Source organism: Melanotaenia boesemani, chromosome 9 (genome assembly GCF_017639745.1).
Source record: "Melanotaenia boesemani isolate fMelBoe1 chromosome 9, fMelBoe1.pri, whole genome shotgun sequence".
NCBI classification, from domain to species: domain Eukaryota; kingdom Metazoa; phylum Chordata; class Actinopteri; order Atheriniformes; family Melanotaeniidae; genus Melanotaenia; species Melanotaenia boesemani.
In genome coordinates this window covers 32271636-32377929 of record NC_055690.1, presented here as the reverse complement: position 1 = coordinate 32377929, position 106294 = coordinate 32271636, and the positions used below count along the sequence as shown (strand labels likewise).

Sequence of the window (106294 nt, the reverse complement as noted above, 5' to 3'; positions counted from 1 at the left end):
GATGTGATGACATGTTTCTAGTGACTGACTTCAGATTTTATTTTGAGTAAATTCATCTCTCACTGTGAAGTTGTCCCACCTCACAGTTTCTGTGTAGAGAGAGTGAAGGTACTCCACCTGGGACAGGTGTGCTTCTCCATCTCTGTGTAAAACCACCGTTACCTGGTTGGAGGAAAAAGTCGACAGAAGATGGACGTTAACCAGGAGTCGCTGCTGAGTGGGTATCTGGTCATTCACAAGGTCATTTGTGCTGAAATCTGATCCTCTGCCAAACTTTTTCAATAAAAAGCATTACATTTGTTAAGTAAAGGAACTGTGATACTTATACAGACTTTGCATGATATAAAACACTTTAGTGAGTCATGCAGTGGAGCTCATGAGGCACTATAGTGATAATTAAGATGTGTTTTACTTTTTAAGTCCATTAAAAATGTTTTTAACATGAAGTGAACAGATATGTTTAACATCTGATTAAGATTACTGAAAATGGAGGAAAATATGAAATTTAAGTAAAGCAGAATTCACATTCTCTATATTTTTATAGCCACCCACAAATAAAAATGGTTTCCTGCAGCGTTTTTACGTTCTTTCTTTCATCGTACTGGAAAATAAGATGAAGAAAAGATGATCACACTGAGAATCCAACCACACAGCAACTTCTAATGTTCAATAAATGATAAACAGAACTCATCTATTGCAATAATATTACAGCGTTGAATAGAGGTTTTGTCACATGTTGATATAAACGTCATTCTTAGATAAATGATGGTCCAGGGTTATTTATCCAAACTTATAAAATAAATCATGTTCTGAAGATAATAATACTGATTTTATTGTTACAATATTGGTTATTGTTATCATTTTTTGATGTTGTTGTTTATAATATTATTATAAGTAACTGTTTATTTTACTTATTTGTCTCCTTTTCTTTTCTTTCTTTTTGTCTTTACTTGTATGTGATATATTTCTAATTGTTTATTGGCATTATTATTATTCTTATGACAACTATGAATATTATTCTATATTATCATTGTTGTTATTCTTTTCTCTCGCTCTCGTATATTTGCATCAGGACTCTGAGTAGTAATATTATATATTATACTGCCTCTAGCACTACATGACAGCACCTGGGTCCAACTGGACTCAAAGCAGTCTGACTATCTCTTAATTATGACGTCTCATCTTGTTTGAATTCATGCTTGTGTTGTTCTTACTCTCAAATGTAAGTCGCTTTAGATAAAAGCATCTCCTAAATGACTGTAGAATAGAATAGAATAGAATAGAATAGAATAGAATAGAATAGAATAGAATAGTAGTGTTACAGTCGCATTGTCGCAGCACGACAGGAATCGCTCTATTATTTGTATTTACCTTTTCTGTTTATGTGTTACTTTTTTTGTACACTGTCTTAAAAAGAAATATAAAAAGAAAAAATTAAGTACTGAATCTACTTTCCATTTCATTCAGAGAATTTGGACAGCTTTCGTCGTGGCTGCTTCTTGGATACTTCAACGTCATTTCGAATCCATTCAGGAACCTTGATAAACAAAACTGGGTATTTACCTGGACCCCCAGTCCTGTTTATGTGGTTTATCTGTAAGACTCAATAAAACCACACAGTGTGTCCACAGGCAGCTGTGCCAACTGTACGAGTTTCGTTCTGTTGTTGAGCATCAGTGTGAAAAACCGTCATCTCCAGCTTTAACTATCTATCTATCTATCTATCTATCTATCTATCTATCTATCTATCTATCTATCTATCTATCTATCTATCTATCTATCTATCTATCTATCTATCTATCTATCTATCTATCTAGATAAACTACATTACAGCTTGCACACTGAGATCTATATGCACCACCAGGAATCAAATATTATGCAACAATAAACAACAATGGATCAAATTAAATGTTGATTCACAAAATATATCAATCAATAAATAAAATGATCTATTCCAGTCTAGTGTACTGAAACTAATTTCTGCTCAAATACAAGCCAGAGATGGAAGAAAGACCTTCTTGGAAAATGTGGGTGATCACATTTTTAAACAGTTCTTCATAAACATGCAATGCCCTAAACTCTGAGTCACTGTGTATATGCTGCAGCTGATCTGTTATCTAAGAGAGGATGAGATGGGGAATGAAGGAGGAAGATTCCAGTGTTTATCTAAAGAACAGCTGGAAGTGAACAGGATCAGATCACTTTGGACTAATTCTTCCCAGGATCCTATGCTCCTCTAATTTATAACACTCAAAGAGATCAAAATACAGAAATTATTTAGCATGTAAAGGCATTTCATAGTTGGATAAATACCCATTAAGCTATTTTTGTATTATTTACATATGTTCTGTAGAAAGAAGCTTCCCATGTCTCCCTGTGAACTGAGTAAAGAATAACTCTTCATATGACTCTATATATTAAGAAGTAAACAATAGCTTGTTGTTTATGTGGCTTTTTGAGCTCTATGGGACTGACTGGCAACATGAGGCCAAAGAGCTTCCCATACCGTGAAAGGAAAAGTGAGAGACATAGAATACCGTCAACGTTAACATAATAAACAGCTAACTTGAGGACAGGGGTAACTTGAGGGACATGGAACACAAGGCAGGACTCAGTGTTCTTAGAAAAGAAACTAAACAAAATGAATAATAAAGATGGAGGAAACTACATCAAATGTGCTTTAAATGTCAAGAATGTAAAGCAGCGACAGTGAAAATAAATTGGGACAGAAGCAAGGAATGAAAAACATGCCGAAAAAACAACATTTTGGAATCAGTAGGTTCACTGGTAGCAGGTGAGGGTGTCAGGATTGGTTATAAAAGGAGCAGAAAGTTTCTGATTCTAAAACCAGCCCCAGTGCCAAGCTGAGTGCACACATTAGCTGCATTTCCACCTAAACATTACAGCTTGTTTGTTTTGTTTTTGTTTTTCTCCCTTCACCATAAATTTTAATTTTATACCATTATTTAGATTAAACACGGCTAGACAGTATGAACCGTGATCTTGGTACTTTTTGATTTGCACTTTTAAACAAACAAATCTGACTTACATGTTTTATAAAGCACATTGAACTGTCTTGTGCATGTAAATAAACATGTCTTGATTTTGATTATGCCTGATGATTATTTCAGAGTTTGTGGCTTTAAAACAGCAAAATTATAGACAGCAGACAGAAATAATTGTTGTGGTTAACTGGACTCAAAATGGCTTCACTACCTAAATGGGTAACTGCACAAAGCAAAGCTTCCTGGTCCTGAAAAGGGTTGTCCATTCGGCTGACTGAACCATCAGAACCATATTTCCCAATCTGCAGCATATTTATACAAAGCATTGCAGGTTGAGGGCTAACAAGATCCTTTAGCAGCCCAGCTTCTTCCTGCCACTGCCATCAGGCCAGCATTTCCAACGCCTGAGGGCTGAGAATGAGAGGATGATGAAGAGTTTCTTTCCTCAAGCCATTTCAAAACCACCAACACAATACATGAGAACTACTCTTATCTTATCTTATGTCTTATTTCATCTTATCTTATCTTATCTTATCTTGTCTTATCTTATCTTATCTTATCTTATCTTATCTTATCTTATCTTATCTTATCTTATCATCTAATCAAACTACAATTTGTTTATCCCAGATTATGAAGTGTGTAGACGTGTAGTTTGAACCCGAAAGCAGTGGATTGTTGTTTTGATTATTAACAGTATAGATTTGTATCTAGACCTTAAATCAGCTCATTACAGTCAAGCTGAGACAGAGCTGCAGAAACTCCAGATCAGTAATGATGCTTTCACTGTACCTAAGTCTTGTGTGAAGGAGAAAAATGTGGTGTTTGCAGTGTATGAAACATAAAAACGAGAGAAAAGCTTTAAAAGTGTTATTTTTCTGATACAAGGTGAGTCGTGAGAACAGAAAATAGACTTTGTTTTTCTCATGTTCCCTGAGAAAATTAATAAAATAGCACAGAACGGAAGATTCTGACAGTCTGGGGTCTCTTCCGCAAAAATACAACCCTAAGGCTGTCACACACACACACACACACACACACACACACCAACATACACCAACGCACACACACAATTGCACATCATCTCATAGGGACGGGACTCACAACACAGGAGACTGTGGTCTTTTGGAGTGAAGGGGGACTCCTGAGGACCTTCTATGACTGTGGTGGCATCAGCCATCCAGCATGATGTGCTCTGCTGGAGCAGCAGCATCACAGAAAGGGAGAAGCTGGACAAAGTCATCAGGAAGTCCAGCCCTGTCCTGGGCTGATCTCTGGACTCAGTGCAGAAGTTAGCTGACAAAAGGGTCCTGGTAAACCTGCCCTCCATGCTGGACCATGAGTCCCACCCCTGCAGAACGCCCTGTCTGCTCTGGAGAGCAGCTTCACTTACAGACTGATCCATCCTATTTATTTGTGTTATCACATTTGCTGATTTCAGATTAATAACCTTGATATGCTTAGGCATAATTTAAGGTTTAAAAACAAAGCCAACAGATTTATCGGTAAAATCTTTCTCTCGTAAGATGTCAATGTTGGTAAATGGTCCGTATTTATATAGCGCTTTACTGTACCTGGAACGGTACCCAAAGAGCTTTACATTATACATCACATTCACCCATTCACACACTGATGGCGGAAGCTGCCATGCAAGGAAGCTCAACCAAGACCCATCAGGAGCAATTAGGGGTTTGGTATCTTGCCCAAGGACACCTCAACATGAACTCGACTTGGCCGAGGATCGAACTGGCAACCCTCGGGTTACGAGACGAACGCTCTACCTTGCTGAGCCATGCCGTTCCACATTAATGCCCCACAGTCGGGGTGTTTATCCATATCTTACTCACTGAACATCTGCAACAGCTCAACAACTGTGTCACAGTTTGGTGAGGACACAGCCGCATCTGTCACCATGTGTTTGGAGTAACAAAAACAGATATTAATATTCCTGACACAGTTTCATAACAGTAGGAACCAGAGGTGAAGAAGGAGAGTGTTGAAGAATTAATGTTATTAAAGGGGCAAAACAGTTAAGCAGCAAAACATTTGATTAAAGTCAAACAAGTACATGCTCATTCTGTGAAACTGGAACACATCATGTGAATGTTTTACTGTCAAATTAATACTTGTTTGTTTTATTGAGACCACCCACCAAAGAAAACTAACTCTGTTATTATTCAGCTGCTCCAGCAGGTGCCACAAAACAAGATCCAAGCTGGAGAGCCATAGAGGGCTCAGGAGATGTTTTTCTAGAGCAAAAAATCCACTAAAGCTTAAAGAAGAAGCTGTTACATTAAACTAGATGTTGAAACATCAGATACTGGTCTCAAAGAGGACTGTTTTTTCCCGTTTCCTTGAGGCCTCCATTTATTATGGCTCCATTTAAAAGGTAAATGAAGTCTTATACCTGAAGGTAAATAAACTCTATTGTCAAGTTATTGTCAAGAAGAATTGTTACAACAAGAAAAGATCCACCAATCACAAGTTTTCTTGCTTTTTCTACTAAGTTTTGTGGTTGAAGCATTTGGTTTAATTCCTGTTGTAGTGTTAGTTAGTTAGTTAGTTACTGGTAACGTTGTCTTTAAGTTTGTTGTCTTATTTCCTGTTTTATTCTGTAGCATTCATCCCTTGTCTATTCTGGTGTGTTTACATCCTCTTCTCCACACACCCGGCGGGTATTCCATGAAAGTTGCTCAACAAAGAGAGACTCACCTGAAAAAGTCAGATTGAAACTAGCATCAGCCGTATTTAATCCAGACTGGTTCATGACAGACTTGCCTGGTCGAACTTAGTGCAGAATGTCTACCAGGCTTGAATGAATGGATGAAAGAAAAGTGGATAAAACAAGTGAGACTAAAGGCAGAATCGGAGCTCCATTCCTGTCATCAGCAGATCAAGCTGTTATACCAGTTGATTCTTTTATTTTGCTCATTTTTGTGCTTGCATGATGGAAGATAAAAAAGGGAAACTATTGAGCAACTTTACAGGTTAGAAAGTCTAAACGGAAATGTTGAATATCTATTCTTATTTCTGGGACTCATGATATCTGGAAATGATTCTTTCAGCTGAAGACCTTTTCAGTAAAAACAGCTGATGATAGGAAACTATGTAAAGTAGACATAATAGTTTTAAGAGTCCACAATAAATCATGTTAAATTGCACTTTTTACTATAGATAGTAGTTTTTAACCTATTTTATTTACTGATGTCATGTTGTGGTTTTGTATGATGACGAGAGTGCTTGCTTATGGCGAACATTGTGTGCTGCTGGACACCTGAATTTCCCCAGTTGGGGATGAATAATGATGTCTTATCTGATCTTACTCTGAAACTTGTTCACAGCATCATTAGAAAAAGACACTTTTAATGTTCACTGCATGAAGCAGTCTGTCATTAAAATGGGAACTTAAAGAAAAACTGAGGGTAAACTACCAGAAAGAGGGAGTGGGAGAAAGAAAGAGCTTGGGGAGAGGATCAGGAATGCAGATTGTGTTTAACAATATACTCTCTGCATCGCCAGGGTGTCTGAGCTGCTGCCAACGGCCTGTTGAGCAACATGTTGATGTATGGGGCGTTACTGCGTAACAGCAGTTTGAGTACTTGTCATCCTGCCGAGCGGAAAAAGAAACCTGCATGGAGCCGTTTAATGTACAGTAAGATCCCACTAGCTGATGGTACAGTAGTATTATGCAGCAGCGCACAAAATGTGTCCTCCATTGTGACTGGGATGTAAGTACTGGCGCAAAACACTGATCCCAGTTTGTAAAGTTGTCACAAAACATGAAATACTGATTCATAATTACTACAAAAGGGAACCCAAGCTGATGTTTCAATCTGCAAAGTAATAGCAAAACAAGCTTTATGTGACCCTAATCAGGTTAAAATACCATCATCAAAAATTCTCTTTACATGGCAGTGTGTTTTTCAGTGTAAGGCCTTTATTGGATCAGTATTGGAATATTGTTAATCTCTAATGCTGTCCAGAGATCAGATTTTCTCAGACTTGTGTGAACCCAGCTTAACTTAACTTAACAAAAAAATGCAAGCAAATGGTAAACTGTTTGCACAAACAGGTTCGGCTTGTTCCTCATACAGCTGTGTTGTTATGGTTTGAAATGGCACAGAAATCCTCCACTGATACAACGCTAGAAGAATGTTTGAATAATCAGAGAAAGTCTACAAATGCATGGAGAGAATATGAAAACTCCACACAAAAAGGCTTCAGATGAGATATAAAACTGGTATGTGACACGTGTGTGTGTGTATATATATATATATATATATTAGAGCTGTCAAAAATTAGGGCGCAAAAACATGTTAACAGAGTTAACTAATTTATGTAATTAAAATTTTTAATGCAATTAACACATGCGCAGCATGACAAGCCCCATACATCCATCATTTCTCTGTTATGATGGCAGGACGTGGAGAAGCACAATGTAAAATTCGAGCCGTGTGGCTCTATGGATGGACTTCAGAATAAACAGCATTAATGCAGCATCCATGGACGTCGTCCTCGTGGAGAATGGGGGTGTTTTAACACACACTCTTTTTTTGAGGGTTCTACACCTTCACTTTTCCCATATTTTTTTAAACGTATCTCTGCTCTAGTGACTCTCTGGTCGTCTCTGTTTGTGCAGCAGCTGCTTCTTCCCTCTTCTCTCAGGTAGTTACGTGAATCATGGCGGCTGTAGGTGATCAGCTGATCGGCTTTTCTCTTGTTTATTGTTCAGCTGAGAAAGAGTACACTAGCGGTTCATGGTTCACACCGTCACATATTTACCCAGAAGCGTTGATTTTGGCAGGACCTTCTCTAACACAGGAGCTTATGAAGGGATGTAGCTGACAACAGAAAGTAGCTGTAGAAAGGATGTAAATTTCAGCCATGCAGGGGCGGGTCTAGAAAAGTTCTGATTGGGGGCCAGGCAGGAGCGCTGACTAGGAAAAGGGGGGCACAAATAAGACCCTTTTTTAGGTCTAGATTTTATGAAATATGTTATGAAATATTGAACTGAAAATTACAACTAAAGTGTTCATCTAAAATACAAAAGTAAAAAAAAAAAAAAAAAAAAAAAACTTGATCCAGGTGTTTACTTTGGGTGGTGCTGCTGTAGGACTTTTATCACTGCTCTGGGAACCATCCCTCTGGGAATAGATTTGACAACAGACACTTACATAACCAACGCTTTGGTCTGTTGGCATCTATCTGCCATGCAACCTCTCTGGTTCTTTAAATGGCTGCAGTTTTGCCTGTGTTTAGTAAAATATGTTTGTATTCTTCATACAGATCCATCAAACGGCACTCTGATCTTGCCTTAAAAGTCTGTCTTGAATCAGTCTGGATTAAAAGAGGGTGAGCTGCTTTCTTGGGGTGACTTGAGGCCTAATTAGGAGATAGCGACTCAGACAAACCAAATGGGGTTTAATGCCTAAACCTAACCACGTGATTTAGGGTACTGGACCTGACCAAACAATGCAAGTGAAAGAAAGCAAAATAAAGTTTAGAAATTAACTTGGGGCTCCTGGTTGATCTTGTGCATTTCTGTTCTTAGATACACCTTAAGGTGCCCCCTGGACACATCATCAGTGATGATGATGATGATGATGATGAGGATGATGAGGATGATAGTGATGTATAAGTCTACCACCCAAACCTCCAGTGTACTTTTTGGTTTGTGAAAACTCTACTTTTGTGACAGCTTCAGAAACTATCATGAGACTACAAGGTATATGATATGTATGATAAGTAAGTAAAATGCCAAATGCTTGGCTGGCCAGGACAGCACACTGTTCTGTATTACAGAAGAGAACTAGTCCAGGTTTTATCCACCTCAGAGAAAGTCCACCAGATTGTCTTGAAAAAGTCACTAGGCCAGCGACAAAGATGCAGCTTGCTCTTTCATCTCTGCATGGTGTTGATTTTGTTAGTGTTTCACGTAGGTCTGGATCCATTCCAATGTTTGAGAGACTCCATCTGTCTCAACAGAGCTTCTACAGGGTAAAGGGTGTGATGCTGGACATGTGGAGAAAACTGCTGATGTGAACACTTTAGATAACAATTGTAGATACAGTACAAAGCTGGACAGTATACTCAGTTTACAATGAGCTGGAGCACAGAGCTGGAGATAAACTATTAGTGATTACTAGTAAGAAAAGTTTATTTATATATACACTACTGTTCAAAAGTTTGGGGTCACTTTGCCATGGGATTCAATAGGGAAGTGACCCCAAACTTTTAAACGGTAGTGTATATACAGGACAATCAAATTAGACTGTCAGTGGTTTCAAATCAAGAAATCATTTGATACCATCTATCCCATTTCAGTCATGTTAGTAAGCCGCTGCTGATGCTAAATCAAGAGCAGAGTGCATTACAGGTCTCCAAGAAGGAAAGAAATGGTTGCCTACTGGACCAAACCAGGAACAGGCAGGAACTGCTGGGACTCTGAGAAAACAACACCTGTGTAATTCATTAGCCCTTTGAGCTCTGTGTCTATTTTGCTTCTACTATGTAAACTGAAAGTGTTTAACCAATCTTTGGTAGGTAGCAAATTATCACTGAGTCCTTAGAGATGATCACATCAAGGTCTGTAAGCACCTTTAAATATTTTTGAGGACACGCAAGACAGGATGGAAAGCATTAGGCTCGGACATGTAGGTAAACAGACGTAATGGCTTCCAAGCTAGATTCTCGCTTGTAAAAACACTCAGAAGCCTGTGATGCTCAGTTTCCATATTAACACATTGTAAATGGGCCACATGCTGCTTTTTTAATTTGTCACAATGAGTGCTGAAGGCCATCTGACAAATATACGCAAGCACATCCATTTGTGGAGGCTCATCCATCAAACCTCAGCGTCTTTTACAATTCTAACTTTAAAAAACAAACAAACAAACAAAAAAACTAACCATTTATATGTCCATATATATATTTGAATGGGGAAGGATTTGGGTCAGAGTGTGGTAGATGGCAGATGGAGGATTTGGATGGTTTTCAATGAGAAGTCTTTTAAATACTCTGAACAAGTACTGTTGGTATTTCTGTGTAAGAGCAATTAGTTACCTTCTACTTGATAGTAGTTATTTGCTAGTTACTTTAATTCTTGCACTACTGAATATAAAAATCTCGTTCAAATTTCTTTAATTGTATTTGATTGTAATATCGAATATGAAAAACATTTAAATGTACAGGCTTTACCTTATTACATGGTCTGTTTTGGACAATCTGAAGATTTACAATATAATAACAAAATTCTGGATGTAGTGTCCTCTTTGCAGCAATTCAGTTTAGGTCTGCGCCGCTGCTCCTACCACACGCATCACACACTGTGTGTAGGGCTTCAAGTGCTGGGGGCCCACCAAAAAACATTGGGCTGAGGCAAAATCACTGTACCATATCCATGGTTATATCTTAATATAAAAGACATACGCAATACAAAACTTACTCCAATATATCTTCAACCATACGGCTGGGTGTGTCCTTGAACGACGGCTCAAAGCCTCTGGACTGACTGTGCACAAACAGGTATACAGGGAATACCAGAGGGCATATGCAGAAGCTTTGAGGATTGCACGGTCCCGGTTTTGCTCCACCATCATCAATAACAGCCCCAATAACTCTAAACAACTTTTTTCAACAATAAATCACCTCCTCAAACCTCCCCCTCCTTCTCACTCGAAGGCACTGAGGAGAGGTGTAACATTCTCATAGAGTTTTTCAAACAGAAAGTCAGTAACATCCGCTCACACCTTTCCACCACGGCTGTCTTGTCCCATACTGCTGACCCAACATCTGGCAGTGACCAGGCTTTTTCCTCATTCTCGTTGCCACACAGGATGAGGTGAAGGACATCATCAGGAAAATGAAGCCATGTACCTGCCCCCTCGACCCGTTCCCCTCAGCCTTGCTGAAGGCAAACATCTTTGCTATTTCTCCACTCATCACCAAAATCATAAACCGCTCCCTCTTGGCTGGCCATATCCCATCTGCATTAAAAACTGCGGTCATCAGACCTCTACTAACTACAGACCTCTTTCTGTCAAAGGTTCTGGAAAAACCTGCTGCGCAACTTCTCCCTCACCTCAAACACAATAACCTGTTTGAAATGTTTCAGTCTGGCTTCTGCCCTGGCCACAGCACACAAACAGCACCGGTCAGGGTCACCAACAACCTCTTGATGGCAGCAGATAATGGCTCCCCATCCCTACTCATCCTCAGAATGTCACCTGTGGTGACCCTCAGGGCTCTGTGCTAGGCCTCACCCTTTTCACCATTTACATGCTCCCCCTCGGCAATATCATCAGCAGACATGGGATATCCTTCCACTGTTATGCTGATGACACACAGCTCTGTCTCAAAACAACACCCCCCCCCCCCCCCCCCCCCCTCTCATCCCCTGCCAACATCCACACTGACCACCTGCCTGGGGGAGATAGAGGCATGGATGAAGCTAAATTTCCTCCAGCTGAACAGTTTGAAAACAGAAGCCATTCTTTTTGGCACTGCACACCAGCTCCGCTCCTCCACATCACCAGCATCACCTTTTCTGGCCAAAATATCCCCCTTTCCTCATCTGCCTCTAACTTGGGTGTTAAAATGGACCCTCCCCTTACTTTTGACACCCACATCAAACATCTCTGTAATCCTTCCTCCACATCAAGAACATCTCCAAACTCCATCCAACACTCACCCTACCAGATGTAGAGGAGCTCATCCATGCCTTTGTCTCCTCCTGGCTAGATTACGGGAATGCACTCCTCATCAGGATCACTGGCATGAGCATTCAGAGACTGCAATACATCCAGAACAGCGCTGCCAGGATCGTGATGAGGGTGTGCAAGCAGGATCACATCACCCTCTTCCTGAAAACTGGCTCCCCATCCCACTCAGGATAGATTACAAGGTCTCCCTCCTCACCTACCAGTGCATTCATGGACATGCCACTCCTTACCTACAGGAACTCCTCACCCCTCACATCTCCACAAACACCCTCCAAGTTCCCAGAACCAAGCTTCGTAGCATGGGTGATCGGGCCTTTTCAGCTGCTGCCTCAAGACTGTGGAACACCTACCAGACCATCTGAGAAGTCCACAGTCTTTAGAAGTTTTTAAGCAAAACTTGAAAACCTTCCTTTTAAAAAAAAAGCCTTCTGCTAAATAGTATTTTATTGACTTTTTTATTCCTGTTTTTTAGTAAATTATTATTATTAATATTATTATTAATAGGGGTGACCTCCTCGGAGACGTGAACCACAGCTGATGGAGGAGGTGCGACCTCCTTGGAGGCAGGACACTGGGCAGGACCTGGGCACCGGGGTGGGAGCTAACCTGCTCGCTGGCAAGTTTTCTTCAACTAAGGCAAGGCTAATTTATTTGTATAGCACATTTCATGTACAAGACAATTCAATGTGCTTTACATAAAACATTACAGCAGGGTGCAGAAAATGATACAAGTGCATTAAAAAAACGAAGATTAAAAGAAATGCAATTAATGAAATAAAAACAGAAGGAAGATGCTCAAACTAACCCTGAGTTTCTCCTCCTCTTAACTGCAGCCTGCAGACTTAAGGAAGTGTCAGACATTGCGTGTCCATTTCTTGAAGAGCCAGTTGACATCAAAGCACAATTACGCCGCAGAGGGTGATCAGACCCCGCTTGGTTGTTTTATCATTCCCTCATGATTATTTGTTTGAGCGTTATCTAATTTCGGCACAATCGATCATGTATCTGAACAATATTCTCATATTTTTCATATGACACATTGTGGACAGTGTTGGGGTAGTTACTCTAAAAAAGTAATTAGTTACTAGGTACTCATTACTTCTGTAAATTGTAATGAAATTACTTTACTTGTTACTGCATTTGAAAGGTAACACTACTTATTACTTTACTTTACCATTTCTTAATTCACCATGTAGACATGGACAAACATCATAGCTGAATCATCACCTCCTGTTTGCATAGTGTTTATTGTATATTGTAAACAAAATGGCTTTAAAACCACAAGAACAATATCCCTGTCTGTGGGAAGAGATGGGCACACTTGTGCCATTATCATTTTATTTAGTATTTTTCTAATCCAGTAGTCAACAGGGGGAGCATGTCTCCTACAATGAACCCTGCAACCAGCTTGTTCATGTCTGTCTTACCGGCTGCCGCACTTCAGGAAATGTTATAAAAAGTTTAGCTTGTTTAGGTGGGTCGGCTGCTTGTTTAATGGTAAATGGACTTATATAGTGCTTTTCCAGTCAGTTTGTTCACTCAAAGCACATCGGGAGGCAACGTGGGGTTAAGTGTCTTGCCCAAGGACACGTCGGCATGTAGTCAGTGGAAGTCTGGAATCGATCCGCCTACCTTCTGGTCAAAAGACGACTGCTCTTCCTCCTGAGCTACAGCCGCCACACAGGTTTAGGTGGTTCGGCTGCTGAAGGACTCCTTCCACTGACCGGCGAGCAGGATTTTTTTGTCACAAGTTTGGACTGAAACTGGACTAAATCCAAAAAAGTAATATTGTTACTGTAACACGTTACTCCCAACACTGATGGTGGACATGCTCTCAGTTCGGAGCAAGTTCTTTGTGTTGCACTTCGTTTTTTGCCAACGGGATTTTTCTTTATAATATTGGTGAGACTGGGCATATAAAATAACAACTCTTCGTTAGGTAACTGTCACTGTAGGATGTGATCAGACTGTCAACGAGAACAATCTGCCTACAATTAGTAGTTACTAATTAGTATTACTTGAATTTACAATTCAAGTTTTAATTGTATAAAAGTAGACACTTCAACACCACGGTGCATAAAATAACTGTATGATATACACAGACCTGTAATGGGGCTGACTTTAGTGGTGAACAGTAAAATCACTCATTTTACTATTAATCTGGAAAATGAAACCTGAAAATCACAGAATGCATAATTATGTGTTGTAATAGCTGTCAGGTTTATAAAAAATGTGAGTTTAATGTGGCTTAATGGGACAATTTTGTCCTGAAAAGTGAGGACAACAACAACAGACACGTGAACTAATCAAACTGACTCTGGGTTCCTGCTTTGTTTGGGCCCCCAGAAGGCTAGCAGCAGCCCTGGTTTAGGTTATGTTGACAATTAAACATAAAACAAATTGTGGGAAAGGATGAGGCTTAACAGGCCTACTTTGTCTGAAATGAAATTGTGTGAGCAGAATTTTTCAGGAATACATAATCGTTAACAAAAAAAATAAAAGAGATGCGAGGGCGCACTCGCGCATAGGGAGCGCGCACATGCTCAGAGTGCCGCCTCTCTCTCTCTCTCTCTCTCTCTCTCCCTCTGCGGGCATCTCGGTCTCAGTCCGCCGCCTGTAGTCGCTCCGCGCGCTGCTGCGTTCACCGTCTCAACTCTCCGAGCGGTTTTCACGGAGGTTCAGAGAAATACCGACTTTTTGTCTGGATATGACCTGATATGACCTGGGAAGAGACGGGAATCCAGGAACCTGCTGAATGTGAGTAGCGATGCGCTGTTAATGAGCTTTTTACACTACAGACAGCAGGAATTCAACTCTATCTATCTATCTATCTATCTATCTATCTATCTATCTATCTATCTATCTATCTATCTATCTATCTATCTATCTTAGAAGGAGTAAACTGGAATAAGCTACCAGTGTTTGTAATACTGAAGAAAACAAGCATACATATTTCCTCTGCTCTTCCTCTTAACTCCGCTTTCCGTCTGAGTCAGACATCTCTTCCATCCTTCTCCCAGGCTGGTTTTAGTCTCCATCAACTTGTTTGAAAAGTCAGATGAAGGAAGAGGCTGAGTCGGCAGCATGGACATAACAACAGCAGCCTCTTGTATCCCTGCAGCTCTGCGTCTGTTGCCTGCGGACAATTAATAAATCATGAGAGTGAACAATTAAATCAGCCTCTGCTGACCCTCTGCAGCTGAATATTACGCTGCACGCGGACGCAGAGTTTTGTTTGTGTCTGTATATGAGCGACTGAGCGCGAGCAGCCTTGCATGGTGAGATGGAGATGATAGGTTATTATGTGGCTGAAAGGCTCTGCGTGGAGTCAAAGAAATTTAAAGCTGTGCCACTTTGACGTGACGCTTATTTATTGGATTTTTACAAAGTGGTGTGTGTCGATCTTAAATCTTCGCTGCTGCGAACGAGTGTTTGAGAGGTTTGGCTTTAAAACATGAGTCTGTGCGCAAAGCGAATGTTTCAGAGCAGACTGCAACTTTCTGAGAAATTGTTTTATTTGTTTCTGTTTGTTTTTTAAGAAAACTGCTCACATTTTTAGTATTTACTCTGAACAAACCTCATCTTTACTGTCGTTAATTCAACTTTATGGATGATTAATGAAGTGTGACCTGATCCAGTTACAGATCTGAGCTTAATGTGAGGCTTTGTATCTTCAGCTGCAACCTTGAAGGGTACAAACTCTGTACCTTGAAAACGAGGACATTCTGTACCTTTGTTTCATCACTGCTGTCATCAGTTCACCCTGGGCAGGCTGCCAGTCCACCACAAAGCAAATTATTCACTCAACTACAGCCAATTAGTACCAATTTGCCTATATGGATATATTTGGACTGTTATAGGTAGAGTACCTGGAGAAAATCCAGTTTGAGGCAGGAAGAACATTCAAGCTGTGAATAATTAAAAGTCAAAAACTAAATAATGAAAGATTTAAAACCCAAATAAATCAATTCACATTAATTCAAATTACAAACTCACTTTATAATAAAACAGTTAAGTTAATTAGTTTTGAGAATAAATAAGTTCAGTGGATGTTTTATTATTAAGGGTTCATATAAGTCGTCAACTTCAATCAATGTTACTGATCAGCAGACAAGTTTGTAGCTCATCAAAGTTTCTACCCGCATAATTTTATTTGGGGAAAATAATTCAGGTTGGAAGTGCAGCTGAATGCATTCAATCACACGTTTCTTTAATCCTTTGATGCATGAGTTATTAAAACATATTTTTTCACTTAAATATTTTACTTCCACAGACATGTACAGTGGTACTTTATTCCATTTTCCATCTTATTTAACTTTTTATTTAGTTTATTTTTATCTATTCCATAAAACATTTATAAAATAATAAGTTTTCATATTTTTATAATATAAATATTTTACAAAAATATAGCTTACTAATGTCCAGTGGCTTATACCATCCACAGCCAACAGCCTTTAGTGGAGACTCGCATGACTCTGTTTTTATTCTATTTTTTCTTGTTTTCGCATAAAAATGCCAAACAAAATCATTCTCTCAAATTTCCTTTTTTCCAACAAGGAACAAAGTAACTTTCGCTCTGAACATTATAGTTTAGTAGATTTTTACAATATTACTTAAATAACAAGAAGAATTTTGTTTTTCTAAAATTTCAAAATCTTTGCATAGACGTCAGAGACAGATCAAAGTCAAAACAAATAAATAAATAAAATATTCATCCTTAATTTAATAGATGCATAATTAAATATTTTCTTTAGATATATTGTAATTATCTATAAATATACAGATACGTATTGTGATAATATTCGTGGACATGTTTTAGTGCAGGCAGCTCAGGGGACGTCTCCAAAACGGCCATCTTGGTACAGTTTGCCACCACCTGTCTCCAAGTCCTCCGACTGGTGGACTTCAAGTTTTAAACTGTTTATTTAGATTTAAGAAGTTTGAGTTTTGATGCTTATATTCACAAATATGAGTTAATGTTTCACTTTATTAAAACAGATGAACACATGAGCTACGAAGCTCATGACAGTGTTTCTCTTCACGAGGGAATATTTCAGCAGAACTTTGTGATTTGTTTGTTTGCTTGTTTACTTAAACATAAACACAACGAATCAACAATTTCTCCAACACAATTCTTCTTTTTAAAAAATGAATATATTTATATTGTATAATAGTTTTTTTTAGTTTGCTCTCCCTTCTTTTTACCTACTTTGAGATTCATACGTTTGTTCTTCTCTTTTTTGTTTTTCCTGCTCCTGAGTTTTGAACTTCTACCTGCTCGGTCTCTGCAACCTGCCATATAGCTGTAACAGCACTGGATGTTATGCAATCTGGCAAAGATCACATTTTATTCACAATTCACTGAATTTGCATGCAACAGCTTTTCTCCTATATCCTCGATATCATGCATCATTTATAACATTGCAAGTAAACAATCCTCTACCCTACACCGACCTTCCTCCTCCTCCTCCTCCTCCTTTGTCTCTTGTGTTGAACTATTTCTGACCCCATTGAAAAGATAAGCTGTGCAGTTTTAGCTCCAACCTTGAAGGCAGATGGGTGGCTGTGGTTTGCTAAGAGCTGCAGCTTTACTTACCTGTCACTTCTTTTTTCCACCACTTCAGCCGAGTATGCACACACACACACACACACACATCTTCTCCTCCTCCATCACTCAGCCCAGAGAGATTTCTCCTCTTCCTCCTGGTTCAGTTTCTTCCTCAGAGATCAGACAGCGATTTGGGAAAAGGTCAACAGATTCACCAGTTTGATAAACTGGAGCTGAAAGGAAATTTAACCAACAAACAGAATCAGTGGAACTTGTGAGCAGCTTCTGTGATCTTCACCAATCACAGACATCCACTGCAGTTTTTCCTCAAGCCTCCAAACATGATGTCAGGGTGATGTCAGTGTGATGTCACGTATAGTCAGATGAATCTGAAAATATTGGCGTTTCGACCAGGAAAGCTTTACAAGCAGCTTCTTCTATCAAGTTTCATCAGAAAAGCTAATGCTACAGACTGACCAGATAACAGCTTCTTCCTGACCTGGACTATTAAAACTTCAGCATTATTAGACCTTTTAGGTGTGAATTTCCCTGATCTGTGTTTACAGTTAGATGGAGTAAACACAACTATCTGCATCAGCAGTTTCTTTGATGCGGCATCCATTCATATCTATATCTATACATTCATTTAGCAGACGCTTTATCCAAAGCAACTTACAGTGGTCAGGCAGCTTAAGGACCCAACTGGAAGGTGTTCATATTTGTCTCCCTGGGCACTCGAACTCTGGTCTCCCAGGAGACAGATTTTATACCAACTGAGCTATCCAGCCACTTATGTTTCTTAAGAACTGTTCAGACACTATTGGCCTTTATCTTTTAAAGTAACTTGACAGGAAATGAATCAGGGGGATGCAGCAATGGTCTGGACTTGAACCCATGTTGACTGTACCAAGAAGCTTCAGTATATGTGGCACCTAACCAGTTCACCTTTCCAGTACTCCAGCATGGTACCTGTTTCTACCATGTGATGTATACGCCATCCAGCCACCAGCCAGCCAGCCAGCCAGCCAGCCAGCCAGCCAGCCAGCCAGCCAGCCAGCCAGCTAGCTAGCCAGCCAACTTCTGCCACTTATCTAAAGTCGGGTTGTGGGGACAGCAGCCTAATCAGAGAAACCCAGACTTTTCCTTCTCCCAGCTTATGTCAAAGCATTCCCAGGCCAGCCAAGAGACATAGATACTTCAGGGTGTCCTGGGTCTCTCCCGGGGCTTCCTCCCAGTAGGATGTGGCCGGAATCTCACCAGCGAGTCATCCAGAAGGCATCCTAACCAGATGCCTGAGCCAAGGAGCAGCAGCTCCACTCTGAGCCTCTTCCAGATGACCAGGTTTTTCACCCTATCACTAAGGGAAAGCCCAGACACCCTGCAGAGGAAACATTTGTTACTGTTTTGGGTCACTACCCAAAACAGTAACAAAATTGTGACCATAAGTGAGGAAACAGAGATGGACGGGTAAATGGAGAGCTTGGCCTTTCAGACTCAGCTCCTTTTTCACCCCGACAGACCACCTGTTGATCTTCAGCTCACGTCTTATCTCACTCATGAAGAAGACCCTGATATACTTGAACTCCTCCACTTGAGACAGGATCTCATTCCTGAGCTGGACGCTCCATCCTTTCCCAGCTGACGACCTGGTGGGATCTGGTGGTGCTGAATAAACACTTACATCCACTTCACGGCTGATACTTGTTAGAGCAATCGGATGCTTTCTATGTTACTGAGTTTTAGTAAATGAACAAATCGCTGTTCTTCCTTTGAATTCACCCTGGTTTTCCATTTTTGGACACCTAACATTTGGCTATTGGGAAAATAAAACACAAGAGGATTTCATTTGAACCTGACAACCTAGTGGAATCACCAGCAAGTCGAGATTTTTCCTCATTCTTGTCAAACATGTCAACATCTGATAGATAGACTATAAATAAATGGATTAAAAAAAAAGATTATCCAATGATACAGAAGACAAATAAAAGAGCCCACAGGAAAATAAAGAAAAAAACAAGACCCTGCAGGATTTCATGGCCATTGGAAAATGACTTGCATTGAAGTAGGGATGGAGAGGGAGGAGAAGAAAAAGGATGATAGATGAAGTGACAGCACAGGAGAATAGAAAAGGGCCTCCTGGCAGGGTGGATGTGCAACATGTAGCACTGATGGTGTTATTGCTCTCCAGAGGAGTTCTGATAAGCAGCACTTAAGAGCCTGTGTGAAAAAAAAAAAAAAAAAAAAATCACTTATTAACAGCTGCATTGAAAAGAGAGTCTGAACGGGAAGCCTGACGGTTGGTTATTATATTGTCCTGTAACAAAGCTTTGCCATGAGAACCCCTCCCCCAATTAATTTAATTCAGTCTGACATCAAATCTCAAGTTAAAGTACAAAACCTTAGTGGAAACAATCAAGAAATACCTGTATGACTGGTGCTGCATGAAAGATATACACTCAGTACTAAACATGCATGACACCTAGACTCACTATCGGTGAGAGACGTCCTGTTAGCGCTGATGTGTGAACAAATCTCAGATTTCATTTCCAGGAAGTTTTGGAAATCCCAAAATAAGTTGGGACAGTAAAACTTTGACCACTTTTTAAGGTTTTCATTTGCTCTCACACTTAAAAGATGTTCTGGCCCCGAGGTACCAAGTAGTGAAGAGTATCTGGTGATACTTTGCCCAGTTCTTCTTGCAAATATATCTTAAAGGTGGTGGGTATAGAAATTACTCAAAATACCAAGCACAGTGTGAATGGACGGTGGTCATCTGTGGCCAAAATTCTTCCAGATATAAAAATGTTTTCATCTGTGAGTGGGTCTAGTGGCCATGGGTGCAGTGATGAATGCACAATAGGTAACTACTTCAAAATCTCCTAAGGGTACTTTCTTCTTTTTTGTGCCTTTTAAGGTGTTATGTATCCCAAACGGTGCTTTTATCAAACAGTCTGCAGTTTTCAGTGAAATGGTGGCACAAATATGGCGCCTGCCATGTGTGCTGATCCACAGCAGAAAGATATAAAAGGTTCATTCTGAGTGAATGAAAACACAACAATTATTTTAGTAAAGTGATTAGATACCAACATTTGTGTCATTGACCTTTGATTTAGGTCCAAACTGCACCTTCAAGGTGTGCAACAGTGTATTGCATTGTTCGTTTCCAAACTCAGGGCTGCAAGCAGACCATGCACTCCAGTTCAGCACCCTCCTCTTCCTCAGCCACGCTGCTGTAATGTGGACAGATTGTGGTCTAAGAAGATGTTACCTTGAGGGAAGCATTCACCATCCCAGAACCGGATTTTTGGAGTTGTTGCTGACATCAGTCTGGATGCTCCTTTTTGTTCTTTGCTCCAGTTCTTCCATCAAAGATCTGGAATACTGATGAGTCTGACAGCAGTCCAGGTTTCCACTGTGTGCTGGTCCATCACTCATGCCTCCATATTAAAGAGCTGGACCGAGTTTTCCCACGGAGATTCCTTGTTCATGTGATTTTATCCCTAATAATGAATGCTGGTACTGGATGCAGGCCCGTCTGAGGGATCAGGGATCACAGGTGTCCAGTTTAGTGTCCAGCCTCTCCAGTTTATGTAAACGGTTAAATGATATTCTGCACTCTAGAAGGAGAAATATTTACATCCTTTACCATCTTTCTTTGAGGAATGTTGTTTTTAAACTGTTTAATGATTTACTTTTAAATTTATCATTTATAATCAAACCGGAGATCTTCTGCCCATTTTTTCTCATTTCTATTCCTGAAATTCCCGTACTCCAAATCTTTCTATATATAATATGTTGCAGGCCCAAAATGAAATTTTGTCACCAGACAAAACCTGAAATATCCTGGCTTCATATTGTCTGTGATGAAAGTAAAAGTAGGATTCATTGAGGTTTATATTTGCATTTGTTCATACTGATTTGAGGTGGTGGATCCCAGAGGGACAAACAGCTCTCGGCTCATCTAATTGGATAATTGGTTTGGAAACAACAAGTGTTACAATCCTGTCTCTTAGTCAGAGGGATGACTCATAGTCGGGCTGAAGGTGTTACAGTCTCACCTACACACCCGTCCATTCTCACACCCACAGACACAAAAAATGAAAGGAGTCCAGGGCCAAGCGGAGCGGCATATTTAATTGGACGTCTCCGAGTGGAGTGTTGTTCTTGTTTTTGTTTTTGTTCCGCTGTGCTTTATTGTGGGTGATGAGCTTCTGTTTCCCCGGAGTTAACAGCTCATTTGCATAAGCAACAACATGTGTGAGCTCTGGTGGTTGTTGTGTTTATCAGACACTGTTCGCCATGAGCTTTGCAGTTTAGAAGTTTGCTGCATTTTTAGCTCTCTGTCTTCATCCCGTTGTCGTGCTCTTCTGTTCATGACAACGATTTTAATGGTTAAGTGACTCGAGAGCAACGTGACATTTTACGTCTCTGCAGCTTCATTATGACGAGAAACAGACACTTCTTTTATTTTATTATTAGGGATGAGCAATAAAATCTTTGACTAAGATTTTCTACATGAAAGTGACCATTCGTGTCAATGTTTGTGATTTGTGTATGATGTTGGTTTTAATTTGCAGTTTTGCAGAGTCAGCACTTCTAAAGTCTCATCCCATGGATGCTGTGCTTTTTCTATTCCACATGTTAGTATTTTGATATAAATAACTTTTCTTGTCTTTGGTTTTAGAGGGCGTATTATTACTGTTGTTGATGTTTGTGGGTAATTTTTTTGTCTGCAGTTTAACTGCAACCTGACTTGTAATGACTGATCTGTAATGACTTTCATTGTAATTCTAACATTACAAAATCCAGCTCATACAATATGAACTGTCTAAATGATCAATTTTCTAAAAATCCACCAAGATCTCCTTCTGAACAAATTTGAGACAAGAAAGGAGCAAAATAGTTGCAGTATTGCAGAGTCATAATATAGGTCCTATAAAATCTGTTTTATTTTTTCCAGATTCCGTGTTTTCCTCTTTTCCTCCTGAATTCTGTTTTACTCTGTAACCTGGTGTTTTCCAAGGGTTGGCTAATAATATGGGATTTTTTTTCTTAAAGATATTATTATTTTAGCTCCTTTATACAACAGTTGCTGTACAGTAAAAGGGGTCAGAGACAGAGGGGCTGAACATGCATTAAAGGGCTCCAGACCGGGAATCAAACCTGCACTGCATTGAGGAGCCGTAGTTTTGTAGCCTATGGGAGAGCTGCATGCCATAAGTATACATTTTTGTTTTTGAAAAATTATTTTTATTTTTAATATGCAGCAGTGTGTCCTACAGCAGTTTTATCAACATCACTGATGTTTTTCCTGCAGATCAAGAAAATGAACACTGAAAACAGAACAATCCTCTCAGCTCTGACAGCCTGGTGGAAAACAAATACAATCACCACCAACACCATGTAAATATACACCAATTTGGCATAACCCTGATTTTCAGCTGCACAGCAAACCCATTTAACTGCAAATAACCAGTTTATGTAATCTAACACACTAGTTTAGGGGTTTGGGTCGGACAGAAGGCCGTTCTTGCAATAACAACTAAAATTCATGATTCAGTTAAAAATTGGTACAAACAATTCACTTTGCTCTTCATCTATAACTGGAAATATAATGAAAATGACAAATTTTAGAAAAATAATATATAAACTGTATAAAATGATATCAAACTCAGGCTCCACAATAACGTTGTCAATAACTAGATGGGAAAAAGACTTGAGCTTCTCTTCCAACCCCAACTTCTGGACAGATATTTGCAAAAATATTTTTCTATGACTAGCAATACAAATTTACAACTTATACAATGCAAAATTATTCACATTTTTTCACTAAAAAAAATGTTGTTACAAGGCCCCTCTGGTAGCATGAATAATTACCTCCGCACCACTTGTGCCTGCCAACCAGCTTATTCTCTCTGGAAGATGGTAACTGTTACGACCCCTTTTTAAAACTAGGGGAAGCGGGGTCAATAACAAAAACAAGCCGGACCAAACTTAAAGATATAACAATAATTTATTTACAATCCCTAGGTTCAAACAAAAGGTATTCACTATAAATAACAAAAAGTGTCCTATGTTTTGTTATATCTGTCCGGTAAAAGTAAAAGAAAACAATTTAACAAAAGGTGTCCTTAATTTAAGGTTAACGATTAACAATTAAACAAAACTATTCCTTTAACTTTTTCAAATACAAACTAAAATAATTATCATTAACTTTATAAACCAAAATGTCTCCCAATGAGATTAACCAAAAACTCTATACAAATTCAAACTCAAATGGCTACTCACAAAAGATGAGAGCGTCTCTTCTCAATTCAACAAACCACAAGGATGTTACACACAGACCAGCGTCTGTAACAATCTCAGTTGGCAAACTGTGGGCCTAATGGATCACAGCTGCCAAGAATGATGGCTCTTCCTCCTTTTAAAAGACCCGGAGTTTTTCTGATTGATCCCAGGGCAGGAAGTGCCCTGGGATCAATCAGTCCCTGGGAAGTGGAATGGCAACGTCCAATCGTTGTAGCAGAGGTTGGTCTAAAGTCTGAAGAGTCAGCGACAATCACAGTGGAGGTGGACGAGGGAGGGCGGTGTCAGCCAGATCGGCAGCCGGTATGCAACTACACAGCCTTCCAAATAAACATAAAAACCCACCACTCATTTCTCTAGTTATCACCAAGAAAACAATCCTTCAAAACTAAAAAAAAAAAAAATCATACCCATCAGTCACTGGACTGGTCTACTTATCAATTATAAAACAAAAGAGAAACTAAAACCCAATTACATAAATAATATTTCAGCTTTTAATTGCATCTGGTATCCATTTCTAACAAATTTAAATCTAAATTAAACATCTCATTTTCCACTAATTATTATTTTAATGATTCTTTTCAGTCATTATTACTACAATTAGCCTTCTACTTCTTCTTCTTCTTCTTCTTCTTCTTCTTCTACTGCTTCTTTTTCTTCTTTTTCTTCTTCTACTTCTTCTTCTTCTTCTTCTTCTTCTTCTTCTACTGCTTCTTTTTCTTCTTTTTCTTCTTCTACTTCTTCTTTTTCTTCTTCTTCTTCTTCTTCTTCTTCTTCTTCTTCTTAATAATAATAATAATAATAATAATAATAATAATAATAATAATAATAATGATAATAATAATAATAGGCAAGGCAAATTTATTTGTATAGCACATTTCATGTACAAGACAATTCAAAGTGCTTTTATTATTACTAACCATACAAATGCCACACTATATAAATTTACAAACTCTGAGTTAAGTTGTTTTCACACTATCACAACATACACATACAAAACACATCCCTGTGCTTTTCGTATTCACCTGTATGTCTAGGTGTTCTATTTTTTTTTCTCTCTCTCTCTTTGGTACACTGTCTTTACATGGGATCAATTTTCTTTATTTAATAATTCATTCTTTTCATTTTATAACTTCTTGTCAATTGATTTTTATCAGCCTTGTCTCATCCTGTCCTTTCTGTCACTTTTGTCCAGACTTATCTGTTTCACCTTATGTGCACTTATGTTTGAGCTCCCCTTTCATGCACACATGCTGATATAGAATTCAAACAGCTCATTATTATTATTATTATTATTATTATTATTATTATTATGATTACTACATTAAATGAAAATAAGTGAAAATAAAGTTGTCCTCAGAAAAGGGGGGTGGGAGAGGGGCAAAAAAAAAAAAAGAAAGAAAAAAGAAAGAACACAGGCAGCTTTTTCATTTTTTCTAAAGACTCTTAGGGCAGCATTTCTTCATTTCTTAGACAGCTTTGGTGTTTCTGTTGGTCTCTTCGCCGTCGCCAACTTTCTGGAGGTGACTTGAGCCCTGAAAAAGCAGGTGATGTCACACAGACGGGAAGTTTCAGCCTCAAATGCCGTGAAAACCTCTTAGATGAGCAGGGAAAGCAGACCACACCCTCATATGAGCAAATTCTACCATGTTCTGCTTTTTACTACCAATTCCATCTCTATTGTGAATTTCTGTGGTTCCAGCCGTGTTTTCTGCATTACGGTAATCGTAGGGCCCTAACGTTATATCTGATATCTGTAAAGTTTAAATGAACCCTTTAATACCAACACCTCCTATGTCATTGTCACTTTTCCCGATGTCGTGCACGCTTGTGATCCCAGAGAGAAAGAAGTGCATTCTTGGGAAGAGGACTTTCTTTTTTTTTAAGTTCTCAACAATTTTATGGCTAACAGTAACAAATACTGTCATGTTTATTTATTTATTTATTTAACCTTTATTTAACCAGGTAAAAAAAAATGTTTGAGAACCAGTTCTCATTTACAAACAATGTATAAAGAAAACCCTTATAATGGTTTTACAGATTTCACTTTGATTACAGATTATATGTGAAAGGGATTGCTCAATAAATTACATCATATTGAAATAAAATATAATAACATCATAGTGTTTTTACAAGTTATTTTACTAATCATTTGCTCACTTTGAAATGTTGAAGTGTTCACCCCTCTGTATCATGATTGGTCTGGAGAAAAGTTCATAAAGAGGAAGAGTCATGCTCAAACATGATTGGTTCAGAGCAAAAGCTATAGAGAAAAGGATTTCCTAGAAAAAGGGATATCCACTCATTGGATATTGGATAAAAATAGAAAGGAACAAATGAATAAATAAACACATAGTTAAGTTGAGCATGGCTAACTACAACAAATTAGCTTGCAGTGTACCAATCCATCAGCTTTATTGAGTTTTTTAGATTTTCATGTTTCTGCCACAGACAAACGGATGCTTACAGCAGACGCAAGAAAGATCACACGAATATGATCATACGAATATTTTAATCACTGTCCCATAACACTGTTTAATCTAAACTAAACACGGGGAAAGGAGATTGTTAATGGCTAACTGGGTTTGTTAATGTCTCTGAGTGATGTTTTTTTTTATCTAATGCATTTCAATACTCAAATTTGCAGCTGAAACTGGTCCTCTTTTTTCAGCTGAGGTCAGTGTTGTTTACATCGTAATGGTTTTCTGTCCATCCATCTCCTCTCAGAGACAATGATCCGGAACACAGTTTCAGGTCTGGTTTTGTTGGTGAGACTCTTCACTGAATCAAAAGATGCTGGCACAAACAAACTTTGAAGCGTTTTCCTGCAACGCTGTGAAGGTCTAGGTAATGATGTAGTGTGTCCGTGAAACGACATGCCTGATGGCCTGAATGGGAATCTAAACAAAAGAGAGGCCAAAAGAAAGAGGCAAAGAGTGGAGGGACGCAGATCTACTGTCCATGTGTGTCTGACGCCACATCTAAATGCACCCAGGATGTGATGAGGTCACTCCTGTCTGTCTGTGAACACTGTTAGCTCTGTTTCACACACACACACACACACACACACACACACACACACACACACACACACACACACACACACACACACACACACACACACACACACACACGCGTCTCCAGTGTAGACAGCCACACCTGTAGCTAGCACTAGAGTAGTTAGATGGTCGATATCTATCTACCTTTCTCTCTCCATCCTCTTTTCCCTTCCCATTAAACCTCTATCTGTCCCTCCACTTACTCTCTTTTCCAGTATCAAACCCGCTCTTCTGCCTTTTAGTTCTTTTTTTAACCTTATGTTTTCTTTATTCAACCTCTATGCATTTTTAATGGTTTTTCTTCTGTATTCTTACACACTCACAGTCACTGTTGTAATAACATGCGAGAGACATAAGAAATAAAACATCTTTACATTATAAATCTACTGGAAACATTTGTAATAAGTTAAGAAAGCTCCATATAAAGAAAAGTTGGTTGTTTTCTCCACATTTTCATGCTGTAGCTACTTTAAAATCAACTAGCAGCCTTGCTAACTAATTTAGCGGTAGCTTGGTCAGTGCTATGTAACATGGATACCGAGGTTCTCTTTGAGCATTTTTATAGTTTATTTTCAGCTCCAGTGTAAAAACCTTGATTAACTAAGTTGATGTGTAGTCCCTAAATACTCATATTAAATACTAAATAATACAATATTGTTTTCCCACATTATCTTCAAACTAATGTAGTGCTAGCATGTAAGTAGATTAGCTTCATGCTAACATCAGGTTAATAGCCTTACATAACATTAGTAGTACTTGCACAGAAGCACAGGGAAATGTGAAGCGACATAAGGAGGGCTAATTAGGAAAGTACTTTTAAATGTACATCAAACTGATGTACATTTAAAAGTTTCTTTAAATTTCCATCTCAGTCACCAACATTTCTTTTTTTTTTTTTTTTTACTATTTTCACCTCAAAATTACTTCATACATATCTCTTTTTTTCTTGTTTTTAAATTAGGATAAATCTGATCAACAAAAATCCATTAATTGCTGTTTTACTGTCCGTAGCAGCACAGTTGTATAATGTGCTTATTTCAGAAATACAGACCTTATAATGATTGCTGCCAGAGATAACACTGCTTAATATAGCCATAGGATCAGATGGCAATAAGCTATTCAGCAGGTTCTGGTGGACTACAATAAACTTCTGAGAAAAGTAGTTTCATATGTGTGGGTGGGAACTAACCCTAAACAAAGGGACTGGAAGTAAGCTGTAACCCTAACCTCTTTGTTGGTGCTATTAATTTCAAAATGTGAGGTACAAAGCTAGGAACACGTAGTTTAAAACTGGTTGCACTCAAAGCTACAGCAAGTGGAAAAAAACTGCAAGTTATTTGTGTCATTAATCAGCTGCTGGTGGATGAGGAGTTATTTTTCTGTAGCAAAGATTAACTCAAAATTTAGTTATTCATGGTACTTTTTTGATGTTGTGTTTATTTTTAAATATCCTTGAAGGCTACTTGAAGCTGTTCTTTTATTATTAGCTTGCAATGTGGTTGTTCCAGACTGTGTGATCCATTTCCACTCAAATCCCCTCCAGCAGAAGCACAGCAGACCCACTCCACCTTTTCACACTGTGTGCTTGTGCATTGAAGAGAAAATCAAGACGACTTGTGTAAGGCGTGTTGAGGAAGCTGTTAACGATGCTCAGAGTGAATCTGCATGAAATTTGAAACAGACAATCGGACGAGGTCATAAAAATCATAGAGTAAGATGACTGGAAGTAGACTCCATCTACTGCCTCTTATCAGGTCTGTGGCTATCGACTGCTCTGATAATAGAATCATGAGGATGATGAAATGGATCTTTAATAACATATGAAATTCTAGCTGTGATATAAAATATAAATAATCACAGAGACAGGGACTCATCCTGAGACTTAAATCATTGGTACAATGTGCTGATGGTTTTCTAAGAATACACAAATGTTTTCTAATGTTTCTTAATTATAAAATTTTACTTATTGAGATGTAGAGTTTTTAATTAAACACTGTTCTCATTTAGTTGAAATGTTTGTTCGATATCTGTTATCTGTTGTGCGATAAGATGAGTAGACTTTCGGTTTCTGTAGAGCAGCATGTTGTGACTGGAGCCACTATAGGTATGGAGATGTATGGAGATGTATGGAGATGTACAGAGATTTATCAAAATTTGTCTGTCTGTAGAGAACAAAGTGGAGGAAATAATTACACAGCAACTGTCCAAATCTGAAGCCTCAGTTGTGAAACTGGAACATTTTGCAGAGGGAGCCAACGTAACCAGTCCACCTTCAGTCATGAGATTGGGTCTGTTCCATAAGCACTGATGTAGTCAATATTTGTTGCCTTCATTTAAATTTAATTTTTGTTTTGTCTTATTTTTAAATAAGAATATTCAGTACAAAAGCTAATGACATTGTGGATGTAAATTAATGTTGTGCTGTAGATTTCATTAATCTTTTAAAACCTGAAAAATGGCCACTTTGGAGACCTCACCTAAACCTCTCTAGTTTTCTTCTGCCTTACTTGATCGGAGTTGGCCTCTGCAGAGATAACAATCACATATTTTACAATGATCTGATAGTTTAGAACTACAGCTGCATCATTCCAAAGAAATATTCATATTCATCCTTTTCATTTGTGCTATGTGCCATCTTCATTATTCTTCACCAGTTAAACATATTCTGCTATTTAAAAATCTTCACAAATCTTACAAGAATATTTAAATAAATTCTCATTTCATAATGGAAATTAAATTTTCAAGCAGAGGCCTAAAAAGTAGTCACAAGGCTAGAGGGCTGAAGTATGGCAAAGTGTCTGGTTATGGAGGCAGGAAGTTTCTTTTTACTTTTTTGTTTGTTTTTAATTCAACATATTAGCATCTCTTGATGATACATGTGTGGGTTTAATATATAAATAAGTTCAACTGAATAATTCAGTTTTGACAGAAAAACATTTTCCAAGAGTCTGAAGATCAAGTTATACAGATTTATCCATGATCTTTTTAAAAGAGATGTGTTTAGCATCACACAGTTGCTGCAGGTTTGTCGGCTGCATCCATGATGAGAATCTCCCGTTCCACCACATCCCAAAGCTGCTCTACTGGACTGAGATCTGGTGGCTGTGGAGGCCGTTGGAGTCCAGTGAACTCATTGTCATGTTCTAGAAAGCAGGTGGAGATGATCTGAGCTTTGTGACATGGTGCATTATCCTGCTGGAAGTAGCATCAGAAGATGCTCCACTGTGGTCATAAAGGGATACTCAGGTAGGCTGCGGTGGTTCGACCAGGCCAAAAGTTGGCCCACACCATTAAACCAGCAGCAGCCTGAAGGGTTGATCCAAGGCAGGATGAATCCATGATGTTTTCATGATGTTTCCAGCACATTCTGAGTCTAGCATCTGAATGAGGAGCTGAAATGGAGACTCATCAGACCAGCAACGTTTTTCCATCTTCTATTGTCCAGTGTTGGTGTGTGTGTGTGAATTGTAGCCTCAGTTTCCTGTTCTTAGCTGACAGGAGGCACCCAGTGTGTCCTCTGCTGCTTTAGCCCATCTGCTTCAAGGTTGGATGTGTTGTGTGTTCAGAGATGCTGTTCTGCAGACTTTGGTTCAGTACCTTGGAACCAGTGATTATGTTATTTCCTGTTGCCTTTCTGTCATCTCCAACCAGTCTGCCCATTCTTCTCTGACCTCTGACATCAACCAGACATTCTGGTCCAGACAACTGCTGCTCACTGGATATTTTCTCTTCTTCAGACCGTTCTCTATAAACCCTAGAGATGGTTGTATGTGAAAATCCCAATAAATGCTCAACCAGCAAAACCATGCTATGTTCAAAGTCACTTAAATTCCCTTTCCGCCTCATTCTGATCCTCAGGTTGATCTTCAGCAAGTCGTCTTCACCATGACTACATGACTAGATGTGTTGAGTTGCTGCCATGTTTACACTCACTAATTATCTTGTGTTAAGTCCCCATGCTCATTCCTGTGATGGATTCAGGCCATTTTCCAGTGAACATAGGATCCACAATGCAAACTGGTGATGCATTTTATCTCTCTGATAACAAACCTCCTAACAAACATCTTCTGTTTGCTCTTTGTGGAACCTTCCAGAGCTGTATTTACAGTTTTAAAGTTCCCACTGATGTAAACTAATCATTTGCTGTTGGTTTTACGATCTTAATTTTGCTCATGATATGTTAATAAATAACTGAGCTACATTCTTCCACTCTTCCACCTAAACCAAAGCTTGATTAGCTTCCAGGATGTTGAACTTTGTACACAGAAATAGAACGAATGTGTCATTTATATTGTAATCAAAAGACAATGTAGCTGATGAAAGGTAGCAGCAGCAGAGGAAAATGTTATGGATTGTTCTCATCAGTGATGCACCGGTAAGTTATGTGAGCTCAGTTGTCTGCCTTCACTTTAATCTTGGACTTATTTATTCCACGACTGTGAGTTTTATTCCTTGTTCCTAGTGTTTTGTTCACATCATAAGCTGTTGACTTTGATCACTAATTTAACCTGATTTGATGGTGTCAGTAATGTCTGGCACCATGTTCTTAGATATACTATGTTTGTTGAGCTTTAGAGGTGACAGTTCTCACATTCACCGTTTGGATGTTTTGCTGTGAGAAACTGGCATGTTTATGTGTCTGTGCGTCAAACCACCTGGAATTTTATTACTGCTGACAGTACACCTTCATTTCTTAAAAATAATAAAATAAAAAAATAAAAGCATTTGGGTTGTAATTGATCTAACACCATTTTTTCATGAATCCCACATAATCCTTTGGTGATAATGTCTTACTTTGTGCTTAACTTAAAGTAAGATCATTTCTGAACCACCTTTGTTGAAGCCTTTGATTAAATTGAATTTATTAGAGTTTATTTATCAAATTAGCTCACTTACTCAAATCTTTCAGTTTCTTTCAGATAAAGAATCTGAATCATTCGACTCCTATTAGTGGAAAGTCAATTTAAAAGATTCAAGTTGAATGAGATAATAATAAAATATAACTTAAAATACAAGTATATGGTTATATTTTATATTGTAGTGTGTTATTTTTCAGAGCTGGGTTAAGAAAATTCATTAATCAATTTTAATGAATTCAAATTTGATTAATTCAGTATGGATTAATAAAACTCTGAGTTGATTTATATATCTATCTATTTATCTATCTATCTATCTATACATATATATATATATATATATATATATATACATACTGTGTATATATAAATATATATATATATATGACCAACTCGTGCATGACTCACCAATGCTCAGCGAAATCTTAGCATATATACACAACTGAAAGGTTTCCTGTGTCGCTTCCATTTAAAATTAGTTCTCTTGCAGCGATAATGCCACCTTCAGATTTGTTTTATTCATCATTGGATTACATTCACCTGTAAACTATTTATTGCCTCTCACATTAGCCGCTAACGCTAAGGCCACGAGTTCGCCATGTTCATTAAACACAGAACGCTTTAAAAATAATCCAAAGTGTTGCGTCACCACAAATGCACATACTCATAAATCCATTAATGGACAGGTAAATGTAAACAACAATCCTTCCAATATAATATAATCTGTCAGATCAGATTATTACAGTAATCTGATTACTTCCAGATATCTGATTTTGATCATGTAAACGGGCTCAGTGTTTTATAAAAAAAAAAAAGTTAACTGCGAATGTTTTTAATATTCAAGAAAAATTGATTATGTTATATAAACATCTGTAAATGAATGGTTATCACATAGAATTCAATCTAAATGAAATCGAATCAGGCTGTTTAATTAAGTTTAATTAAGGAAATGAGTGGTAACCGGGGATAACGAGCCCTATTATTTTAGTTTTCTGATGACAAAATGATCTGCACAGATCAACAAAAGTAAACTGTTATCAGCAAATAACAAAGTGTGGTGATATTTGTGTAAGAAAAAAGAAGTGGTTAACATCAGCTGAGAGGGGAGTTTTCTACTCTCAAAGTTCAACAATTAATTTTGATATAACTTTAGTGTCCTACGTACCAACTGTCCAAAGACCCAAAGACATATTCAACATATTTTAACATAAACTTGAGTTATGTGCTTTACTGTCTGTCATGTTAAACAATGTTTCCGCAATGTGTTGTTCTGTTTGAATATTAAAGTTATCACCAAAAGTGTAGTGTGTGCACAGTACAGGGAGAGACTCCCTGATTCCTCTGAAAACTGCAGCACTGAGTATCCTCAGTTCACAAAACAGTTATGTAAAACATTAAAACCTTATCATTTCTGCTCCTTTATTGTATCATATTTTGGAAGTATTGGCAAATATTCCTGTCACACAGTTTCTTGTGAGAATGGGCTGCATGAGTTCAGTTCAGATCGAGGTGATTTTACCCTGAAATGGCTTTATTTGGACCAGTCACCCAGACAACAAGGCTGTGCAAATAAAGCTCCGCTGCAGGGTGACAGACTCTACTGTGTCTGACTGTTTTTGTACTTGCACTTGATAAACTAGTTGCTGTTCTTTGGTGTTTTTGACAAAACAGCTGCATAAGGAGTGTAGAATCAAACTGTACTACAGCAACTGTGTTGAATAATAAGCCATGTTAGTAAGCACTTAAGAATTATACCTTTAAAGTCCTCACCATGTCAACTTATTCTGTTTCTTGGCAGCTTTTTAAGCCACTTTATAAAAACGTGTTCTGAATGAATGGTTCACCCACCCAGTTTTATTTGCAGCAGTTTGTATTTTTCTCAATGGCAGCAGGCAGATTTGTGAGCCCTGATGATTTAACCTCCCTGCTCTCAGCCTGACTGTCTGCCAGCCGTCGCTGCAACCAAGCTGATAAAGAAATCTTGTTTGTTTTCAATGAAACTGAAAATATACTGGATTATACTGAGACGAGCTTTAGTTTACAGAAGTGATTATTCTGTAAAGTTTGAGTTTTCCTCTTACTGGGTTCTTTCTTATTTAATAGAATTTACTTTACTGGATGAACACAAGGCTGAATGGTTCGAATCTCAGTTCTGGTCTTTCTGTGTGGAATTTGCATGTTCCCTTTGTCCCAGTGCTCCACTTTCCTCCTGCAATCCATAAACATGCATGTTCGGTTATTCACTATTTCTCAACTCTCTGCAGGAGTGAGTATAAATGCGAATGGTTTTTTAGCTCTGTGTTGACCCTGTGATGGAGTACTGTCAATATAAATCCTGCATCTTGTCTGATAGCAGCTGGGGTATGCTACCGCCCCCCTAACATGGAGAATGGATGGATGAATAAAGACAATGCAATACTATGCATATCGGTATGTGGACTGAATGTAACATCCATGCATGCAATTTATGTTGACAATTCAGTTATTTATATTTCATCCCTGAGTAAACCATGAACAATTCTGTACAGTTTTTGCCTTGCTTTTCAGAAATTCTATAAAAAAATAAGAATGTGTATTTAAAACATTACTTCATTCCACTGATTTAAAATTTTCCATTTGTTGCATTTACGTATACAAACCGGTTTAGCTATGGCTCATTTCCTCCAACTTTACTGTTTATTTCTGCACAAAACAATAAAGATTTTACTAGTTTACTCTATTTTACTCAGCTTTCTGTTTTATAATTTAAATAAATATCTACCTTCCAATATAATCTCATATAAAGGTAGTGGATGAGCCATTGGGTAATTTAAGCTATATTCGTATCCCAGCAGTAGGTGAAAAGCTTTGTTAACACTCCCTACTTGTCACTTAACACCATTAACCAGAATAGAAGTGAGCCATCAGCTGTTAAGAGACATAACAGGAAGTAACAAAGGAAACAGCCACATCCTGGCATCAGCAGACGGGGACGAGCAAACAAACATTCAAACACACACACACACACACACACACGTAGACACACTTATCTTTAAACCAGTGAAGACTGTGGTTAACATAAACATATTCCCATTGCTTCAAGATCCACCTGAAAACTCAACTATAACTAATTGTAAAAATATATAGTTGTGACCTTTTTACAGATCTCTGAGGAAAAGCTTAAATCTCCTTCTTAAAATATTACATAATAAATTTATTAAATAATAGAAATTCCTTTCTAAAAGTTTATAATCCCATGAAAACTTATCATCAATTATGTACATCAGGCATAAAATCTCTCATTAATAACTCTGGTATGTCTATATGAATATGCTAGGAGGAGACGTTAGCTGGGCCTGAAGGTGGCTAGCAACTGGATGAGCAAGCAGCTGATAGCAGCTGTGGCACTGAGGTAAATTCCTGCCTATTGATGGCCACTCATTCATCCAGGTGGCTGCTAGGGCAGCAGGCTCATTCTTTGAAGTTTACATCTAGCGCCACTTCATTTAGCCACAGGAGCAGCTGCTGGTCACTGCTATGCTATCACCCAGCTAGCATATAGCTTTGTTAGCATCTCTTCATTCACTCTTCACAGAAGTGTTTTCTCCAGTCTTCTACATGAAACTGAAACTGTAGATGGTACTCCCCAGCCTTACCATGGCTGATGTAGCATTAAATAATATTAGATTGCTTGTTGGCACATGTCGACTCCTCTTCCATAAATATATAGAGACTGTTGCACCACAGTGTATGTTGTGTTCAATGCACTGATATAAAAATATTTCTTTCAGCTATTAACCATTTTTTACTTTGAAAATATTTGTATCTCCCTTTTTCAATCTGTATTCAGAATTTTATTTATTTATTTATTTATTTATTGTTTTCTTGGTGTAGCTTCCCGAAAACTCCTTAAGTGTTAGAGTGCTGTTGAGAGGTGTGTGGGCAAACTCTCAGGCTTTTGCTTCAGTGAGTGCAAAAACTTCACATACCATTACCTTCCTACACCTACCCTTGACTCAACAGATATAATGACTGTCATATACTATGTGTGTGTGTGTCTCACACTCATTCACACACACAGCCATGGGGGAATAAATCCAGCAGGTTGTCCTCAGAAATGAGTGGAGATTTTCTGCAACCCATCATTAAAACTGCTGACACCTCCACATCCAGACTTCCAGTGGAATATCATCTGTTGAGACGGACTCAGTGTAATTTATGTCACACCTCCACAGTGAAAACACTGTCGACACACACTGTGTGAGTAAGAAAGCAAAGATGGGTTTCAACCAGCAAGACAGTTGCTATGAATGGAAGGAATATTAGTGTCCATAATTTGCATCAGAAAGAATCTGGAAATTTTCTCTATTAAGTCAGAAATAAAATGTCATGGATTTGGATTTTGAAATTTATGAGTTTAAACCATAAGAGCCCAACATTACATATTCACATTACATTTTGCTTCAATTTATGGTATAAACTTTGCTCAAAACCCAGAAGCAGAAAACCATATTATATTTTTAATATATCACATGGTAATAAATGGTAGATATCTCTCCCCCCCAAAAAAAATGTTAATTTGTTTGTTATATTTTGTTAAAGGGCCAAATAAAGACCTCATATTTAAAAAAATTGGACTTTTCTTGTCATTTTGAGTTAGGTTTTTCCTGTTTTATTTTGTAGTTCATCCCCCTTGTGTATTATATTTGTTTTACTTCCTGTTCATTAGCACACCTGGTTTAATTTGCTTCACTTCCTCCTCATTGTCTTTAGTGTATATACTCCTTGGTTTTAGTTACTCTTTGCCAGATTGTTCATCATTTTCCTGTGCTGTCCTTGTACAAAGTCCATGTGTCTGTTTCAGTTTTCCAAATCCTGTTTGGCTTTTATTATAAAACCTTGGATTCCTGCACCTGCTTGCCTCCTGCCCCGTCCACTTCCTTTCAAACTGTGGCAAAAATTCTTCTTTACTCCAGCTGTAGGGAAAAAAATCAAACGAATTAAACTTGTATTTCAGCTAAAATGTTACAGCTGTTATTAATCATGTTCTGCGTATTGACTGCAGCAGCATGACTTAAACCATCCCCACACTCAGACACATAGATAAAGCACCTTGTTCATTTCTTTCCCGGTAACATGCTCTGATGATCTGATGAGAGCCAAACGTATCCAATACAGCTTGATGTGGGAAACATTGCAGGAAAATATGGCACTTTTATTGAACTCATTAATTTTCCCTGCAGGGTGTCAGACCAAGCCCACGAGAGCTTTGAAACATGAACGACAGCACAATCACCCAAGCAGAAAATGAACAACCAGGATTAACTACTGGCAGCCTGAATTTTCCTCCAATTCCATAGCTGCACGACCTGGACTGCTTTTTCTTTCCTGTTCACCTTCTTTACTCTCGGTGATTCAGCTCTTGTATTTTGCATTTAATATCACTTTTTCCCCTCAGACTGTTGATGGCTATTGTTAGTTTAGAGCAGTAACCACATATTCTGCTTGAGAAACATTTAACCCGAATTTTAAATAGCTGGGAAACTGTGTAAAATGTAAATAAAAGCAGAATGAAATTGTATGCAAATCCACAAACCAATATTTTATCATAGAACATGTTTAAAGGGAGATATTGTTGTTTCATTAAAAAATTATTAGCAAATCTTGATTTTGATTGCAGCAACATGTCTAAAATAATATGCAACAAGAACAACAACATGTTGGAAACATAAGTTTTACTAAAAGAAAACAGCTGGAACATATTGCAGCTGATTGTATTAATTTGCAACAGAGCACCTTAGAGAGGCAGAGTCTCTCAGAGGGAAAGACATCCATCTGGTAAAACCTGTCTAAAATTGAGAGAAATTGTACAATTGCAAAGACATTCCATATTATTTTACAACGAGGAATATTTTGTAATTGCAGCCAGAATACTTGGTTACGGAGGCATTACTTCGATCATAGCAGCACGCTTTGAAAACACAACATACAGAGGAGATCAAGTAGGAGTTAGATAATGGTGACCTGCTTTATATATAATGTGTATTGGCTTGAATATGTCTGATCAAGCCACAGTTCAACATTAATGTAGCAGTATTATACATTTAATTTATTCATGCTGCTTTTAGTAATCAATTGAAAACACAGCTGTTTGTGTTGATGAGCTGCAGTGTGGTATGAATCTTAAAAATTCTCCTATTAAAATCCTTATAATTTAATTAGTGTTGTGCAGAATATAAAACAAAGTAATTTATTTAAGTAAGGCCAGCAGATTATTATAAAAGAAAATAAAAAGTAATATAACAGCAGCTTAAAAGTTAAATCTATGCTGCACGTTGAGCCCTCCAGTGCACCATCTTTCTCCTACTCTTTATTATACATACTTTTTTATTTACATATTTCATTAGATATTCACGGGCAGTCGCCATCTGTCAAGTGAAGTTGTGTGTGTGTGTATGTGTGTGTGTGTGTGTATGTGTGTAGGGGTATGCCAGTTTGAACGCCTGCAGTAACCAAGGTAACGGGGTTGTGGACACTAACCCTTGAACAAAAGGACTGTTGCGTTCACTTTCCCTTCCGCATCCATTGGTTTTTGCTTTGTGGACAGCAGTGAGAGAAGCAGGAGGGCTTCACAAAGGGAGCAGAGGAAGCTTCAACCCATGAGTGACGATTTCTACAAGCGACTTCACAGAAAAACAAACCCAACAAGCCGACTTTGCAACACTGTCCATGAAGAAGAAGCTCACAGCTGCTAGCCAAAATGTATTGATTTAGCTAGTAACGGAGCAATGGTAACGGTAACTGAGTTACTTTATTTAAAGAGTAATGTATGCAATGTAGACAGCGTCATGACTAAAATGGGTTACTGTGCTTCTGTCCATGGGCGAAGTGCAGTGATGCTGGAGTATGATTGAGAAACTTAAATTAAGCCTTAAAAAATACTGATTCAGTTCTTTGAAAATCAAATTAGAGAGTTAGTCTAATAAATAACAAAAACAAAACTGAAGATTTTACATTTTAGTCCTGTGGTTTAATGACTTAAAGGTTCAAAATCATAACCTTTTTTTTCATGAATAACTCAGTAACCCAAAAAGGTCAAACAGGGATCAGACAGAAAGCAGGAAAAAATTTCGAGAATAGCTGTCAAATACATTAACAAAACAGTCGAAAATATACAAAGGATCAAAGCTCCTGTTATTGTGACCGTTTCACCTTTATAAAGATCCTTATCAGACCCTCTTTGTTTCGTTTAATGGCTTTGTGACTGGAAATAGCTGCTAGTCAGCAGAGAGGTTTGGGTGTAAAATAGGTTCTTTTTAATGAGTTGAAGCTTCCTGATCCTGCATGTAGAAGAAGGAAGTGAGCCACATGAAAGTGCAAATAACCCCTGAGCGTGTGCTGTGCATTGTGGTGATAAGAGGTCTGCAGTAGGTTAACCGATCTGGAATTATCCATCTGATTCCTTTAATATTGCTCAGCAATTCATGTGACAAAGCAGTAAACCAGATATTTTTAGGCTGTTAAGCTGATATGTTTTTGGACATTTGTATCAAGCCCTGAAGTTAGATCTGGAAATAAACATACTTGTATTTCCCCAATTTTACCCTCATCTGTAGATTTCGGGGGTAAAGGAGTTTTCAAAAATTACTTTTTTCATTTTGTTTTGTTTTGTTTTGTTTTTCATAAACTTTTTTATTCGTGTATTTGCTTTTTGTTTTATTGCTAATCTTCCTGTCTTCTTGTTTCTTCCTACATTTCTGTCTCAAATATAACTACAGTTTCCTGTTCGCAGCACAGAAGATGTAACACATCATTTAATCTCTTAGGCAGGGTATCATCTTGGTTTTATATCTTTTACCAAAGTACAACATGTTGGGCCACTCGTGTAACTGCACACAAGCCAGTTTTAGTTGTGGCAACAGTCAACAGTAGCAGCCCCTACTCACCATGTGGCTAAGTGCTAATCAGTTTTAATGAATCGTGGCAGAAATTTGCTAACATGTCTGCTGGGAATGGAAAAGGAAAGCAGTCCAATGGCCACTGGGGACATCTGCTATTTGTAAATTTTAAAAGGAAGCAGTGACAGAGCTTGAGTCAACAAATCTGATTAGACACCAGGGGGCTTATTTATCAAATGTCCTAGAGCCATTTTAGTTCTAAGTGCTGAGAAATTATGGAATTTGTCCTCCTCTCAAACTTAAGAATAAAAGCTATTTATCAAATTTCTCAAGTCTACCAATCAATCCTACTCCTTCACATTTTAAGAGACCTCCAGAGGTGTCCTAAGTGGTGCCTGCAGCTATTCAACTCGGCCCCACATCGACCACAGTCCAGCATGTTTTCCATGTCTGTGTTCTAACTCACCGATCTTAAATTAATCAGTCGTTGCACAGAACGTCATAGACTGTTGGATTCATTTCATCTGAGTCCGGTGAGTTAGAGCAGAAGACATTTAGTTGATTTGTAATTTCTTCCCATGCATTTCTTTTATCACGGCTTGTGTTTTGCTAAATTTCCCTTTTATGGTGTCCTTTCTTTGGTCAAATAATTCTACAAGTTGGAGTATCTCCTCTTTCCAGTTCGGTTTTCTTTTTGATTCGATTGGTTTGAGCTATGCGGGCTGTGACAGCGGTAGAGATTGAGAAAGTAAATTAACCGCACACAAGGTTCCAGGTTGGTCGCCTAATTAATGAACTGAAAGGAAAAGAAATGAAAGGAAAGTTTATTTGTAGCACATTTAGGCAACTAGGCAACTCAAAGTGCTTCACAGAAACAAACATCAGGTAAAAGCAACAACAACATAAAAAGACAACATACAATCAGAAAAAGTTAGATTTGAAATAAGAATTTACAATTAATTTTCTCTTTAAAAAAGGTGTTAAATTAGGAAACATTGCCACTAAATATGTTGTATAATTTTGTTAATTATTGTCAAAATATACACTCCCATTGCCCATTTAACGATTCACTGAGATGTCTAAGATATTTCTTTATTCTTAGATAAATGGTTCTCTTCAGCAGTTGGTCAATTTAATGGATTTGGAAGTGACTAAACCTGCCAAGATTAGTCGGTTAGTCATGATTACGTAGTCTATAATAATAGTCAGCAACTACTTCAGTAATTGACGTCGTTGACGTCGCCAGAAAAGTTTTGTATCATGGCGAGCCTGCAACTCAACTCAAGAGTTTAAGAGCACTTTATAAAAAAAGAGAAACATGTGCAATGCAAATTCTGCAAGGTAGAACTTGCCTTCCATGGCAGTACGATAACATACTAGCACTAGCACTAGCACTAGCACCTTAAAAGGATGCACGTTGTAGCAGATTCACTTTCTGATGAAGAGGGACAGTTGTCTCTGTAAGCTAACGGGCTAGTTAGCTGCCAACATTAACGTCAACAGTGAGACACTTCCGTGCATTGATAGCTGTAACATTAAAGGTAGTAATGGCAATTTTATTAGTTTGCTGTAATGTTATAACAACAGTTTTGTGTTTCAACAGGAAATGTGATAACGCTAATGTTTTGTAATAATGTTTTATACAGTGTTAAAAAAAAAAACGTGTTCCTCTTCAATGAATGATTTTGTTACGAAGCCAACAAGATGAACTCTTTGGCAAGCAAATGTCCTAAATGAAGCAATCTCAGACATGTTGGTGACGGACATGAGACCCCAGTCCATTGTTGGCAATCAAAGACATGATCAAGCAGTTCAACCCAGAATATCTTGATGACTACCTACCAGAACAATTTTTAAAATTAAAAGTGAGCTGTCATCTTAATTGTCTTTATTATTAGATAGCACATAACACTTAGCGATAACACTTCGAGCTGGAAGCTAATGTTGGTTATACAAGAGCAGCTGCAGGTGCTTTAAGCTACAATTTACATATGATCCAATCAGTCAACTAATTACCAAAATAATTGGTGACTAGTCGATTATCAAAATAATTGTTTGTGGCAGCCCTGGAAGGAACATCAAAATCCCGTTTGCAGCACCTAATAGTGACGTAATGCTGCTCTGACACTAAGATTAAGTCCTACACTTCGCTAAAAGCGTGACTGAGACACTTAATAAATAACATTTAAGTGCAGCTTTTACCGAGGAATTTTTTTATTTGTAAGTCTACTCTTGACAGTGTTACTAGGTGTAATTTTAGGAAATTTGATAAATATGGCTCCTTAAGAGTAAACAGCTGGCTGGAGACAATAAGTTCGCTCAGTTAAATTATGCTGAGGGTCAGTCAGAAAAGTCAAGAAATACGTAGAATGGTTTTCTGATTTTGGAATTTCCACAGTATGAATCTGTTTAGAAAGATGTTTTATTTCTGTCAGTCTTTATTATTTCAGTAGCTCTTTCTTTGATTTATCACTACCTGTGTTACTTAGTTTTTTTTTTCCATAATAGCCTTCTAATTTATCCTACTTAGATAAAATTATGTTTGGTAGCTTTTTAAAGTAAGCCTTTATTTTAAGAATTCCGCCTGAAGAAATTCTCATATTAAAATAATAGCTTGCCAGGGCTGTCTGTGATATTTCTCTTTTGAGAGAAATCAGAAATACAATAATTCCCCCTTTTATCTATAGGTCAGTTAAAAAGGTTCATTTTTGCCTAATCCAAGCTTCAAATTTGAGAATAAAACATTATAACAATAAGTCTGTGGCAGTGATGTTACTGAACATGCTTTAACACGTCTCTGCTGAAACTTAATCAAATGTAAAGCAGCGGAAATTACACCCAAGAATGCTGCTTCCATGTAATACTAGGCTGCCTGATTTAATACGCGATATAGAGACCGCCCGGATGAAAGAAAACAGTAGAGTGAAGTTGCTTTTCTTCATTTTCCCTCTGGTTGTCACATACCTACAGCCAGTCATAACCAGGTGACACAGCCACATGATGACAGCATGGCTCCTCTGGCTTCAGCCTCATGACTCAGCTTGCCAGCTGATGAGGGGCTGGGAGCTGTAATGATGTGGTTGCTCTCTGATGTCGTCCTCTGCTGCTTTCATCTTGTCTAACATGCACTGTGGCGTCAGACGCCATGTTCAGGCCTCGCCTCGACAACAACACATCCTGTCCTGATTAGTATTTTATCAGATATAATAGTTTGGTGGTATGTAGTCATGATTCTCTCTGGAGACATGTCATGGAAACAATGACACACTGAGGGTTTTATTTGTTGTTTCACACATAACAGTTTCTGTACTTCTGTACTTGCCTGCAAGTCGGTGGAGTCAAGAAAGAACCAGGAAGTCTGAACAAATCCCAGTGGAAAAAGCTGTGTCAGATAGAGATGGAGAATGATAATTTCCTTGAATTGTTTCAGTCTGGTTTTAAAATACTGAACAGGACCTACCGTTCCGTACTGTTGAGGGTTTTTAATGATAGTTTAATGGTAACAGACTCAGGTCACTGTGTGGTTTGGGTACTGTTGGACCTGCAGCAGCCTTTGACATAGTGGACCATCAGATCCTATTCTTGCCTTTGAGACCTGGGTTGGCATGCATAGTAAAGCTTTACAATGATTTTATTTATCCGAGAGTTTTGGTTTCCAGATTGGAGCTGCTGAGTCCTCTGCTGGACCTCTCGTGTGTGGAGTGCCCCAAGGCTCCATTTTTGGACCTCTTCTTTTTTCAGTTTAGAAAGAACTTTAGAAAGCACAGCATGTCCTTTCACTTTTATGCTGATGACAACCAGATCTACCTCCCTCTGAACCTGCAGCAACAAACCTCAGTGTGCGTATAGACAGTAACCTCAGACTTGACGCGCAAATCAGCTCAGTGGTCAGGTCTAGCATCTTTCAGTTAAGACAGCTAAAGTAAAACAATTTATTTCTCTGCATCAGCTTAAAATTTTAGTCCATGCTTCTATATTAACTCATTTTAGACAACAACAATTCACTTTACATTGTGCTCAGCCAAACGTCCCTTGATTGGCTACAGCTGGTCCAACGTGCTGCTGCTTGACCTTCAACAGGCACAAATAAACCAGAGCACATTACTCTGGTCTTGGCTTCATTTCATTGGCTCCCCGTTTGTTTAAGAGTTTATTTTAAAATAATTTTATTTGTTTTTAAGTGCCTCCACAGCCTTGCTGCACAATATCTCTCAAACGTTCTTCAGCCCTACATTCCCTAACATTCCCTCAGGTCAGCAGACTGGTCACTTTTAACCATCCCCATAACCAAGAAGAAACTTTGGGGTTTTTTGGTGTTTTCTTATAGCTGCACCTAGACTGTGGAACCAGCTACCTTTGCACATTAAGGAGACATTTTTTCTCTTTGGCTTTTACTTCAGTTTGAGAAGTTGGCTTTTACTATTTTCTCCTTATTGCTTATTTTATTTGATGTTAAAATATTGTTTTATTGCTCTGACGTGTAAAGCACTTTGGTCAACTGTGTTGTTTTAAAAATGCAATATAAATGAAGTGGAACTGGAGATAGACATTGTTTCCTTCTCCAACAGCTCAGCTTGTGATAGTATGTGCTGCTCTAGGTAGACTGCTTTGGTCATTAATGAAATGAGATGATCAGTCTCATGTTGGGATTTCATTCACAAAACAGTCTCAATGGCACGATATCTGATTTGCAACCACACACTAATTTGCATATCTTAGTAAACAAACTGTAAATATTTACAATTGGAGGACAGCATAGGACAGCTGTGGATGGATGCATGTGGCATAAATATATATATAATAATTGTCCCCTCGCCCTCTGGGCGGTCTCTCATCCATCCAAGCTCGGGTCGTCTACCAGAGGCCTGGGAGCTTGAGGGTTCTGTGCAGTATCTTTGCTGTTCCTAGGACTGCACTCTTCTCAACTCAACTCAACTCAACTTTATTTATATAGCCCTTTAAAACAACCACAGCTGAAACAAAGTGCTGTACACAAATGGACAAAGCAACACAAAGTACAAAAATCAACCAGGAAATAAATAATATCATAAAATATAATAAAATAATTGTTCATTGTTTTAAAAACGGTTTTAAAACAATAAGCAATTTTAAAAGAACAAATATAAACAAATATATACTGTAATATATCGTAAACATTAAAGAGGGTGAAGGCATAATAAATAACTACAAAATCAAACCAAAGATTACAGTTTTGCTTCTTTTTTTTTTTTTTTCTTCTGGACCGAGATGTCTGAGGTTTGTCCAGGGATCTGCTGTAGCCACTCTTCCAGTTTGGGGGTTACTGCCCTGAGTGCTCCGATGACCACGGGCACCACTATTGCCTTCATTTCCAGGCCTTCTCAAGTTTTTCTTTCAGGCCTTGGTATTTCTCCAGTTTCTCATGTTCCTTTTTCCTGATGTCAGTCACAACTGCTTTCCTCTGCTGTTTGTCCATCACCACAATGTCCGGCTGATTTGCCATTACCATTTTGTCGGTCTGGATCTGGAAGTCCCATAGGACCTTAGCTCGGTTATTCTCTACCACCTTCGGAGGGGTTTCCCACCTTGACCTCGGGGCTTCCAGTCTGTACTCTGCACAGATGTTCCTGTACACTATACCAGCCACTTGGTTATGATGCTCCTTGTAAGCTTTCCCTGCCAACATCTTACACCCTGCAGTTATGTGCTGGATTGTCTCAGGGGCCTCTCTGCACAGTCTGCACCTGGGGTCTTGTCTTGTATGGTAGATCTGGGCCTCTATTGTTCTGGTGCTCAAGGCCTGCTCCTGTGCAGCTATGATCAGTGTCTCTGTGCTGTCTTTCAGTCCAGCCCTTTCTACCCATTGGTAGGATTTCTCGATATCAGCCACTTCAGTTATCTGTCAGTGGTACATCCCATGGAGGGGCTCCCATGATGGTTCCTCCATCACCACATGATCTGTTTTCCACTGCCTGAGACATTCACTGAGCACTTCGTCCGTTGAGGCCATCTTCCTGATGTATTCAAGGATGTTGGATGTTTCATCCTGGATAGTGGTTCTGACACTCACTAGTCCTCTGCCTCCTTAATTGTGCTTATTGTACCGTCTCAGAATGCTGGATTTGGGGTGGAACTCTCCATGCATGTTCAGGAGCTTTCATGTTTTCAAATCTGTAGTCTGAATCTCTTCCTTTGGCCAACTTATTATTCCCGCAGGGTATCTGATGACGGGCAAGACATAGCTATTAATTGCCCGGACCTTGTTCTTGCCATTGAGCTGACTCTATAGGACTTGCGTTACTCGTTGGAGGTATTTGGCTGTGGCTGCTTTTCTTGTGGCCTGTTCGAGTTTGCCATTTGCTTGTGGGATTCCAAGATACTTGTAGCTGTCCTCAATGTCTCCTATTCTGTCGTCTGGGAGTGAGACCCCTTCTGTATGGACTACCTTATATATATGTATGCTGTATATATGCTGTATTCACATATTAATGCAAAAGAAACAACAGAGTGAAGAGAAGAGAAAAGAAGATAAATATACATCAGATAGAAAGCAGCATCAGAAAAACCAAACAGAAAACAACTTTCGGCATCTGCAAGAAAACCAAGCTAATAATCATCGGAGCACCTACATTATGTAGAAGAAACAATTTTCAATTTCAGAAATATGGTCACGTTTCTTTATTTCCACTGTTTCATTGTTTTTATGTCACAAACAGCAGCTATTCTGTTAAAGGAGAGCTGGGAGTCAAAAGCTAGCTAGCTTTTTTTTGTTTGTTTTGTTTTGTTTGTTTGTTTGTTTGTTGTTTTTCTGTTTCAAAATGTTACTATAAGGATTCAAAATAAATGTTCGAAACCATTTTTATATTGTAGTTTTCCAGAAAAAGTTGGAAGGGTCTCATTAGTTTGAATGAGACTTTGGTGATTTTACTTTGTTGCTACAATTATTTTGTTATGTTGTCATCAAAAGATATAAATAAATAAAACTTAAGGACCTATAAAGAGTGGTAATCTAAAAATACATAATCAAAGTATGGTGATTATTTGTCTGACAATAATTGTACCAAGAAGATGTATAGTGACATCCCTAATCTAGTGATCAGAGATCAAGAATTTGGTTTGCCTCTTCATGTTTTGCTTCTTTGATGAGGTAGATTCATGTCCCATTGCCTGCCCTTCCATGATGAATAAGTATGGTCCTCCATTTATTAAATGTTTCTCTTAAAACATCATCTACAACTACTGATTGATTTGCTATCTGCTTTTTGTTACTCTCCAAGCCCTACATTAACAAATTAAATATGATTTAGAAGAGCAATCAAACATCACATAAAGGATGCTGTATTGTAACTTTTTTTTTCATACATATGGATTCACACATTCCCACCTCCGAGCCTGACATATTACAGTCACCTTGCATGGTCCAGTGCAGGTCGATATGACGCACAATCTGCAGCAATTTCCTGCTGAGCTTTACAGATGAACACATGTGAGACTGAACAAGAGACATGTTCTGGTCCCAGCTGATGACAACCCCGAATGCTGCGCTGCGATGACTCACTCCCTGCAGGGACATGGAAGTCAGATGCCATAGTGGTGTTTTCACTCCAAAGATATAACAGAAAACTGATTACCTTGCAGGAGACTGGGCCTTTCTAATAATACAGTCTGGTTTGTTGGTCCATATAGACCCAGTCATCTTCACTGTAATCTCATCTGAAATCACCGTCTGCTGTGACTCACCTGTAAAAGGATTATGACTTTGATGGATTGTTGTAATAACAGTGACCCTGAGTGGCTGGTGACAACTATCTGTCAGCATTTCCTCTAACAGAGGATTTAAAACACATGGTGGATGGATCATGGAAACTGCGGCATGTAATCTTACCAGCACACTTTAACCGTGAAACCTGTTAAAATCTTTAAACCTTTATTCGATATGACAGATTTTAGCTGGAGTTTCCCAACCTTACTTTATTTTTAAGTCCCCAAACTCTCATCAAAACAGAAGCTTAAGAAACCAAAAAGTCCTTCAGTAGCATAAGGGGGCTGGAGAGGAGGGTTACTCCTATTCTTTGCCATCAAACTACTTTAAAAGTATTGAGTTAAAGCAACACTGTGTAACTATCTGAAATCTCTGCTTCTGACTTGTTCTGGAGCTGTTGTTGCCATGTAACATCCTAAAGCTGAGAAATTGTATTTCACTACTTTTATTTGACCAGGGCAGCTCCATTTTGCTTTAATGCATCCTATCAAATGCCAGCAACTGGATATCAACACAGTGGCTTTTTCAAACCCACGCCATGGCTGACTTAGCAAAGAAACCCAAGAGGACGCAAGGAGGAAATGAGGAAAAGAAAGAGAAAGTGACAGAGCAAGAGATAAGACAAAAGTCAACAACAGACTGACTTTTACTGGACGGAAGATCTTGTAGAAGAGACAGGATGCAAAATGGCTGCTGAATTAGCTGTTGTTATGGGCGCCACAGTGTGAGAATCTGTCAAAGTGCTGCTTTATGGTTAAAAAGACCTTATTGTTAAATTTTAAAATACACAATTTAAGAATGTTTATTTTATGATTAACACATCTCGCCAGTTTTAGCGTCACTCCATTGGCTGCCTTTTATTTTAGAGTCTAGTTTAAAATAATTTGATTTGTTTTTAAATCTCTCCGTGGTCTTGCACCAGCCTACCTTGCTGAGCTCCTTCACCTTTGGGGCCCTTCACACTCTTTAAGATCACTTGATCAGCTGCTCTTGATGGTGTAAGCTCCGAGGAGACCGGGTCTTTGCTGTTGCTGGAACAATCTGCCTCTGCATATCAGACAGGCCCCCTGCTTGCCTGATTTTAGGTCTGTTAGGTATGTTTTCCTTGGCTTTTTTACACTCCTGAGATTTTGACATTTTGCTTCTGCTTTTATAGTTTAACTTGTCTTATTTATTTGATTTTAGTGTTTTGATTGATTTTATTCTTTGTACTTTTAGACTTCTGTACAGCACTTTGGTCCTCTGTGGTTGTTTTTAAAGTGCTATATAAATCAAGTCGGATTGGAGTGGAAGACACTATATTGTGAAAGGTTTTGCTCACATTCCCCCTGCTGCTTGTTAAGTTACCCGCTTAGCAAACCCTGGCACATAAAAGCGGCACCTTACAGTTACCATCTGAATTTGAAACCAACGCAGTGAGCTATAAAACTGCAGACTGTACACACCTGGATTATCGACTTCTACAAGCCACCAACAGTGAGGAAGAGAACAAAAAAACTAGAGGCCAGATCTAATAAAGCTGCATGTAAAGGTTACCATAACTGTATGCTAAACATTAAATTAGATAAAATATATCAAATTTAAAAGGATTCAAGAGATTTTCATACAATGTTACCGCAGTAAAAAGACATCTTAAATTAGGGATTTTAGAGTATCCTGTGATCTTGTTTCCTCTTAGCAAAGCATTTTAACTTCACTCAAAGGGCATCTTTAAACATCTCTGTGCCTGTTTTTAGGTGTCAGCTTTAAAATTACCTGCCCACAATTACATGAGTATATCTGTCCAACCACAAGGGAATACTTTTTAAATACTTTTGGTGTCAAAGTAAGTGGAACTGTAGACGTGTTAGTGTGTAAATATCAGTATACGTATTACTGGTGATGAATAAATGAAAATGGCACATCTCACAACACTTTACAGTCAACTCGAGCCATTCCATTGCAATCCAATCAGTATTCATACAAGCCAGTTAATAATAAATAATAGTCTAGCTAAGGAAAGCCAACAGTTTGCATGCTCCAGATGGGGATTGAATTGAAGGAAGATTCAGTGCAATCTGTTGGTTGAAAAATCTTCAGCAGAACCCGGCTCAGGGAGGGCGGCCATCTGCCTCGACCGGTTGGGGTGGAGACGACATCGTCTCTGCTAATGAAAACTCTGATCATGTGAATCGGAACATAATTACATACAGTTTAGGAAATGTCTTCAAAGTGATCATTTTGGCACAGTTTGGTGATTTGTGCTCAACTTGCCTGGTTTTTAACCAACCTTTAGGTTTTCAAGGTCAGTTTTACAGATGGCTTAAATTAGTGTTTTTCTTTCATTTGTATTCAACGCCCCAGCCTCCAGTTGCAGATTATTACAGTGAAAACTAATAATCAAGCCTCCCCTGACAATTTCACAAGTGCTGTGAAAGTATTATGCTATGTAATAGCCAGGACTGGGCATGTTAATGCCTTGCTATGGTGTTACCTTGACAATTATTTTATTACCTGTTAACAGATTTTTACAAAGTCCATTAGTCCAAACTAAAACAGAAAACTAAAGTGTATTACCAACAGTTTTTTACAGTGTTTTCTTTTGTTTTAAGGTTTTAAGTTTACAAAGACATTAAGAGATGGTTTTCCCTCAAAAACAGAGAAGCGCTGAAATCCTGATTCTGCTTTTTTTCTGTTCCAGCAGAGAAACACACCTGATGGCTGGAAATTGACTATCGGATATCATTCCCACTGAGTTTCGAGGGTAGGCAGCTTCATTCAGCGCTGAAATTCATACTGCTGACTTGGTCCATTTTAACAAAGAAATCCTGACATTTTCATCCTTTGTCTTTGTCAGCGACCAAGCAACAAGGCAGCTAGACACAGGAGGTTTTGTTCAAAACTGGGTTTTTCTTTTTTTAAATACACCCCAGAAATTGTTATCAAATCAAAAGTTCAACCAAAGAAACTGAAAGAAAGAAGCCAAATAAATATAATTAGGCCCACAATCAGAACTAAAGAGAAGAAACAAAAAAATGGAGAACTGGACGGCAGGTAACTCAAAGAAAATATACAAATATTAACACAAACATACTTTTAATATATAAATATGGAATACACTAATGAATTCGTTATTAACAATGGGATTCATCTTGATTAATTATGATTATAATTTGTCATTGTTGACCTAAAATCTTTTGTTTTTTTGTTTGAGAACCACGTATTTATTAATATTCTATTAGTTGTAGTTGAATAATTCACATTTGGGTGCAAATAATATATTTTGTTATTTTTTATGTTTGTGTTTGGAGGATTTGTAGTATCGGTGGCATCATTGTGCCAGTGAAAGTATAACATAGCTGAGTGTTCACTTCTCCCTTTGTCAAAGTTCAGTGTTTTTTTTAACTCATCTTACCTCTCTCTGCTGATTTCGTAACTCTATAATTACATGACCATAATTACAATGTCACTTAACAATAGGTTGTAATGTGACACTTAAACAAGCCTGCTTAACAGCAAGCAGGAGACTTTCAGGCATCATCATCATCACCCGTGTAACATAAAATCTGATGTTACAGCCGCTGGACTGCTTCCATGTGACACAGCGGATATCTCCGAGCCCGCCACAGATGTTGTGTTTACGCTGGCGAGCCAAATGGGCTATCACTGTGACTATCACAGGAAAATTATCTCTTTATCAGGCCTCCAGCGAGCTGCCTGTGCAGGGCAACAAGCAGAACACACATAAACACACACATCATGTGTTTGGGGAACTGGGATGCATGAAATCTTGTTTGGACAGAAATGCTACAGGGTGCAGTTAAAAGCCTGAATCATGACTTATTTTTAATTAATCTTTATCAAACTGGTTTCCAGCACGTACTAGAAGATTCACTTACAGTAGGAAATGTAATTACATCCAGTTATACATACGATTCTGGACGTTTTAATATGCTAATATGTGATGAGTTTACATTTCTCTTTGCAGCTTACATCACTCAGTCTTTGTAAACATGTTTGTCAGGATATTTTACAAAAATAGTAGCTCTTTATTGAATTGCGGTTAAGAATGCACTATATTGGATTTTTGGCCGATATCTGATATGTCGATATTTATAGCTCATTGGCTGATAACCGATACAGATATTTTGCCCCCCACACCTAAATGCAGAGATTATATATTTTCTTCTGTTATGAAATTAATGTACAGTATTATTCTGTGTATGCTGTTATGTTGGCCTGTTGGCAAATGAAGATGTAAAAATAGCTGAATTATATCATTCAGCTCTTTTTTACTCCTTGAAAAATATTTCTACATACATTATGTATAACATTTCAAATTGAGTCATTACAACTGTTAAAAAAAAAAACAAAAAAACAAGATATGTGCATCCCATCCCTTTTTAAAACAGACTTGGCTTGTGTTCTCCCAGCACCTGTTATTTTATTTATTTGCAGATAAAGTTGTGCATCTCTAGCTGGAGCCATATCTTAGTCTTCACCTGCAGTCAGCCTGCAGCCAGATAGCATCTCTTTCACAGCACAGTTTCTTACATATTTGCAAATTTATTGTGACAACAAAAGATAGTTATCGTTCCATATAAGAGCTCAGCATGCTTACTGGTGCATAAGACTTTTTTTCTCTCAGAAAAAGCGCAGAGGGGAATTACAGTAAAAAGTGTGTAGGCAGTCCCATAAGCCCTGCAGGAAGAAAGTAAAATGAGCCATCTGGAGGCAGCTGAGCATGAATGGACACGTCTGTCTACTGGGGGTAAACTCAACAGTTTTTCTCCTCTGATCTTTTTATATCATTTTTATTTTGTGTCTTTTCTTTAAAGATTATATCGCCTTTGCAACTTTGAAAATTTATGTTGTTTTTCTTTGATCATGAGCCAAAGAAGCAAATGTGACCAAGATGAAGAAAAAGCAAGAAAATCAGCTGATCAGACTAATTGAAAATCTACATTTTAAACTAAAATATTGAGATCTTCTTATGAGTTAAGATCCCGTAAGAAGCCCGTAGTATCATTAAAAATGTGCATTCATATTTTTAAATGATGCATTCAGATCTTTTGCGTGGGGAAGATTTGATGTGACTCACTGAACATGAATTTGCATTTGCATGTATTAACTTGACAAACAGACACAAGGATCTGTTCCCTTTGTGCTTCTTGTCAAGTGTGAACACAACTCAAATTACCATCTTGTTTTCTGAAAAGAAGATGGGGGGAAAAGCTTCTTTATCTCAATCCTGCCTTGTCTCCCTTATCAGTCTTCCTTTACTCATTTTCCTCTTTCATTTCAGGATGTTTATTTGCTTTTTGTCTTTGCTTTGTTTCAGCCTGTGTTTTGTGCTTTGGAGGTTGTAGAAAATAAACATTACAGTATAAAGTTTTCTGCTGCTGGTCACCACCATGGTCATTAAATGCCATTATTACAGTCCAGACCTTAAAGAGGCACTACAGAATGCTGACAGATTTTCTCAGTGAGGCATCCCCCTAACAACAGCTAACTCAACATCCATCTTGCATCCTACCTGTACTCTGAGCTCTCTCCAGCCAGAAAAAGTCAGTCTGATGTTGACTCTTTTATCTCTTATCTGTCCCTTCTTTCTTTTTCATGTCTTTCTATGATAATGTCCCCTTGGCTTTCTTTGATGAGTCAAACACAGTGCACACTCATAATGACCGGCGTGTTGATATCCACACACTGGCATGTGACGTGGTGAAACTCGTCTGTAACATGATGCGCTAGGCTGGAAATCCAGAGTTGCATAGTATCATTTCTCATATCCCACACTGCATGGTAACAACAGCTACAGGAATCTACATAACAAATGTCACTGTGCCATCAAATAAAGGTACAAACACATATTTTGAAGCTCTAACGAAATATTAGTGTTTGAGTTTTTTTGGACCTCTCTCTGATGGTCTTAGTCCTACATTTGTCTGGACAAATAGCCACAGATACTACAAACACAGCTCAGGTTGACCCAGCCACTGTGTCAGCAGTCCAGATCCTCAACAAGCCTTCGGTCCTGTCCCCTACTCTCCCCTTCTCCATCTCCTCCCACCCCTTGCTTCTTGTCAAGTGTGAACACAACTCAAATTACCGTCTTGTTTTCTGAAGAGAAGATAGGGAAAAAGCTTCTTTATCTCAATCCTGCCTTGTCTCCCTTATCGGTCTTCCTTTACTCATTTTCCTCTTTCATTTCAGGATGTTTATTTGTTTTTTGTCTTTGCTTTGTTTCAGCCTATGTTTTGTGCTTTGGAGGTTGTAGATATTAAACATTACAGTATAAAGTTTAGATTTTCTGCTGCTGGTCACCACCATGGTCATTAAATGCCATTATTTTTGCATACATTTGCAGATGGATGCAGTCGTGTCTCTACACACCCAGTGCTGTTCCTAAGTAACCAAACTTTAAAACAGATATTAATACTTGGATTTACCTAAGCAAATAGGTTAGAGCCTCCCATTGGATAGTCATTCTATGGGCATTGGAAAGATGTTAATCTGATTCAGAAAGGTGAAAGTATTGAAATCTAGCAAAGAAAACTTCTAAAGAGAAGCTGAAACTACTAAAACTGGGTTAAGAACTGTCCAATGCTTTGTTAAAAACTAGGGTTGTGGTGAACCATCGTCTTCCAGAAGGAAATGTGGTTGGAAAATATCTTAAATGATGATTTGGGGTTGCTGCAGCTGGTGAGGTGTAGGTTCTGCAGCATTATCCAAAGAATGAGGTCAGCTCATACCTGAATATACTGGTCATTTTCACACATGGACTGGCCACCACACAGTCCAGACCTTAAAAAGGCACTACAGAATGCTGACAGATTTTCTCAGTGAGGCATCCCCCTAACAACAGCTAACTCAACGTCCATCTTGCATCCTACCTGTACTCTGAGCTCTCTCCAGCCAGAAAAAGTCAGTCTGATGTTGACTCTTTTATATCTTATCTGTCCCTTCTTTCTTTTTCATGTCTTTCTATGATAATGTCCCCTTGGCTTTCTTTGATGAGTCAAACACAGTGCACACTCATAATGACCGGCGTGTTGATATCCACCTGCCGGCATGTGACGTGGTGAAACTCGTCTGTAACATGATGCTCTAGGCTGGAAATCCAGAGTTGCATAGTGTCATTTCTCATATCCCACACTGCATGGTAACAACAGCTACAGGAATCTACATAACAAATGTCACTGTGCCATCAAAAAAAGGTACAAACACATATTTTGAAGCTCTAACGAAATATTAGTGTTTGAGTTTTTTTGGACCTCTCTCTGATGGTCTTAGTCCTACATTTGTCTGGACAAATAGCCACAGATACTACAAACACAGCTCAGGTTGACCCTGCCACTGGGTCAGCAGTCCAGATCCTCAACAAGCCTTCGGTCCTGTCCCCTCCTCTCCCCTTCTCCATCTCCTCCCACCCCTTGTTTATGGCTGAATAGTTGTTCAGGATTATGCTGGGGCTTTTCCCACCACACTTATGGGAGCTGACACTGAACTGTTCTGCCTCCTGTTTACAACTCATTATGACAGTCAGGCCCCTCTGGGGCGCCAGTCTCAAACTCAGAGCCATGTGGATGGAGATGCAGCCACAGTCTGGGCTCTGATGCTGTGAACCGTCGTCTCATGTTTCCTGACTAAAAACCTGAGTTCAATAATGGTGGGTGTGACCAGCTTTGGAAAAGTTCAGCTTGAAAGGACCTTAAAGTCGTGTCACCTCCTCTCTGAAACAATCCAAACAAAACCGGAACACTAATCTACAAGGGTGACGGATTTATTGCAGAACTGCTGTATCACCACAGTAGCTTCTAATAAACCAGAGTGTATATCAATCTTGTCACCAAACATTGCTCTACTCTACTGCCATGTTTGATGCTGTACAAATAAAGCTGAATGGAAGAGCTCAGTATTTAACAGCGATGACAGAGGTCTCATCTGATCTGTGATACTACTGTGTCCTATCGTGGTAATATCCAGAACGGAAAAGTCTGCTGTCGAGCTCCAACAGTGTTTTCTTTTTGATAAAGGGTCGTCAGTCCAAACAAAAGGCATGCACCACGATCTAGATGTGGCATTTTAAAAACATGTTTTCCAGTCCAGAGATTTCCAATAAACCACAGCTGCTGCTATTTTCTGTCAGTTTTCTGCTTCGTGGTTGCTCACAGATCTTATTACAGATTACCATCTGAGAGGTCCGCAGAGGAAGGGACTGAGTATTTATTGAATGCAGCAAACGGTGGAGACGAACAGATTGATGATGATGATGATGATGATGATGATGATGACAGAGACTGTGTTTTTGCTGGAAATTAGTTCTTTGTATCACACATATATGTTTGTTACTTGCATTGCAAAGTTAATAAAAGTTTAGTGTAGAATATTTTCAGAATCATAATAAAAAAGTGGGAGCAGGGATCCAAAGTGTTGGAGTTAAAGGTGTAAATAAACTCTCAGACTTTTAGGACTAAATTCTCCTCATTTCACTAAATCTACGCAGACGTCATGAGGTCTGAAATCCATGTGCATGCATTCTCAGACTGTTGTAAGCTGAAGCTTTGATCATTCTTTATTTGATTCTGTTTATTTGCTTGAGTAAAAATAGCAGCAGATAAACCTGATGACAGGCGCTGCTCACATTTCATCGACCAGACTGACACGATTGGTAAAGCGTCCTGTTGCTAATGCAACTTCTTGTCTATGAGCAGCCAGCACAATGGCTGCAGCTGTAACTCAGGTTTTGCATGTAAAATCAACATTCATGCGGTCCCATGCAAATTTAGAGCAGCAACATTAAATCATCAGAAAACTTAGGAACTACTTTCAGACACACATTAAATTGGATTTTGTTTATTTTTCTTAACACAGAAGTATGTTGTGTTAGATATAATTGGCTGTGTTGAACAGATGCACTCCAGTAGTGTCTGATCTCCACTGTAAAGCTGTGGATCTCCTTCCTGGTGATCATCAGTATGTTGGTGACCTGTCTGACTGATTCACTTTGATGTTCGGTGGTTCCATTCTTCATTCATTTAAAATGATGGATATGCTTCTGTTTAACTACACAGAACAGATGGAATCTTTCATTCCCATTAGTTCCTGTAAACTCTGCTTTTGGGTATTTGCTTGTTGCTTAATTCTTTTAATATGTAAATTTAAGTATATTTCAATTACAAAGTAAATATCTGCATAGTTTTTGTTGTTGTTGTTGTTTTAAGCAGCAAAAATAACAGAAAAGGTATTTCAAATGAACTACATCAACAATTTTAAAGGCCAAAAACGAGTATATATATATATATATATATATATATATATATATATATATATATATATATGGAAGAGTAAGACTTTAGCACAATAATTACGAAAAATGTTGATGCATTAAAAAAATGAAGGCTTTATTTTGCATTTGTGTTTGAAAGAGATACACGTCAGAGCTCGGCTAAATTTAATTAAACTGCTTTGGTGCTATATTTAGTGAGTTTTCAGACCCATCTAGTGACTTTATTTCAAAGAAGCGCCTAGCGACAAATCTAGAGACTTTTCCTGGTGTTATTAGAGACTCTTGAAAACTGACGTGAAAGCAGTTTTACTTCTTCTCAATGAGCAGCACTTCCCACTCTCCAGCACTCTCCCCTCACCCGTCCGTTAGCGCTAGATAGATAGATAGATAGATAGATAGATAGATAGATAGACAGACAGACAGACAGACAGATAGATAGATAGATAGATAGATAGATAGATAGAGAGATATATATAGAGAGAGAGATACAGAAAAGAGAGATAGAAGCTCAGTTGGCAGGGCATCCGTCTCTATTAGTGTCATCCGTTTGGTTAACTTTGTTATTTTTTAGGAACCCCTGATGACTGTCAGCTTAGTTTACCTGTAAAAGCTGTATGAAATTCTCTGTTGTGTTTCTGTACAGGTGTAGCAGCTGGTTGTCTGGTGTTTGGTTGGATTGAAGGTCGTTGTTTCTGTCAGTTGTATCTTTGTCTTGTCTTCCTTTTTTCTACTTTCTCTTTTACTTTTGTTCACTATTCTCCTTTTTTTTTTCTTTCTCCTCCAATCAGGTCCAGCAAGATTACAGAAATTCCATGATTCAAAATAAATAAAGATTAAAAAAAAAAAAAATCTGATTATCAAGAGGAGCCTTATACCCATAAAGCTCACTTTGGCAAAGCAAATTTGGCACAACACAGCAGCCAGACCATCATTCTGCTGCCACCATGCTGGACAGGACAAGTAAAAATAAAATGATAAAAGGAATCTACAGCAGGAACTGATCCTGGAACATCTTACATAGTTCAGTGCAGTATTTTATACTAAACAATGAGCAGTATTTGTATCAAACTCTGTGTGTTCAAGCTGTAGGCTGAAGGAGGAAGTTGACGTGACAACAGGATGGAAAATGCGTCCCCACCGCGGTGGGAATGTTGCAGCGTCTGAGTCTCTGGTGTACAAAATATGTTTGACAAGTCGGTGTCAGGGTTAAAGTCAATGGCCTTCTAATTCATTTAATTCAGGAAGTGGATTTTCTCAAAATCCGAGCAACATTATGACAAACTTACTGAAATTCAGCAGATGTTGCTGAAGATTAAAATACTGAAAGTATCACAGACAATAATGTTGGGAAGTTCAGGTCATGATAAGGAGAGCATGGGTGGGCCCATATGAACGGGAAGTGCGAGGGTCCACGATGACCTCAGCTGACCTCAGCTGTCCTCTTGTCTATTTGGCTGCAGCTCAACTTCTTGTTATTGTTTGTCATAGAGTTGGACAGATTTTTCCTTTTTGTGTGTTTGTTTGTTTTGTAGGTACAGTAAAAGAAAAAACTTTGCTATAATCTTTTAAAGTGGTCTTGATCAATAGTTCTCCAGGATTTCTGAAGGTCTTTCAAAGCTTTTTTTTTTTTTTTTGGACATGTTCTGCTTTTTCAATTGATAACCTGACCATTTTCAAAGAATCTCTTTATCTTTGTTAAGCCCATAACAATAATCTGTGAATCAGCCATGAAGGCTCCTAACCCAAGAGATGATCCAGTGTAGATAGATGAGAGAAAAGTTAGCCTTCAGGAATCTTTGGGAAAGTTATTGCCCGAACCCTGTCACAAAAATGCAGCTGCTTCTATTAAAAATATCAACAATAACACAGTTGAACTCATAAAGTAATATTTTTGTATCGATAAGGTGACTCCCAAACAGATATTAGCTGAAAACATGGCTTATCTCAGCGTGGTGAGACATTTGAGTAAACTGGACAAGTGGAGGACAAAAGAAGACGTCTCTATCAAACTACAGCACATGAACAGGATATGAAAGTGATGTCCTTCACTTGATCCATGTCGGCCGAATCCTCATCAGAAATGGTCTCCATGGAATGATGGCTGTCAAGAAGCCGTTCTTAAGTAAGGGAAACAGGGCGAAAAGGAAACAGGTCTGATAGAGGGATGAATCCTCCCCAGAACCAGGACCTCAATAGGTCTGATGAAGGGATGGATCCTCCCCAGAACCAGGACCTCAATAGGTCTGATGAAGGGATGGATCCTCCCCAGAACCAGGACCTCAACAGGTCTGATAGAAGGTTGGATCCTCCCAAAAACCAGGACCTCAACAGGTCTGATGGAGGGATGGATCCTCCCCAGAACCAGGACCTCAACAGTTCTGATGAAGGGATGGATCCTCCCCAGAACCAGGACCTCAACAGGTCTGATGAAGGGATGGATCCTCCCCAGAACCAGGACCTCAACAGGTCTGATAGAAGGTTGGATCCTCCCAAAAACCAGGACCTCAACAGGTCTGATGAAGGGATGGATCCTCCCCAGAACCAGGACCTCAATAGGTCTGATGGAAGGTTGGATCCTCCCCAGAACCAGGACCTCAATAGGTCTGATGGAAGGTTGGATCCTCCCCAAAACCAGAACCTCAACAGGTCTGATGGAGGGATGGATCCTCCCCAGAACCAGGACCTCAACAGTTCTGATGAAGGGATGGATCCTCCCCAGAACCAGGACCTCAACAGGTCTGATGGAGGGATGGATCCTCTCTATAACTTACTGAAGCAGTGTGGGATATATGACTTGTACATCAGATGAAACATAATGTGGCTCCTCCAGCTCTGAGAAAATTTGTCCAGCCCTGTTCTGAATTAAAGAGCAGGACTACAAGGTCTGTTGTAAGGGGCGACTGTAGTGTGCCTAATCACTATGCTGCATTTAGCTAAATCTGATGGAAAGCATCTTCTCACTCAATGTGATTCATGTGATTTGGCACATAGTCCCTGTAGGAATAAAACTCACACTATCTAACTAATCTGGACAGAGAACAGAACAAAAGGCAGAAGCATCCAAGAATAGCTTTGGAAAGTCTTTCAGGAAACCTGGAGAGCTATTCCTGAAGACTACTTAAAAGAAATGATAGAGAGCTTGTCTAACAGGGTTTAGACTGTGTTGAGGAATAAAGCTGCTCAGACCAAATATTCACTTTCAAGCTTCTTACCTTAAATACTGTATTGCAATTAATGTTTAACATGTTTCAATAACTCATTGCACCGATGTTTCAGTTTCATAGCATACATAAGGAAATAAGGGGTGTCTTAGCACCTATGCACTTATAATATGACAGAGTCTAAGAATCATTTGGATACCAGTGTTACAAATCCTTTCCTCCTCTACCCGAGCTGGCCATTATGACAGGATTAGTAATAGGACAACAGATGTTGAGACATTCCTTTGAACTCCCCTGTGACCTCAGTGTCTACAGTACTATTATACACTACTAAACATCTAAACAGTCCTCACAGGCAGGAAACTGACTAGTCCTGCTCCTACAGCTGAAGGTTACTGGGAGGTGTACGCTTCTGAAAAATGATCAAGTTGTATAGTGACGTGGAGGTGACTGAGGTGTGTTGATAGTGTGTTATCACATTCCTGCTTCCACTGTTTACTGTCAACAGGGATGTTTGGCTAACAAACACAGTATTATGATTAAATACTTAATATTTTCGGGGTTTGGGCAAGGAAGGCATACACAGAGCAACAGAGGGGCCCTTTCAATCCTATAAATAGAACATTGTCTGATGACATTACTTAAACAAAGACACTGAGTTTAAAATTGTTAGAAGATACGGTTTAATACCATCTACAATAAATAACAGTATTGTATATATTTTAGAATTAATTTTAAGATTTTACTATTTGTGTTTCGTTAAATGGACCAGCACCAACACATATCAGACCTGTTATAACATTACACTTCATCAAGATCAGCCCCTTTTAAATCCAGACTTAAAACCAGATCAAACTGACCCCCACTTTGGAAACTTGTATTTTACACCTCAAAACACATTTTGCATCCTTGTCTTTTAGCACAGCACAAGAAGTGTGTTATTTCTGTTTGTCTTCTAATGTATTTTAGCCATTGGACTTCTTTTAGTGTTATTGGGTATCTCTAAGTGTGTATGATGTTGTACAAGGGACCAGAAACCCCTTCATGTAAGAGTGACATTTAAAATACACACATTTGAATATAAACAGAAACCAGTGACAGAGCTTTCTGGATTTGGGTGAAAGCCAACTTATTTAATTATACATAAAACAATGGTGAGTTCTAAATGGACACTTCAAAATAAATCTATACAATGAGTTAAAAAGTTTGACGGCCTGTTGTATTCATGTAAACAGTATCTCCGTAATCAATAGTTGGTAATATTAATTGTGAGAATAACCTTTTTTGAACTTGGAAAGAGAAGCAATCAAGGGCACGGTACATTTAGCCCAAGCAGGCCTGGCTTTTCTTAACTATACTGTCTTTATGAGGCTTCAATGAAAGCTCTGGGTCTAACCAAACACCAAGATAATGAAACAAATCAACCCTCTCATGACATGCGGCATCAAGCGTTTTAATAGTTAACAGTGGGATGAGTAGTTGACTGTGGCATGTACCAAACACATACTATAGAACTTTTTTGTTGTTGTTTAGTAAGAGTTTATTATTATAAAACTGTATGTAATCAATTAAAATCGGATAGCAAAGAACTTTGTATTGCACTAGGATCAGCATTAAAGCTGTAGATTACAGTATCATCAGCAAACAGATGGACAGAAGAATCTTTGCAGATCTGGGGAAGATCATTAATAAATATGGAAAAAAGAAGTGGACCTAACGTTGATCCTTGTGGGACACCATATTCAATATTTGAGTGGCTAGGCTCAAAACACTGGATAACAACATGCTGATGTCTATTATGAAGTTATGCATTAAACCACAGAAGAGCATTATGACTTTGACCAATAGAGAAGAGTCTATCAAGGAGAAAGTGATCAAAAGTTCTTGAGAGGTCTATAAAAATTCCTATCCATTAAATAAATTTCAAATTATTATATCTTTTTGTTTCTTTCAGACATAGTTTAAGGCTATTACATATTACGTGAGAGGTGAGAATTTTTCCTTGTTCTTGGGGCCACGAGAACAAAATGATGTAATTTTGTTCTCACAGATGTGGTTGGGGACATATTGCAGCTTGTTCTCAAAACATCAGCCAAGCAGAACTTTCTTCTCGTGGGGCTCCGAGAAGTATTGTGTGATTGGCCGGACATTTGAGGTGGGCGTGGCTAACACAGAAAAGAAGTTGTCACTTCCGCATTTCCACTAATGCGAGGCTGAATGGATAGTTTTAACAGCTGATCGAGGTGGACACCGCCTCGTGCACAACTCCGCCCTGCACAGGATGAGGTTTCTTGTTAAATATTAAATTACCCTGTCAGCTGTTAATTGCACATAAAAACACATGTTACTAGTATTTAACAAGCTCTATTCTTTTAAGTCTTTTTACTTTTTAGTATATTTTGTTTCTCAAAATTCGTTTGGAGTGCAGAATTTCTGGCTTTGTATGGAATTTCTTTGTGTCTCCTTTTGTACAACAATTATGTTCTATACATATGTACAGCACATTGATAACCATATGTTTTTATAATGGGCTGAATAGATGAAGTGGATTTGATTGCTTAGTCTTTATAACAACACTACATAACTTTTCAACCTCAAAAGTCTGTGCTTCCGACCCGTTTTGATGGTACACTGACTGTACATTTCTGGAGCTATCAGTGCCCTGCAGTGTCTCAATGCTGGGAAACCTTACTTTACATTTTACTTACCTTAGTTACATCTTTTCTAGCTTGGCACGTCATGTGACAGTTTGCTTTACAGCACTACGTCACACAACATTAGTACACTGGTCATTTTGAACGTGCACCATGACTGATTGATCAATGAAACTCAAAAGGACATTATCAGAGGAAGAGAGGAAAAGAGAGAGAGGAAGTGGTAGAGCAAGCAATAAGACAAGAGTCAATGTCAGACTGACTTTTACTGACTGAAGAGAGCTCGGAGAAGTGACAGAATGAAGATGGGTGCTAAATTAGCTGTCATTAGGGGGTACCTCACTGAGAAAATCTGCCAAACTAATTTTTTGTTTTTTTAATCGCCACATCCCTCTTTCTCTATAGCCCCTTTCACACATGCATTGCTTTCCATTTAAATGATAGTGACTAAATGTGTTGGTGTCATGTGTAAATAAACACTGTTTTCTGTACCTTACTGGGACAGGAATCCCACTGGAATAGCTTTGTTTCCTGGTGACATCTGAACTCTGTTCGCTAATTGTACTGTTTAACTGTCTTGAAGACATTAAAGGCTGGTTAGCCAGCAATTCCTTTCAACTAGATGAAAAAAAAAACTAAAATGATCTTATTAGATCCATCCAACTCACTTTAAATTCTCAATGAGCAAATTTGTCTTATGTGCATGATACAGTAAAAAAGAAAATAATAAAAAAAATAAAAAAAATCTTGGTCTTTGCTCGAACTCTTCTCTGAATTTGAAATAATTTAAAGTAGTGATTTGAGGGTCAGTTTTTATCATCTTAGATATATAGCCAAACAGAACATTTTTATCTCAAAAGGTCTTATGGACATGATTTTACATCTTATCAGTTGGTCTCCTGCAACTCTGTATGTGAGGCTGACTCAGTCCAACCTTTCAGACTGCAGCCGATAGATTTATAACAGGCACAACGAAAATATATCACATTACTCTATTCTGCTTGAGCTGATTACCAGTGAAATACAAGACCATCCATCCATCCATCCATCCATCCCTTGTCATACCTCCTTATCACTACAATGTTCGCACTAAGGAAAAGAAGCTAAGACAAGAATCAATGTTATGTTTGTTTTTGTTTGTTTTTTTAATAAAGAGTTAGAATGAGAAAGCTAGTCTAATCTTGAATCAGTATTTGGATAACAACTACTTATTTTTGTCATTACATACCCAAACCAAGTGGCAAAGATGGCTCAGACAGATGTGTTTCCACAACTTTTTAAAAACATTAATTATTTTCACTCAGAAAATTGCTCTACCAAACAGTGGAGCAGGTTACTAATCCAGGGTGGCAGGAGGCCCGAGGCAATCCCAGCAGCAGGCAAGGTAATCAGACGATACAAGACCAAGTTTAAGATTTTATTGTTTGAACTCAAAGCCTTTAATTGTTTTGCTGTTATATTTCTATGATTTTTTTTTTGTACCTTTAAGGAAATCAACTTAACTTCTACCAAACAGCTGAGGCTTTTCAAAGCTAATAACAGCAATGTTGTTATTGTAGTCCAATAAAATGCAATGATTTACAACAGGACTGGGTAATACAGTAAAAAATATTATATCATTCCAGTATTATTTTCTAAGCTTACAAACAACTTTAATTCTACCTTCAACTGGTACAAGTTGTGTTTATTTTACTTTAATGTCAAAAGCTCCGCTCTGACATCTGGTCTTCTAATGTATAAAGTAAAATCTTTCTCATATGTCCGAGTTTTTTGGCCTCCATATAATTTCTCATTTGTATTTTGTTCCTTTTACTTATTATACAGGTATAACTGGCTACTGCCTATTATACAGGTTAAACTGTGATACATAAGGGGTTTATATATGGACAAAGACTTCCTTAGCCAGAAGTGTGAGTGAGAGTCTTTCTGCTTGTGTGCAGAGCTGCCTTCACCTAATCTCCTCTGGCAGTGGATCAAACCACCAGCACAGAGCAGGTTGATCGTGTCCTTCACTCACTCACAAACACACACACACACACACACACACACACACACACACACACACACACACACACACACACACACACACACACAAAGATTTTTAATTCCTAATAAACCTCTTGGGCCTTTCCAGCTGTGAAGTCTGACTTCCAACCTTAAGTTACAAGCAGCCTTTCTCTGCAAAACTGTACTTTCACTACTAATAACTTTTACAATGTCCTAGTGGAATACAAACATAAATAAACTCTTTATAACACCCCCAAAAAACTCACTGAGGCCAAAGAAAATGGATGAAGGCCAGAAAAAGAAAGAGGACAAGAGAACCCACCTGGTATAACCTGAGATGGACAACGCATGACATATCAAACTGTGTTTGCACGTCTTTCATAATAACAGAAGCAGTGTGTGAAAGAAAAGAAGTCAACCCTTACTACTTCCATAGGAGGAGGGTATGCAACACTTGCTAATCAAATGTGCTTGATTAATGAATGAATGAATTAATTAATTGATTGATATCAGCAGTTCTGAGCACCTCTATAAGAGCAGAGATCTGGTTTTCATGTGCTGGCCATGCAATGCTAAAAAAAACAGCATAACAACCAATAGCTACATGCAAGATTATAAAGGTGTCTGTAAGCATGTTAAATGTTAAATCTAATGAAAGTTAACCAACTGAGGCAGAACATGGCAACACGGCTTAGGTTTAGAAAAAAAGATTTAAAAATCTAAATAACCACAAGACTTCTGAAAGAAAGTCATCCAGGCAAACCAGATCAAAGCAGAGATGTTTGGTCCAAATGCACAGCAGCACATCTGGAGAAAGTCAAACAAAGCATATCAGCGCAAACACAGCATACCAACTTTCAAGCATGGTGATGGAGGGATGATGATCGGAGCTGTGCAGAAAGCAGTGCTGCAAACCTCGATGAGCTGAAGCAACGACGTGCAACTTTCATTATTACTTCAGGTCATTACTAACGGTGCTTCTACAAGCTGCTCGGACATTTCATGATGCATGCATTTAGTTTTCACAAGCTGCTTCTGTGATCAGGACAATCATGTCATCAATAAAGTTGTTGGAGTAGCCTCTTAAATCATCTATGTCAATGCTTTCATTACAAAACTGTACCTTTAAATAAGGAGTTAGATTAATTTTATTAAATAAGACAACACTGTAAATTTTCAGACTGAATTGAGTTGCTTATATAAGACACTTATATTCTGAGGATTTTCATTTCTAATGAACCCTGCAGGCAGGAGCTAAACCTCAAAGCAGCACACAGGCCACTGGTGTAAGGATAGATACTGCAGATCTGTTTAAACTGACTGGAGCATGAAGAGAACCAGTGCTGCAGGGATCCGTCAGGAGCCTCTGTGACAACTGTAAGGATGCTGCACATTTTAAATCCTGAGGTGTAAAGACATCCACTGGTAGGAGGCAGCAGCTGGAAGCTTAACTATACACATTATATTTTCAAAATGTTAGATATTAAAGCTTACCGGCCTGTTTCCACAGTCATAATTCTGCTTTGAATATGTCAAATGAAATCTTAAAGAGACCCACTCCTGTTTTTGGCGTCTCCACTCAACTTCTTTGTTGACACTGATGCATCACCATACCTTCATGCAAACTGGACGCACTAGAAAACTCTTTCTCATCTTTAGCACACTGAAACAGACATAATGGAACATATGTCCACTGTCTCTCTGTCCATCTGAGATGAGATTGATATGCACGGGGTTGATAAATGACTTTGTCTTTGCTTTAGGTTTGATTTCTGCATGCAGGTGTAGACTGTATTGAGTGAAAATGGGCATGACTGTTCCTCGTGCCTGTCCTTGCTTTTTCCTGATCTGAGATTACCACAAATCCCTGAATCTTGTCCCAATATTCTGCCCTACAGATGTTTAAAAAACCAACAATTGATCTTGCATTAAAATTTTTTTCAAGAGTAACAACTGATGGATAAATCTATACCAAAGTTTTGCACAAAATGGTAAGCAATGAGCCACGTCGCTGGTAGAGGCTCCTTTTATACCCAATTATGACACCCTTACTAGCCATTATTTAATTTGCTTTTGCTTGTATGTTCTCTACACGCTTCTCCCCCAACTTTTCTGTCACTGCCACTAACAAAACTATAACAGAAAAGGAATCCCAGACAAACACATCACGTCCAGCACTGCGAACACCTGCATGCAAACTCAGGGTGATGGTTTTCTGTAAATGTTAGAACAAACCACATTTTTTGGGTTTTATGTAGACAAAGACACAAGATATGCTTGATACATGCTGAGAGAAAACAAAAGAACAAAAACAAAACAACAAACGGTGTCATTCTGGGTCAGTCAAAATTCCCTGAGCCCGACAAAATCTGACAAGCCTGGTTTGATTTGATCATGAATTAATTTAGTTTAGGTAGTTTAATGAGAAGACAAAGCCAGATGTGTGACGGCAGACTGGCTTTGGTTTTCTTTCCGGGCACCCTTTGATTTATCCGAAGAGGAAGAAAAGTGAGGACAGATATAATTCCAGCTCTTTGAGACACATAGATCCAGACAACTTCACACTTTCTAACTCGTTCTCGTTCGTCTTAGTAAAAATAGAAAATGAACAAACAAATACATTTTTTTCTTAAATCTTTTGTTCTTCCATTTTTATTTATTTTTAGGTGCTTCATGTCAGAGTTTTTACTTTTTTTTTTTCTTTTTGTTCTTGACTTTATTCTTTCCTTCCCCCATCATTTTATCTTATCTTGTATAAAACCATCTCTACAACTGCATTTATGAACGTTCATCATTACCGCAAATACTGTTTAATATTTATTGCTGACAAAAAAAATGCTTCAGCCAAACTGTGCCAATCAAGAGAACCGGAGCTGTTTACAACCAGTCAGAAATAAGCAATACCTGAACCCTGGAGGTGTCACATTTTTTTTTTTTTTCTTCTTTCTTCTTCTTCTTCTTCTTCTTCTTTTTTAAAGTAAATAATTTTCCACAATCTGCTCGTAGAATTTAAGTGTCATGGAATAACATACGATGTCCCAAACTCAGTTTCCCCTCCTGATGAGATGAAGGAGCAGTAGTCATCCACATGGCTACTGATCACCCTGCTTGGTTTATAATAGCACTTTTATTTGATTTCTAAAAGAAAATAAACATCCTACATATGTAAAATGAAGGGCAGAGCCAGGGGAAGGGTTGGGATTGGGTTTAAATGTTCAGATAGACCAGAAGAGGCCAAAAGTGTTAGAAGGCCTCCCATAATTTGATCTTAGATGCTGCAACATCGTTGCTCTAAAGAAAAATTCTCACCGTAATGTTTCAGAAGGGTCATTAGAGTAAGTTAATAAATAAAGAAAGAAGGGATATAAATTTTACTTTTTTCTCTTTCAAGTTCAAGATGTAAAGATAAATCTTCAAAGTTTCTTTAAAGGAATTATCAGCATACCCGAAGGAAACATTACACTCCTCATACGTGTCAGAGAAAGAATGAACTTTGAATAAAAGGTTAAAAACAAAAAGCTTCTTAGGTCTCGGCAGCATCGCGAGTCAGCTGAGATGCTGAAGGCCTCAGTTCATCCTCAGCTCGGCTAATAAAAAAGCCTTTTGGCCAATTTCAAGAAAAAAAACAAACTGTGCAAAAACAAAGAAGAAATGAATTTCACACAGATGTCAGCATGATGGAGGTGTGTGTGTGTGTGTGTGTGTGTGTGTGTGTGTGTGTGTGTGTGTGTGTGTGTGTGTGTGTGTGTGTGTGTGTGTGTGTGTTCTGCAACAGACCTGTTGTCTCTCAGGTTTTTAAAATAAATGTTTCCACAACAAAGATTTTTTTTCACTTTTTAGAAGGTCACAATTGAAACTAAAGCCGTCATGTTAGTGTGTTTGTGTCCACCCTCCCAGTTCCACACCAGTTTACGACTCCATCGGTCACTGGAGCTGTTTCCTTTATACTGTTTTGGTAACAGACGCCTCTTCCTGGACTTCTTACCAGGAAGTGACGTCCGGCTCAGGATGTCTTCCTGCTGCTTTGGAAGCAGCTGCTTTGTGGATGTTTAGTTGCCACATCTGACCGCATCGATCACGGACCGTGACGTCACAGAGACGATTTTTGCTCCCACCACTGGGCTGTTTTTCAGTAGCCTGATCGTTGTCAGTCAGACGCTACGCTCCTGTCTGGTTTTATGACCACAGTGGGTCACCATGGCTCTGCTCACATGCTGAAGTGTCTTTGGACAAGAATATGAGAACTGTGCAGACCATTAACTTTCAGTTTTCAGTTCAGTGAACACAGTCTGCCAACCCTGCTGATTATTAGACACTTTTGCATTTGCTTAAATTTTACTTTTTGAAATCTAAACCAAGAAATAATTTGCAAAAAAGAAAATGAACAGTACTTTGCCATAATTTCATAAATTTGATTATATATCAGGCTTTTCTCTCTTCTCTGACAGTCTGAGGCAACAAAATCCAGTATATTCGAAGGCAAGGAACTGAGTGTGTGTGTGTGTGTGTGTGTGTGTTGAGGGGTGTATTAATTGCTGACAGTTTGGTGGGGTTTGTTATCGCCACAGGAAGGATCACTTTCACATCAAATAACCAGTCCAACCCCATGCCCACGAACTACAGGTCTAATTTCTTACAAAAAAACAGCAGGAGGAAATAAATACAGGAAATTATTTGGAAAAAGGTTTTGTGGTTATAATGTGAGGTGAGAACAAAGATGTGTTGTTTTTGTCTTTTTGTGCACGTTGCGCATTTAAATACCGCACAAAGAGCATTAAGTTTAGTTTGAGTTTTAACTCACGATGTGAAAAACCATGTCATTTAACCATAAAGATGTAAAAATATTCATGCATAAAATATTCAAAAAGACATTTTTTTGTAAAATTTTCGTTTAATAAAAATCACTAGAAAATAATTTTTAAAGTTGAAAGGTTAATTTTTTATTATTTTATCCCACATGATTAAGTTCTTGTGTGAGTTAAATAATTTAAAGATCTGTTTTTTCTCTTTGTTGCAGATATTCAGAGGCTTTGAGTAAACGGATGGGCTGTCGACTCTGGATCACTGAACCTCTGTAAAGTCATTCCTGTGCTTTGATGCAAGCGTCCCTCGGGGAGATTTATGTGTCATCAGGACCTTGAGATGCAACCACACACGCTCAGTGATGTTCAGCCTCATCCCTCTCTCAGCAGACCTGGCAGACCTCTAATCTCTAAAAGATTGATGAGGTCTTGTTCAAGTGCAGGAGGCCTTGCAAAGCGTCGATAAGGCAGCTTTCATTTCACCACATTTTATCCCTCACTTCTTCCTTTCCTCTCCTCCTTTATTTCATACTGAGAAACACGGGGGCTGGCTTTGAAGCATAAGAGAGGATTATGACATGCCAAGGCCTCTGGGCGAGAAGGACGGTGTTTAAAAAAAGCAGGAGCCATGAAATGCCCCAGAAATACCAGCTCTGTTTTCTTCCATCGCTCCTCGTTTGACTGCTGTGTGGAAGCTGAGCAGGACGCTGGAGTCGGCATGTTACTGTCAAACTGCTGGAGCTGGAATGTAGTGAAACTACAGAGAGGTGAAGCCCAAAGCTGAGAGGAGCTGAACTCATTACACAAACCTGCACACACACGCTCAAAAAAACACTCAGAGTCTCACACAGGACAATGTGCAACATCTCCTTCTGTGATGTGGACAGTAAGGTGGACCAGTTCTTCCAGCCCACGCTCTACATCATAGTCATCGTCCTGGGGCTGCCCACTAACTGCATGGCCCTGTGGGCTGCTTACATGCAGGTGAGATGAACACACTCTATTTTTTCCACTACTGACCAGTTGTAGGATCAGAACCAGCACAGTGGGAACTTACAGCAGCATTTATTTGGCCTTTTTTTTTTTTTTTTTTTTAACAAGAAATCTATTTGGAAAAGGAAATTTTAAAACTATTTCAAGCACTGCTGTTAAGTTTTCATTCTTAGATTATATTATATATTAAATATATTGTAAAAATACACACACACTGTATAGAAGATATACATTTTCAAGTCCCTATTAAATGTTTATGTTTATGCAAATAAACTGTTCATCCACATCTTACATCTTAACACCTCATCAGGTCCAACAAAGAATGACAAATAGTTTTTGAGATGTCATCTTTTCTTAGTTATTCATGTTGTACTAATTTTGCATCCATCAAATTCTTTTTCAAAGTATTAACCCTTTACACGCCAGAGTTCTTCAAAGAAAATATTACATTTTTATATCAACAATTCAAAAAGCTGTAGCGTGGTAGTGGTTAGAGATAAAAGCATACAGTACAAGAAAAAGAAATTAAATACAAACCTGGGTTTAGTGAATTTAAATCACTCATCTCTTTGGTATATTAAACGAGAATGGGCAAATAACTACGAAACTTCATTAACAGTGAAAAAGTGTTTGTGTGCTTTCTAAGTCATCTCTTTCTGGAGATATGACCTGTTTCATTAGGTTAGGTTGCTTGGTGCTTATATGATATGGGTTAAGCTGGTTTGTAATGGTTGTTGGAGGAACTGTAGCTAATTTGTTCATATTCTTTGTCTAAAAATAATGCAGGACCGGTCGTTATTTGTCATAAATATATCAAGAACGTTTGCTCACATCAGAAATTAATTAAGAAGCACAATTTGTCTTATTTTCTTTCTTTTTTTTTTTCTTTTTCTTTACCTTGTCCTGTCCATCTTCATAACACTAGAATGATGGTCTGGTTTCTGTGCTGAACAAAAGAGGAGCTTCATGAATATAAGGCCCCTCTTGATAATTTAAGCCTTATTCTTTATTTTTCAATTTGTCTGTTGCTGATTATACACATTTGTGCTGGACCTGACAAGAGGGCACTATGTAGACGCAGCAGTGGCCCCAGGATAGAGCCTTGGGGAACTCCACAGGTTATTGTAGTTCACTCAGATTCATAGTTACCTATAAACACAAAGTACTCCCTGTCTTTTAAATGGGACTCACACCAGTCAATTGTTATGTGTTATGTTATGGTCGACTGTGTCAAATGAAGCACTGAGATCCAGAGGGTAAAAACATAAACCTGCTTTAAACCTGTATGGGGTGTGTTAAGCCAATTCTAAGCCACAAAATGAAAAAAGAAAATGTCCATTTTAACAACAGCATAGGTGCTTTTTATAACAATGTAGTCGTAAATGTTGTTAACAGCTTAAACAAAAAATATTATAGGTCGCCCTGCCTCTTTATAATACCATGCATAGTGCCTTATGTCTGCAATCAGAGGAGTCGCCCCCTGCTGGTCATTAAGCAGCATGCACGTTTATGGTAGTTTCACGTGGACTAATCATCTTAAATGTGGGGATATGTTCATATTTTTATTTATCATAAGGAAACTAACCATTCTTTTGAATTGGTTTGTGTGGAACACAGTCATGAAAAGCTAAATTTACTTTAGATAAACACACACATGAATGATGCTTGTGAGTTATATTATATTTCATAGTTATATCTCAAACACAGCTGCTAGATACAATCAACAGAGCCCTTGGGATATTTTCCCATACAGTATCAAACATGTCCACAATTTCATTTCCCACAGACGGTCAGTTTGCTTTGGCAGCAGCAGGGAAGGATTGTTATTGACTTTTCATTCAAGAAAGTTCACAGACTCATATTTTTTAAGAATAAACTTCATTAAAATGTTCAGGTTGACGTTAATGTTTTTCTTCAATCTCAGCATCAGGGCCAAACTGCAACCTTCAATGCCATAAATACAACACAAGTTTTGTTTGTGTTGTGTAATACTGGCTTAGTGCTCGGTAACATTGAGAGCATTTCTGAAACTTCTTTATTAGAAAACTGCAAATGATTGCCAAACCTGAACATAACATTTCTATCAACAGCTTTGTGGGAAGCACTGATGTGTCTTATCAGCTGAATTTCAAAATATGACGTGCTTTTTTCCTCACTTGTCTCCTCCCTCAATTTTCTTATCCTTTTGCTCTCCTTCAGGTACGTCAACGCAATGAGCTCGGCATCTATCTGATCAACCTGTCAGTGGCTGACCTCCTCTACATCACCACTCTTCCTCTGTGGATCGACTACTTTCTGCAGCACGATGACTGGATTCACGGCCAGGAGAGCTGCAAATTGTTTGGCTTCATTTTCTACACTAACATCTACGTCAGCATTGCCTTCTTATGCTGTATATCACTGGATAGGTACCTGGCTGTGGCATACCCCCTGCGCTTTGCTAAGGTCCGACGAATCAAAACAGGTACATCTTGTGTTGTCAAAATAAATTGATGTAACTGAGTAACAACTAAGTCTAGAAGCAGAATCTTAATTGAATGATTCAGGAAAAATAACCAATAATACTACAATAATCTACAACCCCAGGACAAAATATGGAATCACCACTCTCAGAGGATTTCCATTTAGTTTTTTCATTCAAGTATATTTGGATCAGGTAGAAAAAAGGGAATCACTCAATCACGAGGAAACATGGCCCCAACAAGAGTGATGTCATTCTTTCCAGAAGGTTATTCATCTCAGATTGTAGCAAGATTATGGTGGTTTTTGCCTGTCAGCTGGATCTAAAAGATGGAGACAGTACAAACAAAATGGGAAACTTGTAAAAGGAAGACATACAGGTATACCAAGGACAATGTCAACGTGTCAGAAAAGAAAATTAATAATGGTAAATACTGCAGTTTTTTCAAGTCCTCCTTTTCACTCAAAGCACTTTTCACTACAGGCCATACTCACCAATTTACACAAACACTATTATAAAGTTTAACAAGCTACACAATATTTTTATCTCTATCACACAAGCAGATAAATGCATCTGAAGCAACATGGGCTTTGGTGTCTTGCCCAAGAACACTGGGACATGTGGACAAAGGAAGATGGAGAACAACCTGCAAACTTTCCACAACAACTGCTCTTCCTCCCATGAGCTAGAACAATAAAATATATAAAATCCGCAAAAGAAAAATCAAAAACTCCCAGGCAAAAACAGGAATTAGTGTAACAAACTGACAGAAACCATCTAGAAAAGCTAAACATAAACCATCAGTAAGACCAACACATAAGAAAACAAGGTTTCTCTGGACTGAAGGGAAGCTGTCAGGATGACCTGCATCGAACGATGGAGACAATGCTGGAACTTTCTTAGGTGAAAGTCCAATGAAACAATTAAAGATGGCTTCCAGAAGAAAACAAGCACCTAGCAGTTATTGGTAACACTGATGTCAGGTAAAGGACCTGGGAGGACGGTTGTCACTCCCTCTGTGATTAAATGCACACTGGACAAGTTTCTTTCTGTCAAGGAGGTTACTCTACAGTCAAGTCTAGAAGGGGACGTACATCTTTACATCTTTCTGAAGCTCACCAGAAGTTTCAGATTGTGATGAGATATGATCATTCCCATGTAACATAGATTAAGATTAAATACTTAAACAATGAAGCCTGCTAAAAAAAAATAATTTCCCTACATTTCAATAACAAGTAGTACAATTAGTTCTTAAACTCGAAAAGCAAAAGGAAACCTTTCATGTTATTTAGACTTTATTTTAGTTTTTCATGTGGTGAATAAATGCTTAATTTGATTATTCAATGATACTGAATCCGTAGTTATGGCTGTGCTGTATTACCCCAGTGTTTTAATGTTCCTCTCTGCAGCTGTCCTGGTCAGTGCCATGGTCTGGATCATTGAGATCGTTGCCAACTCTGCTCCACTCTTCCATGATGAGCTCTTCCAGGATCGGTTCAACCACACTTTCTGCTTTGAGAAGTATCCCATGCAGGACTGGGTAGCAGGGATGAACCTCTACAGGACGTTTCTTGGGTTCCTTGCTCCATGGACAGCCATGCTGGTCGCCTACAGAGGGATCCTCGCAGCAGTTCGATGCAACGTCTCAACGGAGCGTCAAGAAAAAGCCAAAATTCAGCGCTTGGCTTTGAGTTTAATTCTCATTGTCTTGCTCTGCTTTGGACCATACCACATCCTCCTCCTGGTGCGGAGTGTTATGTTTCTAAGGAAACCATGTGACTGCAGCTCAGAGGAGACCTTATTTGCTGCGTACCATGTGTCATTGGCACTGACCAGCCTGAACTGTGTAGCGGACCCCATTTTGTACTGTTTTGTCAATGAGGGTGCCAGACACGATGTCGGCCGAGCTCTCTCAGCCTTAATGTCTGCAGCCTGCCACAGACGTTCCTCCTCCTCACCGTCCCATGCTGACATACTCAACGCAGGGTCAGTAACCGTGGAGACACCACTGTCGGCTAAGAAACAGCCTTGTGTGTTTGCTGACGGCAAGACTAGCAGCTACAAGACTGAACTGGTGGCTCTAAGGGAGGAGTGTCTACAGATGACCATCCTCAGTGTTAAGAAATGAATTCTGTCCAAAGGTTCAGTCAGGAACATGAAGCTCTTCCCACGTCTGATTTTTTCTTGAAAAACAAACTGAAATCAGACGTAATCCTTGCTTCCACTAGATGGTAAAATGAGATTAATGTGAACTAATCATACAGTCTGTAACCAAAGTAACAGACCTATATGTGGTTGAAATGCACAACAGAAAACTGCCATGTTAGATCTGTACCACAAGTAAGGCTAAGTCAAGTAAGGTTTGGATGGACGGTTTGGGCAGCTCATGTTAGGTATGGGGATTTTCCTTTAAAAACCAAACTAACCTTGAGTTTATACTTATTACAAAGTCATTTAATTTGTGGGGCTCCTGGATTCCTATTGCTAGTTGGCATTTTTGCCTCACACTGCAGACATGGTTCAGCTTTTGGTACTTCAACATGTCGTTCAGGTGATGTCATTAATCCCAGAGTGATGAGGCAGATAAATATTTTGGTTTTTAGATTTAGAGATATTCTTAAGAGCTTGAATCGAAGGCATCTGGACTTCTTTTTGTCTCTTGACAGCGTTTCTCCTCTCACCCAGAAAACTTTTTCAGTTCTAAACTGATGAGAAGTTCCAGGCTCATAAGCTGTATTTTGGCCATTTGTATTTGGGGGCTGTTGAAGTCACATATGTGCTGTTGACTCACCCAACCCTGTTTATCTCGAGGATCATTGCCTTACCTACCTGACAAACACGTGATGTGTTTTGGTCACATGACTCTAGGTGTGACTGGTTTTAAAACTGCCTGGTTAGGAGAGTTAAATTGCATTGTAGGGGTTGGAAAGATTAAACCTGAGGTCATTTCCTTTGTTAAATGCTAGTTTTGCTTGGTTAATTTCTTTCACTGCTCTCTCAGACCATCTGTCTTCTCTGCCCAAAGTGTGCACATTACTGTCCTCACAGGAGTATCCCTTATCCTTCAGATGCAGGTAGACTGCTGAATGTTGACCTGAAGAGCTGTGCTTCGGTTTTGTGCCAGATGCTTGTGAAGTGCTAGTTTGGTTTCTCTCACGCAGAGGTCTGTGCTCTCCTCGCTGCACTGAAGTGCATATACAACTCTGCTCATCTTGAGTTTGAATGTTTCTCTAATTCAGTATTCTGTATGTTATTGTGCTGTGAATGTCTTTAAACTTCTGTAACCTTTGGGTTTTGTGCATCTTCATTAAAAAGTCTCGACTCCACACTGAGTTTCCACCTCTCCATTGCGCCTCTCATTTGGCCAAGCTGTTTGTTAATGGAGATATTTTAGCTGTTTGGCAAGCTGTCCTTATCCTGGACGGACATTGTTTTGGCCATAGTTTAATGTATGAAGTCCCAAATGGAGGCTGATGAAACTGTTTCTGCTAGCATGGCCTCATTGGCACCACTTGCATCTTCCATCTCCTTCCTTTTGCTTCTAAGGGCCTTTCCAATTTTTCTTCCTCTGGTGTTATTATTAGTTTGAAAAGTAACTTAGAGATAAAATGGGGGTTTAAAAAGGGTTCAGGTAGAAGTCCAATCTTCACACAGCCGTCTGAATCTTGACCTGAAGAACTCCTTCTGTGTTGCGCCATATGCTTGTGAAGTTGTTGTTCGGTTTCCCTTAAGTTGAGGTCTGTCCACTCCTCAAATCTGAATGGCCAACTACAGTTTATAAGCCTGGAACCTTCTGAAGAAGCATTTTAGATGACAGGAGAAACTCTCTCAAGAGACAAAAATAAATCCAGTCACCTTTGATTAAAGCTCTTATGATTACCATGACCTGGATGACTGAGAATCTATGCCAACAGGTGTAGAGGTGCCATCATGATGTGAAACTTGGACCTACTGGTGACACCAAATGAAAAGTTAGGAGATAATCTCGAGCGTTTGATGCCAATCCATACAGCGTGGACCAAAATGTTGGATCAGCTGCCTGACACTGGTGTGACTGGTGAGGATCTTATCAGGACACCTGATAAACTTTTTGATGCCTACAAGACACTTTTGAATATTTAAGAGAAATTATTTAAACACACCATCGTCTGCATGACTCGTTGTTATTGGACTGAGAAGAGACTTCTGTGCTGCATGGACAGAAGGATTGCTGTTCTAAAACTTTCTTTACATAGTTGGAAATGTCTTCTTTTTATTCTTTTTTTTTTTTTGCTATATCAGTTTTTCAGAGGAAATAAGAAGCCTTATGAAGCACCTCAACTTCTAAACTATGAAAGCAGGGTGGCTTAGAAAAGAAGTGTCTTAATTTTTATTGTGAGCCATGTGTTTTGTTTTTTTTTTAACCACAAAAAACAATTGAATCTTTTCAGAGATCTTAGAAAAAAATAAGTTTTTACAGCTCATTTTTAATTTTGACTTGTATTAAATTCTATAATCATGTTGTAAAGCTGAATATCAGTGTCATACAGTGAAACAAGTCATCATACGTGTTCAGAATGTAAACAAATGCATGCCCTCATAATCACTGTAATATGTCAGCATGTTGAACATTAACACAGCAGCAAAAGGATCTGTTGTATAAACAGTTGGTGGCATCTTTATATGAAGTCACACTCTTTCCATATGTGTTCAAACCAAAGCTTCTTTTCTCAGTGTCGATGCAGCCTGCCTGGTCATGCATGCAAGGGACTGCATGCACATCCATCCCATGCAGCTGGATTTTTCTCCTCTGAACAGCTTAAACAGCCTTTCACAGAAAAAGTAATCAAACTACTTCATGTTGATCTGTTTCCTCTGAGACAGAAGCTGTTAAAGAGCTCCAGCTTATATTGAGTTTGGCCTGAGATGTTGGTGTTTTCAATGCAACATTCAGTATGGTTCAGCCCATAATTAATAATTCTGACAGCCTTAACTGACATTATGTTGCTGCTGCAGACAAAAATACAATTAACCTTGAAATGTTTACATCATTGTAGCCAAAAGCCATTTTGTAAGTTATCATTTTCATTTATTATTTTTTAACTTCACAACAGAATCCTTTAGATCTGACATTTGATGTTCGTAACTGTCCGGATTTGATGAAGTGACACAGCTAACTGCTCAAAATGAGTCATAGTAAAGCATGTTACCTGCTAAATGCATGACGAGGAAGAAATTGCTGGTTGGAAACATAAAAATATCCCAAGAGGTCAGTAGGTCAAATAATTATTTTAAATTTTTAGTTCAAATCAGCAAAACAACATTGAATGTTTTCATTGAGTTTATAATGATCTCAGATTAAGCTATTTAAAATGTCTCAAAAGCATTTTTTATTACATTTTTTTTCAGTGATTTAGTCTTTATAATTAAAGTTTAATTCACCAACAGAAAAATAGCTGTTAAACTTTGACATCTAGTCATGGCAAGAGAAGAAGAAAGCAAAATACACCCTCTTTCAACAGCAAGGTTTTATGTAACGGGGCATAAAATAAAAAGAAAACTAATAAAAATAAAAGCAGCACATGACACATTAGACTGTGTTGCCATATATTTAAGAAAATAACTTTTCCAAAATGCAGAATTGGTGTGTAAAAACTGTGTCCTCCCCATGATTCAGTAGCTTGTATAACTTAAGCTTAGCAATAAGCTGAAGTAATGATTTTCTGTGTGACGTTATCAGTCCTTCACATGGTTGTGGAGGAAGTTTGGTCCACTCTTCTTTCCAACGTTCTGCACAGCTCTCTGAACGTCCCACCACAGCATCTCAGGCAGGTTGAGGTCTGGACTTTGGATCATGTCAACACCTTGACTCTTTTCTTTTTCAGCAATTCTGTTGCAGATCTGCTGCTGCGTTTGGGATCATTGTCCTGCTGATGAAACAGTTTCAGCCAAACTTTTGCTGTCAGACAGATGGACATTTGACTCTAAAACACTTTGGTATCCAGAGGAATTCATGATCCACTCAGTGACTGCAAGGTGTCCAGGTCCTGTGGTTGCAGAACAAGCCCAGATCATCAGCCCTCCACCACCGTGCTTGGCAGTTGGTATGGGGTGTTTGCACTGATATGCTCTGTTTGACTTTCTCCAAATGTGCTGTTGTGTATTTGGACCAAACATCTCTGCTTTGGTCTGGTCTGTCTAAGGGACATTGTTCCAGAAGTCGTGTAGTTTGGTCAGATGCAGCTTTGTGAAACAGAAGAAGCTTCCTCTGGCAAACCCTTCCAAACAAGCCATACTTGTTCAGTCTTTCTCTTCATCGCACTGTCATTACCTTTAACCTTTAATATGCTAACTGAGACCCAGTTACAGTTCACTTTGGGCTGAACTTGCTGGGACGTCCACTTCTGGGATAACTGGCAGCTGTCTTGACTCCAGATTGTTTGGAAATTACCTCATAACCCTTCCTGGATCGATAATAGGTGCTTCTATAAGATAATTACTGACGTCTTTCTTCCTTGGCCTTGTGTTAACACTCAGCTGGATGATTTAAAGCAGCAAACTGAAAAACTATTCTACTTTTATAGAGGTGCTCACACTGATGGTGATCAATCAATCAGGTACATTGATTATCAGCACCTAGCAGCTACTGACCCTGTTCATACTGAGAAAGCAGTAGGGATGGACTTCGTTTTTCACATGTACTTCAGTATTTTGGTTTAGTTTTTGTAAAATCAGTAATGACATATTCACCTAATTGTAAAACCAGATCATATTTTATGAAGACCTGATGCGTAAAACATTTGCATGACGTATATCGAGCTCCTTCCTGGTGTCATGAAAACTAAGAGTTGATGAAACCTGTTGGAAAAGTTCATGTACTGCACAAATTTCTTACTACTTGACATTTCTCTGACATGAATGATCTTCCTTTTGTTTGTTGGAAGTTTGTCTAAACAAAAATTACTCAACATCTTGTTTTTTAACACTCATAATAGCCTGTCAGCACAGATAGATTTTTTAATACATACATATATATATATATATATACACACACACACACACACACACATTTAATTTCTTTGCTCTTTTGTGCTGTCACATGTTTTTGGACTGTTGCATTCATGTTTATGACATTTCATAGATGCATCTGTTTACATTATACAAAGCCCTCCTGTATGCTAGCAAAATATAGCCATCATATAACAAATTTCCTTGTATGCTGTTATGGCTCATAAAACCTGTCCAGTGATTTTGCAAACAGAGCCCCACCTGCTCACTGTTTTGGAAATGATCCCATCAGCAGTGATTTTCTTTTTTTTTTCCATCTTCTCTTGGCACAGACATGTAGCTAAATTCTGTGCAAGTATGAAAAGTCAGGTTTCTGCATACCCGTGGCTTGTTGGTGTTGCTGTAAGTTCTGCTGTACATGCCAGTGAGAGGAGGTGCCATGCTTTATATTGTGCATTTGTTCATCAACAGTCATTGTAAGAAATAAATGGTGAAACCTTGCATGTTTGCATTCGTCAATGAATTTGACTGTAGGTTCCTCATCATTCAGTTTCTGTATTTTTATCTTTTGGAACTGCATCTGATGGGCAGGCCAGCTGAAAAACAGTTTAAATGATGTGCAGAGGTTGTAGTGCTCTAACCTGGTGCTGACACAAAAACTCTCTCTTTCAGTTTACGTGGGATCTGCAGCAAAAACCTAACATTTTACTCAACGCAGGGCTGTACAGTCGATGAAAACTAACCTCTTATTACAGTTCTGGTTTATATTAATTTGGGTTGGGTAAATTAATGTGTCACTGCATCAAAGTCTGTTTCTCATTGGCTCAGAACACAAAGCAAGACAAACCACTGGAGGGTGGTACTGACCTGGGACGTTCGTCATAGCGTGTCTCAGCCATTAAGAGCATTTGGGGTGAGCCGAACTCACCCGAACCAGCTTTGTGTCAAGGTCTGTTCCTCCACCAGGTCCACCGAATGTCGCTCCGTCCACACAGGGAGAGAAGACTTGTTCTCGATTTTCTGCCCTTATTTCAATGAGTTAGTGTAAAGTCTAAAATGATCTTTTTTAATTAAAATGATTTCTTAGTTAAATTATGTATTTATGATGTAACCCAACAGCATTATCGGCTCACATCATACCAGTATGACTTTTAAGCTTACTGGGATAGTAAATTCAGAAAAATGTTCTGGCGTTAATTTGCACATTTTAATATTTATAGTGATGTCTGAGTTGAACTTGTGTTTGAAAGTAACAGCAAACTTCAGCAGACAAAACGTTTAGAGTAAACATGTTAACCACGTTTTTCTTTAAGCGATTTGTCTTTGACTTTTAACGTTAGTGAACCTCGTAGAATCTAGAGCACATGCACCGTACAACAGACTCAGTAACCTGCAACAAGAACTGATTTATCCAGCATTATTTGGTATACAGCCAATATGAAAATGGCATGAACTATTCAATATATATATATATATATATATTTTTAACTGAGATATCTTTACTTTTTAAGTGTGCTTGGGGGCCTTACCTAATTGGCATGTTGCACTCAAGTTGTTTGAGTCGCAACCAAGTAGCTTTAAGACCGACAGACTGACAGACAGTTTCATGATACGTCGCTGCCCTCATAATTCAACGCGTCTTTTACGTTTCCATGGGTAATAAGTCAGTGCATCCACAAGTTCAGAGTTCAGTTCCGCGTTTTGACTCCGGTTGGTGGCAGTAATGCACAGCTATAAAATTGTTTACAACCGTCCATGTCTGCAGCTGTGCTTGTAAATGCAAATGTTATTGTTCTGAACTTCTAATTCGTCTGCCTCTGTTTCTTCTGGTGTTTCTTTTTTGGCAATTCTGCATTATTTTCTTCCTGTTTCTCTTCTTCTTCTCTGGTTTGTTCCTTCTTCTGGTTGTGTGTTTGCTCAATACTGCCCCTGTGATTTCCGGTGATATTGCGCTATCTTCCGCGTCAAGCGACGGATAAAGCTCCTTGAAAACGCACCAAATTACGCACGTAACCGACCGACAGATGGGAAATCAGAGAGAAGAGGTCTGGGAGACTGCCATTACAAAGTCACCTTCTTCACTCTTCACCTCGTCTAGGCTCCCAGGTCTGCACCGCTAATGAGCAACATCAAGGTCTTATGTGTGCTTTGTGCTTTTATCCCTCTGTATGTGTTGCATTGAGTGTAATATGTGGTGTGTTCATTCCCTTCTACCTTTTTACATCAGAGAAAACCTTATATTTATCTCTTGCCCTCATAGGGAGGGGCACATTCACACAATGTCATTCAAAACAGAATGAGGACATAAAGAATTAAGCATGTGTAAAATTACACTGTGTATTGTTGTCTCAGTGTGTGTGTGCAGGAAACACAGAGCGCTCACACATGACCTTATGTTTTTAGGAGGAGACATAACTCACCCTGTCTCAGTGGAAACACTGTTTGTCGCCCTCTATGCCTCAGTGGTCACCTCCCCTATAGGTCTATAAACAGAATCTCACCAGAGGCCACCGTCATTACCAACCACTCCCTGATTATGAGAGTGATTTATCATCAGGTAAAGGGAACAAAATGAATACTGATGGGAAATAAAGAGAGGCTCTGGCTTAAGTGCAGTTCAGCAACAGAATTAAAACTGGAACATACAGTGGAGTTAGTAGCAGAAACATGGCGTAAGCAGGTTAACGTATCAGCAATGCTTATAACTTAACATATAGAGAAAAACACTGCCGTTAAATTGGCCATGTCCACCTGACAATTGTACTGGATGCATGATTTCATACAGCTCTAATCTGTCCACCAAACACAGCCGGAAAATATCTGTTTTACAGTATGCTAGATGTTCACTAGAAAGTAGCCACAATATATTGATCTCTGTAGTGTGTGGTCAGGTAATTATTGTGTATTTTAATAAAGTATTCATATTATCGTACACCAAAATGTTTTCATATTCAATACTGCATACCAGCAACCAGGGTTATTAAACTGTACAAAGTAGCGTGGGAAGTAATGGCAGTGTAATATTATTTATTATATGCATTATATATTAAATTGTTCTTGGCTTCTGGGTGAGAAGGGGACTGAGTAAATAAAAAAAAAACAAAGCAATGTTTGGTTTGTGAAGGTAACTGGTATCAGAACCCATATCTGGGTCAGTGCTAAAGATACAGTAGCACTGGTCCATGGAGCCCTGGATCAAATAAACTTGTTGCCTGATTCTTCATTTAAAATCTGGTTGACTTAATTCGCTGCAGATCCAAGATTTTCAAATCAATTTTAAACCATAAGAATGGGTCAGCACCACAACTGCACCACTGCATATGTGGAGTTTGCATTTGATTGATTGATTATTGATTGAGTCTTTATTTGAGCTGTTTACACATAATCGCTGCACCACATACAAATTCCAAGACACTATACACTCAGCACATTTCACGATACGTTTCAAAGAAATTATGTTTGTATATTTTTTTAAAATGATCTATATTTGCACAGCCCTTAAGCTTTCCGTCTAACCCATTCCATAAATGTACTCCTCTTATAGAAAAACTCATTTGTCGAAATGTTGTTCTTACTTTCATTTTCTTAAAATTCAACTCATCCCGAAGGCTATAACCCACCTCTCGGTCTCTAAATATACTTTGAATATTCCATGGAAGCATATTTTTCCTGACTTTGTACATTATTTGAGCCGTTTTAAACTTTATTAGATCCATTAACCTTAAAACCTTTGCCCTTAAAAACAAAGAATTTGTGTGTTCTCTGAATCCTACATTGTAGACAATTCTTATAGCTTTTTTCTGTAATGTGCAAAGAGGTTGGAGGGTGGTTTTACCTGCCTCTCTGCATTACCCTACTTTTATTGTATATGGCATCAAAAACAGGAAAAGATTTACAGTACATTATCAAATATAACGACTGAAAATTGTGTTTTATTAAAAGGAAGAGGTTGAGTTATGTGTTGTTCTGCTATCATGGTGCGCTAATGTCTTGTTTTATTTCAGGTATCTTCCCTTCCTGCCCTCCTGTAATCAGCATCTGTCCCACCCTAATGTGTAACACCTGCATCTCATCTCAATGTGTATATACTAATTTCCTTGAACTTCTCCTCTATCAGTTTGTCTGTGTCATTTGTGTCTCTAGTGTACCAGCATTTCCTCCCCTGTTACTTCTAGTGTCATGATCCTGCATTCCTTGTGTTATTTACTATCTACCTGGCTCAAGCAATGGAGAAAGTAAATGAAGCAATTGTCTCGAAATAGTTCAGGGTTATAAAGTGTTTGACATAATAAAAAATGGTGGCATCTGCTGGCCAACCTTATGCATAGCATCTGCATTAAGCAATAAAGGGTAAAGGCCCATTTATGCTCCCTTACTTATGTAAAAAGAAATGTCCATTTCAGACGTTGTCATATGTCACCGTCCTCATACTTCCATGCGTCTTTTGCGTTGCCATGGTTAAGTCAATTTCTCTGCTAGTGCGCAGTGCTGAGTTCAGAGTTCACTCCCGCAAGTCGACGCCACTTACAGACAACGTTTGGCGGCAGTAATGCATCGCTTTAAAGTTGTTTCCAACCAACCAACACACCCTAAACACTCACATATAGTCTTTCTTTAAAAGCTCACACAATTTGCATAGTTGTGCTCATCTTCATTCTTCTGCTTTTTTGTTCCCTTCCTGATCCTCCTCTTCTTCTCTGGTTTCTTTCTTTCGCTGGTTGCGTGTTTGCTCAGCACTGCCCCTGCGATTTCTGGTGGTAATGCTTCTGCCTCAAGCAAAGTTCTCTGAAAATGGACCAAATTACGTGCATAACCAACGCATAAGATGGACGAAACTGTCTGTCCATCTGTGTATCCTTCTTCTGTGTCAAGCATAAATGGGCCTTTAGTTGTCATAAAAAAATAACTGTTTCATGTGACCATAAAGTTTTTATTCACATCTTAAAATCTGAGTGTTTTTCTTTTCAAAGACTTTAATAATATATTTATGTTATAGTCAGCACCAGCACAAAATACTGTATAACAGCGTCTGTTTTCCAAGGCCGATAGAAATACAACATTTATATACAAAATACCAAATTCTAGAAGAAACAAACAAACCAAAAGAAAAAACAAGAGAAAGGCTTGTGCAACTGGGGACTCTTAAGACAATAGCTGTATAAAATTATAAGCTGAGAAGGGCATTTCGAGGGTTCAAAGACCCTTTCACATGTACAGAAGTAACAGGAATGTGTAAATATCTTAGCAAGCTTGTAAATATTAGGATAATCTGTTGTCCTTGAGTTCCAGTATTTAAATGGGCCTTTTCCTCTGAAGAGGTAGGGCTCACCCAAATAGACGTATCTATTTATTTTACATAGACTGATGCAACCCAGCATTGAAGAGATGTTATTGTTAAAGGTCAGTTCTTAAGCACAGATTGGATACTGGACCTTTTGTTTTTTAACAGTAATAAAGTGCTCCCAAACATCTTTCTCTTTTAGGATGACCTGCCTCCATTCTTCCTTTCTCTCCCTCATTACCTTACACACTACACAGACTTTCACTACACAAGTCACCCTGTCTGCTTGAAGCACTACCTGCTCCTACTTATCTATCTTTACCTGCCTTTTGCACCACATGGGTCCCACTTGTTGGTCTAGATTCAGGGACATTGATTTTACGCTTTTGGGGTGGAGATTGTGTTTAAGTCCTATCTTCCTGATCCAGCTTCTTGACATGCATTTTCCCTTAAAATGACCATCGTAAAAACATGTGGATAGAGCAGTTCGTGCAAGACATCCCCTTCAGTGGGAAGAACAGAAGACACAAATGCTATGAAAAGCAGTTACAAGCTGTGTCTCCCAGCAGTCTGTTCAGAATTCAAATTAAATGTAGACATTTAAGACCCAGACCAAAACTAAACTTTTAATTAAAGGGCATCACAAAATTTGTTTTGATAACTACACAACATTTAGCTTAGCTGTTTTTTCCTCCTACCCGCTACCTGCGGGCCCCAGTAGGCAAGGCCTGCCCATTCACAAGTCCGGCCCTCCCGTGCACCCTTTCTGTTTTAATTTATAATTATTTACAGTTATTTTTATGGTGGTACTAAATTATCAAAAGTAGAATCTGTTCCCATTTGTGCTTTTTTGCATTGAGAAAACTTATCTCGCGATATATTTGGAAGTTGTGTGTGTGTGTTTGTATATTTAATCTATGTGTGCGTGTAATCACCAAATGTCGCGATAACTTAAAGAACATAATACATTCTTTAAGTTATCGCTATATTTGGCGCAAAGTCATTAACTAGCTTCAGTGAAGTAGTAGCAAACGATCCAATGATAACGTGAAGAAAGGAACATGTGTCAGGGGTCACCTGGCACGTCAACCACTTCCAGCAGTTTGGAGGATTCCAGCAATGTGACGAGACCTTGTAACATAGTAACCATAGCAACCACAGGTGCATGTGTCCTGTCTTCTCGTCTTCTTCTGGAGGAATCGTCTGCAGCTGGATAAAAGGCAGTCCGATTTGTCCTTACTAAGTGTAGTAAGTCACAACTACATGTTTAGTATGTAGAGGCCACGGCGCAGATGTAACACGGAACGCACACACCCGGTGGAAATTGGCCTTAAGGCGATTTCTTTAAAATCCAGTTCAGGCCATTTGTGGTCCTAGATCGGATACATATCCGATCTGTGTGGAAGCGACTTCAGTCTGAACGGTTATGTCGTATTTCACCTGACTTTGACGTCACAGACGTGAGACAAAAGGCACAACTCTGCTGTGTCACAATATTTACTGTTATTGTTGTCTTTTCCTTTTTTTTTATTGTAATTGAAAACAACGACAAAACACCACCATTACTTTAAATATATGAACAAATTAAGAAAAGTAATGAAATGAAGGGAGGGATGGTGGCGTATTTACAATTACAATGTGTTAATATGCTGGTCAGGTCGCGCTTTATATTCTGCATCATCGGGCCAAGTCCAGATTTCACTAGAAACCATCCACAGGTCGGGTTTTGTAATCATCCAAACGGGTTCAGGCAGGTGCAGTTTGGTAAAATTGGACCCGTGCAGGAGTCCGCACAGATGAACTAATTGAATCGTCCATAGGAAGCACGTCACCAGCCACTGAACCACCCAAATCCCCAACACAGTTAGAAAATCAGACTCACATTGCTAAACTTTTAAATGCACACCATGCATTGTGAGTTAAGAACAATAGAGCTCCTTTCTGACTGACTGGTGTTTATGTTTATTAATGTTATTGTCATGTTTTTGTGTGTCTGAGTTTGCAGGTCAGGGTGAGCAGGTTACCATGGGGACTGAGGGCGGTGTCTGGAGCCACAATTGCTGCCACCTGCAGCTCATCAGCAGGCTCGTTATCTGGCTCTTTTCCCTGCTATTTAAGGGCAAGCAGGAGCTCCAGCCATCGCCAGATTGTCACACGTTACTGCGTGGTAACCAGGCCTCATTCTAAGTTTTACCTTGTGCCTTGTTCTCAGTAAAGCTTATCTTGTCGTCTTTATTCCTCAGCCTTAGACCGTGTTTCCTTGGATCACCATAGCACCTTGGATAAGGACCGTCCCCATGCCAAGCCGACTGCCTGCCTGCTCGCCCTGCCTGCAACCAAACTCATTCCACCTCCACCAGAAACCATCTCCTGGCTTACTCCTCCACCGTCAGTCTTCCTCTGGACTACAGTAAGCCGCTGCCATTGCAGACAAAACCCAGCACCCTCTGACCCACATTAACGCTCTGCCCTCTCATAGGACGTGCTTCCCGGACCTGGACCAAGCCATTAACATTCACTATAAATAAACATTGTTTGCATCTCCCTCGCCTCACTGAGTGTTCTGCATTTGGGTCCACTTCTTTGTACCGCAGTCCCCGATCGTGTCAGTTATCACATGTTGGAGAAAGTATTTAGGTCCTTTGTGGGTTAACAGAAGTTTTTTTAGCCATGGAAGACCACAGAAACTTTCAGTAGATGTGAAATCATGAGAGGGAAGAAAATATGTTAACAGGACAATAGATGGAAGGTGTGTGTGAGCTGTTGGCTGCATTTACAAGGTGTCACTTTTCCCTATTCTATTGTTACCTTGCATTCCTCACACAGTTATATCCTGTATGCGCAGTTGCACATGCTGCAAGTATTGTTTTATGGTTTGTACACTACAGCTGCAGCACAGATGTGAACTAAACCACTGAGTATCTGCAAAACTTGTGTTAGTCGTTTTGATTCTCAACCAGCCAACCTGCTGCTAAAAGCTGCATGCTCACCTTAGTTACAAGATGATTAATACTTTAATGTGAATATTTATCTAGTGATTGTGCAGTGCTGTGCCTCATCCCAAGCCAACCCTCATGCTTAAATAATTCCCAAGTCAGTGTTTAGTGGCTTAAACAAACAACAGTTTATAAATTGACAGCTAACAGAAATGCACGTAGTGATAAAGCAGCTGATGTCCAAAGAAAATCTTTGAAAGACCTTCAGAAAGCTCCCAGAACTGTTGCTCAAGACCTCTACCTTTTGAACACTGATCACAACAAAGTCTTCATGAAAAACAGCATAAAACAGAAGAAATCAACAAACCTGGATTTTTTTTTTTAAATGAATCTGTTTAAATTTTAAAATTAATACTGTGATATTGTGAATGGGATGTCCAAGTTGTCCATAAATGTTAAAAATAAAGAAATAAATTAGAGGGTTTGTCCTATTTAAATCAGCTGAGTCCAACATTAAGTGGCTTCTTTAACCTGCAAGTTATTTTTTCAGATTACCAACAGCCCTATTACTCATATCCAGAACCCCTGCTCATTTGAAATACTAATTCATAGCGAATGAATCACACACAGCCTTTAGGTTGGGGAAATGGGCTCATAAAAAGCTGAAAGAGGTCAAAGTGAGAGTTGCAAATGACCATCCATAACTCATGTTTTTGGAGACCTATTTGTGTTCCCTAACTTTTAAGGTCAAGATATTTGAATAAATGTGAGAATCTACAGGCGGGTGCAGTAAAGATATTAACGTTTGTGTCTGGGTCTTTCTTATTTAACTCGTTTTTAAACATTAAACAAACAAACTGACCCAGAACTTAAAGTAGATGCTTCCACACATTAAAATTAACGTGAAGCATTTTTTATGAGTAAATCTTTCCCCAACAGGCTTCTTCTACTATGATGTGTGCCTCCTTAGCGGTCAAATACACATGAAGAGACTTTTCAACTACAGAAGATTTAAAAGAGAGCAGGAAACATCTGGCACCCTCCCTGGTTCACTAACTGCATACCACACACACATGTGGATCAGCTTCTGGCTTCACTGACAGTAATACACACTATTATTTTTTTTTTAGGAAGAAAAATAAAGTTAAATCACAATTAATAAATTAGTAATAAGGCAAAGCTGTGTGTCATTGAAAACGATTATTCTCAGGATGCATTGTTTGGTATTTTATGGAACGAAAGTCATAAGCAGCAGTCCAAGAACAAATATCACACACTGTTTGAGGCTACAATGTCATGACAACAGAACCAATTCAGCATTGATGCATCTGCAGAAAAGGCAGAGCTAAATTTAAAGCAAAGCTGCTGCAGAACAGAAGTCTAAAGCTTGCTGACTGCAACGATATGCAGACCCGTCCACATAAAGGGGAAAATTGCTTCAGTGATTTATAGTTTTCTCTCCAAATATCGAGCTATGAGTCACAATCTGGTTTAATAAGAGACATTCTGAGTTGCTTTTTTTGTGTTTTTTCATCTTTGTCAGTACAAAGAGATTGAAACTGGGCAGATTTAATATTTTCAGAACAGTTAGGACAGATGTGAAGCTGTGGAGGAGCATTTACATTACTGTGCAACATTCTTGAGCCAGTCTTGTTTATTTTTGCATCCAAAAAAGCCAGACCTCGTGGCTATGCTTCAAGTGTCTATTTTTATTCCAGTCCCTTTCTTCATGATTTTCAGAGGAATTTGTTTATTCACGCTTGCAAATGACAATTCGTTCTCAAATAATTTACCTGCTAAAATAAGGTAAAAAAAGAAAATAAAATAAATAAAAAAAAATTTAAATAAATAAAAGAACCTATTTTAAACTGGATCTTCTGGCACTCTGTGAGTAGTCTGTTAAATAGACCATCTTTCTTCCTGATGTCTGTAGGTAGAAGAAAGAAAGAAAGAAAGAAAGAAAGAAAGAAAGAAAGAAAGAAAGAAATAAAGAAAGAAAGAAAGAAAGAAAGAAAGAAAGAAATAAAGAAAGAAAGAAAGAAAGAAAGAAAAACCATTGAAAAACCATATGAAAGGCTAAAATAACATTTTTGATCCAACAATGTGATGCTGAAAGCATTTGCTGAGAGATTTTCAAAAACCGTGGATAAGAAGAAAATTGGAAGTCTTCAGACCAAGATTTTCTTTACAAACTAGGACGAAGTGCACATGATCGACTGGTGTATTCCAGTTGTCTCGGAATTCCGAGCGTATGCTGGGAGAATATGTGAAGTTGCTACCAGGTCATTGGCATTCCAGCTGCACCAAGTCGGAAAAAAAACAGCCAGTATGTGAGCATCTACAAAGCTGTGTAAAACTAGAAAATAACAAAGCTATTGTAAAAATATGCACGATGAGAGCAGCAGCCAATTTTGGTGATAATGAGTAATAAACCACACATACTGATGGGATTTTTCGGGAACAAACCTGCTGTAACAACATCATCAATAACAACTCGTTGCTGTTTAAAACTTAACTGACACAAAATATATTATGAAGAATTTTAATGAAGACAGCAATAAACTACAAGTAGTACTGAGCGCAGCCATTTTTGTAATCTGGTATTTTGGGGTCCTCTGAAATTTAAAAGTTCACCACTTGGAAAAACAAGATCACTTCATCATTTCCAACAAAAATTCTTCAGAATTCCGAGAACATCTGGAACACATGATTAGTCCTGTGTTACCTTGATAAATATGGAAAAAAAATACTCTAAAGGTCATATGTAAACATTTGTTTTAGTTGTTTGTTGGTAATTTACTGAAGTCAGCAGCTGCTGTATGATTAAAAGATTAAAAAAAAAAAATTAAAAAAATTAAAAATATTTGTTGTATGGTGTATGACATCACTTCCTTTTTACACACTTTCTGTTTTGGTAACTTCCTGTTTCCCTGGATCAGAAGCACATGGCAGAGTCTTCCAAAGATGTCTGAGTGTAATCTGCCGCCATCCAGTGAATCATGGAGAGATTGCTTTAAGTTAAATATGTGATCGTGCAGATGTTCTAAACATGTATTAAAACTTATTTGGTTAAAAACACAACATTTAATCTTTAAGAGTTGACTGAAATGTTGGCAACCACTCAACAACAGCAGTTATTCAATATTAGAGTAAGAACAAAGATACCACAGGGATGCACATTTTTACTAACCAAGTACAAGTACTTAAACTTTAGTACTTGCAGATACAAGTATCGATACAAGTCCTAATGGGGAGGAGAAGCTGCCTTATTTAAAGATTCATTCCAGTGTAAAGAGATTTCATTTGCTGATTTTACTTCTTTTGAATATTTTAGTTTTATTTTAAGGGGATTTCCTAAAATCCTATTTCTAATCATCTATGGACATCCAGGACACTGTGTAAATTTTATTGATGAATTTTCTGAATTATTGTCCGTTATCTCTACTGATTTTAACCATTTCATCTTAACTGGGGATTTTAACATTCACATAGATAAGCTTGGTGATCTGGGAGGGGTCAGTTTGGGATCACGCGTTTCTGGATTTCTGGATCTTCTCGCTGAATTTGTGTCGTAACCGCCTTTTAAAAAAACAACTAATGGATCAAGTTGATGAGAGCCTGATTGAATTATTTCTTCGTTTGCATCCACAAGCTCATGAAGACACTGCATCCTGAGTTTACCAGCCGATACCACCCCTGCTGCCACCTTCAGATTAGGAAGAGAAACTGCAACACGACACCAAAACGACGTGTACCCTGTTACATATTATTTTTATTTGTCTTTGAATGAATAGCATGTGTATGACCTTAATCAAACATCTAATTTCAGCGTTGTTCTGGTCTACTTGTCAGTGCATCAAAAGGTTACAAGCACTGAGTCATTTCCAATTATTTGTAAAAATAAATATCTTAACTTTGAGAGAAGTTGTTTGTTCTCACTGACCAAATCAACGACCGCGCGTGGAAAACCTTAGGTGAAAAGATATTAGTGTGGAAAGTACTTGGTCTTTATTACCTGTGCAGTTCAAGGTTTTCTTCAACAATTTGGTGACCTCTGACATGATTTTGTCCAGTGGTAATGTATTAATTAAAAAAAAACTTTTTTGGATGTTATTTTAATCAAAATTAACTTCTCTCAAGAGGAATATGTTTTAAAGATTCATCATTCATCCAATACTGGGACCAGGTACTTGAATCGCTCGACCAACTAAAAGGTAAGAACAAACCTTTTAAGAAATTGTCCACATTGAATACTGTCAATTAGAATGACTGGACCAGTAACAGGTGGATGTTGGAAATGGGGCTTTAAGAAGTTAAAAAGAAGTAAAGGAAAATACGCGGAAAACGTTCTGGGACCGTTAACGGGTTTGAGTCCCGAGGGGGAATTAAGGTCCTCCTTAAAGTACCACAAGGTTGAAGGAATAAAAGAGAAGTGTCAGTAAATTAATGTTTAAAATATTAAAAAAGATGGATACGTAGTCGGATGAAAAGACCTGACTGTGTTATCAGTGTAACAGAGAGGGAGGAAACCCGAGCTGGTGGGTTTTAAAAGATAACGTCTGAACCGGAGTGAGTAGGTTCTTAAAAATCAACTCCATGCCGGCATGTTAAAGACAAAGAGCTCAGAGAGAAAGAGAAAAACTGCAGAGGGAAAAAAGAAAAAAAAAATGCAGTAAATGAGAACTCTCTCTCTTTCTCTCTCTCTCTCTCTCTCTCTCTCTCTAATAATAATAATAATGGGTGCACTATAAAAACATAAAAAAGAGAGAAATAATAAAATTTTAAAAAGGAAGCTGAACTGAGATCTAAAAGTATTGTAAAAGTTTCTGACAGGAAAAACACAGAGAAGCACTGAGCCTGTAGCAGACAGAACATGACCACATGCAAAGGAAAAACAAAGCAATAAACTACTAAATAGTCTGATGGTTTTGTTTAAGTAAATTATCCAGGTTGGTTCATTTAGTTAAATCTATGGTGTTGTAGTAGACGATAAGTCTGCCCTACACAAGAGACGTGCAAAACCCTGTTAATACACTGAAGGTAAACAGATCAACATCTTTTATGAAGATAAAGTGCTAAAAAACAGAAGAAAGATTCTTTTGTAGACATTTCATACACATAGGGCTAGTTCACAGCTGTAAAAAGAGATACACATACACACAAGAACACACACACTCCACATGATGTGTTCACTAACCCTGATCCTTCTTTAACAACCCCTTAAACTCGAGTGTGAGAGCACATTCACCAGCATCAGCTATGCTATAACCGGCCTTACGCTCACGTCACTCAAGTATAAATCCAGCTTTAGGCAGCATTAAATCACAAGAATGCTGAATTTCATTACGCTGTTTAAATTGTTTGTTGGTAATTTGTTGAACTACACAGCGGCTTTATGGTTGAAAATTAAAAGTAGAAAAAAAGAAAGAAAAAAGAACGTTTTTACAGCATTGTACGTAGTGATGACATCACTTCCTTTTTCACATACTTCCTGTTTTGGTAACTTTGAAAAGGAGTGAGAGGAAGTAAAAACTTATATCTTCCTAACCCTTTTCAATAAAAAATGTATACACATTGCATCCCATCAATATGATAATAATAATACCATAAAAAAGACTAGTAAGAAATAAAATCAGTACTACTATAAATCTGACCGTCATGTAAATACAGCTGATCACTTTATCTAGTGTCCATGTAAACATGTCAGCTGGAATCTCTGATCAGATTGATTTTAATCAGATAGATTAAATATTTGTCCGTGTAAACGTAGCTATTGTTGCTCTGTGAAAAACCATGGCCACCTTTGCTAATAGTCCCTAATGATAAATACTACTACCAGTGTAGATTTTGAGGCCAGGAGACTGAAAAAAAAGTGTGTGGAAACGTCAGTCATCATGAAATGTGGCTGGTATTTTGCAGTTTATGAAAACTGGAGACTTAATTTTGACTTTGTGGGTGTATTTGTTTTTTTTTAAAGAGCTGTCAGTTGTAGTTAAGGGGGATGTCGACACAATGTTGTCTGCCTAGTGTGGGTGGACCTAATCTCTACCCATCTATTCAAAAACAAAGAATAGTGATCCACCATGTAACTCTTAGCAGAAGATTATATCTATATTCATTAAAAAGTGGAAAAATTGGGGCTAATTTCCACTCCTCTGAGTAAATGGAAGAGGTGAAGTTAGTCATTATGAACATTGATAATTATTATTTAGTTAAATCTAAAAGTACATATTTAATTACACATAATTTAATCTAATGCATTATCCTTACTTTAATCTAATTTATTTTTAAGTCTGTTCTGCCACCAGCATTTAGCAAAAGACAACTTTTCACAGTTGGAGCTGTTTAAGAAAACTGACGCTGTGATTTATAACCAGTCACTGAGACAGAAGATAGAAGGGTTTTTCTGAGAAATTAAACTAATTAATTCTAATATTTGAGGGTAAAACATGATTAAATTGCTTGGTTTATTTGACTGTGTGTTCTGTTTGCTTTGTTATCTAAAAGTTGGAACCAGAGGTTTTGTTAACTTGCTAAAATGCTAAAGAGGGTTTCATACAATAAATTTTTATTGCGGTTCAAGCAAATCCCAAAAGCTTTTCAGTACTACTGAATACATTGAAATCTCTAAGGAACTCTAGTTTTCACCTTGTACATTTAGTTTTTATTTAAAGTTTTTATATTTATATTGAGCTGAAACAGATCTGAAAGCAATAAAAGACAATTGTCATCAATGATGTGTAACTTTGCAGGTGTAATTATAATTTTGATGTTGTATTTAATCAAATTATGTTTTATTACTTCCTCCAGATGTCCAGCAGCTGTTGGTGATAAAAGAAGTGTTACCTCATGAATGGACTCTAGACTGGACACACATATAAAGAACCCGAACCAAGATCTACTCCATATAAAAGATAAAGAATAAGAACAGATGACCAGACAGGAAGGAGGACCACACGGTGGGATATGTGATGTTTCATCAGGCTCCCACACACTGCTGTTTCTTGGATTAATGAAGGACAAGAAGAGGAACCTCAGTCTACAACATTTGCTTAAATTATAATTGAAACCACAGAGAGACAAAGCGTCCAACCAGCAGCTCAGCTGATCTGATGAACAATGAAACTGATGTAGAGGATCATGAAATCCCAAACCCATTCACAAACCATGAGAAACAATCCAATAACAGTGAAAAGACATCTTACTTCTGTCACGATGAGGAACGAAGCTAGTAAAGGTGATGATGGTTATGAGCATTGGCAGAAACCTTTCTCAGATTGTGGATCAGAAGATGAGGGTGGTGATAACTGTGAGGAGAGAAGGGCAGCTGAATCAGGTTTAAAAATTCATGTGGAAACAGAGGATGCAAAATTTCCTTACGAGACTGCTCACATGGGAATCCATACAGAAAAGAAAGCGTTTGGCTGTAATGTGTGTGGAAAAATGTTTAAATTTAGATGTATTCCTAACAAACATGTGAAAGTTCACACTGAAGAGAAACCGTTCAGCTGTGATGTGTGTGGAGAAAAGGTTAAGTGTAAAGATAATCTCAAAAAACATATACGAGTTCTCACTGATGAAAAGCCATTTGGGTGTAATGACTGTGGAAAAAGGCATAAATTTAAGGCCGGTCTTAGCTACCACATCATCACTCACACTGAAGAGAGGCTGTTTGGCTGTGATGAATGTGGGAAAAGATTTAAATGTAAATATAAACTTAAAACCCATAAGAATTCACTCTGGAGATATAACAATTGTCTGTGATGTTTGTGGAAACACATTTAGGCACAACAGGAATTTTAACAGCCACATTAAAGGTCACACTGGAGAGAAACCATTCAGCTGTGATGTGTGTGGAAGTGATCTTAAAAAACATGCGAGTTCACACTGGTGAAAAGCCATTTGGCTGTGATGACTGTGGAAAAAGGTTTGTATGTAAGGTCAGCAGCCACAACACTCTAGGGCTGCAACTAATGACTATTCTGATAGTCCATTAGTCACCGACTATTAAAACGACTGGTCGACCAATCGGATTATGTATCTCATGATTATTAAATGGCTCGTATTTCACTTTCAGCTCGGAAATCTTGCATGAGGTTATGTAAGTTCGACATTCCTCATTTTTAAATGTTCAAGCATTGCAGACGTACTTTCATGGTACGCAAGGTCCACTTTTCAAATCTCACATGTATTTAATTTATTTTGTAAGTTTAACGGAAGGCTATTTCAGGCTTTTGACGTCCTCTACCGCCCGTTCTATTCCCTGGTCGGCCGCCATATTTTTCTCCTGACGGACTTTTTTTTTTGCGCATGTCCAACTCTCAGCAGAGATAGGAAAAGAAGACGATGTCTCCCTCTGTAGTTTTTTTTGTTTGTTTTGTTGTTGTTTTTTTTTTTTGTTTGTTTTTTGCGCATGTGCTTTGTGCAACTCTCGGCAGGGATAGGGAGGAAGATGATGTCTCACTCTGTAGGTTTTTTTTTCTTTGCACATGTGCAACTCTCAGCAGAGATTAAAAAAAAGACGATGTCTCGCTCTGTAGTTTTTGTTTTGTTTTTGGTTTTTTGCGCATGTGCATTGTGCAACTCTCAGCAGAGATATGGAGGAAGACGATGGCTCACTCTGTAGTTTTTTTTTTTTTTTTCCGACCATAGTCGACGGGTATTTTAGTTGTCGACTATTTTTATGATATAATCTTTGCAGCCCTATAACGCGCACACTGGAGAGAAACCATATAGCTGTGATATTTGTGGAAAAAGATCCAGCTGTAAATATAATATCAAAACTGTATCAAACTGTAAATATGTGAAACGTCACACCAAGCAGAAAACCATTAAGTATGATGATTGAGGAAGAAAACTAGGATGTAAAATTGATCTTCACAGCCATTTAAAATATAAGTTTGTCAGTTGAAATAATTGTTTTTCGTCATTTTTTTTATTGGTACTGCGGGGATAACTCAAAAACCAATGTCTCAGTAATGTCGCACACCATTAAACCAGAACATTTAAGGCACATTTATGCTCCCTCAGATACGTAAACAGTTACGTCATTTGTCACCACCAGAATAAAACAATAGTAATAACAATATTATATCTTATTAGAATACATTTTTGTCATGGAGCAATACAGTAATTATAATCGTACTAACAATAACAGCAATAATAGTGATACCAATGTAATAATGGTAATATATTTATTCTATACTATTTCTGCACTGTTTGAGTACCATTTAATATATTGATTTTAATATGTGGATATTTCCTGTGTTCATCCCCAGCTCGTTCCATAGTTTGCAAACAGACACTAAAAAACTTTCTCACCAGTTGCATTTTAAATTTTGTGTTTCTTCACAATTTTTCTTTTTTCTGGGATACTTCTTGTTAGTTTTTTTTTTTAAACACCCCCAAAGTCAGTATCTGCGGACAATGCCATTAATGCCGTCTCTGTTCTGTTTGATTTTACGAATGCCTTTCTACAGACGACTGTAGGGGAAAGTCATAGGGAAAGACAACGCATATGTTATTAGCTAAGGCAATCAGTATATATTATCTTCTCTTAATAAAAGTATAAAATCCACAATAAAAGGATGACTAAACCCTACGTGTTTATCTCCCGTTAAAATCTGGACCTGACCCAGCAATGTATAACCTGCAACACGTTGTAATACTCCCCCATCCCCTCATTACATTACTTTATTAATTCATATGTTTTATGTGATACTGTTGTTTTGCCATTGTTTTCATTTGCAATAAATAAAAAACAGTAAACGTATCTGAGGGTGTTTTTAAGCAGAACTTAACATTTTTGTGTGATTTACAATTCCATAACTGTTTCTAATCAAATTGTGTTTCATTTTTCTCTGCAGACATGTAGCAGCTGTTGGTGATAATTTATTCATAAATTAAACCCAAGTTTGGACAAATGTATAAGTACTACAGCAAAAGATCTGCTGGATATAAAGGAGGAGAAACAAGGATGCTCAACCAAGCAGGAGGAGAACCATAACAATGGACTATGAAGTTTCAGCTGTTTCACCAGGTTTCCAAACACTGCTGTTTCTGTGGTGAATGAAGAACAAGAAGAATAACCTAAGTTTTCAACGAGAGGCAGACTGTCCAAAAAACAAAATCTGATGAACAATACATGGTGTTGAGGATTTGGAAGACTAGAAACAATCACAAACCCAGATCCAAACAATCAGATACAACCCATTACTCGTAAAAGAAATCTTATGTGTGTGACGATGAGGAATGAAGCTGGTAAAGGGGATAATTGTGATCATTGGCAACGACCTTTGTCAGATTCTGAGGCTGAGAAAGGCCACTGGAGAAAGGCCATTTGGTTGTGATATCTGTGGAAAAAGGTTTACACATAGTACACAACTTAGCAGGCACATGACAAGCCTCTCAGGAGAGAAACCATATGGTTGTGGTGTTTGTGGAAAAAGATTTAACTATAATGCAACTCTTAAAACTCCTCTGAGAATGCATGCTGAAGAGAAACTATTTGGTTGTGGTGTTTGTGGGAAGGGATTTAAATATAACTCAGCTCTTAAAAGACATGAGACTCCACAGTGGTGACAGACCATTTGGCTGTGATGTTTGTGGACATAGATGTAGCTCTAGCTCAAATTTGAAAAGACACATAAGAGTGCACACTAGATAGAAATCATTTGTCTGTGATGTGTGTGGAAAAGTATTTATCCAGAAGGTAAATTTATCAAAACAAGTTCACACAGACTGAAACTAATCCAAGTAGTAGCATTTGTTGTAGAAGAAGAATTGGTAGTTAATGTTTTCAAAATTTATTAAAAGGGTAGTGAACCCAAAAGTGTGTGTTTTTTTTAGCTGTAAATAACACAGTATTAATTCATTATAATGAAAACTACATATTCTGTTGATAAAATTGTATTTTTAAAATTTATTTTAAAAATGGGATGTGTCATAACGCCCTCTACAGGGTAAAACCAGGTTATGTTTTTTGTGACATAGAGAGTTTATCTACGTCACGAGAAAATTTTCAAAACCCCACAGACCCTCCCTCCAGGTGCAGGTAGGCGGGTCCTCGCCTTGCAGGCATAGAAAACCACGCCCACCAATGCATATGAAGGGATGTGAACTTATCTGGTGTAGATTTGCTAGTTTCAGTCTTCTATTCTTTCACAGAGTTTCTGATTAAATATTCCTGCAATGGGACGGATTTGTGCTTTTGAGGGGTGTAAAAGTAACACCGGACTTTATTCTTTACTTGCTGATCCTCATCTGGCAATAGACAGCAACTCAAATCGTAGCACCACCAACTTCCTGCAGCTGCCACAACCTGCCGCGAGTCTCCACAGCTTTCCAGAGCTGCTGGAGCTGCTGACAGGCCAGATAACAGCGCTAACGGCTCAGGCTGACACGTTCAGGACCATCTGGTTCATGTGTAGCTGAGGAGATTCTGGAGGGAAAAGTCTTCCTCCTCAAAGACGCTCTGTGGTTTAGCTGCTTTGTGAATCTCGCTTTGCATCTTGCCAGTGAGCTAAGCTGCTGTCGGTCAATCATTTCTTCCTGTGTATCCCGACCCGCCCACCCCTGATCACCCCACACCTCCCACCCCAATCCTTGCAGTTTCCTTCTTCCAAGCTGAGGTGACAGTTTTGTTTTGCCTCCACTGCACGTAGCGGCGTAGGCTCAGAATGGATTTTTAATTGACATATTTCTGGGCCAATCGGAATCTCGGCCCTTGCTTTTGAATCTTGACACACTTCGCCAAGCTGAGCTTGTCTTTAGCTCCTGCGATGAGAGACCTGACCTGACTGTCTGGAAACTAATGGAAATTGATTTTGAGGTAAGTCAATCTTTTTGGGGAAAAACAACAACACTTTCTAGCCATCTAACAGTAGCTAGTTGTAATGTTAATTCCAGCATCCTAACCATTTAGCTTGCTAGTATTTCAGCTAGCCAGCTGGTAACCTTGCAGTAGGCTTATCATTAGCCCCTAACGTTAGCCCTGAGTTCTGGCTACTAGGAATTCTAAGCTACCCTGAATATTCATTACGTGTGCGGTCGCTAGGGTTGCCACCTGACCCAAATTAGCCGATACATCCCGTATTTTTTTCTAAATTGGATTTTCCAGTACAGGACGTCTCTTGTCCCTTATTCTGAATGCTGCTCATTGTCTTTGCCAGTGTGTTGCGGTCACGGTTGCCTGGAGACAGACGCCACATACCGGAGCTGCTCACAACACCTTCACTTTTTAAAACATCCTCAAAAGCGAAGACGCTTTCATCCTTAGCTGGACAGCGTCGGAGATGTTTACAAGACACATTGTAAAATGTGTTGGCACGTGTTTTCAGTGGCGCACGGTGGGCTGTCTGACATCAGACATGATGCATCAGGAGAGCAACTCTGGAGGCACTAATCATCTCCTGAGACTGATCCAGTGTGGACATTATGTCATGATTGATCCATGTCCAGATTTCAGGATGATGAGTTTTTAAAGTCGAATGAATGATCATTTATTTAATATGTTAGCCATTATAAATATTTCATATATCCCCATTTAAAGAAAATGTCAGACTAATGGATCAACAGTTAATAAATGTTGTTCAGAGAAAATGTTTATTTCTAAAATATAACTTTAACGGTTACATTAAGTTCTCAGTGTATTTAGTTTATATTTTAAAAATTCATTGTTGCTCCACACAAACAGATCTGCTTTAGTTACTGGTGCTACTGCCTCGTGGTAGATTATACTGTATCTCTTTAATTAATTCAATTCAATTCTTTATTTCAGACCCACAATTTGGTCTATATAAAAACAAACAACAAAACAAAACAGAAAGAAAAAGAGACGATACAGAGAGACTATAGAACTTTGTCTATAATCTATACAAGCACTTTCTCCAGAGTCCAGAGTTATATCGCACACTGCTCATCTTAGGCATTGTTAAAACCATAATGATATCATTTTTAGAATCCTCCAGTCTCATAATGAATTTATAAACAAAATTTCTAAGAACAGCATGTAAAGTAGGCACAGCATTCTGCACAAACAGCTGGCTGGCACTCATCCATCAAGGAACCTTCAGTAAAATTCTAAAAGCATCATTAAATGCAACTTGCAGCTTATTAAATTTAGCTTTACTATAGCTACACCACAAGTGGGCAGTGTACAGAGGTGTGCAGTAAGCTTTAAACAATGCAATTTTAACATTATAAGAGCACATGCTAAATTTACGTGCCAGCATATTTGACTGTGCATACAATTTACAACACTGTCTCTGAACATCATCGTCATCACTAAGGTCATCCCTGATGACATGACCAAGATATGTAATTTAAGGTCTCCCAGAAGAAAAAAGGAGAAACCTCCCTTCCTGTCCTCTTTAGACCTCACAGTCATAACAACAGAATTTTTAGTGTTGAAGCTTATATCAAATTACTGACCAAAATCTGAGCAGATTCAACAATCAATACATTACCATACATTTGTATATAATTATGAATTCATAATGAGGTCAGAAACAATTAAAAACACAGGTGCTGTACAAAATACTCTCCCTGTTTGGAAATTAAAAAAGAATTAAAGTTATTAAATATAATTCTATTTCAGATTGTAATGAATTCCAGGCTGCAGGGGCCTCATTTATAAACTGTTTATAGCAAAGCAGACTACAGGTGGCGTACACAGGGAAAAAAGGAAATGCAGCGCACAAAAACTTTCAGATTTATAAAAGAGTGTCCATGCATGTCGCACTCCTGTTTTCGTAAGGTAAACATGCCTTGCCATGCCATTATGGTGGCTATAAAAGGTCAGGTGAACACATAAATACTCATATCATATTATATATTTTTTTTCTTTTACACTTGTCTTGTTCAGCAGGGTGGCAGCACAATGGTGGTCCTGCTGCTGTGTTGTGTCGAACAAATTTGCTATTACAACAGGAGCTTTATGGGTATAAGGCTCCTCTTGATGTTCTGACTTTTTTAAAAATGATTTTTTTTTATCTTTTTTATTTTGAATCATGGAATTTTTTTCCCCCACAGGGGAAAGAAGTCAAAAGGATGAGGAGAAAAAGATACAGTAGATAGAAGATAATAAACCTTTAATCCAACCTAACACCAGACAACCAGCTGCTACACCTGTACAGAAACACAATAGAGAATTACTTACAGCTTTTAAAGGTAAACTAAGTTGACAATCATCAGGAGTTCCTAAACAAAATAAACAAGACAACATGTATCACAGCAACAACCAAAATACCAGAAACACCATCCATCCATCAATTTTTCTGCTGCTTATCCAGAGTCGGGTCGCAGGGGCAGCTGCCTAAAGGCGGATATATGGTTACATGGTGTTTGCGTCTGCGTAACCGCCGTAGCTCCGCAGAGGCTCGACGCACATTTTTCAGACCTGACGTGCACCCCTGCTTCGCAGATGGTTACGCAGAGGTACTCCCTTTTGATTGGTCAATGTGTGATCACATGTTGCCGGATATCTGGCTCTTCTGGCTGAATTTGTGTGGTAACCACTGTTTTTAAAAGCAATAACCAGTGGATGAATTTGATGAGAGGCTGATCGAATTATTTCTTCGTTTTCTTCCACAAGCTACTAAAGACACTGAACCATACTGGACGCCATTGTTGTTTTAAAACAGAAAATATCTTTCGGACTGAAGTGAACCATCAAAATAACTCCGACCTGGTGAGTTTACCGGCCGATACCACCCCTGCTGCCACCTTCAGGTTAGGAGGAGAAACTGCAACACAACACTTTTTGCCCCTTTAAATAGTCTATTTCTTTTTTGGACCCATTCTTTTTGAAGTAGCATGACTCGCTCATTACTCCTGTTTGTTTCTGTTTCTTCTTGATTGCTTAAATAAGATGAAGTCCATATCCCACAAGAATTTCCATATTGGACAGGTGTTCCAGCTGTTGTGGGGGGGATTTGACTTAAGGTCTATTTATGCTTAAAGCAGAAGACGGATTGGCAGACAGATGGACAGTTTCATCCGTTGCCTACGGACGTAATTCAGTCCGTTTTCACAGAGCTTAGCTATCCGTCACTACATGCGGAAGATAGAGCAATACCACCAGAAATCACAGGGGCAGTGCTGAGCAGAGTAGCTGACATGCAACCAGCGAAAGAAAAACCAGAAAAGAAGAGGAGGATCAAGAAGAAGGGGAAAAAAGCAGAAGAAAAACAAAGACGAGGACAACTGTAGAAATTGCGCCAGCTATTAAAGAAAGGATATGTGAGTGTTTAGAGCATGTTGGGGGGTTGAAAGCATTTTTATAGCGGCACATTTCTGCCGTCAACCGGTGTCTGAAACTCATGTCGGATCGTGGGAGTGAACTCTGGTCTCAGCACTGCCCACTAGTGGAGGAATTCACTTAACAACAATGGCAACGCAAAAGATGCATGAAGGAAGAGGACGGCGACGTATGACAACGTTTGAAACGGACATCTGTTTTTACGTACATAAGAGAGCATGAATAGGTCTTTCTTTATTTCTTTCTTTCTTTCTTTCTTTCTTTCTGTCTTTCTTTCTTTCTTTCTTTCTTTCTTTCTTTCTTTCTTTCTTTCTTTCTTTCTTTCTTTCCTTCCTTCCTTCCTTCCTTCCTTCCTTCGTAACCAGAGAAGATAAAATCAAAGATGATGTCCAAAGTAAATAGAAGTAAAGAAAACTTATTTTCCCCACCCCTTTTTTAATTACATGATTAACTATAATTTCATTAAAATACATTTTTGTATTGTACAAATTTATTTTCACATACTCCTCCATATGATATGAAAACAATGTTTTTTTTATTTAATTGACCTCTTAGATTTCAACATCCTTCCCTGTTTTTAAACATTTTTTAAGGTTTCCTGGAAGTAAATTGGTTTTTTGCTTTAAACATTATATAAGCCATTTTGAGTTTGACTAGGTCCCCTAATTTCAATGTACAGTATTAGCTTTGAAAAGTAATGTGTTTCTGAACTCTATTTTACTGGCTGCTCTCTTTTGTAGTAAATATATTGGTTGTAGGTTACTTTTATAGGTGTTACCCTAGGCTTCCACACCATAAGTCATATACGGTAACATCAGAGATGAATACAGAGGGAACAGAAATTTGTAATTAAGCATGTTACTTGTTTTTCCCAATGTCACCCCAAAAAACTTAGAATGAAACTTTAGATACTTTTACATAATTTGATTACATCTCAAGCCAATACTGTTATGTTACCTCTTGTGTTACATTTGCATGATTTTTAACTAATTTCTAGTTCATATACAAATCACTGCTGGAGCTCTCTGTATAGTTTTGCATAGAGGTTGTTGAAAACTTGCAGCTGATAAAGTAATGAAGGCCTTTAAATGTACATGTTTTCTATAAGAAATCATTATAAAGTTTAAATATATGTGAGATTAAATGTTCATATTTACAACTTATGCAGGTTCAAGTTTGAAAACAGCTCATTGAGGATGTTTGTGATTTTTTTGTGATTGATGGACTTTTTTCCAGTCAGACCTCTGAGGGTTAAATTTTGGTTTTTGGTAATTCTTTTTAATTTACGGTTTTTTTGTAGCTGTCGTTGTTGTTGGGTAGAATAGAACAGAGTTAAAGGTGAAATGAGAGAGGAGAAAAAACGTTTTTTTGGGGGGGGGACGTTTAAGGTGGCGACGACGTCATTTCCTGTTTTGGTAACTTCCTATTTCCTGGTTTAGCAGCAGTTTATGGAAACGTCTTCGATGTGTGAATGAAATCTGCTTCCATCCACCATCTGTCATAAGGGAGGAAATACTGTAAGTTGATTATGTGATGGTAGAGACGTTATAAACACGTATCAGAAGAGATTTGGTTAAAAACACGACATCTAAAGTTCGTAAAAGACGTCTGAAATGTCGGTAACAACTTAACTGCAGTTACTCTGCAGACATTGGATACCTAAAAGCATTTTATGGAAAACAAAGACACTAAATATTTTTCATGCCTTTTTATTTAATTTTCTTTGCAGATTTTTCTTAAACGTGTCAGTAAATCATCAGCTTCACTACAGTCAGCAGTAGCTTGTTCAGCTGTAAGTTGAGATTTGGGTGTAGCATGAAATCTGCTCAGTTCAATAGAAAAGTTACTACATGGATGTGAATCTGCTGCAGCAGTGAAAATGAGTTTTCACTGCTGCAGCAGATTCAGCTCTCAGACATCTTATCTGCTGTTTAATGAGTTGTTTTACTACGTATGCTTGTAAATGCAGCCCAATATACTGTATAGAGCTGCATTCACAATCACCATGTCCAGAGTGTTTTCAGCTGTTTAATAACATCGTTGCATGTTTTGTCAGTCAGCTGACATGTTTAAATCACTCTGTTAAAATAAATATTCTCCCTGCATGATGGTGCTTTACAGGGGTTGAGATTACACGGTCAAAGATTATTAAAAAACACTTAACGTGACATAACGTGGCTGTTATGGCCCTGACTGAGGAAAACCACTGTGTCCATGATTAATGTTTCCCTGGTTTTGTATTATTTTGTTATGGCTAATTAAGATTTTTGACTTGATTGGGGAAAAAAGAATGAAGCTAAAGTATTAATTAATGACCCAAAGAGAGGCCATTTATTAAACTGTTTCTGATAATTATGTTAGAAGGCTATAATAATAAAAACACAGTAATTTTAGCAAAGTAGCATATTGAAATTGAGGAAAATCTGGGTTATGTGTGATATTTAATTGTCATTTGTCAGTTTTAGTTCATGTGGTATCCTCTGCCTGGTGTTTATGATCCCTAAACTTTGCTTGTCCTTTGTTTTGTTTTGTTTTTTTTTTAAAGAAGAAGAAATTGGAAGAATATTCATCTTCATGCTTGACATCGCCTGAGGTTTCCCCCATGAATTCGTATGTAGTCCAAAATTGTTCATTTTATACACACACACACACACACACATATATATATTGTTTATGTTAGAACACATTAAATTGGGTGGCTGTAGCTCTGGAGGAAGAGCAGTCGTCTTTCAACCAGAAGGTAGGCTGATCAATTCTAGGCTTCCACTGACTACATGCCGAAGTGTCCTTGGGCAAGATACTTAACCCCACGTTGCCTCCCGATGTGTCTATCGGGGTGTGAATGTGTGTGTGAATGGGTGAATGTGATAAGTAGTGTAAAGCGATTTGAGTGGTCAAACTGGCTGGAAAAGCGCTATATAAGTGCAAGTCTATTTACCATTTAAACATGTGGAGCACAGAAAGCATTTTAGTATTAAACCAAAGTATGTTCTGGACTACAAATGCTTCACGTTCTTTACTGATCATTGGTTTGCTATATTTGGCATATTTATATGATTTCTATGGAAGTTCCAGTGCCTCAGATTCACTGAGGGATTGCGGGAATTGGGGGTGTTGACAGCTGTGCTAAAGGTGCTGTTTTCCTTCATAATGGATGAATCCACCGTAACTAACACAAAGTTACTCATTAAGACATGCACGTGATAACTACATTTAAAAAGCTGTTAAGGAACGTCTAAAATCACATAAACATGGATTCAGCACAACAGCGGATTAAAAACAGTTAAGAAATTCACTTATTTACAAACCTCACCACTCTGATGCTCATTTCAGAGCTGGACCCTCCCCAAGACCAGTTTGATCTTATTGGAAT

General features: G+C 38.3%; 2 protein-coding genes across 5 annotated transcripts in view; both read left to right on the top strand.

The window, feature by feature from the left end:
- Positions 1 to 14346: 14346 nt before the first annotated feature.
- gpr4 (G protein-coupled receptor 4) lies at positions 14347 to 79946 on the top strand. The gene is made up of 4 exons (XM_041995615.1): positions 14347 to 14479; positions 69220 to 69988; positions 72197 to 72461; positions 73868 to 79946. Exons 2-4 carry the CDS (start codon positions 69860 to 69862, stop codon positions 74584 to 74586), a joined length of 1113 nt encoding a protein of 370 aa, XP_041851549.1. The 5' UTR covers positions 14347 to 14479; positions 69220 to 69859; the 3' UTR covers positions 74587 to 79946.
- Positions 79947 to 97789: 17843 nt separating this feature from the next.
- Positions 97790 to 106294, top strand: part of LOC121646613 (gastrula zinc finger protein XlCGF8.2DB-like) — a 12193-nt gene continuing 3688 nt past the window's right edge. Inside the window, exons 1-3 of one of the 4 annotated variants that reach the window (XM_041995707.1) lie at positions 103387 to 103398; positions 104682 to 104713; positions 105467 to 105531. The gene's annotated coding sequence lies outside the window, so the exon portion shown is untranslated. Of the gene's footprint in view, positions 97857 to 102023; positions 102029 to 103386; positions 103399 to 104340; positions 104439 to 104681; positions 104714 to 105466; positions 105532 to 105622; positions 105627 to 106294 lie in introns of those variants that run through there. The other 3 variants (XM_041995710.1, XM_041995709.1, XM_041995706.1) reach the window with 3 other exon arrangements.

Bases quoted from the DNA above. Each gene is read 5' to 3' on its own strand.
- gpr4 (XM_041995615.1), top strand. From the start codon at position 69,860: ATGTGCAACATCTCCTTCTGTGATGTGGACAGTAAGGTGGACCAGTTC. The intron at 69,989-72,196 runs GTGAGATGAACA...GCTCTCCTTCAG, and splicing joins TGTGGGCTGCTTACATGCAG to GTACGTCAACGCAATGAGCT. The intron at 72,462-73,867 runs GTACATCTTGTG...TCCTCTCTGCAG, and splicing joins GGTCCGACGAATCAAAACAG to CTGTCCTGGTCAGTGCCATG.